This window comes from Diospyros lotus, chromosome 9 (assembly GCF_014633365.1).
Source record: "Diospyros lotus cultivar Yz01 chromosome 9, ASM1463336v1, whole genome shotgun sequence".
NCBI classification, from domain to species: domain Eukaryota; kingdom Viridiplantae; phylum Streptophyta; class Magnoliopsida; order Ericales; family Ebenaceae; genus Diospyros; species Diospyros lotus.
Window position 1 is genome coordinate 10471329 of NC_068346.1, and position 138581 is coordinate 10609909.

Consider the following 138581-nt stretch of genomic DNA (forward strand, 5'->3'; position numbering starts at 1 on the left):
TGGATGAGAACGGTTACCCCATTAACTTTTGACTTTAACAAGCTAGAGGTGATGGTGGAAATGGAAGGAAAGAAGCTGACACTGGTGGGTAGTTTGGAATAGGGAGAGTGTAAAATGATTAAGGGGAATAAGTTATAGAAGCTATTATAGAAGAAAGGGGGACAAATCTCACAGCTTTACTTTATCAATGTGGTAGAAAGTGATGAATCAGAAAAGGAAACATGGGCTCAATCAGAGGAGAAGGAGGAATCCCACTCAGCCTATTCTCAAGTAACTACTTTAGATAGCTTGCATGTACTTTTGGAAGAATTAAAGACCTGATCAATAAGCCAAATTCCCTACCTCTCTAAAGGCTATTGGATCATGCCATACCTCTTAAACCCCACACCACCCCAGTAAACATTAGAGCCTATCCCTATTCACCTACACGAAAGGTAGAGATTGAAAAACAAATCTCTAACATGTTAGGTACTTCATTCATACAACCTAGCCAAAGTTCGTTCGCATCCCCTATTTTTTTGGTGAAGAAAAAATATGGTTCTTGGAGATTTTGTGTTGATTATCGTCAACTTAACTCTCACACCATCAAGAACAAATTTTCCATTCCCCATCGATGATTTGCTAGATGAGTTGGCAAGAGCCAGGGTTTTTTCCAAGCTAGATCTCAGGTCCGGATACCACCAAATTTGGATGAAACCTACAAATATCCCAAAAATAACCTTTTGCACCCACCAAGTCTTGTATGAATTTGTTGTCATGCCCTTTGGACTAACAAACGCTCCAGCCACTTTTCAAGAACTTATGAACCTTCGAAGGTTCATCCTAGTCTTCTTTGACGATATGCTCATTTACAACCCAAGCTTAGAACAACATCTAACCCGCCTTAAAACTTCATTTGAGGTCCTTAAAGCTAACCAATTGTATGCCAAGCTATTCAAATGTATTTTTTCCAAGAATGAGATTGGATATTTGGGGCACATTATTTTAGGAGAGGGAGTCAAAACTAATCCCAGCAAGGTCATATCAATGGTGGAATGGCCTAGACCCCCTATTGGTGTGAGAGCATAGAGGTTTTCTTGCATTGAATAGGCTATTATCGAAAGTTCATAAGGCACTATGGAATGATTAGTAGGCCTTTGATGGATCTTCTTAAGAAGGAGGGATTCCATTGGAACCCTCAAGAAGAGGCAACCTTCTTGGCACTATAGAAGGCTATGACATAAGCTCTTATACTAATCCTACCAAGCTTCGCCAAACAATTTGTACTAGAGATAGATGCTTGTGAGAAGGGAATTGGTGCAGTGTTAATGTAGAAGAGGAAACCTATAGCTTACATAAGCCAAGCCTTGGGTCCTAAGCACCTGGGATGGAGTGTGTATGATAAGGAATTACTAGTAGTGTTGAAGGCAGTGAACAAGTGGAGACATTATCTAGAGGGCAATCCATTTGTGATTAAGACAGATCATGAGAGCCTAAGGTTCTTATCCTAACAAAGGCTGCAGTCCCAACTATAAAAGAAAAGGGTATCCAAGCTGATGGGGGTGAGACTACACCATCCTCTATTGCAAGGGAAAGGAGAATGTAGTTGTGGATGCCTTATCAAGAAGGGATGATAGTGAAGATGAGGGGCCATTACCATGCCATTATTGTAGTAGTGCCAGAATGGGTGAAGGAAGTGGTGCATAGTTATGAACAGACAGAATGGGTGAAGGACCTTTTACCTAAATTGGCGATTCAAACAGTCGGAGTGCAAGGATACTCACTGTCTAATGGTCTCCTCTGGTTTCAAGGACGTTTGGTAGTAAGAGAAGACAAGGAGTTAAAAGAAAAGATCTTGAAGTCCCTGCATTGCTCACCCCTTGGGGGCTATTCAGGGATTAGGGCCACTTATCACAAGGTTAGACAACTATTTTTTTAGCTAAAGTAGAAGAAAGATGTGGTGGAACTTTTTCTTGCATGTGAGACGTGCCAGAGGTGTAAACATGAGCAGGTGCCATACCCTGGTTTGCTCAACCCCTGGAAGTTTCGGAGCAAGCATGGGAAAGGGTCCCAATGGACTTTTTGGAGGGCTTACCTAAATCTAAAGGTAAATATGTGATATTGGTGGTAGTGGATAGGTTGACAAAATTCAGACATTTCCTTAGCTTAATGCACCATTTCTCAACCTAAGAGATGGTCAAGGTGTTCCTGGATTCGGTGGCAAAGATGCACGGTGTTCCTAAATCAATTGTATTTGATAGAGATAAAATTTTCACTAGCAATTTTTTACAGGAGCTATTTAAGAAGCTAGGGGTGGGATTGCACATGTCAACTGCCTATCACCCTTAATCTGATGGCCAAACAAAGAGGTTCAATTAGTGCCTAGAGGCCTATCTGAGGTGCACGTGTTTTACCAAACCAATGAGTTGGAATAGGTGGATGCCACTGGCTCAATGGTGGATAACTCTTATTTCCATAGTGTTATCAAGAGGAGCCCATTTGAATGAGTGTTTGGGTACAAGCCTCCCCTCTCATCAGTTATAGCTAGTTGTCCTTCTGACCTAGCAGCTATAGAGCAATACTTACAGCAGAGAAGAGATATGCTCGCCATCCTTAAGAAGAAGCTAGCTAATGCTTAGAATAGAATGAAACATGCAGCAAATAGAAGGAGGAGTGACAGAGCTTTTGAAGTAAGAGACAAGATGTTTCTTAAGGTGAAAAGGTTCCTACAACAACCTTTCACATCCATACCAGTAACCAAGCTCAACACCAAGTATTTTGGGCCCTATCTCATCGAAGCTAAGGTGGCAAAGGTGGTTTATAAGCTAAGGTTGCCTATTGAGATAAATGTGCACCCAATGTCCCATGTTTCCTTACTCAAAAGATCTATTGAACTAGGTGCAGCCATAAGTCAACAATTGCCAATCATAGAAGATGAATTGGAGGAAACCTTGGAGTTGAGGGCCATCTTAAATAAGATAGTGGTTTACCAAGGATCAGTGCCCCTAATCTAAGTTTTGGTCTAATGGTCACAACTATAGCCTGACCATACCACTTGGGAATTCCTTCCTAAGCTGTTGAAGAAATTCCCACTAGCTACCAATCTACTTTGAAGAATTCTTGGGCACAAGAATGGTTTTTGAAGGTTAGGGGAGTGTTACGACCTAAGGGTCTAATTGTAATTTTTTTCAAAAATTTTAAAATGTATGGTGGTAGCCTAATTGAATCTGTTAGCTGTAGTTTCCCTTTCTACCCTCGATATGGCTGTAACGCAAGGGATAGCCTATATAAGGCTTAGACGTTCGAGGACGTGAATTCATGCATGACAATAACATTAAATTCTCCCTCCAAATTCTTTCTCACTTTCTTTCTATTTCTCTTTATCCCTCTTTATATTCTCTTATTTTTTTTGAAAATTCAAGTCTCGATCGAGAGGCTTGACAATTGTCTTTGGTCTTGCAAGATCCTCTACATCTTCACCCATACTACAATTGTTCCCGAAGACAACAAAACCTTTCCTAATTCTCTCATAGGGCATTATAGTCCCTATTATCCTCCAGCACCACAATAGATTGAGCTTTTTTTCCTGACTTCCATTTGCATTGGTACACTTGTAAGGCAAGTCTCATTGCTCGCGTGAGTTGTTCTAGATGCTTGCTGAGTTTCATCATAACAAACAAATTTAATTGTTATATTCCAACAACAACAATAAGGAAGCCTAGATCGCTAATGTGAGAAGTTAAAGGTAAATGCTAAGTTAGTTTTGGTCTAAGAAGGAATGCTTGAGGTGAACTAGACCATGCTAATTTGGGAAGAGACCTTGACAAACTTTAGGGTGAGTTTGACCTGTTAGTCTAAGAACCTAGAGCTTGAATTTACCAACCTATAGTACTCAATCCTTAGGAACTTAGTTTCACTTAGGAAATAGTCTAGACCAAAGGAGTACTTAGGGTACTAAGCTCAAATGTTAAGGAAGATTTAAATTTGACACTCTTTGTTAAGTAATCTATTAAGTTGTTAAAGTTTTGATTTGATGAAGGAATGAGAATTTTTTGTTAAGTGATAATGATCAAATGGTGCGTTAAACTTAATGAATGATTTGTAAAAATAATCGAGTAATATATAAAGATCAATTGAGTAAGTCAAGGTTCTTAATCAAGTATAAATTTGTGTTACTCAAGTAATAAAATAATATATCTTCTTAGGTCAAAATGTTGGTTCTCATAATTGAGTAAAAGACCTCATGTAATTGAATAATTCTATAATTAAATTCCTATATTCAAGTAAAAAATCTCTTATACTCTAGTAATATTCTTATTAGAAAAGCCTTAAGACAAATTCAAACTAGGTGTGTTATTTTAATCAAGTGTATCCTATTTGTAATCGAGTAAGCATAAGTTATGTAATAGATAATCGATTACAAATCTTAGTGTATTCTAGTAAATATCAAATGTACTTAACTAAATAGGCATTTGTATTCGAGCAAATAGTTCAAGTTTCTGGCAATGTAACTAGTAATGTAAAATTAATCGAGTATTTAGTCCATGTAACTGAGTAATGATTCATTTGTACTTGAGTATATATTTTTTTGTAATCGAGTATATATCCTCTAGAATTTTGTCAAGTCTCCGGATCATTTTTGTAATCAAGTATTTGACATGTTAATTGAGTAATGATTCATGTGTACTCGAGTGATTTATCTTTTTAATAGAGTAGATATTTGTCAGAAATATGCCAAATCTCTAGACTTTTATCTTAATCGAGTACTAAAAATATTAATCGAGTAAAGATTTTAGTATACTAGAGTAAATATAGTTTTCTAATGAAGTATGTATTGAATTTTTGTGTAAAAAATTTAAGGCCAAATAGACTAATATATCATGAACTTAAGATTAATTTTCAATCTTATCCAGTTTTAATCTTTACTTTAATTTGATAATCGAGCTTTCATTATTACTTCAAATTTATTCTTGATCCAGAAAACGTGTGTCCCAGTTTACGTGGCAATTGATGTGGTATACTAACATGTCCATTAGGGAAATATCTAGTTTGAATTTGAATGGGGATAGCTTTAAGATACATGAGAGTTGGATTAGGGTTCTCTTTTGGATCTAGATCTAGAGATTCTGGAGGTCATACCAGTGGACCTAACCATGCCTTATTTTCTCATAGGTGTAGTCCCAAAAGGAGTCAATCTTGAGGTAGAGATATCGAGGCAACAAGTGATGATTGATCTTACTTTCTATCATCAATTAGTCTACCATGTTTGCTATCATTTGCAATTATTTCTGATTTCATCCAACTAATGCAATGAAATTTTCATCCAACTAAGCATTTACAATGTCTCTACATTTGCTTAACAATACTTATTAAACCAAATCAGGGGCCATTAACTTGACCATTCTACTTCCCCAGGCAAAGGATCAATAATCAACTAGCTATTGTTGGACCACACAATTTGTGGACATAGTACCCAAGCAATTTTCCAGCATGGTGCCCTTTCTTCGGCAACCCATGTAGCCTTTTTTAGATGAAAAAGCTATCTAGTGAACCATTATAGAATCTAACGATGCTAATTGTCTTTGTTTGGTAAATCATCAAGAGGTTGATTAATGGGCTAATGCTTTTGGCTAGTCCAATGGAAAAATATCTATGTTTGAGACAATCTTCAGTCGGTTCATATGCTTGGAATCAATGTCTTGAGGTAAACTTCAAGTGCCTGATGGTGTTTGATATCTAAATTAATTTAAATTGTTGGTGGTCCCTCTTTAATGGACTTGTGTTGTAGTATCTTGCTCATTGAGGCAATCCTTTAGGTGAGTGATGTAATACTAGCTAAGGGCATATAGAATGCAAATTTCATTTGTTGGTACTTGAATACTCAATTGATGGCTCACATCACATGATTGCCTCAAGAGATTCTTTAGGCAACTAAAACAATACCATGATTGTTTGGCTCCTCCAAGATTCAATTTCAATTTACTCATGCAAACTATCACTTTTTTTTTTTTTTTAATTTACTCAATGCAAACCATCATTTTTTTAGATATATTTTTTTTAAATTTTACTTGAACTTAGATGAATTTATAACTTAAATGTTAGATAGTTTTCCCCTAAACATAACCTGGGGGTTATTTTTTTAATTATAGTTGTAGATAGTTTCACCATTACCTACACCGAATCAGAACACTGATTTTTTTATTTGTCAGTACATACATTCTTTAAATTTTAATAAAATTAAAAATTCTTAAAATTATTTAAATTTTTTAAAATAAAAGTAGTAACCATGTTACTTTCTATTACATTTAACAAACAAAAGCTCAAATTAAAAAGTAAACTCTAGTCAGACCATATGTCTAATTTTAAAAATTAAAATGTTATATAATAGATCTCAGATAATATAATTTTAGTTCCGGGTGACATAGTCCTACTTGGATGGCACGGATGGGTGTGACAGTGAGGCGATGGCTTGAGCTGGGAATAATTGTCAATGTAATTCTTTCGCTGTGGGTACGGCTGCATCGTGACTGATACTAGTTTGGGGACGACCAACTTTGGATTTGGTGGTTTTATTGAGGGGGAAAAGCTTTGGTTTCTTCTTCCTGATTAAACTACCGTTTTAAGGAAACATGGTTTACAAAGGCTACCATTTCAGTTTGCGTTACATTCAGGCATTATCTTCTTTAGAGTCAAATCTCCCAATTTTCTTTTCTTCTGTATTTATCTATGACTTTCACAACATACTACGGTACATTTCAAGCTACAGGGAGTTTCATAAACACACTCAAATAACAAAAATATCCTTCATTTAATTATAAAAATATTTTTCCCTCTAATTGCCTCCTCTCTCTTTCATTCTTATGGTTCTCTCCAACAATTGCTGTTTTTTTCTTGTGATTCGATTGTCGCTGTATTTTTCCTTTTTTTAGGTGGTCTGAGAGGAAGGGGGAAGTTGGTGACGGTGACCATTTTTTTTTTGAGGTGGTCTGAGAGGAAGGGGGCAGTTGCAGTTGTTGAAGGTGACTATGGAGAGAGAGAGAGAGAGAGAGAGAGAGAGAGAGAGAGAGGCGGTCAAAGAAAAAGAAAGGAATTTTATTATTGGATGAGGGATATTTTCGGCCATTTAAGCTATGTATGTGAAACTTCCCGGAAATGTACCTGCAGCGTTATTCTTGTGGCGTTATTCCTGTAGCGTTATTCTTGAATTTGAATTGAAGAAGAGGGCTTCTATATTCTATTTCTCCGTTCCAAGGTGCGGTGCTCACGCAAAGAGGGAACCCAAACCCAGCGCCTCAAACGGAGACGAAGGCTTCGTTGAACGACAAACCAGTCGACTTAACTCGCACTCGCACATCTCTCTCTCTCTCTCTCTCTCTCTCTCTCTCTATTGCTACCGTTTTCATTTTTTGGTAACGAAACACAACCGCCTTCGATTCAATCTCTTTCTCTGAAGAAGGAGAAGATGAGGAATTCGTTTCGGAAGCTGCGGAGCTTTGCGCTTCAGAGGCACGGAGACACCAAGGATCGAAAAGACCGTCGTTTCGGGCAATTGATGCCCCAAATGGACGAGCTCGCGCGTGCTTCCCAGGTATTTGATCTACATTCACAACTTTGTTTGGCCTGGAAAATGCAGGAACAAAAACGAAACTGAGATTTGTCTTCACCGTATATTTTCCCATTATTTAATCCGTTTGTCGAGTAAAAAGTATGCAGATTTCTGGTAGATTGCGAAATTATGATCTCTCCAGTTGATTGTCTGTCCTTTCTTCCTTCTTTTTACGCATTGAGGTGGGAATCAACGTGCCATTTGCATTTTGGAATGGTGTGTTTATAATGATCTCTTATAAACCGTTTGTTCTGTTGGTATATTTGCTTGAGTTCCTGTATTGAAAGTCAAAATTCAGAAGTATGGACCCTGCGGAAGAGCAACGTTGAGAGGGGACTCCCATGAGTCGATCAAACGTGGTGGCTGGACCCCAATATAAGAAAGGGCACATACGAGGACGTAACGAGAAGCTGGAAAATATCCATACCCGAGCTAACACGATAAGAGGGCTTATCATGGCCCAACAATAGATCCTTTGCTCGATTGAAGCCATGTTGGTAAATGAAGAGCTTAAACATTCACATTTCAAGTAGGAGTTTGGATAAACTAGCGGGAAACTTTATACTCTGAGCAATGAGTTAATATAGCATCAAGCTAATGGGGATGGGGCTAGTGACAGACTCTAGGCAATGGATTTGACTCTACCATAAATAGAGCAATCAAGGAGTGATTGCTTATCCTTGGGATTTTTAGTCCTGGACTTCAAGTGTTTGATTAGCATGTCTACACTACAGGATATCTTGTATTTAATCCTATCCTCTATTTGGTTAATGCAAGGATAGACATAGGATAATGCAAAAATGACCAAAATACCCCTGGTACAAAATTTTAAAATTTTCTTAAATTTTTAAATTCTTTTTGAAGGCAGCTTACAAAGTAATTCTGATAGCCAACAACTTGAATCTAAAGGTTGAGTTTAAATATGGAAAAATAAAACAATACAAGATTTGCATCTAAACAGAATGAAGCAATGTAATCATGATTTCACTTACATCATATGAAGCATCCATGATAATTGTTCAAAACCCATAATACATAGACGCTACTTGTCTGCCACAAAAGTTAACATCCATGCTAATTGTCCACAATACACTTGAAATTAGTCCAGAAAATAAGGAAATAAGCAAGAGCATTAAAGATCTTCTTGCAATAGCATCCTAACCATAGTTCCTCTATATTCAGTCAGAAGGTGGAAGAAAAGGTCCATGTTCATTGTATCGCTACAAAGAATCTTGGCAGCCCTTAACTTATCTTCAGTAGATACATCAACTATCTCACCAATTGCTGCGTACACCTCTTTCCTTGCCTTTGCCACATTAAAGTCATACCCAATCCTTCGTGTAAGCTCAGCCATCCTGCTCTCTGTTATATCTGTGAATAATTTCAGCGATTCGAACAATTGTCTTTGCTCCCTATTTCCTCTTGCCATCGGACAGATTTTGGCTAACTGTTGTCGACATTTCTACTTCATGTTGGGTCAAGAACATGCAGTTGAGGTCTGAATCCACCTCCTTCTGTTTCCCTTTGTCACCAGCAACAGGCATTTCCATCTGCTTCTCTATCAATTTTCAGGCACATCAGCTATGGCCTCAGCATTCTCTCCAGTTTCCCTATTCTTTCCAAATATCTCACACCAGTCATCATGGAATGGCCACTGTTTGAACCTCATTCCTTGGGTCCTAGGTTCAGTCTGTAAATAAAAACAAAGTATTTTGGCCACCAAACACAACTTATATCGTATCCTGGTACCAAGGGCAATATCGTCATGGGCCCCAAGAGCAATATCGTCACATGCATACATGCATCTTATAGAAGCTCGGGCTGGAGGAGATAATTCCAAAGAATGATTGTTATCTCCAACTTTGTATCTCTACTTGCTGTTATCCTCATTTTTTAGCCCTCAATCTTGCTCCATCGCCCCCCCCCCCCCCCCCCCCCCCTTCAATCTGTTTGAAGTTTTCATCCTTATACAAGACAACAACCTTCAACGAGGATTCCTGTGGTAGCATTGTGGTTTTATGATATGCCAAACATGTTTATGTTTATCTGTCAAGTGTAAAATCTGTTTCCAGAATGGTGTCCAGGGCCTGGTGGCAACTTAGCAATTACTATGGAGCAGGTGCTGGGGCCCAGACTTCATCACTTGCTTGGGAAAGAAAGTGTTTAGGTGCACAATTTTGACATTACATACAACATATAGAAAAGATAGTAAGTACTGCTCAGTTTCTGTGCCTGCAGCTCAGACATATCAGTAGTTGAACTGTGCTTTCAGAAGATCAAACTGCCGGTGTTCTTCCAGCTTGTATCATGAGAACTACATGTGGCATCTTTTTTTTTTCTTCTTTTCTATTTTCATGAAAGAATAGAAGAGAAAGAATGTGAGAGCCCCCAACCGGATATCCTGTTAGCATAGGAAACCGGAAGGAAGTCCCACGAGAGAATAATAGGAAAGCATAATGTCTACCATGCACATTCATGGGCCAACAACCTAGCACAATGAAAACATGATATATACATAGCCAAAGAGATGTGGAGGTGTCAACATCATAACGTAACCTTAAACATAACACAAAGACATATATAACCATAGTACTAAGGGGTAATAGACACCCTTCAAACGTGCAAAAGCTGCAAGACTACCCCAAGACTTGAGGGCTGGGACCGCCCTCTACACCCTACTACCTAAAAACTCAGATATTGCCACCCTCTCCCCCAATCTTAGTCTTCCCTTTATTTGAAATGATGTAAAGTAAGGGTGAGTCACAAGATTCAGTAAGCATAAAGAACAAAAGGGTAATAAAGCTAAGAGAATAACCCAAACCATCCGCACAACACATGCACATTCATATACACATCCATACCATGAACCTCAAACCATGCAATAACCGCATAAATAAACATGCACATAATGGTCCTTGGACAAGGCACACTGACACCCAAGCCCCTAAATCCAAACTTGCTTGCTGCCATGAACTGGCAAGCAAATTAACATGAGCTGCTGCTCCAAAATCCGCACCATGTGCTTAAGGTCCTCATACCAACATACTGAGCCAAAGCACCCACAACAATAAACCAAGTCAAAGCTCCCATACTAATATATCGAGTCGAAGCTCCCTCGGGACGATCCTCCCTTCACCCAAGCCTGTGGATGTACATCTCGCAGATAAATTCGCCGCTTGCTCTGGAACCATGAAATACAACATGTAAGAAATGCAATAATGTAGTAAGCATAAACGTGATACCATAGCCCCTATAAGCTGGGCATCAGGCCATACTTCGCCTACGTAGTAATACACACGCAATGCAATACTCGTGCACTGCCACACCCTAGTCATTCTAACATGCCCATGCCCAAGCATCCATAGCATGTGACCCCCTAATGATGCAAACCTGAGCCCCAACTTCACATCAACATAATTTAAGGCAGTAAAATCACAAGCAGGGCGGGGTCAATCAGTAGCTTCAGGACAATATTCAATAGTTTGTGTCTTTGGGGCAAAACGGTCGATAGCTTGCTTGAGCTGGTCGACAGTTTCAATGCAATTTGTCGACAACTTGCTCAATCGGTTGACAGTTTTGAGGCAATCTGTTGATAGCTGCTGCCTGCGACCACCTCCCCCTTTTACACCCTACAAACATACACCAAATATACTTAAATGCCACAAAATATTCGGACTCCGATATTGGGTTGTTACAAATTCTCCCCCCCTAAACTAATTTGGTCCTCCAAATTCATACCTGGCCACTCGAACAATTGAGAGTAGTTGCGCTTTAATCCCTCTTCCAGCTCCTATGTAGCCTCATCTGGTCCTTGGCGTTGCCATTGAACCTTCATGTAGGGAATAGATCGATTCTGAAGTACTTTCTCTGTTATACCTAGGGTCATTGGATTTGTTTTCTTGGACAGAAATTATGCCATACTCAATCGCACACACTCACGGACTTGAACTTAAGAACAGAAATAATGGTTTTAACAGAAGAAATCAATATAATAAAAAACAGAACATACTGAAAACAAACAAGAAACAAGAAACAAAATCACAAACCACAAACATCCACAAAAACACCGAGATTATCCTGGTTCAGATTGCCTTTTTGGACAACCCTACATCCAGTCTTGAACCTCCTCGAGCAGCCATCTTTATTCAAAAGAATGATCAGTTACACAGTTGAATTCTCTCCCTTCTATTCCCGAGTACATCAAGCCTTCGCTTCTTTGCCCCAAGATTACAAAGCTATCAAACTCTAGCCTTTCTTTCTAGCGATTAGTACTTTTACAAACAGAAAACTGAGAACACTACCTCACTCGCTACCTCTTGCCCTCTATTTATAATAGTGGGCGGATATCCCAATGAAGATTATTAAATATTTACAGTTTAACCCCCCTAACTATCACTAATTACAACATGGGATATAAGTTTCTATTTAATGCTTCATTGGCCTTCAAAAAAACACTGTTTTCACTGATATTCTTATCCTATACTCTAGACAACTTTTAACAATTCTCCACCATTGTTTTGAGTATACTTCAACCTTCATCCATTAAGGCCTTGACTGATGCTGCGTGTAGCGAGAGTGTGAAGAAAACACACCAAAATAAACCCTTGAAAGAACAAACTTCAATGGCCAAAGCTTGGCTTTCAAGAAGACGCAAAAACAAGACTGTTTTGCTAAGAAAACCCAAATAGGTTACTTAAATTTGTATTGAGAAAAACTTAATTACAACCCCTAACTTCTAGGTATATTTATAATGTTTGGCTAATCCAAATCCATATAATATTTGTAAATAAAATTCAACTAGAATCCTAATAAAAATAAATCCTAAGTAAAAGTCAACTAGAATCCTAATAGAAATAAATCCTAAATAAAATTCAACTAGAATCCTAATATAAATAAATCGTAATCAAACATGAAGTAGAATCCTAAAACATATGATATATTAAAATACTGTTTGCTACTGTTTTAGTGCTACTATTTCGACGCTACTGTTCCGCTTTGGTCGGGTTGGCCTTGGGCTGGGTCTTGATTGGTGATCGCATCATTCACCTCCACTTGAGAAAAAAATTCGACCTCGAATTTTGATCCGAGTAAGATAAACCCACATCCGACAAGTACAAAGAGAGATTAACCTCATTGAATGTTTGGAAATACTCATATGATTAGACAAATCCACAACATAAGGATTATTATTAATCTTCTTTGTAATCTTGTAAGGACCATACTTTTTTGGCTTGAGCTTGTTCTGTTGTCTTGCTAGAATCCGTTCCTTCTTCAAGAATATCATGACTTCATCTCCAACCTCAAATACCTTATACTTCCTATGCTTGTTAGTTGCTGCCTTATACTTCTTATTCGCTTCGTGCAACTTTTGCTTGACATCTTCCTGAATTGCTTGAACGTGCTCGGCTAAGTCACTAGCTACAACACTGAAACTTGATACCTTTGGCAATTTTACCAAATCCAATGCATGATTAGAAACTTTCATGTATATGATGGAAAATGGTGATCTTCCTGTTGAGTTATGCACAGCGTTGTTGTAGGCAAATTTCGCTTGAGCTATGACTAAGTCCCATTGTCTTGGCTTGTCTTTGCACATACTGCGAATCAGATTTTCCAAGGTACGATTCGTTACCTTTGTCTGTCCATCAGTTTAGGGATGCGCTGTGCTACTGAAATTCAAAGATGAATCGAACATCCTCCAAAGGTAATCCAGAAGTGACTCAAGAACCTTATATCATGATCCGAAGTAATAGTTTTAGGGACTCCATGTAGTCGAACAATCTCCTTGAAAAATAGTTTGGTTGTAGCTACTGCATCTGCCGTCTTCTTGCATGGAAGAAAGTACGCCATCTTAGAAAACCTGTCAACCACTACAAAAACAGAATCCATACCTCGTTGGGTTTGCGGTAGACTCAACGCGAAGTCCGTAGACAAATCTTCCCAAATAGACAATGGCATATAGAGACCAGCGCTAGAAGATTGCCCCTTAGCTATTTGACATACATAACACTTGGCCACAATAATAGAAACATCTCTCATTGCTCTTGGCCAATTATACCTTCCCATAATAGCTTCCAAATTCATCTAAAGATTTTTCTTGCCTGGAGAAGCATTCTTTTGCAACTGTTTCGAATAGAGGCTTATTCCATGACTACCAGCAGTCTTTCCATCACTTAGAATATTGATGCTTGAATCCTCCTTTAGTCCAAACGCTTGATCAGCTATGGTAGTAGCTATTATATCATTCTTAGTTTCGTAATCTAATTTAAGATTAGTACCGAAGGTAGTTGTACTACCCGAGTTAACTAACCAGGGAGATCCAACACCCCTATCCACAAAGAGACCCCTATGACCATCTTGCTTTTGTAATCACAAAGGTGAATATGTTCCTATTGCCTTTGATTCAATTATACCAGAGCCTGAATAAACTGTAGAAGGATCTTGTACTATGGCCTCCATCTCCTTTACAGTTGCAAGCCAATTAGAAGAAACACCACCATCCTTGGGTTGCGAAGCAATGCTTGAGCCATCAGGATCGGAAAATACCCTAGTATGAGTCAACAATCTTGGAGTTTCTGTCATGTTAGCAGCATAAACCAAACCTGAGTTGCAAACGTTGAGGTTGCTGGGACAACATAATGTTTATGATCAAGCTCCAAACTCACCGAAAAACCATTCTTTAGTTTATACTCATTGTTTCCTCGATGGTTGTGTTGCTGCACCTTCCTCCTAACCCCTCTACCACTAGGGTTGGCTATCATACAGCCAAAATCATCCTCATCGTCGCTATAATCAATCATTGGTCTTCTAGGATTAATGAGGATAGGATTAATGGTTGGTCTTCCCAGTTTAACGTAGCCGGCTTGATTCACGCCATTAGTCCGTTTTCGATTATCCTTAACTTGTTGTAAAATGCCCAATTGGTTACGGATTCGCTCCAATAGCTGTTGCATTGTACGAGTTATTTCCCTTTGTTCTTCGATTGTTCTCCAAACCACGGGCAGCCCTCGATCACCGTCACGAGACTGGTTGCTATCGTTACCTTCAAGATTGGCTATCTGATTGGTTGATGAACCGTTCTGATACCACCTGACGCAGCGTGTAGCGCGAGTGTGAAGAAAACACACCAAAATAAACCCTTGAAAGAACAAACTTCAATGGCCGAAGCTAGGCTTTTAAGAAGACGCAAAAACAAGATTGTTTTGCTAAGAAAACCCAAATAGGTTACTTAAATTTGTATTGAGAAAAACTTGATTACAACCTCTTACTTCTAGGTATATTTATAGTGTTTGACTAATCCAAATGCATCTAATTTTTGTAAATAAAATTCAACTAGTTCAAATCCATCTAATATTTGTAAATAAAGTCAACTAGAATCCTAATAAAAATAAATTCTAAGTAAAAGTCAACTAGAATCATAATATAAATAAATCCTAAATAAAATTCAACTAGAATCCTAATATAAATAAATCGTAATCAAACATGAAATAGAATCCTAAATCAAGTAAAAATAAGAAGTAGAATCCTAAATCAAGTAGAGTCCTAAAACGTATGATATATTAAAATACTGTTTGCTACTATTTCAGTGCTACTATTTCGACGCTACTGTTCCGGTTTAGCCGAGTCGGCCTTGGGCCAGGTCTTGATTGGTGACCGCATCATTGACCTTCCAATGGATGAACTTGACCTGCTCTCATAGGTTCTTCCTATTGCACCTGATCACTCAAACACAAAACAAACATTAATAATATCAAGTCAAAGCTATAGATTTCACAAATTGATCACCTTGGGACAATACTTCCAACTGCATATCCTACACATGCAACTCTAATTAGGATTTATCCTCCTTCTCAAGGGGCTTTCCTAATGAATATATTCCTAACATCAATATAATTGGTCTCTCCATGGGGGGACTGAATCTAAGCCAAGTGGATTGCCCATTGGCTATTTCAACTCCTCCTACCTAGACTTTTCTTTAGGGTTCTTGCTACATACAAAATGCAATATATATATATATACCCTAAATTCATAACTATTCTCTAGGCACACTCCACCATAAACCAAATCCATTCTCAATGTTATTCCTTAATCTCAAAGGTTCCATCCTTTTACACAGCATCACAACACAGTGAACCACACTCGGATTGGCCTTTCTACTGCTAGATTTTATTCCTAGCTCCCCAAAACCGGCCTACCACTGTTCTTCCTCTAATGTTTGTTTCAAACTTAAAGGCTGCTCAAATTTTCTTTTAACTACCTACCAGTCTTCCAAGATATGCTTAAGATTAGGGTAACCTAGGCTGCCTTAAGCTGTCCAAACCCTATTTCAATCTCTATGCCTTAGTATTTCCCAGCTTATCCTTCCTCCCACACTCTCAAACACTGATCTAAACACTCAACTACACCTTGAGAAGTTCTATTTGGAGAAAATACCGATGAAGCTGCCTCTCAATATACTAGGCATACCACTGGAATACTCACAGCCTCCTTATGCACTCAATTTTAACCCTTTTGGACTCTTCCAATCTTATATCTTACCTAAGGAATTACTACCATACCTAAAGAGGCCTTCTAAGCAATCAATCCTTGCTTACCTTTCCCTTTAGCCTCTTATCCCTTGGCTACATTATAAGATCACTTTTCCCTTAGTTTCCACATGGATAATTAGCTGTTCGTGATACCTATTTGATCTAAATTAAGCCTTCATGTGCTGTTTTAACCAATGGCCATTTTGTCTAGCCTTTTTCCTAGACTTTTCCCCATTTCCGGCACCTGTTCCTTAATTCTCAAATAGACACTTCACAGCACTCCACCCCTTTAACCAAAGGGATCTTCCACCTAAGTCCAAGATTCTCCCCAAATTTGCATGGCTCCATGCCATTCATTTGGACAAGAGTGCATCACCTCTTCTTATACAAGAGGTTCCATTTTCCAGCCTGTTCCTTAGCACCCAACACTCAAAACCAGTGCATAAGTATCTTAAACCCAACATTCCATATCTCACTGATACTTTCTTGTGGTTCTATCTATTCCTCACCTAGGCAACACTCTAAACCTTCTCTTGCTCATTATTAGCTTGATGATTCTATTTCCCTTTCCTTGCTTAGTCTGGACTTTGATCAACTATGGCTACACCATACAAGATAACACTTGCACACACCATTTCCCCTTATTGTTCACAAGGACCCTCACTGCAAGAGCCAAAGCTATCTTAAACACTAGCTTCCTCTTTCATGATCCTAGGGCTTAACCTAGGATCAGTTTGGGAATCGGAAGAATCCGATTCAGCTAAAGCCAAGAACATAAGGAAATTAAGTAGGAAATTGGAAGAATGAGGGAGAGATTAGAAGAAGTGTTAGGGGGATTAGAAGAATAGAAAAGAGGGAGATGAAGATCAAGAAAGGGGAGAGAATTTGGAAGAGGAGAAAAACAGATTTCAATTCATTAATTTCTCGGATAAGGAAACAAACCATTATAGCAACCTTTTATAGGCATATTTGCCTTCTAACAGCCTAGCACATGCTCTCATGTGCTTTTAACCACTTGCTAAAATATCCCTAACAAACTATTTTATCCTATTACAATAATACCCTTTTACTGCTCATAGGGTCATGACAATTCCCCCCTCCTTAAGAGAGTTCTTGTCCCCAAGAACTTGCCACGAGTAGCCGTTGCTCTTCATCCAATTCCAACCTTCTCTATGCGGATCATCCTCCTTTCTTTCTTTCTACTTCTAGGTCTCTTCTTCATTCTTCGGTTTTCAAGATTAATTCCAAGTATAAATTGGCCCAGAATTTCATTAGGGAAAACTTCCTTACTCTCCACTACAAGTGAGGAGAGCAGATCTACGACCATAGTTGCTGTTTTTGTACCCCCATTCAACCCACAGCCATGCTCTGCTGCAAAAATATCAACAATAGCCTCGAAATGCAGCAATGGGGACTTATAGACTTGCCTTGAATGCTCATACCAAGGCTGTTTGTGAGCATTAACATTAAGAGCTACTACAATCTCAATTCCAGCTAACGATTTCTCAATGATTGACACTTGGCCAAGTGTCTCAGCACTAGTAAGAGTGCTTGAGAGGTTGTCAATTGATTGAGTGCCTTCCTCCAATTCCTTTTCCTCACTTTTTTCTTCCTCCTCCCCTTCTTCCTCTTCCCCTTCTTCCTTAAAGTTGGACTGCTCTTGTTACAGAATCCTAGAAACATCACCATTGAAAACTTCTTTTCCCTTTTGTTGGCTGCAATTCCCCTCTATTTGGACTTCTTTTTTAGCAATATCAGATGATCTCTCTGCATTGGCTACCCTATCAATCTGTTCATTACAAGTTCCCTTTGAATGATGTAATCCATCACCAATATCCTCTCTGATGCTGCCAACATCCTTCTTGATATTGCTGCCTAATTCAAAATACCCAAGCACATACTCGGAAGTCAATGATGAATCAGTTTCCCATCTTCTTGTCTTCTCCTTCGGCTTCTCCATTTTAAGAAACTCCTCTTTGTTAAAACTTCCATGATAGTCATCAAAGTATTCGACAGGAAAACTGTAATGATACTCCTTAGATAGTATCATTGCAAACTCTTGCAACTTTTCACGTATCATTTGGCCAAATTCTTTGCTCTCTTTATGTATTACACTTTTTGTTTCCTTGTCAACTTAGCTGATCCCTTTTTCCTGTTCCTTGTTGCTGCCAACTGAAAATGCAGCCTTCTTTGGTTGCTATGGAGGCTCCATTCCAGCTGCAAGTGAAGCATTCTGCTTCATGTATGGTCTGCCTCCCCTAGCTTCACTAGTAGGATACCCCACTGAAAATGCAACACTGGTTCGCTGCAATTTTGGCTGCTCTCTTGCTTGAGAATTAGCCACTGAAAATGCAGCATCATTCGTCTGCAATTGAGACCACATCTCCTTTTGTTATCTGCTTCACAGCAAGCACCTAGGATAAATGATTGCCCCTCAACCCTTAACGGTCTTCAATTTCTCAGCAAGATGAGCCACCTGCCTTCCAATTCAATGCTTATGTCAGCATTCACCAAAGAAACTGCTGCAAACTCACCTATGTCGGCGTCAATTTAGCAAAATAATCAGACCCAGATCCTCTTCTTTCTCTCTAATTTTCCTTGTTTTATTCTTTGAATCTCATCAAGTTAAGGGAAACAACTTGCTTAGCAACTTGAATCTACCTTTGTCACCGTCATAAATCAGCTGGCGTGGCTTCAATGGATCTGCTTCAATTCACTCTTCTTGCCCAATCACCGATAGTCTTCACAATTTGCCAGGAATCGTCGGTGCCATTCCTTATCGCCTCAGTCACCTCAGCTTCAATAACTCACCGAATTTTTCTCGCCTGAAACACCGACAATCACCGGGCCCGTAGGAATTAGATGGGCTGAATTGCCTTGGCTTTAGTAGCTTCGATCAGAATTGTTGCTCGATCAATCGAAGCCCAATTCCTCCTTGCACTGGTTGCCACCCAATCACCGTCCAAAGGCTCCCAGTCCAATTGCGCTCGCCTCTAGTATTTTCGAAATCTGGTAGCAACTACAATGGGTTCAAGAAGTCGCCCAGATTTGCTTCTCACCGTCTGGGTTGGACTTGCAAGTTTCAATCAATTGGAATCAAATCCACAGCCAATGATTGACTGCTCTGATACCATTTGTCATGATCCTAGGGCTTAACCTAGGATTAGTTTGGGAATCGGAAGAATCCAATTCAGCTAAAGCCAAGAACAGAAGGAAATTAAGGAGGAAATTGGAAGAATGAGGGAGAGATTAGAAGAAGTGTTAGGGGGATTAGAAGAACAGAAAAGAGGGAGATGAAGATCAAGAAAGGGGAGAGAATTTTGAAGAAAAGAAAAACAGATTTTAATTCATTAATTTCTTGGATAAGGAAACAAAGCATTATAGCAACCTTTTATAGGCATATTTGCCTTCTAACAGCCTAGCACATGCTCCCATGTGCTTCTAATCACTTGCTAAAATATCCCTAACAAACTATTTTATCCTATTACAATAATACCCTTTTATTGCTCATAGGGTCATGACATCCTCCCTCTCATATTCCAGCCCAAGCTTACACAATGAATATGACCAAAAATTTTTTAGATTTCCCTATTGCTATACCCTAGTTCATAGGCTAGTTTTGGACATTCCCAAAGGATTCTCCTTGCTGTTTTTCTTTACACAGCATTCCTGATTCCATCCCTTTCCCTTAGCATAAGCTAATTTTATGTCCTATTGGTAAAGTTTTCACTACATAGGTAAGAACCCTAGCTTTAGAAGACCTAGGCATACCTATTCCACAATTCTACTCCACCTATCCTTTCATACCAGAAGCAATTTCCAGCAAGCTTATTTTTAATTCCAGCATGCTCATATACGCTTGGGAATTTCTTAGGGACACACCATCTCCACTAGGTTCATTTCACCTAGCTCCACCATGAGACAAGGCCTAGATAGGTTCCCCCTAGATCCTGGAAACTGATCTCTAATAGGCTTTTGACATAAACAAGGTCTGTTTTAGAGACTTTTACATTTGGAAACCTCACCAAACTACATGGTTCCTATTCCCTTATACCTGCAAAATTTTCCTCCCCCTTAATATCCCTAGCCTTGGATACCCTTCTTAGTCCTTTTCATAAGCTATCCTTTAGTGGCTGCAACTTATCCACATATAAATGCAAGCATGCACCACATAACCTCCATTCTTGAGGGTTGCTTCCATCTCTATAAGAGATCCTTGTGCAACTTCTTAGGATTCCAATTCTCTTCTATAGGAGAAATCCTTTACTATCTAATTCTTCCCAAGGACATTAGGCTTTCTTTTAAATCAGGGACATAATTTTATAGCTTATAATATTCTGGAACAGCTCCACCATGCATCCTATTATCATATCTCCAATTCCCTTGACCTTAATTCTTAAGAGTTGCCTAGTAATACCATTTTCTTATGAGGAGTACACCCTAAACCTAGAACCTATTCTTCTTTTCCAGCATTTCTAGAAATATTATAGGGCATTCGCACTTTCATAACCAGATCCACTCATGGTACTTAGAACATTCTGGTTTGGTTCTTTCTTGAGATTCTTTATTTCTATTTGGGCAATAAAAGTATTTTATTTTTATTTTAATGTGGCCCTCTTCATGACAATGAAACATTTTATTTTTCTCCTTCCATTCCTAGATTTTGATCTAAATCTTCCCTTTTGCTTAGGATAATTACTATCCGATCTAAATCCAACCGAGAATGCATCACTTACCGTGTTCTTGTCTTCTATCTTTAGCTGCAATTCCTTAGAATTTAAAGCCCCTACTACATTTCAAGATGTCAACAAAAGTCTCATATGATTTTGGCAATGAGTGCAATAAGACCAATGCCTTATCCTCATCATCATACTTAATGTCAATGTTCTCAAGATCTAAACACAGCTTATTGAAGCTGTCAATGTGATCTTGCAGCTTTTGACTCTCACCCATCTTGAAGGAAAATAACTTAGTCTTTAAGTATAACCTGGTAGAAAGAGTCTTGGTCATGTAAAAGGGTTTCTAGCTTATTCCAAAGGTCCTCCGCAGTTGTCATCTTTGACACCTCCCGTAAAACTGTCTCCTAGGCTTAGAATTAAGGTATTAAATGCTTTCTTGTTGATTTCTTTTCTCTGTTTAGACATTTCTCTTTTTTGTTCTTCTGTAAGAGATTCTGATGGTTTTTCCTCACTGTCTAAGGCCTCTTCCAGCCCTAAATTTCCTAGTAAAGCTCTCATCTTCATCTTCCAAAGGCTAAAATCATTCTAGCCATCAAACTTCTCTATGTCATGCCTAGTTGTAGACATTGTTTGACACTATTCTATGATCGAGAATCAAAACAGAAGAAATCTTGATGAATCTTGATACTAAGAACAAGCTCTGATACCAATTTGTTATACCTAGGGTCACTGGATTTGTTTTCTTGGACATAAATTATGCCACACTCAATCGCACACACTCACGGACTTGAACTTAAGAACAAAAATAATGGTTTCAACAAAAGAAATCAATATAATCAAACACAGAACATAATGAAAACAAACAAGAAACAAAAACAGAAACCACAAACATCCACAAGAACATTGAGATTATCCTAGTTTAGATTGCCTTTTTGGACAACCCTACATCCAGTCTTGAACCTCCTCGAGCAGCCTTCTTTATTCAAAAAAATGATCAGTTACACAAGTTACACAGTTGAATTCTCTCCCTTTTATTCCCAAGTACATCAAGCTTTTACCCCAAGATTACAAAGCTATCAAACTCTAGCCTTTCTCTCTAGCGATCAGTACTCTTATAAATAGAAAACTGAGAACTCTACCTCACTCGCTACCCCTTGCCCTCTATTTATAATAGTGGGCGGATATCCCAATGAAGATTATTAAATATTTATAGTTTAACCCCCCTAACTATCACTAATTATAACATGGGATATAAAGTTCTATTTAATGCTTCATTGGCCTTCAAAAAAATACTGCTTTCATTGATCTTCTTATCCTTTACTCTAGACAACTTTTAACATTCTCCTTGCAGTTCAAAATATAAACAGACATTTCATCGTAAGTCGCATCCTCTTTAATGTCCAAGAGTCGGTAGTCAATGATGTGCTGTGGGTCTAGCATATACTTCCGAAGCATAGAGACGTGAAAAATGTCATGCACACCAGCTAGCCAATTGATAAGCTAGCGATCCAACTTGCTTTAATATCTTGAACAGTCCCACATAATGAGGACTAAGCTTCCCTGTAGCTCTGAATCTCCGCACTCCATGAGAGGGCACCACTCTCAGAAAAACATGATCCCCAATAGCAAACTTCAAATCCCGTCGCCATTTGTCCGCATAGCTTTTTTGCCTGTCTTGAGCTGCTTTCATTCTGGCCTTGATTAGCCAAATATTTTTCGTCGTTTGCTCAATGATCTTCGATCCTAGCATTGCACTATCTCCTATTTCAGTCCAACAGATAGGAAATTTGCAGGGTTTGCCATACAATGCCTCGTACGGTGCCATCCCAATACTTGAATGGTAACTATTGTTGTATGCAAACTCCACTAAAGCCAAATGGTCTTCCCAGCTACCATTGAAATCCAAAACACATGCTCACAGCATATCCTCCAGGGTTTGTATGGTCCACTCCGATTGCCCATCTGTCTGCAGGTGAAATGCTGTACTGAATGTTAACCGAGTCCCAAGGCACTTTGCAACGCCTCCCAAAACTGGGAAGTAAATCTAGGATCACGATCAGATATTATATTGATGGGAACCCCATGGAGTCTCACGATCTCCCCAATATATAATTAAGCCAAACGATGCATAGGGAACATCTTCTTAATAGGTAGGAAATGTGCCGACTTAGTCAGTTTGTCGATAATCACCCATATAGCATCATGTCCTTTACTCAAACGTGGCAATCCTGAAACAAATCCATGACAATATTGTCCCATTTCCACTTTGGAATAAATAATGGTTGTAGTAATCCTGCGGGTATCTGGTGCTCAGCTTTCACCTGCTGGCACACTAGGCATCGTGATACAAACTCTGTCGCACTCCTTTTCATACCGTCCCACCAAAAGTGGCAACGTATGTTCTGATACATCTTCGTAGCTCCTAGGTGTTATGGTATAACGTGTCTAGTGGGCTTCTAATAGAATCTCTTGCCTCAGTGCCTCATCATCCGGCACGCAAGTTTGCCCACAATATAGCAACAAACTGTCATCTCTTTGGCTATAATCCATAGGACCGTATCTCACCATATTTGCTAAAATCTGCTCCAACCTCTCATCAATTTGTTATCTGTCAGCTCCCCGAAGCGGACAATGGTTTCCGATCAAACAGTAAATGAGGAAGCAGCAAGAATTGCACAGAAAGAAAGAGAGAGAGAGAGAGAGAGAGAGAGAGAGAGAGAGAGAGAATTGGAATCCAAGATTCTCTGATATTTTCGTACAGAACCGTAGGAAAGGATTCAGCCTATATATAGCTGGATACCTTATCCTTCAGTGGGCTGTAACCACCCACATGCATGAGAATGTACATTCTACTAATGCAGCAATTGATTTAGTACCACTCTCATAGCTAACTAATATCAAATGCTTCCTTTCTACCCCTAACTATAGATAATTGCACTGCTACCCCTTTACAACAGGTTTATTACATGACAATACCCCGATCATCAAAATTTTCTCGTCCTCAAGAAATACTAAGGAGGCTTGCAGCTCGGGGAAATTGATTAAGTAGATCTGGGAGGTGTTCCCAAGTATTGTTATCTATGTGTAGGCCCGACCAGTTGACCAATACTTGAGGAATGGGGGCTCCATGCTTGTAGATCACTCTTTTATCCAGAATTGCTCGAGGTTCTTTTGGCTACTCCACATTCGGTATAAAATTAGGCAGTGTAGGACTGACCTGTTGCTGGGCCATTGATTTCTTTAAGAGCGAAACATGAAATACCAGGTGGATGTTGGAATTTTCTGGAAGCTGTAGTTTGTAAGCCACACTGCCCACCCTAGCAATTATTAAGAATGGCCTATAGTACTTGGGTTGCAGCTTTGAGATAGGTCTTGAGGAGAGGGACTTCAGGTGTCTTGGGTGTAATTTCAAATAGACTCTTTCCCCTTCTTGGAACTGCCTGTCACTTCTCCTTCTATCCGCAAATTGTTTCATTTGGTTTCTTGAATTGGCCAGCTCGGTCTTAATCAGTTGTAGAGCTTGCTACCTTTGCTGGAGGTAGGTATCTAGGGCCGCCACTGAGGATGTCTCTACCACCCCCGGAAGTAGTGGTGGTTTGTAGCCGTAAAGTGCTTCAAAAGGGGACCTTTTGATGGCACTATGGTGGCATGAATTGTACCACCACTTAGCAGTGGCCAGCCACTTATGCCATGATTTTGGTTGCAAAAAACATAGACACCTCAAGTACATTTCTAGGCTTTGGTTTACTCTCTCTGTTTGCCCATTAGATTCTGGGTGATAGGCTGTTGACATGTTCAACTTGACTCTTAATAGGTGCATTAACTCCTTCCAAAACAGGCTAGTGAAGATCTTATCCCTATCTGATATTATGGCCTTAGGGACTCCATGCAATGCTACTATCTAATCTATGAAGATTTTAGCAATTTCCTTGGTAGTTTATGGATGAGACAGCCCTGCAGAGTGGCTATACTTGGTGAATCTGTCGACTATTACCATGATAGAGTCCTTACCTTCTGACCTTGGAAGTCCCTCAATGAAGTTCATGGAGATGCTCTCCCAAGGTCCCCCTGGAATATTCAATGGCTGTAATAGACTCGGGTAGGCCACATTCTCTGTTTTGCACCTCTTGCACATGTCACACCCCATTACAAATTCCATAATGTCCTTCTTTAATCCCGGCCACTGAAAGAGTTGCCTCATCTTGTGATAAGTGTTGACAATACCCGAATGTCCTCCCATGGGTGAATTATGTAGAGCTGCAATCACTTTGTTTTTGAGTCGCATGTCATTTCCCAAAACCATTCTTCCTTGATACCTGATGATACCGTTCACCAATGTATACCCTGTTCTAGCCATGGGGTTGATCACCAACTGCTGCAGCAGCTCTTTAGTTGTTTCATCTGCTTCATAACTTGCACTCACTTCTTAGCATTAATCTGGGATCACCACAGTTATAGCCGCCATTTGACCTTCTTCAAAACACCTCGACAAGGCATCAGCTGCCTTGTTTTCCTTCCCTTTTCTATATTGGATAGAATAGTCTAACCCCATTAGTTTCGTCATCCCTTTTTGCTGCAAATGAGTATTTAACCGTTGTTGCAATAAAAATTTCAAACTCTTATGGTCTGTCTTGATCACAAATGTGCCTCCTTCCAAATAGTGGCGCCATTTGTCTACTGCCATTAACACAGCCATCAATTCTTTTTCATACATACTTAATCCCAAGTGCTTAGGTGCCAACGCTTGGCTCAAGAAGGCTAGGGGTCTGCCCTCTTGAACCAATACAACTCCTATTCCACTAGCACACGCATCAATTTCCAGCATGAAGGGTTTGCTGAAATCTGGCAACTCCAACGTGGGAACCTTGCTGACAGCTTGCTTAAGATCAGCAAATGCTTTTTCTGCCTCTGAACTCCAATGAAACCCATCCTTCTTCAATAAATCTGTCAGGGGTCGACTGATGACCCCATAGTTTTTAACAAATCGGCGGTAGTAGCCCGTCAGCCCCAGAAATCCCCTCAGTCCTCTTATATTGGTGGGTCGCGGCCAGCCTATCATGGCTGCCACTTTATTGGGATCAGTGCTCACTCCAGTTTTAGATATGATGTGGCCCAAGTATTCCACTTGTTTTTGAGCAAAGGCACATTTTGACTCCTTAATATACAATTGATTGAACCTAAGGACCTTAAAGGTGGCTTTTAAGTGGTAGATATGCTGATCAAAGGAGGGGCTGTAGATTAGAATATCATTGAAGAACACCAAAATGAATTTGCGGAGGTAGGGTTCAAAGATTCGATTCATCAAGGATTGGAAAGTAGCCGGGGCGTTAGTCAAACCGAAAGGCATTGCAAGAAATTCATAATGCCCTTGGTGGGTTTTGAAGGCTATTTTGTGAATATCTTCGGGTTTCATCCGAATCTGATGATAACCCGAGCTAAGATCTAATTTGGTGAAAACAGTGGCATACTTAAGTTCATCAAGTAAATCTTCTACTATGGGTATGGGAAATTTGTCTTTGATGGTTATGGAATTTAGTTGTCGATAATCAACACAAAATCTCCATGTTCCATCATTCTTTTTGACCAGCAAAACATGTGAGGCGAAAGGACTGTTGCTGGGTTTGATGAGAGATTTACTTAACATATCCTTGATGAGTAGCTCAATTTCAGATTTATGTTTAGGGGAGTATCGGTAAGATCTGAGGTTCACAGGTTCGGCTTGATGTTTCAAGTTAATAGAATGATCAAAAACTCTTTTGGGTGGAAGGGAATGGGGTTCAGCAAAAAGGTCCTTATACTCAATCAAAAGTAGATTAAGGGAGTCCAGTTCTTGTACCTTTCGCTGGCTGGATGTCTTGCTGTTGACCACCACACATACCTCTCCTTCTTGATTAAGACCTTCCTCCGAAATTTCCACTGTATGGAGGGAGAAGAGTTGAGCCACCTTTGGAATTCTGCCCCTGAACATCCTTCTCAGCCGTTTACCTGAGATGATTTTACACACCCCCATTTCCACATTGCCCGTCAGGACCTTTTTGCTGCCATCCTTTTCGAAAGTCACCTCCATCTTATTGAAATCGAAGCTGATTGGGCTTATTCCCTTCATCTAATCCACCCCCAGCACTACATCACAACCTCCCAACTTGAGTAGCCTAAGATCTGTTGAAAATCTTTCTCCATTCATCTCCCAGCAGAAACCCTTACAAGACGATTGGCTCACCACCTTGTTGCCATTGGCAATCGTTACTGATAGGGGATTGGACAGGCTTACCTCACACCCCAGTCTTCTTGCCACAGCTTCATCCAAGAAGCTGTGGGTACTCCCACTATCTATGAGGACCATGATCGGTTGATTGTTCACTCTTCCTTCCACCTTGATAACCTTGCTATTGTTCACCCCCTTCAAAGCATGCAGAGAGATTTCCCCTTGGTCCTCTTTCTCATTTTCCGAAAGTTCTTCTCCTTCTTCAGTTTCCTCGTCTTCCCCTTCCAACAGCAACAACTGCCTCTTACACTTGTGTCCCACGAAATACCTATCCCCACATTTGTAGCATAAGCCCGCCACCCTCCTTTGTTCCATCAGTTTACCTCCCAGGGATTGTACTGGATTGGGGTTAGGTAGGGCCAGTACACCTCTACCGTTGGACTCCCCTTCTTTGGGTGTCAATCTATTCGCTTGCCATCCTCCTGTTATCACCCCTCTCATTTGATTCTTATGTTTTTTTATCATTGCTTCAACGATCATTTCTTGCAGCCTTGCACCTTCCACTGCTTGCTTCACCGTCTGGGGTTGTAACATCTTTACCATAGGCCACACCTCTTCCCCTAAACCGCAGATAAAACTTGAGACATAGTATTCCTCAGTTAACTGAGGGTTGTGCACCATCATCATCGATCTCAACTCCTCGAATTTCTGTTGATAGGCCTAGACCGTTCCTTCTTGCTTGAGCTTATTAAACTCTTCGATTACATCCCTCATGCTCTTATCTCCAAAACCTCACACATAGGTCCTCTACAAACACACTCCAAGGGCTTCCCTCCTTAACCGCGAGCCATGCTTGATACCAAGCATCTCCCATGTCATTCAAGTAAGCAGCAGCCAAGGTGATCTTCTGTTGTTCCGGAATTTGATATAGGGAGAAGACTCGTTCACACCTTCGTGTCCACCACCTCGGATTCTCCCCTTCGAACACTGGAATCTCGAGCTTCGGCATGGGGTAATTCGGGTTGTGCCGATTAACCGGTGCTCCCTGCCTCCTTTCTCTTACATTCTCCCCTACCGTGTTTGTCTCGAACTCAAAATCTGATGTTCCTATCGGTCGCGGTTCTACCCCCACTCCGGGAAAAATAGGCTCCATTCTTTCCCTCGGAGGAAACTCGGGTGAGAGCCTTATGGGTTGTTGATTGGTGAACATGCGCGCAATGAACTGTATTTGCTCCATCAACTGTTCCCGCAACACGTTGCTCTGCTCGCGACTTTCCACCCTCCAGCGTTCCATCGCTTGGTCGATTCGGGAATCCACTCTAACTCCAATAGAGGTTTCTAGCATTCCCATCCGATTTTGCATCTCTATTATGGTCGCCGTCATTTGCTAAAGCTGAGACTCCATTTGTTTCATCCTCGTTTCGTCGGCCATAATTAAAATTTCTTGTGAGTACCGTTGTCACCCAAGAGCTGCTTTGATACCAAGATTGTCAGCTCCCCGAAGCGGACAATGGTTTCCGATCAAATAGTAAATGAGGAAGCAACAAGAATTGCATAGAAAGAAAGAAAGAGAGAAAGGGAGAGAGCGAGAGAGAAAGAGAGAAAGAGAATTGGAATCCAAGATTCTCTGATATTTTCATACATAACTATAGGAAAGGATTCAGCCTATATATAGCTGGATACCTTATCCTTTAGTGGGCTGTAACTACCCACATGCATGAGAATGTACATGCTGCTAATGCAGCAACTGATTTAGTACCACTCTCATAGCTAGCTAATATCAAATGCTTCCTTTCTACCCTAACTATAGATAATTGCACTGCTACCCCCTTACAACAGGTTTATTACATGACATTATCATTCTCGTATCCAGTCTATTAGGTCTGATTGAACACTCATGCAAGCACAATGTAGCACAGGTCCTTCTGGTGTTGCTGAGATAGCTCACTCACTCATTTGCTCCAAGAGCAACTACTCCTGCACCATCCATCATCATCGCAACTGCTGCCCACGACAACTCAACGCATTGGCTACAATGTTAGCTTTTCTTGGATGGTATAAAATCTCACAATTGTAACTCCAGGTCATGGGTAGGGTAATTCTTCTCGTGCTTCTTCAACTGCCTAGATGTATAAGCACGTGCTCGTCTTATATTAGCACGCATCCCAATCTCGAATAAGAAGTGTCACTATAAATTGTGAACTGCTCACCACTCTTAGGTATGGCCAATATAGGAGTCATAGTCAACTATTGCTTCAACTCCTGGAAGCAACTCTCACAGGAATCATCCCAATCAAAACTCACTCATTTCCTTGTCAGCTTGGTCATAGGTGAGGCTAAATGAGCAAATCCCTCTATAAATCGTTGATAATAACTAGCAAGTAAATCAAGATATCATCGATAAAAACAATTACAAAGTGTTGGCGATGGCAGGTTCCTGAGAGTCCTATCAAAGGGAGGCTTTTATCTCTATCTTCTCTTAGTATTTATCTATATGTATTATCAGTTTCTTATTTTCTATTTTATTGTTTTTTTGTAATCTTATCTCTTCCTACAAATTAGAAGAGATATTAGGGATAATATTGAAGTAGAAGTCTTTAGGGTCCAAGAGTGTATGTCTATAAGAAAGCCCTTGTATCAGTTTTATAAATGAAGAATTAGATTGATTTCTTCTACATGGTATCAGAGCCTCGTTAATAGGCTGATACAGTAAACCCTAGTGCCTTCATTGCACAGTTTCGTTCTTCCAAAGTGCCTTCATTGCACTGTTCAAGTCGGAACCCCTCTGTTCGGCCATCATCTTGCAGCACCACCACCACCATTAAGTTTGCCATCTCCAGATTGGCCAACCCCAGAAAAATCACCGACAACCGGAACCCCACGCGCCGACTGATGCTCTGCCGTTCAAGCTCGCTCCGACCCCACGCACCAGCGCGTGAAGGCGCGTCCGTCGGTCGTTCGCTTCCAGCTCCTCCAAATTTATCCTCTGACATCTTTTAAGCCCATCCCTGGTGTCGAAATCCTTTTTGTTCGTGCCTTCTAGTCGTGTTCGTGTTCCTTCGTGTTCGTATCTTTGTGTTCAACTGTCTGTTTCCCTCGTCCATCATGTCAGACACTTTAACAACAAATCTAACTCCAACAGTCACCACCAGAGACATCCTTCCATTGGATCAGCCCCTTGTTGCTAGAGAGTTACCAGGCATTCATCCATCCTATCGGTTAGATGGTAGGAACTTCCTCCAATGGTCTCAGGTAGTCAAAACACTTCTTAAAGGGCGACGAAAAGGCAGCCACCTATCAGCAAACCCTCCAGCAGCTAACGATCCTAGCTTCAATACATGGGATGTAGAAGATTCCCGCATCATGTCCTAGTTGTGGAGTTCGATGCAGTCGGAGATCAGCAAGAACTTCATGTTCCTTAATACTGCCCGTGAAGTTTGGGAAACCGTCCAGCAAACCTTCTCCAAGGTTAGAGATGTATCAGTGATTTTTGAGGTAAAAACAAAGATCAACTCTCTAAACAAGGGCCGCTAACAGTGACCGAATACTACAACCAAATGAGGGGCTTATGGCTGGAACTCGATCAGTATCAAGCAATTCAAATGGTGTGCAAAACAGATGCTGCTGCCCTTCATCAGATTGTGGAGAGAGAACGAATTGTAAAGTTCCTAGTAGGCTTGAATCAAGAGTTTGATCAAGTTCGGGTACAAGTCCTAGGTAAGGACAAACTTCCTACCCTAAATGAGGTTTTTGCCATTGTTCGAAGTGAGGAGAATAGAAGAAGTGCAATGCTTACTGATTATAGTCCTGAAGGATCAGCCCTCTTTATCAAAAACAAAGAGGGAGATGGGATGAGGTTTGGGAGATCAGTCACCCAAACAAGGAATACAAGTTGAGAAGGACAATGGTGTACTCATTGCAAGAAGCCCCGGCATATTAGGGAAACTTGTATTAAATTACATGGAAAGGAGGCTATGTTGAAGAAGATTGGAGGATTCAAAATTATGAGATCTCAAAGTTATCTCTCAAGCAAGGATCCGGAAGAAAAGGGTGAAAAAGAAGAGCCAACAGAGGCTGATCTAAAGCTGTTAAATGCTGAAGAACTCAGCAAACTAAAAGCTTTCCTAAGAACCTTCCAAGATGGAGCTTCATGCTCCACTGATCAACAAGGTATATCTCTAACCAATTGTTCTTTTTCAGCTTCGAAAATTGATAGCGATAACATGTGGGTCCTTGATTCGGGAGCCACAGATCACATGGCACCTAATTCCAATTTTTTTGAGACCTATGAGCCCCTTGCCACTGCCAAACAAATCACCATTGCAAATGGTGTATCAGTCCCTATTACCAGAACAGGTACCATTCCCATCAGCCCTTCTTTAACCCTCAGTCATGCTCTCTATGTCCCAAATTTGACTACCAATTTGATTTCTATTCATCAATTAACCAAAGATCTAAACTGCTATGTTGTTTTTTCTTCTCATTTGTGCAAGTTTTAGGCCAAGGACACAGGGAAGATGATTGATGTGGCTAAAGAGTATAATGGGTTGTACATTTTGCAAGGGGAGAATCCTAACACAAAAAGAGGAAGGCTTGGGATGGCATATTCCACTGAAACCTCCACTGATTTCTCCTCAATTTGGCTCCACCATCTTAGATTAAGCCATCCTCCTTTCATTTTATTAAAGAACATGTTCCCTAGTTTGTTTAGAAACCTAGAGCCTAGTGATTTTCAATGTGATGTGTGTGTCATGGCAAAGCACCATCGAGTGACTTACCCTATTAGCAATAAATTATCTTCTAAACCATTCTTCTTAGTCCATTCGGATGTTTAGGGACCATCTAAAATTTCAAACTGTTCGGGAGCTAGGTGGTTCATTACCTTCATTAATGATTGCACTAGAATGTGTTGGGTGTACCTTTTAAAAGACAAATCTGCCATTGGGTCCACTTTACAACATTTTTGCAAAATGATTCTTACTCAATTTGGCACATCTATTCAACAATTCTGGACTGATAATGCAAAGGATTATTTTAACAATTTCTTGCATCTATTTTTCCAAAAAGAAGGCATTATTCATGAATCATTTTGTGTGGACACTCCCCAACAAAATGGAGTGGCCGAGAGAAGAATGAGACACCTTCTCAATGTCACCCGCACTCTTCTTCACCATCATGAAGTTCCAAAACAGTTTTGGGGGGAGGCTGTGCTAACAGCAACTTATGTGATAAATAGAGTGCCATCTAGGGTCCTAAACCATCAAAGTCCTCTCCAGAAATTAGCCTCCTCCTATCCTGATTTTTCTTTGCATTCTCAACTGCCACTTAAAGTCTTCGAGTGTGTGTGTTTTGTTCACATTTCTAAAAACCACCGGGACAAGTTTGGTCCAAGGGCTCATAGGTGTGTCTTCCTAGGCTGTTCTCCTACTCAAAAGGGCTACAAATGCTACTGTCCTACCCTAAGAAAGTTCTATGTGTCTAAGGATGTTACATTCCATGAAAATGAGTCATACTTTGCCCCTCTTCAAGCCAGCAGTCAGGGGGAGCCTAATTTCAGCAAAAATCCAGCCTCTGAAACTTCTGTTCTCTTGGAAGAAACCCGCCCTTTGGACCTTCACTGCCCTTCCATCATGAACCAGCCTCTATTCCCAATGTCTAGCAGTGCCCATCAACCAGCCCGTGTCATTTCCCAGCCATCTCCAATTCGGTACAAGGGTTCTCCATTTGTTTACAAAAGACGACAACACATCTCTACTCAGCAGCCTATCCAATCATCAGTCTCTTGTCCAACCCTGGAACCTACATCAGTGAAGATGATGCTCCAGCAAAGTGCAGTCCATGCCCCAAACCTACTGACCTTGATCTCCCTATTGCTCTCCGGAAGGGAATTAGATCCTGTACTCAACATCCCATGTCCAATTATTTATCCTATCATCGCCTATCATCTAGCCACCAAGGATTTCTCTCTTCATTGGATGCTATTGTTATCCCAACATCAGTAGAAGAAGCTCTAAAGAACCCTAAGTGGAAAGAAGCTATGCTAGAGGAGATGTGGGCACTTAACAAAAATCATACTTGGGATCTCGTGGCCAAACCCAAAGGTGTTAAGCTGGTTGGCTGCCGGTGGATATTTAATGTGAAATTCAAAGCTGATGGTACTCTTGATCGGTACAAGGCAAGGTTGGTTGCCAAGGGCTACACCCAATCCTATGGCATTGATTACCTTGAAACCTTTGCCCCGGTCGCAAAGATGACTTCTGTTCGGGTTCTTATTTCATTGGCAGCAATACATGGGTGGCAACTCCAGCAATTTGATGTGAAAAATGCATTCTTGCATGGGGATTTAGAGGAGGAGATATTTATGGAATTATCTCCTGGTTTTCCCCAGGAAGGGGGAGGAAGAGTATGTAGACTTAAAAAGGCTCTCTATGGGCTTAAGCAATCTCCACGTGCTTGGTTTGACCAGTTTTCTAAAGCTATGCTATCTATGGGATATCATCAAAACAGGGGGGATCATACTCTCTTTATCAAGCATCATGGTGATCTGATGACAGTTTTACTTGTATATGTGGATGATATTGTGGTTACTAGTAATGATACTGTTGAACAGGTAATCTTAAAACAGAACTTGGCTAAAGAATTTGAAATTAAAGAACTTGGGGTGTTGAAATATTTCTTGGGCATTGAGGTTGCATACTCAAAAGATGGCATATTCTTGTCACAAAGAAAGTATATTATGGACTTACTTATAGAAATAGGGCTTCTAGGAGGAAAAAGATCTAGCATACCAGTGGATCCAAACCTAAAGTTGCAAGCAAACACCAAAGATGAGGTGATAGATAAAGGGAGGTTTCAACGTCTGGTGGGTAGGCTGATTTATCTCTCACATACTAGACTTGATATAGCATTTGCAGTGAGCTTTGTAAGTCAATTTATGCATAATCCCTCATCGGAACATATGCAAGCAGTAAGGAGGATTTTGAATTATCTTAAAGCTACACCAAGTAAGGGAATCTTATTTACCCCGGGGGATGTTTTAAAGATTCAAGGATATGTGGATGCTGACTATGGGGGGTCTCTAGTTGATAGGAGATCCACAACTGGGTATTGTGTGTTCCTAGGGGGTAATCTGGTATTTTGGAGAAGCAAAAAGCAAGGAATTGTAGCAAGATCAAGTGCAGAAGCTGAGTTTCGAGCTATGGCTCTAGAGTATGTGAACTTCTATTATTGCAAATAGTACTAGAAGATCTAAAAATTCCAGTACAGAGACCCATTGAGTGGCTATGTGATAACCAGTCAGCGATCAGTATAGCTCATAATCCAGTCCAACATGACCGGACAAAACATATTGAGATTGATCGTCATTTCCTCAAAGAAAAGCTTGATTCAGGTCTCCTCAATATCTCATATGTGCCATCAAGGTGTCAAGTGGGTGATATTCTAACAAAAGGATTGCCTACCGCACAATTTGAAGACCTAGTATCCATGCTAGGGATGAGTGATATACATTCCCCAGCTTGAGGGGGTGTGTTGGCGATAGCAGGTTCCTGAGAGTCCTATCAAAGGGAGGCTTTTATCTGAATCTTCTCTTAGTATTTATCCATATGTATTATCAATTTCTTTTTTTCTATTTTATTGTTTTTTATAATCTGATCTCTTCCTACAAATTAGGAGAGATATTAGGGAGTTGTATTAAAGTAGAAGTCTTTAGGGTCCAAGCCCTTGTATCAGTTTTATAAATGAAGAATTAGATTGATTTCTTCTACACAAAGCAATCTAGATACTCCTTGAACACCTGGTTCATCAAATCCATAAATATTTCCGGTGCATTCGTCAGTCCGAATGGCATAACCCTAAATTCATAATGGCCATTACGCGTGTGGAATGTCGTCTTCTAGGTATCTTCATCTCTGACCTGCACCTGATGGTACTCTGACCTCAAATCAATCTTAGAGAAAACAAAGGCTCCTTGAAGCTGATCCAACAAATTGTCCACTCAAGGTAGTGGGTACTTATTCTTCACCTAACTTGATTCAGTCATTGGTAATCAATACATAGCCGCATAGATCCATCATTCTTCCGCACAAATAACATCGGTGCTCCTCAAGGCCACGTTCTAGGCCCAATGAAACCTTTATCCAATAAATCTTGCACCTGCACCTTCAACTCCTTTAATTCGATTACATCCATTCTATATAGAGTCACAAAAATCGATTGAGTACCTGGCAACAAATCAATCACAAAATCTATCTCTCTGTATGGTGGCAATCCTGGCAACTCGTCCGGAAATACATCAGGGATGTCCCGAACCATTGGAAGCTCAAATAACTCTTCCTTCACTCTTGCTGTGATGGTTACAAAGGCAAGATATGCCTCACACCCATGCCGTATCAACTTCTCCGCTTTCATCATTGAAATCATTAGGGTCGAAACCACTGGCTTAATACGTCGGCATAGAATAACTGGTTGTTGGTAAATTCAAAAAAGATTACCTTCCAATGACAATCAACCTTAGCATAATACCATGATAACCAGTCCATGCCCAAAATAAGGTCAAAATCCTTATTAGCAAGTATCACCAAGTCACTTGGTAATACCTTATCGTGCACCCTAATCTCTTAACCTCTGATCACCTCACTTCCTGGCAACACACCACCACTCGGCATGATAACTGATAGATAATATGGCAATGGACTCTGAGGAATAGGAACATAATGCACAACATGCGGTGCTATGAAAGAATGCGTGGATCTTGTACCAAAAAGTACACAGATATCATGATCATATAATGCAAGAATACCTTGCACGGTGTCATTCCCTCCTTTAGCCTCTGCCATTGTCAATGCAAACACTAGCCCCTGAACTTGTGGCCTATCAATAGCAGTGGGGCGCTGAGCAGCGGGTGGTGGTAATGGTGGTGCTGCTCCTTGCACCCTAGGCATCGCCGACAGCTGTGCCAATCTCTGCCCCGATCCTCTTGCTATCTTTCCCCCAAATTGTGATGACTGTGGGCACATGCTCACCCTGTGTCCCCTCTGGCCACATCGGAAGCAAATAATCTCCTGGCTGGGTGCTATACTTGAACCCCGTGGACAATCCCTCCGTACATGCCCTGGCTGCCCACACCGATAGCAAACTTCTCCTTGTCCCATGCGACACTATTTCCAATGTCACTTCCCACATAATTTACATACTGGAAGTCCCCCTATGTTTCTGTTGGGGCCTGCATCCCACCTTCTCTTCTTGCCATTATTTCTTGCTCCCCTAAATGTTGCCTACTCACTCCTTAATTCCGATCTCACTCTATCACATAGGCCCGTTGCACCACAGTAGGATAATCTATGATCTTGGCCCCTGCCAATGCATGTCAGATATCCAATCTCAAGCCTCTCTGGAACTTGTTGGCTTTCTTGTCCTCTAGCGTCACCAACTCGGGTGCGTATTGTGTTAAAGAGATAAACTCGGTCTCATACTAGGCAATTGTCTTACTCCCTTGGACCAGCTCAATAAATTCATGTCTTTTGCTCACGTACCCAGGCAGGAATATAGGTCTTATTAAATATTGTTTGAAACTTCGCCCATGACGGCTCCCTACCAGCATAGCGTTGTCTAATAGTCTCCCACTAATGCTCGGCATCACCTCGCAAAAGAAAAGTGCCAAGCTGCACCTTCTAAGTATCGGTGCAACCCATAGTCTGCAAATGCTTCTCCACTTATGTCAACTAGTTCTCTGCCTTGGAAACATCTGGTCCCCCTTGAAATTCAGGCGGCCGCAATGCTATAAAATTCATTAAGAGTGCACCTTCGGCGCCATCCGCTTGGCCATCACTATTATTATTGCAATCTTGCCCCAATTGATTGGCAGCCAACACGTTGACTGCTCACAAAATGCCCGCTAGTGTCCCCTGTTTTTCAGTGACCTCCTGTCGAGAATCCCCATTAGGGTCCCATGGCGTCTCTGGCATCAAGTAACCTGTCCACGGCCCTGGGTAGGTGGTCGTCCACGTCCTCGTTGAGTATTCATGTGCCCTGCACAATTAAAATACTCGGAACACAAATTCCTATTTATACTTAGATCCAATTCTAGGACACCCTAGCTCTACCCATCATCCTAGGTGTACAGGGGCCACTAATCCCAAACCGTACTCAATCGCTCTGATACCAAAAACTGTGAGAGCCCCCGATTGGATATCTCGTCAGCACAGAAAACCGGAAGGAAGTCCCACGAGAGAATAATAGGAAAGCATAATGTCTACCATGCACAGTCATGGGGTAACAACCTAGCATAACAGAAACATGATATATACATACCCAAAGAGATGTGGAGGTGTCAACATCATGACATAACCTTAAACATAACTGTTGAAGTTTTGTATGGAGAATATTCTAGAAGATCATAAAGAATTAGAAGAAACCAGATTGATAATATAACCGAAACAAGTTAGTTAGATAGGTTCTAATTAAGTCGGTTATAAAAGGGTAGAATAGATATTGTGTTGCTTTTAATTTAACCCTTGTAATTTCCGCCCAACCCTTTATAAATAAGATAGATAGGTAGACTAGAATGATCATTCTGATCATTTGATTTATACTCTTTATGAATACGAGAATTGTTGTGAGAGGAAGGACTTGAAATTAGGAAGTTCTTTGTAATCTCGGGTCGAAGGCAGTGTGCTTGTGTGATAGAAAGAGAGGAGAGGTTTCTGTGGGTTTCTTGTGTACTGATTCTGGACTGGAATTCTAGTGGATTGCTCTTGGATTACAGCTGGATGTAGAACTGATTTATATCAGCTCGAACTAGGATAAATCCTTGTCTCTTCTTGTGGTTTGGTCGTCTTTCTCCTTATTTTCTTACTGTTTTCAATCACAGTTTTATATTTCTGTTGTTGCTTGAATTTCGGGTGAGAAGTGTTGAGAGAATTGACAATTAAAAGTATTGATTGAGTTATCTAAAGAGATCCTAATCATAATAATAACACGAAGATATATATAACTATTGAAATATGATAATATCGATAATGCCTCCAATCATGATTAAGTTAAAGCAGCTCCAATCTCTCTAAAATCTAGGAGGAGATAAGATCTTATCTATCTTTAAAATTTAGGAGATTTGTTATTAGATATGTTGTTGTATTTATATTTTAAATAAGTTTGTTTGTATTTTAAATTTCCTAGATTATAGGAACTTTAGTCTATTTAAACACCTTATGGTATATTAAAGAATTAAGACGGAAGTTGTGTTTCTTCCGAGTTCTTCCAATCCAAGCCTTATTCTTATTGCTTGTTCTAGTTTTCAACATGGTATTAGAGCCTTCATTCTGCTCGTAGAACCTCATCGTGCCTTCATTGCACTCTTGTCTCTCGTTCTTTATTTCCTTCCCTAGGCCTTCATTTCCTTTTCTTGGTTTCCTCGGTACTAAGGATGTCAGGAATCTCGGAGATTAATCCTGGTCTAGCTACTGGTGAGTTAGAACCAGATCTGATTACTGGTACAAATGGAAGTGGAGGAACCTTCCTTGGGTCGGGCAGTGGAGAACTGCTGGGAATGCATGTATCCTATAGATTGGATGGTAAAAATTACCTCCAATGGGCGCAACTTGTTCGAACCTTCCTGAAAGGGCGAGGGAAGCTAGGACATCTCACTGCTTCGCCACCAAAGTCTACTGATCCAGCCTTTCCTACATGGGATATCGAGGACTCCCTTATCATGTCATGGCTATGGAATGCCATCCAACCTGAGGTTAGTAAAAACTATATGTTCTTAGATTCGGCCAAGGCTATTTGGGACACCATTAGACAGACTTATTCCAAGGTACAGGATGCTTCGGTTATATTTGATATCAAAACAAAGATTAATAGTACTAGACAAGCATCTCTAACTGTTACTGAGTACTTTAAAAAAATGAATGGGCTTTGGTTAGAGCTAGATCAATATCAAGAAATCAAGATGATATGCAGTGATGATACTGCCACTCTTAGCCGAATCATTGAAAGAGATAGGATTGTGGAATTCTTAGCTGGATTAAATGCTGAGTTTGATCAAGTTAGGATTCAGATCTTTGGAAGGGATAAGCTACCATCCTTGAATGAAGTCTTTGCTATGGTAAGGAGTGAAGAAAATCGAAGGGGAGTCATGTTGAATGATAGTGGAACAGAAGGATCAGCCATAGTTACAGCAAGAAAGGATGGGACACGGTTCAAAATGGGTAAAACAGAAGCAAAGAATCGTGAGGGACTGTGGTGTAGTTTCTGCAACAAGCCTAGGCATACCCGAGATCATTGCTTCAAACTTCATGGCAAGGAGGTTGTGTTAAAGAAGATGGGAGGTTTCAAAAATATGGTAGCACAAAAACGGGCTTACATATCTACCAAAGAGCAGCACGAGGAAGGAGAAACAACCAGTAAGACAGAATCAAATTCAAGTACTGATCTTGCACAACTTGATGGTGAGGAAATTAACAAACTTAAGGCTTTTCTCAAGACTATCAACAATGGAAATTGTGTTTTAGCCCAGCAAAGTAACTGTTTATATTCAGCCTCTCTTAATGCCTCTAAATCTGATAAGAATGACATTTGGATCCTAGATTTAGGAGCCACTGATCATATGACCCCTAATCCATTGGTTTTTGACACTTATGAGCCTATTGTAACCTCTAAACAGATTAACATTGCTAATGGGACTTCAGTGTCCATCAAAGGTCGAGGAACAGTCATCCTCAGTCCCAATATTACCCTTCAAAAGGTTCGACATGTGCCAAATCTATCCACCAATCTTGTGTCTATTCATAGGCTTACTAATGATCTAAATTGCCATGCTACTTTCTTTGCTAATGTGTGTGAATTTCAGGCCCTGAAGATCGGGATGATGATTGGTGCAACTAGGGAACAGCATGGGCTGTATTTTCTGGAAAGAAAAGGAGAGTACCCTTCGGCTGAAAATCAAGTTTTTGAGACTGCTACATTCTCTCAGTTTACATCTAACCACACTGCACATGTTTGGCCGCAACATTACAGACTTGGCCATCCCCTGTTCCCTCTTCTAAAAACAATGTTACCTTCTTTGTTTCAGTCCCTAGACCTTAGTGAACTTCACTGTGATGTGTGTGCTGTTTCTAAGCATCACCGAGTGTCCTATCCCTCTAGTAATAAGAGATCATCTACACCTTTCTCTTTGATTCATTCCGATCTTTGGGGACCCTCTAAAATACCAAATTGTTTGGGGGCTCGATGGTTTATTTCATTTATTGACGATTGTACTCGAATGACTTGGGTTTTCCTATTAAAAGAAAAGGCTGCTGTTAGCACCAATTTGCCATATTTCTGTAAGTTAATTTCCACTCAATTCAAGTGTTCAATCTAGAAATTCCGAACTGATAATGCAAAGGACTATGTTAACAATCATTTGCATCAATTATTTCAACAAGAAGGGATAGTTCATGAGTTTTCTTGCGTCCACACTCCACAACAAAATGGAGTGGCGGAACGGAAGATGAGACACCTGCTTAATGTTGCTCGAAGTCTCCTACATCATCATAATGTGCCTAAAAATTTCTGGGGAGAAGCCACTCTTACAACAGCCTACCTGATAAACCGTGTACCCTCAAAAACCTTAAACCATCAAACACCATTTCAGCTTCTATCTAATCATTATCCAGATCTAAATTAGCATTCTCCTCTTCCACTAAAGGTCTTTGGGTGTGTCTCTTTTGTCCATATTCCCAAGCAAAACAGAGACAAACTTGATCCAAGGGCCCTAAAGTGTGTTTTCCTAGGCTATTCACCTACCCAAAAAGAATACAAATGCTATCATCCAACGACAAAGAAATTTTATATCTCAAAGGATGTTACATTTGTTGAAACCCAACCCTTTTTCTCTTCTCATCAGACTGGTCATCAGGGGGAGCATTTGGATGGTGACCAGGCAGCGGTTGGGGATATTTTTCAACTACCTAACATTTCTCCATCTCAGCAGCTTCCTTCCTCTCAGTCCTCTTCCAGTCCTCCCTCACCTCAGATTGACCTTGAGATTCATAACCAGAAATCCAGCCAGCAGCTTCTAGGTCGATTTAAGGGATCTTCCTATGTTTTCAGAAGAAGACAGCCTATCCTGGAACCACAGCAAGTGCCACCATCTGATCCTAGTCAAGGTAAGGAATTTATTCAATCTTTTATCCCAGAAAAGAATCCTAGCTTCCTGTTTCAGACTCCCAGGTTCCTGTTTCAGACTGCTCTAATCTTTCTAACCCAAGCTTTGATAATTTAGATCTTCCTATTGCTGTTAGGAAGGGTGTCCGAAGCTGTACCAAACACCCTCTAACCAATTTTTTGTCCTACCACTGGCTATCTCAAAAGCACAAAGGGTTCCTAGCATCTTTGGATTCAATTGTCATTCCTAACTCAGTAGAAGAGGCCCTAAGAGATCAGAATTGGAAGCAAGCCATGATGGAAGAGATGAGAGCCTTAAATAAAAATCAGACTTGAGAAATTGTGTCACGACCAAGAGGGGTTTTGCCAGTAGGTTGCAAATGGGTTTTTAATGTAAAATACAAGGTTGATGGAACATTGGACAAATACAAGGCCAGGTTAGTAGCCAAAGGATACACTCAATCCTATGGCATAGACTATTTTGAAACATTCGCTCCAGTAGCTAAGATGGCAACAGTAAGAATTTTGATTTCTTTGGCAACATGTTTTGGATGGACATTACAACAATTTGATGTTAAGAACGTCTTTCTTCATGGAGACTTAAAAGAAGAAGTATACATGGAGTTGCCTCCAGGATTTCAAGAAAAAGAAAAGGGAAAAGTATGCAGGTTCAAGAAAGCTCTCTATGGGCTCAAACAATCTCCAAGGGCTTGGTTTGGGAGGTTTTCTAAAGCCATGAAAACTATGGGATACAGTCAATGCCGGGGTGACCATACACTCTTCATGAAGCACTCAAGAGAAGGAAAAATTACAGCCTTGCTAGTATATCTGGATGACATGATTGTGACAGGAGATAATGAGGAGGAACAAATACTACTAAAAAGGAATTTGGCTCAAGAATTTGAAATCAAGGAGCTTGGTATCCTCAAATATTTTTTGGGCATTGAAGTGGCCTACTCTAAAGATGGTATCTTCCTATCTCAACGTAAATATATTCTGGATCTACTTGCTGAAACAGGGCTTATTGGAGGTAAGGGTTCTAGTGTCCCAGCGGAACCTAATGGAAAACTATGGCAGAATCCTAAGAGTCAACTGATTGGCAAAGGTAGATATCAAAGGTTAGTGGGCAGATTAATACATCTTTCTCATACTAGACCAGATATTACCTTTGCTGTCAGTCTCGTGAGTTAATTTATGCATAACCCAACTGAGGAGCACATGCAAGCTGTAAGGAGGATACTTAGCTATCTCAAGACTAATCTAGGTAGAGTTCTATTGTTTAGAAGAGGAAGGGAAATTGATGTTAAAGGCTTTACTGATGCAGATTATGCTAGATCTATCACTGACAGAAGATCAACCACAGGATATTGTGTATTCCTAGGTGGGAATCTAGTGTCTTGGAGGAGTAAGAAACAGAGTGTCGTGGCTAGATCAAGTGCAGAATCAGAGTTTAGGGCTATGGCCCTTGGAATATGTGAATTGTTATAGCTCAAGATTATCCTAGACGATTTGAAGATAAAAACTAAGGGAGCAATTGAGTTATCTTGTGATAACAAATCCGCTATAAGCATTGCACACAATCCTGTTCAACATGACAGGACAAAATATATTGAGATAGACCGACATTTTATCAAAGAAAAATTGGATGCAGGACTAATCTATATCCCTCATGTGTTATCTGAGGAACAGGTAGCTAATGTATTCACAAAAGGCTTGGCAGCCAAGAGGTTTGAAGATCTAATATGCAAGCTTGAAATGATAGATATTCATTCCTTAGCTTGGGGGGGAGTGTTGAAATATGATAATATCGATAATGCCTCCAATCATGATTAAGTTAAAGCAGCTCTAATCTCTCTAAAATCTAGGAGGAGATAAGATCTTATCTATCTCTAAAATTTAAGAGATTTGTTATTAGATATGTTGTTGTATTTGTATTTTAAATAAGTTTGTTTGTATTTTAAATTTCCTAGATTATAGGAACTTTAGCCTATTTAAACACCTTATGGTATATTCAAGAATTAAGACGGAAGTTGTGTTTCTTCCGAGTTCTTCCAATCCAAGCCTTATTCTTATTGCTTGTTCCAGTTTTCAACAATAACCATAGCACTAAGGGGTAACAGACACCCTCCAAACACGCAAAAGCTGTAAGACTCCCCCAAGATTCGTTGGCTGGGATTGCCTTGTACACCCTGCTATCTGACAACTCAGATACTTCTACCTCGCCCCTAATCTAGTCTTTCCTTTACTTGGAATGATGTAAAGCACGGGTGAGTCACAGGACTCAGTAAGCATAAAGAACAAAAGGGTAATAGAGCAGAGAGAATAACCCAAACCACCCGCACAACACGTGCACATTCATATATATATCCATACCATGAACCTGAAACTATGCAATAACCGCATAAATAAACATGTACATAATGGTCCTTGGGGCCTACATAAGACACATTGGCACCCAAGTCCCTAAATCCAAACCTACCTGTTGCCATGAACTGGCAAGCAAATCAACATGCACTGTTGTTCCAAAATCCGCACCATGTGCTCAAATCCTCATACCAATATACCGAGCCAAAGCTCCCACAACAATAAACCAAGCCAAAACTCCCATACCAATATACCATGCCGAAGCTCCCTCAGGATGGTCCTCCCACCACCTGAGCCCGTGGATGTACATCCCACGAATAAATCCATAGCTCTGGAACCATGAAATGCAACATATAAGAAATGCAATGGCGTAGTAAGTATAAACATGATACCATATCCCCCATAAGCTAGGCATCAGGCCACGCTTCTCCCACGTAGTAATACACACGCAATGCAATACTTGTGCACAACAACACTTTAGTCATTTCTAACATGCCCGTGCCCAAGCATCCAAAGCATGTGACCGCCCAATGATGCAAACTCGAGCCCCAACTTCACATCAACCTAATTAAAGGCAACAAAATCACAAGCAGGGCAAGGTCAGTCGACAGCTTTAGGACAATAGTTGACAGTTTGTGTCTTTGGGCCAAAACGATTGACAGCTTGCTCGAGCCAGTTGACAATTTCAATGCAATTTGTTGACAACTTGCTCAATCGATCGACAGTTTTGAGGCAATCTATCAACAGCTTGCTACCTGCAACCACCTACCCCTCTTACACCCTACAAACATACACCAAATATACTTAAATGCCACCAAAAATCCAGACTACGGTAACGGGTCGTTACAAAGAGGCTGTCAAATCCTAAGGGATCTGGCAACTGGTCGACAATTGATCTCTTCCGGTAGGACAGAGATTAAGGAGTCGAGAGAATTTTACAGAGAAAAAGAGAGAATGAGAGAGAGAGAGAGAGTGAGTGTGGGAAGGAATTCAAAAGAATTTCATTAACTTTCCAAATGCCTCCATTAGTTGGATGAGAAACATTTTATACCATCCTCAATTACATGGACTTCTCACCTAAAAGCGTAACCGCCTATGTACCATACCTCATAGCTACCCCCCGATATAACCCCTCACAGGACTAACAAACTTCTGCTTTATTATTTTTTACTGCTTTAATCGGTAATTACATGACAAGCCAAAATAATAGACTCTAGAGTTGATGAAGCTGACAGTCAAGCAGTGTTAATAGCCACAATCTTCTCTTGCAACCTGAACTTGTGTAGTGTTATGGTGATGGATGAACATTTTACCTTTCTTTTAGTCTCTACTCTATTGCGAGGATTGTGCTTTAGTAAACTGATTCTTGAGAAAGCAAAGAAATAGTAAGTTACAATGGTTTATCCATATGTATTTTGTTATAAAATAACATTCTCCAAATTTCTCCCAGTTCTTAATCTTGTATAAGACATAGATAGGACTAGAAGGATAATACTGACATCAATGTGGCTGTAATTGAAACTGCATTACTTGTCTTTTTGTATAACCAAATGCCATTATTATGAAAGGAAACAGTTTCCATTTTTCTTTTCCTTTCTTTTTGTACAAATCAAACAAGGTTATTTTCTCCTATGAGTGAAATTAGGACTCCATTTCTTTATTAGAACAATGACACCGAGCCTTAATCCCACTAGGTGAAGTCCACCACATGGATTGTAGCTTGTCAATCACTTTTATCTATGTTTGTATCTTCTGTAAGACTATTAATACCATGTGAACCAACAAAACAGCAACATCGTCATCATAAGCCTTAATCCCACTAGATGGGGTTATATACATGAATTATACCTCTCCAATCAGCTTATTTTGTCTAGAATTCATTATGAATGATCCAAAGATTTTTATATTGGTTGTAGGTTATCTAATGCAACCCTCTTTTATCTAGGCTTTGGATTTGTTGTGAATGGGATGAATACCTTCAACATGAGAAGTGTTGAGAGGATTACTCAATCCATGGCAAGGTTCATCATATCCCATAGTGTCTTAAAATTCTATACTGACTTCTTTTTTGTCACAAACTTTTTTATTTCATTCACTTTTCTCATAGGTTCATCTATTGATCTTCTTCTTCTTATATGTCTAAATTATCTTATTTTCTATTGGCATTATTCTAACTTTATTATGAATAATTTTATTTTAATTCTATCCTTTTTCATGTGGCTGCACATACATCATAATAGTCTTGGTTGAGTTACTTTTCTCACACGTACCTTTATTGATCTTCTTTTTACATGTCTAAATAATTTTCTCTTTAACAAGAATTACTTCAATCTTATTATCAGTAATGTCATTTTTAATTCAATCTTTCTTGTCTGGTTGCACATATATTATGATATCCTCACTTCAGTTACACTTATATTTTGTAAATGGTGGTACTTAATTATCTAATATTCTGTGCATACATCAAAATTGTCTTGTAGTTGTCCAATCAAGTAAGGATCATGTTAAATAATTTTGCTAACCCCAAAATGCCTTATTCTCCCATGCATTTCCATGCTTTGAGTGAAATATTATTTGGTCCAATTGCTTTACCATTTTTCATCTTTGTATGGCTTAAATAGGGTGTCCCCAATGTTTGAGGCTCACTAATTTGTTAGGTTTAGGGGAGGATTGTTTTTGTAGGCAATCTTACCTTTTCTTTGCAAAGAGGTGGTTTTTACAATTTGAACCCATGACCTTCCTATCCCAGTGGAGAAACCTTACCATAGCTATGAGAACTCTCCCTCATCTTTTTTATGGCTTGCTTCTGAAAAATCCACATTTTGAATAAAGTTGCAAACTAGTTTTGCAGCCATACTTGTAATTGGATATTTTTGTGTACATTTAAATGAGGTCTGAGTACCTTGTAAATGCATATCTGCACTACATGGGCCAAGTGCGTCACTATTGAGACAAAGTTAACCAATTTGGTACTTATATTTATTGCAGGACATGCAAGATATGAAAGACTGCTATGATAGCTTGCTTTCTGCTGCTGCTGCAACAGCAAACAGTGCATATGGTATTTGACCGATGTAATTTTCTATTTTAATTCCTGATCTTTTCTCTGCATATTACCCCATCATATGGAAAAATCCATTAAGCCCCTGTAATTAGTTCATCTCAGGCAGTGAGCTCTCTATTTTTAACTTGAAAGTTTCCTTGTAAGTGGTGCTTTCTTAACTTATAAAAAGCAATAGAAATCTGTTTACAAAACTTATTCCTTTAAGAAAAAACTTGTCATTTGTATAAAACAGCACTACATATCATCTAATGAACATTTTTTATTCATTACTTTGTGGACTTAAATTCCCCTCCTTGGAGTGCATGTGTGATCTAGAAATAGTTAGCCAAACTTCTAAGTTAGTCTAGGTTTTGGCCACCCTGATCATGTACTAGGATTGCAGATTTCCTAATATGTATGTTGGATTAGTATTACTTAGCTGTGCACTAACTATGCCTTTCCTTTTATTAAGCTAATTTCCCTCCTAGAGGTTTATCCCACAAGGAAGCTCTGCATAACATCAACTAAGAAAATGTTAGTGCAGTTTTGAAAGGACATATCAAATTTTCTGTGCTTGAGATCAACATTATCAGGATAAGGCCTAGATACCTGTTCTAACACCGTCGGGCAACTTCAAAATCTGGAGAAGGAGAAGGAGGGGGTTTACCTCATCAATGAAAATAACAAGTTCCTACAAATTGGAACATAATGCAAAAGTTATCAAGGTTCAACTCCAAGATGGATTGCCCTTTAAACCTGTTGAAGAAGAGGTTTGTGTTATGTCATACCTTGTTAATAAAAAGTACAGCTTCCTTCAAATTGGAACTTGATGTAAAAGTTAAGGTTCAACTCCAAGATGGATGCCGTTTAAACTTTGTTGAGTTATGTTTTGATGATGAGATTTAAGCAAAACTTTAATAACTTTAATAATGAGCTGAAAATCGAGTAACACACTTCTTACTCAAGTAAAGCTCACTGTTAATCGAATATATATTTGTGGAAAAGTTAGTTTTAACCAACTTTCAAAACATTACTTGAATAACCAATATTGTTAATCGAATAAGACAAGTTATGGGCTTAAGATTAATCGAGTAAGGAAATGATTAGTTGAGTAACGAGTGATCATACTCAACAAACTCTCAAGTTTAATTGAATAAGACTTGAATAATCTAAGGATTAATCAATTATATGATTAATGTACTCGAATATCACACTGAAAAGCTTTAATTGAGTCATTCGAATGATAATCGACTAACAGTGATACTAGTCGAGTAATTATATTCATTAATCGAGTAAGAGATCTGGCTAAAATGACAAGTCTTTGTACTTGTATCATTAATCGAGTTAAAGAAAATGATAATCGAGCAACTCACCTTTTAGTTGAGTAATCAAACATCTCACTTGAATAATATCTCTAGTGGAAAATGTCAAGTCTCTATACTTGAACAAGTAATCGACTAAGAGGTTATGCTTAATCGAGTAACTCTTATCTTAGTTGAGTAACTTTGTGTCTTAGTTGAGTATAATCTACTCAACAGAGTATGAGTCTTTGTATCTAATTTATTAATCGAATAAGAGGTATTTCGTACTCAAGTAATGACATGTTTTAATCGAGTATCAAAAGTACTTAATTGAGTGATAGATCTGAGGTCAAAAAGTTAATCGATTATAATATATTCTGTACTCTGTAATTGAGTAACTAAATAACTTAGTCGAGTCAGAATTAATGGACAGAGTGTTGAGTAATTGATTGAACACTTTGCACACAATTCTCACACTCTCACGCGAAAACAGAAATGAAACAAGAGACAAAAGGGTTTATCCTAGTTTAGACTTTGAATGAATCAAAGTCCTACGTCCATGCTGAAGGGGAGACACCACAAAATCCACTATAGAACAGATAGGTACACACACAAAGCCTTCTCACACAGGCTTCCCTCACAAAGATTACAAAGTCTAAGACCTAGGCTTTTCTCTCCTCTCGTGTACATGAAAAACTAAAGAAAACGCATACCAGAATCATAGTCGACCCCTCTATTTATAGAGGATAGAGGAGGCGGCAATTACAAGACATAAAAGAAAACAAAAGTCGGTTTAACCCTTACATGGTTAGTTATCTTTACAATGGCCTTAAAAATAAAACATAACTTTTGATTTCTTTAATGCCTTTATTTTGACTTTAAGACTAAATTTGTGCAAACTTCAACACAGAGAGTGAGTCTATGTATTTGAATTGTTAATCGACTAAATAAAACATGTAGTCAAGTAATGCCTGAGCCTAATCGACTATCCTTTAATCTTACTCAAGTATCTGCTAACCTTACTCGAGTAATATCAATTTTCACTCGACTATTGTTTTGAAAAACTAGTTGTTATAGAGCATCAAATTAGGCTTCTAGAGTCATACCATCATTGTTCTAAAACATGATTCCTCTTCCTAGTGTTTCTTTCAAGTAGTGTAGGATTTGATTTACAGCTTGCGAATGTTCTTCCCTTAGGTCATGCATAAATTAACTGACTACTCCCACTGAGTAAGTAATATCGGGCCTGGTGTGGGACATATATACTCTTGTAAAGATATATTAATTTACCAAATAACCTTTGATAACTGCCTTTATTAACTACATTGCCTCCATCTCTTGCTCCTATTCTATGATTTGGGTCAATGGGAGAACATGTTGCTTTGCTATTAAGTTTCAACTTGCTGCTTTGTTATTAAGTTTCACTGTTTCCTTTAAAAGATCCAAAACATACTTCATTTGGGAAAAGAATATATTGTTCTTGGAGTAGGTTACTTCAATTCCTAAAAAAAACTTAGCCTCCCAAGATCTTTAATTTCAAATTCTTGTGACAGATGTTCCCTTTGAGCAATTCTTACAGTATCATCATTTCCTGTGTGATAATAATATCATCAACATAAACTAGTAAGGTTGTGATCTTACCTTCTCTATTATGTTTTATGGATAGTATGATCTCCCTAACTCTATTTGTATCTCATTTGTCTCATTGCCTTTGTAAATCTATCAAATCACGCCCTTGGAGACTGCTTTAGTCCATACAAGGCATTTTTCAAATGACATGCCTTATTACTTTCAAATAACTTTTTGAACCCAAGTGGAGACTCCATATAAACTTCCTCTTCTAAGTCACCATGGAAGAAGGCATTTTTAACATCAAATTGCAATAGTGGCTAATTAAAACAAGCAACAAGAGAAATAAGTATCATAACCTTATTCATCTTTGCTACAGAAGAGAATGTTTCTTGATAATCTATCCCATATGTTTGTGTGTATCCTTTAGCTACCAATCTTGCTTTGTATTTTTCAAGTGTCGTACTAGTATTTCACTGTAAACACCCATTTACATCTCACTAGTTTCCTGTACTTTGTTTGAGGTATAACCTCCCATGTTCTATTCTTTTCTAATGCTTTCATTTCTTCCCTCATAGCAAGGGTCCAATTCTTATCCTTTAATGCATCATGAATCGACTTTGGGATTTCTATAGTGTCCAATGAGGTAAGAAAGGCATAATATTAAGAGGATAGTCTATGGTTAGAAACAAATTGAGATGTAGGATGGATAGGATGTTTTGTGCATTCTACCTTTTCTTATGTAATGGAAAGATCAAGATCATGAGACTTGGGTTATTCTACCGAGACTAGAGAGGGGATAGTGGTATTACCTTTATTCAGACAGGAATCTTGAACTTGTGTTGGTTTAGAATCAACTTCCTTCCTTCTTTAGTAAACGAGAGTTTCTCTTGGACTCAAGGCTAGTTATTGCAATTTGGCTCTGTTTTCATCACAATCAGTATCTAACTAAATTGAGATGGAGGTAATGTAGAAGGTTGTGATGGAAGGGATTCTGGTGGTTGCAATGGAGAAGTCTAACTTGGTTGAGAGTGAAGGAGAAGAGAAAAGATTTAAATGGGTGTTTGAAGTGAGATCCTCATCTTTACAAGAGTGCTTCCCCAGAATGTCACATACATGGAAACAAAGAATTTGCGAGGTGATGGATGATGGCATTTATACCCTTTCTGAGATTTGGAATATGCAAGAAAGATACATTTGAGAGCTTGAGAATCGAGTTTATCATGGTTATGTGTCATGGTCCTAGAGTTTAGCCTAGGACTAGAATGGAAATCGGAAGGATCCGATACAGTTCAGGTCAAGAACAGAATGTATAAAGGGGAAATTGAAGAAGAATGGGGGGAGAAATTAGAGAGAATTGAGGGAGAATGGCAAAAGAATGAGAGAGAGAGAGAGAGAGAGAGATTGGAGAGAAATCTTGGGAGAGGATTGAGAATTCAATTAACAAAATCAGCAGAAGCATTCCTCTGTCTACAGTGGCCTTTTATAGGCATTATTAGCTTCTAGCTAATTGCATAATAGCACCCATGTGTTTCTAACCACTAACTAAAATATCTCCTAACAAACTAATATAAGTCTATTACAATATTACCCCCTTATTATTTCCCTATCACAATATTACCCTTCTAATCCTCCTAGGGACATGACATTATGTTGATGAATATGGAGATATGTTGCGCACTTGAAAACTTTACGGATAGAGTTGAGGAAATGGAGACTGACGGATAGTGTTTCATTAAGAGCCAAATAGGACTCTTGTTATTAAAGGGTCGAGAGGGTAGGTGATTAATGAAATGAGTCGTAGTTAGCACAACTTCTCCCTAGAAATGTTTATGTACGCAACACTAAAATAAAAGGGTTCGAGTGACATTTAAGAGATGCCAATTTTACCTTTCAGCCATATCCTTTTGTTGAGAGGTGTCTACATAAGAGGACTCGTTAATAATGCCTTCTTTTAAAAAGAAATGATTTAGCCATTGGTTGAAATTATTCTTGGCATTATCTGATCAAAACCTTTTGATAGACACTCCAAATTGGGTTTTGATCATTTGACCAAAATTGGAAATCGGATTTGTCTTTCATGAGGTAAACCCAAGTGACTCTAGTGCAATTATCAATGAAGGAAACAAATCATCTAGCCCTCGTGCAATTGCAAACCCTTGAAAGACCCCACATGTGAGACCCCCACTCAGATCCCCTAACCAAGTCGAAGAACCCTAACGGGTGGCCCCGAGGGAAAAAGGAAACCAAAGGGAAGTGACAGACCTACCATGCATGCACTCCTGGATTCACATATACCTGATAATTAATCTGACAACGAAAGCAAAAACCACAACCTATGCATGCATTTCAAAAAACAACTGGCCCACAAGCCTACAGGGTTTACATGTATACAAGTCAACCAAAAACTAAAAAGATACAACAACCCTGTCATACAACTCTACCCCATGGTAAGGTTAACATGGACTGCCCTGTACACCGTCTGCTCAGATAAGTTCGGCACTACTAGACTCACCCTCAACTTTGGTATTGCCCTTACCTGGAATGTAGATAAGTAAGAGTGAGTCACAAGACTCAGCAAACATATAAGAAGGAAAGGCTGACAAGAATAAAGAGCTAAAGAATAACCCGCACCTAAGTTCAAACCTCATGTAAAGCATGTCAACCAATCATATATGAAATAACAGGTACCAATTGCATAACAAAAATATGCACACATTGGATCTTGGGGTCCAAATAAAATGCACTAACACCCAAGTCCATAACACAAACCTGTTGCTGCCTTGAGGGCAACTGTACCTGTAACTCGAGCCAAAGCTCGCTCAGGTGGGAGGGACCAACACCCGTAACTTGAGCCGAAGCTCGCTCGACACGCTAGAACGTCCGTGAACATATACTCGGTTTGGATTACCTGACATCACACAGTTGTAATACTAGAACCGGCGCCAAGAACAATGCAAATGCACATATAGAATGTAGTGGTATAATGAGCATAAACGTGATACATCATAGTCCCCATCAACCATGCATCAAGCCACACTCGCTCACATATCGAATGAAATGCTCGTGTCCAGCAACATAAATACTCTAGTAACTATCATGCTTGTGACCAAACACACATTCACATGTAACCCCCAAATGCATAATCCCAAACCCTTGCATGCATTTGTAGTGACAAAATATGGAAAATTGCATAAAGTACATGCACTGCTCTCTCTCGACCACAATATCAACATCTCTGCAACATGTGAAATAACATGGCATGGGAAACTATAGAGACCAAATCCAACATCCACAACTGGAACCTACCCTCATGGTAACCTATCTTCATTCCACAAGAAATTGGAGAGGGAACTAACTCTCTGTGGCCACTAGAATAAGATCCAACCGAGATCCAACCAAAAATACCAACATGCAAAACACTCAAAACTCAAGTCCTTTTAAAAATAATTGAATTGACTAAGATTAATAAGAATAGAGGGAGCAAAAGCTCGCATACGGAAGGAGGAAGGGAAAAACTTGCACCAAAAGGAGAAAAGGAGAAAGAACTTGCAAGAACAAGAATAAAAGAAGAAAACTTGCCTGAAATGAGAATAAAATTAACTCCAAAAGTTAAGCTCAAGCTTTCCTTCTTCTTTCTCTTATTCTTCTTCCTCACTGCTCTCAGCCACTCTCTGTAATTAATTTTCCTCCCCCGACTCTACCTATTTATATATATATATAGATATATATGTGAAGTAAAGAGAGGTGCTGGAATATATGTGGCGAGATGGGAAGAAAATTCTCCAACATGCCTCCTAAAAAGCCGATCTAGATCGAGAAAATGTGCCTAGGAATCGTTGATAGTGGAGGTCATTCGAATGAGAGAGGACATCCGGATGTAATGGCTTGATGATTGTGAGAGCCATCCGGATATGGCAAAGGGTATCCGGATGCAAGACACAACATTTAAGCCAATTTGTGATAGTGGTATCCGAATGCTAAGCCCCTCATCTGAATATGAGAGGCATTAAATTAAAAACGGAGTTAATTAAGTGATTCTGGATAGTTTTGACGTGTTTTCGTATTTTGGGCATAACTCTCTCGTCCGAGCTCCGATTGAGGTGATTCAAGCTGCTATGGAACGACAAGAGAAAGATCTACAACTTTCATGTTTTGAGTTTTGAGAGATTCGAGCTGCATCAAGGTCGAAATCGGGTTGCAAAGGGATAACCGCACACAAGAAACATAGGGCATCCGAATGTCTTAGCTTCCATCCGAATGCCACTCACAAAAATTCAAAGAAGTCATCTGAATGAGCCACTGTAGCATCCAGATGACACTCACATACCCTTGGCTTAATTTCAATATTTGGTTCTTGCATCCGAATGCTAAGCACCCCATTCGAATGAGTGACCCAAAAAGCCATAAGGGTATTCGAATACCTCATATGCCATCCGAATAAGGCCCAAAACTCACACATCCGAATGCCTAGGCTCTCTTTCGAATATCCTGGCCTATATTCGGATATCTAAGCTATATTTTTCACATACATTCGGATACAACACCAAAAATCTAGCTTAATCACTTAGCTTACACACTTAACCCATATTCAACAGTTAGAAAATAATCACCAAAAACAACATATTAAACATCAAAGCTAACCAACTCTATACTTGAGGTATGACACAACATTGTAGAATTAAATTCGAGTCATTACAAATCCTCCCCCCTTAAAGAATTTGGTCCCCCAAATTCATATCTGATCACTCGAAAAGCTAGGGAAGAACTCACCTCATCTCTTTTTCTAATTCCCACGTACCTTCCTTTAGCCTGTGCCATTGCCACTGGATTTTAACATAAGGAATAAAACGATTCCGCAACATTTTCTCCTTCCCATCCACAATGCAGACAAGCAATTCGATATATGAGGCATCTTCTTTCACTTCAAGGGGAGAATAATCAATGACTTATCTTGGATCTGCTACACACTTACGGAGCATAGAGACATGGAAGACGTCTTGCACTTGAGCAAGCTGTGGAGACAATGCTAAACGATACACCAATGGTCTAATCTGTTCCAATACCTCAAATGGACCCACATAGCACGGACTAAGCTTACCTGTAACTCCAAAACGGCGTACACCTTTCATTGGCATAACCCGAAGGAACACATGATCTTCAACTACAAACTCCAAGTCCCGTTGCCTCCTATCTGCATAGCTCTTTTGGCAATCTTGAGCAGCCTTCATCCACGCTCTAATCAATTTAACCTTCTTTGTGGTCTGCTCAACAATATCTGGCTCCAACTCTGAACTCTCTCCAACCTCAGCCCAACATAGAGGCGATTTGTAGAGTTGTCTGTACAGTGCCTCAAATGGTGCTATTTTAATGGTAGACTGGTAGCTATTATTATAAGTAAACTCTACCTGTGACAGATGCTTGTCCCAACTGCCATGAAAATCCAACACGCATGCCTGGAGCATATCCTCCAAAATCTGAATAGTCTGCTCCGTCTTCCCATCAATCTAGGGATGGAACGCTGTGTTAAAAGTCAACCTCGTTCCCATGGCACTTTGTAATGCCTCCCAAAAATGAGAGGTAAACCGAGGGTCACAGTTCGGGACAATACTAGCTGGCACCCCGTGCAACCTCAACTTCATCAATGTACAACTTAGCCAAACGATGCATCGGATACGTCTTCCTGACAGGTAGAAAGTGAGCAGACTTCGTCAACCTGTCCACTACCACCCATATGGTGTCATGTTCGCGATTGGTGCGAGGCAATCTTGTGACAAAGTCCATAGCAATCCGGTCTCACTTCCACTCGGGAATAGACAAGGGATGAAGCAAACCTGCTGGCCTCTGGTGTTTAGCTTTAACTTGTTGACACACCAAGCAATGTGCCACATACTCAGCAATATATCTCTTCATGTCGGCCCACTGACGCTGCAAGTCCTGGTACATCTTTGTTGTCCCTAGGTGAATAGTGTAACAAGATCGATGAGCTTTCGGTAATATCTCTTGTCTAATCTCTTTATCACCTGGTACACAAATCCTACCGCGAAACAATAGTAAGCCATCATCCTTCAAACTATAACCCAAAGGTCCAAATCTGTCTATATCAGCCATAATTTGAGCCAACCTCTCAGCATGTCGCTGTCGGTCCCGTATTCGGTCCACCAAGTCGAAGTGAACACTCATATAAGCATAATAGATCCTTGGGATACTCCCTGATGCTGAGTAGATGAGCTCGCTCATCTGCTGTAGTAAAGACCACTCCTAAACTAGCATCGCCGTCAAAGCCGCTCCTCGACGACTCAAGGCATCAGCCACTATATTCGCCTTGCCCGGATGGTCCAAAATTTCAGCCATAGTCCTCCATCAGCTCTAACCAACGCTGTTGCCTCATATTCATCTCTTTCTGAGGGAATAAATACTTCAAACTCTTATGATCAGTATAAATCTGTACCTTCTCTCCATAAAGGTAGTGACGCCAATCTTTAAAGCAAACACAACTGTAGCGAGCTCCAAGGAATGTGTAGGATAATTCAGCTGATGCTTCCTCAGTTGCCTGGATGCATAAGCATTAAGTCGCCCACCTTGCATCAAAACACAACTCAGACCTGTATATGAGGCATCACTATAGACTGTAAACATCTCGCCGCTCCTGGGAATAGCTAACACAGGTGCCGAAGTCAACCGCCTCTTCAACTCCTAGAAACATCGCTCTCAGGCGTCGTCCCAAATAAAGCTAACCCCCTTGCGTGTCAATTTAGTCATAGGAGAAGCCAAACAAGCAAAACCCTCAATGAAACGCCGATAGTACCCTGCAAGACCCAGAAAACTCCATACTTTTGTCACAGTAGTAGGTCTCAGCCAATCTAACACAACTCTGACTTTCTTCGGATCCACCGATACCCCTTCACTCGAGACCACATGCCCTAAGAACACTACCTGAGTCTGCCAAAACTCACATTTAGAAAATTTAGCATATAACTGCTCCTCTCTGAGTCTTTGCAAAACCATCATCAGATGAGTCTCATGGTCAGACAGGCTAGGAGAGTAGATCAGGATGTCATCTATGAAAATAATGACGAAACTGTCCAAATAATCCCTGAATACCCAGTTCATCAAATCCATGAATATCACCGGAGCATTAGTCAGCCCAAATGGCATGACCACAAACTCATAATGAACTGGGTATCATGTGAAAAGCGGTCTTCGAGATGTCCTCATCCCTCACTCGCACCTGATGGTACCCCGAACGCAGGTCAATCTTGGAGAATACTAATGCTCCCCGTAACTGGTCAAGCAAATCATCTACACGGGGTAAAGGATACTTGTTCTTTATTGTTACTTGATTAAGCTGTTGATAATCAATACATAATCGCATGGAGCCATCCTTCTTCCGCACGAACAACATCGGCGCTCCCCACGGTGTAGTACTAAGCCGGATAAATCCCTTTTCTAGTAGAGCTTGTACTTGCACCTTCAACTCTTTCAACTCATTAGCAGCCATGCGATAGGGAGTCTTAGAGATGGGTTGCGTGCCCGACAACAACTCAATAGTGAAATCAATCTCCCTATGAGGTGGCAAACTTGGTAATTCGTCCGAAAACACATCTGGAAAATCCCGAATAATAGGAAGATCAACTAACTCCTTCCTCTCCCCAGGAGTAATTGTCACAAAAGCTAAGTATGCCTCACACCCTTGTCAAATCAGCTTCTCTGCTCGCATCACTAAGATCATCGGCGTTGCCACAATTGGCTTAACTCCCTTGTATACAATCTCTGACTGATCAGGAGGCTCAAAAGTGATCACCTTACGTCAATAATCAACCTTAGCACAGTGGTGAGACAGCCAGTCCATGCCCTACAGAAGATCAAAATCTTGTATAGCTAGCACCACAAGATCCCTTGGTAACACCCAATCATGAACCACAATCTTACAGTCTCTTACCACTGCATCCCTAGCAACATACTATCGCCCGATGTCGTGACAGACAAAACATATGGTAGAGAGCAACTAACAACAGGGACTAAATGCAAAACATATGGTGCTATGAAGGAGTGTGTAGAGCTTGTGTCAAACAAAACACGTACATCTGAACCATATAAGGAAAGTATACCTTGCACTGTCTCGTTGCCTCCCTCAACTTCCGCTGTTGTCAATGCAAACACCTTGCCCGCTACTTGAGGTCTGTCAATAGTGGCAGGTCGCTGAGCTGCTCCTTGGCCCCTGGTAGTGGCTGATCTCTGGGCTGGCCTTTTAACCTGATCCTCTAGTCTTCGTTCCATCCACTAATGCTGGCTGGGTGCATACATTAGCCTTGTGGCCTGGTTGGCCACAACGATAGCAAACAATCCCCTGGCTTGGCGCAGTTGTAGATCTACGTGGATAGTCCTTCCGCACATGACTTGGCTGCTCACAATGATAGCACACATTCCCCTGAACTACCCTACACTACCCCTGATGCCTTCTGCTGCAAGTCTTACACACTAGAGCACCCCTTGATCCCTTGTTGGAACTTGAATCCCAGTTCCTCTTCTTGCTTCCACTCCCAGATGTCTTCCCTGTAGTGGCCACCTGCTCTCTCTTGTCCTCTTGAATATTCTTCTCTATAGCATAGGTACGTCGCACAACTGTGGAGAAGTCTTCAACTTTAGACTCCAGCCATGGCATGACGTATTTCTGGATGTAGACCTCGCTCGAACTTGCTAATCTTATGGGACTAGAGTCACCAACTCTGGAGCATATCGTGCTAAGGCCACAAACTCAGTCTCATATTGCACCACTGTCATACTTCCCTGTTACAGTTCAATGATCTCGTAGACCCTTTGCTCACGAACCCACTCAGGAATGTAGGTCTCACGGAAGAGCGTCTCGAACTTAGCCCATGATGGCACTCGCCCTGCAAACTGCTGCCTGGTTGTCTCCCACCAGCGTCCTGCATCACCCTTCAGAAGGAAGGTTACCAACTACACCTTCTGACCCTCTATACAGTCCATAGGTTGCATATGCTTCTCTATTTCCAATAGCCAATTCTTTGCTTCTACTGCATCTGCACCTCCCCTGAACTCGGGTGGATGTAGGGCCATAAAGTTCTTGAGAAGTGTGCCCCCAGAGCTGCTCTCAGCATTAGATGCCTCTGAACAAGATGCTCGACCTGGATTATGGTGCTCCTGATCATATTGCACATACCTCAACTACATTACAGCTAATACATCTACTGCACGTAGAATGCCCGTCAGGGTCTCCTACATATCTGGAGTCCCCTGCTGCTGCTCTCCGCTAGCACCACTCGGCACCTCAGATAGAGGAGTATCCTGCCCACGGCTCACACGAGGTGGTTGCCCTCATCCTCGCCCACTACGAGTATTCATGCTTCCTACATAAAAACAATACTTAGAAACAAAATACAGCCTCAAAGATTAACTCAATACCAAAACACCCTAACTCTACCCAACAACCTAGGTGTACAGGGACAATTTAACCTAAATAACCCAAAATTGCTCTAATACCAACCAAATGTGAGACCCTCACCCGGATCCCCAGCCAAACTAAAGAACCCTAGCGGGTGGCCCTGAGGGAAAAAGGAAACCAAAGGGAAGTGATAAGACCTACCATGCATGCACACTTGGATTCACATATACCTGATAATTAATCTAGCAACGAAAGAAAAACCACAACCTAGGCATGCATTTGAAAGAACAATTGGCCCACAGGGCTACAGGGTTTACATATATACAAGCCAACCAAAAACTCAAAAGATACAGCAACCCTGTTATACAACTCTACCCTATAGTAAGGTCAACATGGACTGCCCAATACACTGTCTACTCAGGTAAGTCCGGCACCACTAGACTCACCTTCAACTTTGGCATTGTCCTTACCTGAAATGAAGAGAAGCAAGAGTGAGTCACAAGACTCAGTAAGCATATAAGAAGGAAAGGCTAACAAGAATAAAGAGCTAAAAAATAACCCACACCCAAGTTCAAATCTCATGCAAAGCATGCCAACCAATCATATATGAAATAACAGGTATCAACCGCATAACAAAAATATGCACATATCAGATCTTGGGGCCCAAATAAAATGCACTAGCACCTAGGTCCATAACACAAACCTGCTACTGCTCTGAGGGTAACTGTACCTATAACTCGAGCTGAAGCTCGCTTGGCATGCTAGAACGTTCGTGAACATATACTCGGTTTGGATTACCCGACACCGCACAACTATAATACTAGAACCGGCACCAAGAACCATACAAATGCACATATAGAATGCGGTGGCATAATGAGCATAAACATGATACATAGTCCCCATAAACCATGCATCAAGCCACGCTCGCCCACATAGGAACCCACATATCGAATGAAATGCTCGTGTCCAGCAACATAAATACTCTAGTAACTAACATGCTCGTGACCAAGCACACATTCACATGTAACCCCTAAATGCATAATCCCAAACCCTTGCATGCATTTGTAGTGACAAAATATGGAAATTGCATAAAGCACGTGCACTGCTCTCTCTCGGCCACAATATCAACATATCTGCAACATGCAAAATAACATGGCATGGGAAACTATAGAGACCAAATCCAACATCCACAATTGGAACCTACCCTCATGGTAACCTATCTTCATTCCACAAGAAATTGGAGAGGGAACTAACTCTCCGTGGCCACTAGAACAAGATCCAACCGAGATCCAACCAAAAATACCAACATGCAAAACGCTCAAAACTCAACTCCTCCTAAAAATGATTGAATTGACTAAGATTAATAAGAACAGAGGGAGCAAAAGCTCGCATATGGAAGGAGGAAGGGAAAAACTTGCACCAGAAGGAGGAGAGGAGAAAGAACTCGCAATAACAAGAATAAAAGAAGAAAACTTGCCTGAAATGAGAATAAAATTAACTCCAAAAGTTAAGCTCAAGCTTTCCTTCTTCTTTCTCTTCTTCTTCTTCCTCATTGCTCTTGGCCTACTCTCTGTAATTAATTTTCCTCCCCCGACTCTACTTATTTATATATATATATATATATGTGAAGCAAAGAGAGGTGGAGGAATATACGTGGTGAGATGGGAAGAAAATTCTCCGACATACCTCTTAAAAAGCCGATCTAGATCTAGATCGACATACGTGGTGGAGGAATATATGTGCCTGGGAATCGCTGATAGTGGAGGTCATTCGAATGAGAGAGGACATCCGGATGTAATGGCTTGATGATTGTGAGAGCCATCCGGATATGGCAAAGGGTATCTGGATGCAAGACACAACATTTAAGCCAATTTGTGATAGTGGTATCCGAATGCTAAGCCCCTCATCTGAATATGAGAGGCATTAAATTAAAAACGGAGTTAATTAAGTGATTCTGGATAGTTTTGACGTGTTTTCGTATTTTGGGCATAACTCTCTCGTTCGAGCTCTGATTGAGGTGATTCAAGATGCCATGGAACGAAAAAAGAAAGATCTACAACTTTTATGTTTTGAGTTTTGAGAGATTAGGGCTGCATCAAAGTCGAAATCAGGCTGCAAAGGGAAAACTGCACACAAGAAACATAGGGCATTCGAATGTTTTAGCTCCCATCCGAATGCCACTCACAAAAATTCAAAGAAGTCATCCGAATGAGCCACTGTAGCATCCAGATGACACTCACATACCCTTGGCTTAATTTCAATATTTGCTTCTTGCATTCGGATGCTGAGCACCCCATCCGAATGAGTGACCCAAAAAGCCATAAGGGTATTCAAATACCTCATATGCCATCCGAATAAGGCCCAAAACTCACACATCCAAATGCCTAGGCTCTCATTCGAATATCTTGGCCTATATTCGGACATCTAAGCTATAATTTTCACATACATTTGGATACAACACCAAAAATCTAGCTTAATCACTTAGCTTACACACTTAACCCTTATCCAACAGGTAGAAAATAATCACCAAAAACAACATATTAAACATCAAGGCTAACCAACTCAATGCTCAAGGCACGACACAACATTGAATAACTAAATTTGTGTCATTACACATCACCATAGATCAAGGAATAAGGTAAATCAAACCTTTTATTAACCAAGGGAAAAGAAGTTTTGTGATGTTTAGCTCGTTCATAGACTTCATAATAAAGAGTGTCAAGAGATGGATTATGGAATAAAGCTGGAAACATAGTTTGTAATAGTGTAAATGGAGGATGGCCAAACTAACAATGTTGTAGTAAGATCTTAGGCATGTTCTTGAAAGTAGCAGCATGAGAGGAGGTACGTTGTGATGAAAAGGTCAACTGCTGCCTTAGTCCATTGGAACTACTCGCTACCTCAAGATAATAGAGTCTGTCCTTAACCTTAGCGAGTCTAATCCTCCTCCCTAAAGTCTGGTCCTAGAAAACACAGTGTGTGTCAAAAAAAGTAATACTACGCAGTTTAAAGATTTAGTAATTTGGTCGATAGACAAAAGATTGATGGATAACTTTGGAACATGAAGAACATTATGTAAAGGATTGTTTGGGATGAGATTAATATTACCTTGACCTTCATTTGTAGTATGAGAGCCATTTGCAACATCAATTCCTTTATTTCTCGAAAGTGGTTTGTAGGTTTCAAACGATGTGGGACATGGTGTTATGTGATTGGTTGCTCTTAAGTCGAGATCCATGAAGTATGGTATGGACTTTTTCATTAGCATTTAAGGAACGAGAAAATAAACACTTACTAAAAGTAGCTAGAGAGCATGCAGAATTAAAGCTAGAGAGGGATTGGATAAAACATCGTAGCTTCTCAATTTCTTCCTTACTCAGCCCACCAAGTTCATCACTATTGGCGAAGTTATCTTGTGACTAATCTTCTGTTTTGGTAGTGTTAGTGGACTGTTGTGCCTATCCCTTGAATCCACCAATTTGACTAAGCACTTGGACTTTTCCATGAAGCTTGAGACAGTTTTCGTTCTTGTGGCATGGCTTCTTACAAAACGTGCACCAAATACCATCTTTTATTAGATGGTTTGATGTAATCGTTCTGTCGTCCTATAGTTTGCTTTCCTCCATTAGTTTTCCCTAATACCTTGGTAGATCCTTCGGTTTGCTGAGACTCCAACATGACTAAGCGCCTGCTCTCTTCAGCCCGAACAATTGAGAAGATTTTACTCAACGATGGTAGCTTTGCTTTCCCAATTATTTGAACTTGAACAGGGTCTAACTCTGAGTTTAATCCTACTAGAAACTCAAATACTTAATCTCTTTTGAAGAATTTGTTAGGCCCCCGATTTTGCATACTTACTATAGGCGTCACAAGCATCCGAAGGGAGTTGAGGGTACAGCTGGAGGAAGCACCAATCAGCAGGTGCGCTAAGGGGTAGGATAGATATTTGGCTGGTTTGTGTAACAAACCAGCAGACACGCCTGCATAACCAAATACGGTTATGCAGGAGAGAGAAGGGAATAACAGCTTATAAAAGGGGTAGGAAGAGAGTGAGAAAGGTGTGAAGAATTTGGAGTGATTGTAGGAGAGTTCTGGGCCTCTCGAACGCCCAGTTGCTGCTGTTCTTACTTTCATTTTCTTGTAATTCCAATTCTGAAATACAATTCAATCCATTTCATCCTTTGGAGATCCTTCCTATCGGTTGGATCACATCAGAATTCCTTCAAAACTTCAGCATCCTTGCTATCTTTCATTTTCATATTTTTATAGTGATCAAGTTCTAACCACAAGCCATTCATTGTATTGTAATACTTAGTCATAGAAAGACTTCCCTATTTTGTAGACGAGATTTTGGTTTTGATTTCAAACATCAAAGCCAAATCTTGCATTTTTGAGTATGTTTTCCGAACAGTTTCCCATACCTCCTCGACAGTTGATAGGAACATGTAGCTGCGGCTGATTTCAGGCTACATGGAATTCCATAGCCACGACATGATTGCCGAGTCCTCATCCCATGTTGCAAATCTGTGATCGTTTTGTTGCGGAGATGACTGAGTTTATCTTTTCCTTTCAAGAAGGTTCTTACCACTTGAGACCACTGCAGATAATTTCTTCCATCTAATCTGTAGGATGGATTCAGGTTTTGGAGGTCACTAGTTGTACTGCTATAAGTGGCTCCAAACAGCATACCAGCATTGGAGTTAGGCAAAGTTGGATTAAGGTTGCTAGTTGCTGAAACCAAAGACATGTCTTGTCGGTTGGGTCAAAGGATAAGAGAAGAACAGAGAGGTCTTTCAGCTATGAAGGCCGAGAAAGAACCAGGAAGATGAAAATAAAATGCCGGCAATGAAGGCTTGGCAGCGACACATAAAGAAGAGAAACTACACAGCAAAATCACAACAATGAAGGCTCTGATACCAGGTGGAAATTGTAATGATTTTCACCATTTACAGTAGGGTCAATCATCCTTTATATACAAGAGGAATTGCAAAATAGGAAAGAATACAATAGGAAACTATGAAAAAGGAAGCAAAACAACTGGAATCAAATATGTGCAAAAAGTCAAACCATAATTACAGGAATAATCCCACAATCATAGGAAACAAGATGGTTGATTGCGATTTCCAACATAAGGTTACTAAGTCGATGAAAGTAGAGGTTCCAACTTAGCCTTTAAAAAGTTGAGGTCCCAGCTAAATCTGTAAAAGCTGTGTGAAGGTTATAGCTTAACCTATAAAAGCTAAACAGATAGAGGACTGTTGAAAATCATTGATGAGGAGCTAAGATAGTGGATGTAGACAGTTTACCGAATCACTATAAATATTATGTGCACTGTTTGTTCTTTGCTTCTCTATACCTTGATTTTCATATGCTCTGCATCTTTAATTTATATTTCAAGCATTGTTTTTGAAATCACATGAGCATAAAGTATTTTCATTCAACATTTCCAGCACTGAAATCACAAATGTTAAACATTGTCAACCTTATTCACAGCAAATATTTTTCGAAGGCATGAAAGTATTCAAAAACAGTTTCTGTGCATAATCATCAAAGCAAATGAAAAGTTTTTCAAACACCCAATTCATCCCCTTCTTGGGTGCACACTCCTAAAGCTCTTTACAAACTTGTTGAAGGTTCTTATCTGTCATCGCATTTGACAAATGCCTGGCCTAATTCAGTCACGCTGCTTAGTTATCTGTCATTCATGGTGGTTGTCTCAGTGTTTTAATGTGTTCAAGATGATCAAGAATCATTCAAAACAGAAATCATGTCTGTTGATATTTATTGATTATCAATGTTCAAATCTGGGATTGGTTGGCATATTAAACTTATGGAAACAGCTCATAATCTGATTACCTAAGATTGGTTCACCACACAGTATTTTATTACTACTGATATTTCTTTCACATCATAGTTTCTGTTGAAATTTAACTGTATTCAAATGTGATGCTTCTTTCAGCAAGAGGTTTCATGAATTAATTTCACTTCTTTTCAGAATTCTCAGAATCATTAAGGGAAATGGGTACTTGTCTCCTTGAGAAGACTGGTTTAAATGATGATGAAGAAAGTGGTAAGTGAATTAATATCTATTATGTATTTATTTTAATTGGGATTGTCTATAGGTGTCTTGGGTTATGTGTTTTGTTGTGGACCATGTTTGCCGTTCTTTTTTTTTTTTTTTTTGTCTTCTTAGATGCATCTATAGTTTCTCAGAAATCCAAGTTTCGTACTGCTATAATCATAGAAGTTAACATTGATCCTATATAGAATTTGCGGAGTGGTCATTGCAGATCGGATTGTAGGATTAGATTGAAAATTATAATATTCTAAGACAAGAGAAATATAAATAATTCTATTTTGTATATTGTGATTATAAACTAAGGGAGATGGAGAAAAATGATTTTCTCTATTTTTTGTATGTTAATAATACACTTGATTCCTCTTTGTTCTTATAGAGGAAGAATACAACATAATAGAAAAGTACAAAAAAGGAAAGAAGAATATACAAAATATTCCTAACATATACTCCACCATTCGAGGAGGTGATTTGGGGACACTCCCCCTCAAGCTGACTTAAAGATATCTTCTATAGCAAGGTTGCTCACTAATTTTTCAAATTAATTTTTGTGTAACCCCTTTGTAAAAATATCAGCGACTTGATCAATTGTTGGAATGTAGGGCATACAAATTATCCCATTATCAATTTTCTCCTTAATAAGTGTTTATCCACTTCTACATGCTTAATCCTATCATAGGGTCCTGAATTATGGGTAATGAAAATCGCAGCTTTATTATTGAATAGAAAAATAAACAATTGTATATTTGAGGAAGAATGAAATCAACCAAAACTCTGATGTTTGCATTGATTGAACGCCATATAAATATAGTTCATAACCTCCGACTTTTACTCCTAGAGATAAATAATACAATATCTAGCCAAGATAATAATTTACAGATAAATAGTATAAAATATCTTAAGCTGAACTCATCTTCTTATCTCCTATTTTTTAGCTTCTTGATAACCTAATAATTTAGCGAATTATCCTTCTATTTGAATGCTTCTTATCTCGGCTTCTTTTACTTAATCTCGATCTCCAACAATTATCACAATAAACCTTGGCTAATAAAGAAGTGGAGACCCTTAAAAGGGTGTTTGGCTTATCGATTTGACTGCTTATAAACTATTAAGCAAAAGTTGGTGAGGTGTTTGGGTGCACCTCACCAGCGTTTAAGTTAGGTAGCTTAAACGCTACTACCACAGCATTTTGCAAAAGATGGTGGGGGGGAGTTTTTACAAAACACTGCTAATTTATAAGCTATGTTGACTGATCATTTTACCATCATCATTTTTGCTAATTTTCAGCCATGCCCTTCTTCTTCAACCTTCTCGTCACCTGTCGCCCCAGCTCTTCTGGCTGTCGCCGTTGCCCCCACCGGATGCTTCCCGTTGGCCATCACTCCCATCGGCCGCCGTCGGCAACATTAGCCACTGCCCTTATTGTCTCTTCCATCGGCTATCACCCCCATCTGCTTCAACTTCTCCTCCGTCACCCCATTGGTTGTTGTCCATCGCCATCCCCACCCTCATCTCCTCCGTCTGTGGTTCTCCTCCCCACTACCATTGTCTGTGTGTATATATGTGTATACATATATAATACATAATAATATATATTGTTGTTATATATAACATATATAATACGTATAACAATATTGTATTAATATATTCTTAATAACTATGTATAATTTATCAACATGTAATGATAAAATTTACATAATTCAACATGTCTATTTTTGTCTTTTTATCAAGTTGTAATAGCTTATCAATTCTTTCAAACCAAATACATAACTATTAATTAATAATTTAAAAGCACATTATCCAAACATGTTATGAGCTTAAACGCTACCTAGCTTAAAAGCTCCAAAAATAAAAGCCTAGCCAAATAGGCCCTAAGTCTCCTAGTAACCTCTTTATCCACATAACCTCACAAATCTCATGGCAACTGAACGAAATTCAGCTTCAGCACTACTTCTGGCCACCACGTTTTGTTTCTTGCTTCTCTAAGTGACAAGATTAGCTCTCATAAAGGTGTAGTAGCCCCACGTAGACCTTCTATCAGAAATGTTGTCTGCCTAGTCTACGTCTGTATAACCCTCTATGTGAAGATGTCCTCGTTTTTTGAAGAGTAAACCTTTTCCAAGAGTTCCCTTTAGGTACCTTAGAATTCTATAGGTTTCTTTAAAATGTTGTGAACTTGGTGAGTGCATAAATTGGCTTACTACACTTACTGCAAATGCTATATTCGATCGAGTATGGGATAGATAGATGAGTCTATCCACAAGTCTTTAGTATTTCTTCCTTTCTACCACATCTTTGGCCTTAACATGTTGTAGCTTTAGGTTAGGTTCGATGAGAGTTTTAACTATCTTACACCTGAGCATTCCTGCTTCATTAAGTAAATCCAAGATATACTTATGTTGGTTAACAAAGATTCCCTCCTTAGATCTTGCAAATTCCATCCCAAGGAAGTACTTTAGGGGTCCCAAGTCCTTGATCTCAAATTCATGTGCTAGTTTCCTCTTAAGCTCTTCAATCCCTCCCCTATCATCACTAGTCATTATTATATCATCCACATAGCCAATTAAAATAGCCCTCTTACCGTCACCATAGTGCTTAAAGAACATTGTGTAGTCATTAATGCATGTTTAACAACATCATAATCATCAGGCAATGAATTTAATAGAATCATAGCTTCACTAGAGTCTCCTAATGCTTGATCAATACCTCTAAGTAATAATGCAAGCCTAGTAAATTCGTCTATGTTCTCATCCATTGTCTTTGATGCACTCATTTTAAAATTAAATAGCATGCCTTTCAGATATACTAAATTAGGTGCAGTAATGACAGAAAATAAAGCATCTAGTTTATTCCAGAGTTCTAAGGGAGTGGACATACCATCTACCTTGCGAATCACTCTATCACCTAGGTGGAGGAAGATCAGATTGAAGGCTTCTTCTCTGATTTCCTCAGTCCTCGCAAGCTGGTCTGCTGACCATTTGCGATCATCTGTCTCAAGTGCTATAAGCACTTTATGATGAGAGAGTAATACTCTCATCTTTTTCTTCCAGCTTCCATAATCTCCTTTTCCATCAAATATACCGATTTCAAATCGGGTAGAATTCATCTTCGCCTTGCACAAAGGTAACTTAGGTGGCTCTAGACTCAGAAAAGAATCAACACAGCACACACCCGTTGAAATAGACTCTCTCAGAGAAACCCTAGATCACCCGCAAGATGAGAAAACCCCAGAAATGAAATCCTAACAGATTGAAGTTGTAGAAACCCTAAGAGCCGAACTTAACAAAGCTCTGATACCACTGTTGAGAACTAACAACAAACCTTAGGGCTTTTACAGTATTTCAATCGCTGAAGATTGATGAACAAAAAATCTGGAAGCAGAAATAAAACATACACGAAACTGAAACAAAAACGAAAGCGAGACACAAGAGATTTTATCGTGGTTCACCTCAAAACCGAGGCTACATCCATGTTGAGCTCTGGTGAGGAGAGCTCACTGAACTATGAGAAAAACCAAAGATTACACCCACATATAAAGCCTCCCGATCACTCTGTACATACAATGGTTTGATGAAACAAAACTTGCCCTAAAATCACTTAATACAGATTAAAAGGCAACCTAATCGAACCATATAAACATGCTCTATACAAAGCATTTACAAAAGAAAAAGAAACAGAGAGCAAACCAGAAAACCCTAGCCTGAGGGCGAGAGCCAACCACCGAATACCCGACTGATCCTTCTCCTTCTTCTTCTCACATTTTTCTCAATCTTTCGTCCAGTCTGAACACATCCCGGGGCAAGATTAAAAGCAGCAAAGAATGGCTGGGATTGATCCTCATAAAGCACTGAGGGGCGGCTGAGATTCAATCTTGCAAGCACGATTGATTATTCCAACAGAAATAGCAGAGATTAGGATCAGGCAGGAGAGAGATCAAGCGGGCGCTAATTGAGGCTGCTGATGGTTGCCACGTGCCGCCATCCAGTAGCTGCCAATTGGCCAAATCGGCGATAATACCCCGTGAGTCCCAAGAAACCACGACGTTCTCGCTGCGAACGTGGGCTAGGTCAATCCATAACTGCCTGAATTTTTGAATTGTCCACAACAACCCCCTGTTGCGAAATAATGTGGCCTAAGTAGTCAATCTCCATCTGCCTGAACCTACATTTTTTTGCATTGGCAAACAACTTGTTTTCAGCTAATATTCCCAATACACAACGCAAATGATCCTGATGTTCCCGCATCGTTCTGCTGTACACCAAAATGTCATTAAAAAACACAAAAACAAACTGTCTCAATTGCTCCCTAAAAATCTCGTTCATCAAAAACTGAAATGTAGCGGGTGCGTTTGTTAATCCAAACGGCATCACCATAAACTCATAATGGCCCTCATGAGTCCGAAAAGCAGTATTCGAAATGTCCTTAGGTGCGATACGTATTTGATGGTAACCCGATTTTAAATCCAATTTAGAAAAAACTGCAGCTCCATTCAGCTCATCTAGGAGTTCTTCAATAACCGGAATTGGAAATTTATCAGGAATAGTTACCTTGTTTAGAGCTCGATAGTCCACGCAAAACCTCCACCCCCCGTCCTTCTTCTTAACCAGCAATACGGGACTAGAAAAAGGGCTAATGCTTGGCCAGATGATACCTGCAGCCATCATCTCTCTAACAAATTTTTCAATCTCAATCTTCAAGAGATGCGGGTATCGGTAAGGTCTCACACTGACTAGGGGTACCCCAGGTTGCAGCGTGATGGTATGATCCCGCCTTCGATGCGGGGGCAGCCCACGTGGCTCTTCAAAGACTGCCTCGAAGTCATACAGCACCTCCTGCAAGCTGTTAAGGATGTCAACTTCCACTACTTCAGCTGTTAAATAGCCCAACTCCAATAATACTCCTTCCCCACCCTTCCGGAATGCCTTCATCATGGACTTCATGGTCACTAGAGTTTTACTAAGGCTAGGATCCCCATGTAAGGTAATGGCCGTGTCTCCCACCTTGAACCTCATGATCAGGGAACCCCAATCCACTTGTGTCTCTCCCAATGTGGCCAACCACTTCATCCCAAGAATAACATCAGAGCTGCCCAACTCCAAAGGGAGGAAGTCTTCCACAATCTTCACATTCTGTAACAACAAGGGGACCCTCTTGCATACTCCCGCCCCCTGCACTGCCATTCCCGAGCCCATTATCACCCCATATCCTCGAGTAGGCATCCTTACGAGTCCTAATTTTTGCACCAAGTCAGCTGCTATAAAATTGTGGGAAGCCCCGCTATCAATCAGGACAATCACTTCTTGGCCTTCTATTGTTCCTTTAATCTTCATCGTTTGAGGAGGAGTTAGCCCCACCATGGAGTTTAGTGATAACTCCACCATCTCCCCTTCCTTGGCAGTGTCTTCCCACTCCCTGGAAGCCTCCACTGCCTCATCTGGTTTAGTCCCTTCTTCTTCTCCCCTCTCTTCCTCATAAATAACCATCACTTGCAGCTCCTTGTTCTTACACCTATGCCCAATTGAATACTTCTCGTCATAGCGAAAACATAATCCCTTCGCCCGCTTGGCTTGTAGCTCATTCTCAGTCAATCACTTAAATGGTGGTAAGGACAGCTTTCCGCTGACCAGCGATCTTGGAGAATTAGAAGAGCTAGCTGTGACTATCCTAGGAGGATTAGCGGCCTGGAATCCCAGATTTCGCTCTACCATAGGAGACGGAGCTGGGTGTGGGGTTACCTTACTTGGGCCGTAGCCAAAACGATTCCTTTGTAGCACTTGATTCCGGTCCTCAATCCGCTAAGCCATTTCCATTATATTCTGGAGGCCCAAGGGCCTCAACACCTTGATTTCCGCCCTAATCTTCGGTTTGAGCCCATTAACAAAGTGTCCCTCCAAAATCGCTTTGGGCATCTCTTCAATGGGTGATGCTAGAGTCTCAAAGTAAATTCTATAGTCTCGAACCGTTCCCCACTGTCAAAGGGCCATGAACCTCTCCTCCACGGTCCCTTCTTGGGTGGACCTAAATCGGTTCCTCAGCAACCCTTTAAGCTCCTCCCAATTTCTGACTCGCCGCCTCCTTTGCTCCCATTGAAACCAAGACAAAGCCCCTCCTTCAAAGCATAAGGCTGCCAACTCCAACTTCTCCACCTCGGTCAGCTGGTTTACTGTGAAATAGCGCTTAGCCCTGAAGACCCAGCCATCTGGATCATCTCCCTCGAAGATGGGCATCTCCAGGCGCCTCCCGCGGTACTCTTGCCTTCCGACTCCATCAACCCAGTTGCCCCCTCGCCACTTCTCCCTCCAACTGCTGGCGTCCCCTCCCTCGACAAGGACGATCCCGCAGGTTGGTCTTCCCCATCTCGCTTCCCCTTCCTCTCCCTCTCCTGCTCATCCCATCGCACCATTAATAGGTTGAATCGGTCCATCATCCCCGCCATGCTCTTTTCAATATTTTGCACCCTCATGACCTCTGCCTTCACCGATTCTACACTATCTTGTAAACCCGCCATACACCCCTCCAGCTCACCCACTCTTTCCGAGACAGTCATCCCCATGGATCGATTGCTCTGATACCAAAATGATAGAATTCCAACTCAATCTGCAGCTTCCCTCTCCAAATTAGTAGATAACCAACTGATTTACAGTGCTCAACTCTAGTAAACTAATCAAAGAGAAGAATAACAGAAAAAAATGAAGAACAAGGCCAATTCGAGAGGGCCTCCTCTTTCAGAATCTTCTTCAAAAATCCTTCACACCTTTCTCTTCTCTCCACTCTCTCTTATAGAGATTCCCCCCAACGGTTACAGCCACGTGAGGTTGTTATTCCTAACCGTCTATGACAATTTTACCCCTGTATCCTTTTCCTCAATTGCCCTCTTGCTTCCTTTCTTACCCCTACGCTAATATGTGTGATGTATTGGTGCTCTATCACTACTCTTTTCTGGAAGTTCCTGCTTGTGGCTGATTGATTGGAGTGGTTGTAGGAGAGGTGTCATCATGAATACTGAGAGCGATATCTTGAACTTGACCTTGCAATCCATATTTTGAGATCCAAGAGGCAGACTTAGCAAACATTTTTGAACTTAGAATCATCTCTGAGGCACGACTCACATATGGTGGGGAAGTCAGAATGTCCCCAGCCGTCGGCTTTGACATCTATTAACAACTTGTGCGCCATGGTTTGGCTCGTACAGAGTGAAGCCGCAAAGTTGCGAAAAGATGTTGCAGATTGGTACTGAAGGTAATGACGGAAAGGATGTAGAGGGCATCTGACGGCTCGTCGAGGCGGTGATAGGGCAGATCTGGGCATCAGAGGCGACTGCCAATGCTGGGTAGCAAGGCCTAAGGGCGAACAACGATCAGATCTGAGGAGACAGCATAGCGATGGGGCAAATTTGGGCGTTGGCTGTCGGAGAATGGAGGACGACGACAACCAAAGATAGATCTGGTCAATGATGACCTGCGGCCAAGGATGGATCTGGGCTTGCGGATTTGATGACAACGGCCTGATAAGAGAGGCGGCGGCTGGCTGGTGTTAGAACGGCGCTGCGGTGATAGCCTTAGGGCGAGGCAGCGATGGCGGCGCAGTTGGATTAGTGAGGCGGTGGTGGTGTGACAAGATTAGAGAGGCAATAGCCGGTGTTAGAGCAGAAGCGGCCTTAGGATGCAGCGGCGACGACAGTCGAGGTCAGATCTTGGTCGGCAGTGGCTGATTCTTGGGGTATGGCTGAGGGATGAAAGGTTGCCTAGGGTTTCACAATGAAAGGTTGTGATTGATGAGCTGGCTAGGGTTTTACAATGAACGACTGTGATTTAATCCCTAATTCTTACTCTCATACCATATAAACTAAGGGAGACAAAGAAAAATGATTTTCTTTATTTTCTGTATATTAATAATACACTGATTCCTCTTTGTTCTCATAGAGGAAGAATACAATATAATAGGAAAGTACAAAAAAGGAAAGAAGAATATACAGAATATTCTTAACATATACTCTATCAATCAAGGAGGTGATTTGGGGAATAAATTAGAGATAATTCCACAGTGATATATATTTCAAAATGTTTAAAGAGTAAGCCTAAATTATAAGCAACAACAACACACCGAACTTTACTTCCACTTGGTGGGGCTGGCTACTTAGATTTCAGCTTGCCAATCATCTCTATTTATCAGTATATCTTCCACAAAATCATTACATCTCATGTCATGACTAAGAGTCTTTCACTTAGTTTTCTTTGGTCTTCCCTAATTCTTTTACTGCAAACTTGTTTCATTCCATTTACTCTTCTCACAAGTTTCTTCTTATGTGTCCAAACTATCTTAAATGAGTTTCTCGCATTATGAAAAAGAAAAGGCATAACATTAACAAAAATAATGCATCAAAAAGTAGATAATATTTAAATTTTTTGTCCATGAGAAAAAAGGCAGAAAACAGAAAAAAGAAAACATGAATAATAATAATGCACAAAAAAAGCATAACACCCCCAACATGCAGAAGTCACAACCAACAAAGAAGAAACAGAAGATCCTTTCTAAAGAAATCCCCAAGATTTGCAACATTTTTCTTACACCCCATTTGGAATGAATGAATTCCACAAAATTTTGTAGAATTCATTTCCAATTACAAATTTTTGTGTATGGAATTAAAAAGGTTGTGAAATTGAATTCTTGGAATTGATCAAAGCCAAAGCAAATTCCACCAAATTTGGTAGAATTTGCAAATGAATTCTATCACTTAAAACCCAACTTCATATTTCTAATCATGTTACACCATCTTAGAACACCAAACTAGGGTATTCCTACTTTGGTGCAACAACCTAGTTTGAAAGAGCTGCTCCCATCTGCAGTGCTGCAGCAACCTCCATTGTAGCACAACATCAAGAATCTCAAAGGGTATTCCTATACAATGTGATATGGGTTTTTAGCAATAGTTTGGTGGAATGAATTCTTCACAAATAGCATATATAGAAACACACGCACGCACATTAGAAGATGAGTTTTTGTATTGGGTAATGACCCAAGCAAGTTGGCAATCATAATCTTGATTGTGAAATATCTAATTTGTTCTTATATTGATTTTAATAATTGTGATTGTTAAAATTAATATAAGAGCATATTAGATATTTCACTGTGTAAGCCCACCAATTTTGATGTTAAATAATTCTGGATATTTGACTATGTTTATGTTTTATTTTTTTTACCTTTAACAAAGTTATTGTACCAAGGGTATTTTAGGCAATAAGAGCAAATGAAACTTAAATTCTTGATCATTCCAAACATATATTTATCGAATTCAATTGAATTTCATATTTTAAATTGTATAATTCCAAACATAAGAATTTATTTATAAATGAATTCCAAATCTTAAGTTCATTCATTCCAAACAGACTGCTAGTTTCAGCATTGGCTTCTTGTGGTTGCAAACTTACTTGATCCTACAGTTTAGCATCCTACTAAGTTCCAATCTGCGACCTGAATTGCTTCCTTGAAAATGGTGTTGAGATTTGTGATATTTTTCTTTAATTAAAGTTGGTTTAATTTTTTGTTTTTCATTTATGTCTCCACCGTTATATTCTTCATTTGTAACCGAAGTTTGGCATGCAAAACATCCCGCATTTAAAGTTTTATTTATAGCTTTTCAGTTTTTATTTGATGGATGTTATGTATTTAAGTCCTGTATAAATAAGACTTTATTTCTATCTTTTGTAGAAGTGTGAGATTTAACGTGAGCTTTCAACTCAATAAGAAGAAGTTATCTTTCTTCAAGTTCTGGTTTTCTTCTTGAAATTTTTTTTTTTTTTTTATTTCTGTCTCTTTGTTTAACATAACATTGAGGCTTTACTATTACTTTCGCAATACCTTCCTTTATTATTTTTTCAACAAATGGATCATACGATTATATGAAATGCAACCTTCTTGCTGGAGCTGAATTAAGATACTTTGGAAATTTAAACCATGTCTGGTGTTTTTTGCCCTCTCTGTGTTAAGGGGGAAACTATAGTTGAAAAATCTACAACTCGCTTACATGGATCAGTTTCGATTTTCAGGTGGTAATGTTGAAGATTGTGGGTTTATTCCTAAATATGTCTTGTTACTAAATATGTTTCTTTTCCTATTATTGGAGATTTCTTGCTTTATCTTTCTTTCCTCCTTGTATATTTCCTAAGATATTGGGATATAATCTCCCTCTAGTATATATTGTAAAGGACATAATCTCTGCTACACTCGTCTTTTGCTCATGCTGGTATTCAGCTCAATAGAAGAGAAGAATTATTTCTTTCTTCAGAAAATGATGGCTATTAAGTTAGAATTATCTAACATTATCTGATTTGTTTAGCTGGTCATCTAATTCCTTTTAAACAATGATAATAAAATCACAAACGCAAAATTAGCAGTGAGAGAAGGCAAGTTCCACCATCCGCTACTTGAAAGGTGGTATCAGAGTTTGAGGATGGTACTAAAATAACTGAGACCTATCTTAAATTGTTCATTAATTTTTCTTGGTATAGAGGAAGAAGAAGTATATCTAATGTTTGCACTATTCTGTCATTTAGTAAAATGTGAATACAAAATTGAAAATTTTAGATTTTATATCAATGTTCTCTCAAAGAGCCTTAGTTTGAATTTCATTCAGGTCAACTTGTGAAAATTTGTATTGGTTTTGAGATGTCATATAATTGTTTCTGCAGGTTGTTTTGATCTGTTCTGTTTCTGTCCTTTTGCAGGTAAAGTTTTGCTTATGTTGGCAAAGTTGCAGTTTGAACTTCAGAGACTTGTTGACAATTATGTGGGTCCTTAATCATAATATAGACCATTCATATTTCTTTCCTTGTTTATGCCTTGGTATTGATTCTGAGTTATTGATTTTCTATTCAGCGGTCTCATATTTCACAGACAATCACAAGCCCATCAGAGTCTCTTCTGAATGAACTTCGAATAGTTGAGGTTTGTTTCTAGGAGATTTGATTTATTCAATATTTCCAAGTTTTTTATGTGTGTTATTGCATGCATAGATTCCCATATTCACTTTCTGAGTTTATTATCCTATGTTATATGTTTTTCCTCCCTTTATTCAAATTTTTATTCATCCATTTGTAATCTACCAAAGAATAACCTGCTACTCAAACAAGAAGGAAAACAACCAGAAAGCATATTCTCAGTAGGTGGTGTCAACTGCATGGATTCTAGCTTGCCAGTCAATTTTGTCTAAAATTAAATCTTTTTTAAGCCTGTTATAAACCAAGTCATGCCTAAGAGTTTTCCACCAATTTTTTCTTTTTATTTTTTAGTCCTCCTCTACCTCTTTTGTTTTACCCACTTCTTCTATTCCACCCACTTCATCACAAAAACATCTATTGGTCTTTTCCTCACATACAAACGATCTTAATCACATATTATACATCTTATTTTCCATAGGAGCCAATCTGACTTTATTATGTAACATTTATTGGTCTTTTCCTCATATAATCAAACTATCTTAATCGCGTCTTACGTCTTATCTTCCATAGGAGCCAATCTAACCTTATTATTTATATTCTCATTTTTAATTTTGTCTTTCTTATATGGTTGCACATCCACCATAACATTATCATATTAATCAGGCTCATATTTTGCATATGCTGGTGCTGCTATATCACAGAGTTGGTCTTATACTAGTAAGATAATAAAACTTCCTTTTTAGCTTTAAAAGGATTTTACAATCACATACATAAACATGCTGACAAAACTTCTCCATTTAATCATCTTGCCTTAATTCTTTAGGTAGCATTCTCATTCCCAATAATCTCTTCATCTCTTAGGATAATTAATTCAAGATATATGATTTGATCTTTTATTGGAATGAATTGATTTTCAAGTATCACTATAGCATCATTCCACATTTCTATTTTTACTAAATTAACATTCCATATATTCCACTTTAGATCTTACTAGACTTGAATCCTTTGTATTTCAAGGCATTCCTCTATATCTCGAGCTCAGTATTCATGCCTTCTTTTATTTCCTCCACCAATTCAATATCTTCTACAAATAACATACACAAAGGCACCTATTTTTGAATGTGCTTGGAGATCTATCACTAGAGAAAAGAGATAAGATCTCAGTACAGATCCTTGATGCAGTTTAATTGTAATTGTCAAAGTCTCAACATCTTTCTACATGTCCTGATACATGTTCCTATGCTATAATACATATCTTGAGTGACTTGTATATAAACAACTTGGACTTCCTTCTTATCCAAAACTCTCCATGAGACTTTTCTAAGACTTTCTCATTTTATTTTTTAATCTGTAAGGACTATATATTGTAGAAAAAGGAGGAAGGGAAGCGATATTCCCGTATATTTTATTGATACGAATGAAAAATATTTATACAAGAGTTTCCTAAGAATTCTCCAAAGAATTCTCCTAGATTTTAAAGATTACATTCCTATTTTATAGGACTGGATTACAATAAAGAAAAATACAAATAAACCTAATCAAGAAAGAAATAAGATAAAAATAAAGTACAAGATAAATAAAATACAAAATAAATAAGGAGAATAGAGAATATATTTTATCACTCCCCCTCAAGCTGGGGAATGGATATCAACCATCCCTAGCTTTCACACCAAGTCTTCAAACCGTTTAGGGGGCTGCCCTTTGGTCAAACAATCAGCCAGTTGTTCTTCCGAAGACACATACGGAATGCAAATTAATCCGGCTTCCAATTTTTCCTTAATAAAATGTTTATCTATCTCCACATGTTTGGTGCGATCATGCTGCACAGGATCATGTGCTATACTTATAGCTAACATATTATAACAACACAATTTGATTGGCCCATGGCTGAAAATCCTCAAATCTTCCAAAATAATTTGCAACCATAGCAACTCACATAGGCCCATTGCTAGTGCCCAAAATTCGGCTTCCGCACTTGATCGCGCTACTACCCCTTGCTTTTTACTCCTCCAAGAAACCAAATTTCCACCTAAGAAGACACAATAACCTGTGGTAGAACGTCTATCAACCAAAGACCCTCCATAGTCGGCATCAGTGTATCCTGTGATATCCAAATCTATCCCAACTTTAAATAAGATTCCTTTACCTGGAGTTGTCTTTAAATAACACAGAACTCGTCATACAGCTTGCATATGATCTTCTGTAGGACAATGCATGAACTGACTAACCAAACTTACTGCGAAGGCAATATTTGGTCTGGTGTGAGATAAGTAGATTAGTCTGCCGACCAATTGTTGATACCTCCCTTTATCCACCGGTTAACCTTGATCACATAGTTTAACATTAAATTCCACCAGAGTACTTGCACCTTTGCCACCTAGCAAACCTGTCTCATGCAATAGATCAAGAATATATTTTCTTTGGGATAAGAAGATACCTGCTTTAGAATAAGCTACCTCTATACCAAAAAAATACTTCAAAATGCCAAGATGTTTAATTTCAAAAGTCTTGGACAGATTATCCTTAAGTTGTACCTGCTCCTCACAGTCATTTCCAGTAACAATAATATCATCCACATAAACCAAAAGAGTTGTTACCCTTCCCTCACAAGAATGCTTAAAGAAAAGAGTATGATCACCCCTACTTTGAGAATAACCCATATGCCTCATGGCTTTAGAAAAACGATCAAACTAGGCCCGAGAAGATTGTTTAAGGCCATAAAGAGCTTTTTTTAATTTACATACTTGTTCGGTCAACCCTTTATCAAAGCTGGGAGGAGGTTCCATGAACACCTCTTCCTCTAAATCTCCATGCAAAAAGGCATTCTTTACATCAAATTGGTGCAACTTCCAGCCATAGTGCGCTACCAGGGCTAATAGGATACGCATAGTTGACATTTTGGTTACCGGAGCAAAAGTTTCTAGGTAATCAATACCATAAGTTTGTGTGTATTCCTTAGCAACTAGCCTTGCCTTATACCTTTCTAGGGACCCATCTGCATTATATTTGAGGTTAAAAACCCATCGACAGCCTACGGGCTTGACTCCCTTTGGCTTAGGGACAATGTCCCATGTCTGATTTTTTTCTAAGGCCCTCATCTCCTCCTGCATTGCTTGAACCCAATTCTGATCTTGGAAAGCCTCATTAACTGTCTTAGGAATAGGAATTGTGTCTAAGGAAGTCAGAAAAGCCTTATGATTTGGAGATAAGCGGTGATAGGACATAATACATATAATTGGCCAAAGGGTGTTGGGTGCAACTTCTGCTCCCTTTGCGAAGGGCAATTGGTAAATCAAGGTCATTAGAAATTGATGCAAGTAGTGAATTAGATGTGGCAGAATTGGGCTGAGAATTAGAGGGACAACAACGTGAGGTTTCATTACCTAGATCAGGAGAGGAAACTGGTGCTGGAAGAGGTTCTGGAATGGGCTGTTGTTGTGTTCTCTTAAATACATAGGGAGATCCTTTGAATCGAATTGGAGTGGATGGCAGTTGTTCTTCTGGAGGTTCTAGTTGGTTTTGTTCATCTAAGGAAGAGTTAGATGGAGCATGAATCTGCAAATCATGAGAGGTTTCCAAAATGGGGAGATCATTATTTATATTAGCCCAAGATATATGTGTATCTTGAATATTAGCACTAGGAGGACCAAAGAATGATTGATTTTCAACAAATGTAACATCTTTGGTCACATAAAATTTTCTAGTAGCAGGGTGATAACACTTATACCCTTTTTGAGTGGGCGAATAACCAAGAAACACACATTTGAGGGCTCGAGGGTCCAGTTTATCCCTATGATGTTTGGATACATGAACAAAAGCAACACAACCAAAGACTCTCAAAGGAAGAGGAGTATGAGAAAACACTGTTGGAAAATAGGTGGACAAGCATTGAATTGGGCTTTGGTGTTTTAGAAGAGTAGAAGGAACTCGGTTAATTAGATAGGCAGCAGTCAAAACTGCCTCCCCCCAGAAAAACTTAGAGACAGAATGATGTAGTAAGAGAGCTCTAGTAACATTGAGCAAATGTCTCATTTTTCTTTCTGCTACACCATTCTGTTGAGTATCAACACATGAAGACTCGTGAATTATACCTTCTTGCTGGAAGAAGTTATGCAAGTGATGATTGAAGTAGTCTCTTGCATTATCAGTTTGAAATTTTTTAATTTGAGACCCAAATCGAGTAGATATCATCTTATAGAAAATAGGCTAGATAGAACTAATAGTAGCCTTATTCTTTAAGAGATAAACCCAAGTTGTTCTTGTACAATCATCAATAAAGGTAATAAACCATCTAGCCCCAGACTGCATAGTACTAATGGCAGGGTGCCCTAAACGACAATGTTGAAGCCAAAAATCATGAATTGAAAACAGTTGGTTGAATAGGAATCAAAGAAGCTGAAGCTGGCTGAGAAGAGTAAGCTGAAGGTATCTCTCCCTTAAGATTAGCACTGCATGTCTTCAGAAAATACAACCCATTCCATTCCTCACCAACTCCAATCCTCTTCCCTGTGTCTAGAGCCTGAAATTCACATTTGTTTGGGAAAAAGACAACGCAACAATTTAGATCCTTGGTTAGCTTATGAATAGAAATCAAGTTGCTAGAAAGATTTGGGACATGAAGAACATGTTGCATAGGCAATGAGAAATTAAGATTTACATTACCATGTCCGGCTATAGGAATTGTATTACCATTGGCCACCGTTATCTTTTTGGAGCTACTTAGTGGGGTATAGGAATCGAAGACATTTATATCAAAGGCCATATGATCAGTAGCCCCCAAATCCAGAATCCATAGATTATTCCTAATAGTATGTGAGGTAATACTAGATTCAGAATTCAAGCAAATACCTGTTTGGGCCATGGAACAAGAACCACCTTGAATAGTCTTTAGGAAGCTTTTAAGCTTGCTTATTTCTTCAGCATTAAGCTGTTCAGTCATGATAGATGAATCAGTTATAACTGAGTCTGTTTTCTCCAATGCAGTCTCTTCCTCTTTGGCAGCTTGATAGGCTTGAACTTGCTGTCGAGGTTAAAAATTCTGAAGATTCTTCATTCCTCCTACCTTATTCAGTACTGCTTCTTTCCCATGGAGTCTAAAATAGGTCTCCCTGGTATGCCTGGGTTTCTTACAAAAAAAAACACCATAAACCATCTTTATTTTGAGCTTTAGGATTAAAAACATTCCCACCTTGTTGTGACCTAAACCGAGAAGCATCTTTCTTGTTAGTTGCCATTGCAGATCCCTCAAGCGAAGTCTCATTTAACATAGCAATTCTCCTATACTCCTCATTACGAACAATAGCAAAGACTTCATTTAAAGAAGGAATTTTGTCTTTTCCTAGGACCTACACCCTTACTTGATCAAAATCAGCATTAAGGCCTGCTAAAAATTCAACTACCCTATCTCTTTCAAATATTGCAGTTGTGGTGGCTGCATCTTCACTACATTTCATCTTGATATCTTGATAATGATCCAACTCAAGCCAATATCCATTCATTTTATTATAGTAATTGGTGATAGTTAGAGAACCCTGTTTAGTACCACTTATTTTCATCTTGATATCAAAAATAACCGAGGCATCTTGCACTTTAGAATAAGTACGCTTTGCAGTATCCCAAATCTCCTTAGCCGTAGACAAGAACATGTAATTTTTACTTACCTCAGGGTGCATTAAGCCCCACAGCCAAGACATTATCAAGGAATCCTCTACTTCCCATGCAGCAAAATTAGGGTCTTTAGCATCTGGACTAGGCTCGGTCAAATGGGCCATCTTTCCTCTTCCTTTCAAGAAAGTCCGCACAAGCTGCGCCCATTGTAAGTAATTCCTTCCATCAAGCCTATAAGATTGATGTAACCCTGGAAGGTCACTGTTAGACAAACTCCCCATTGGCATGTCAAATGAAGCACCGTTCTTTGTCTCAGAAGTGTCTGCCATGGTGAAGACTCAGCAACAGTATCAGTAGAAAGAAAAAATAAGACAGCAACAGGCAGTTTGACACTAGCAACGGAAGAAGCAAACTGACAGCAACGGAAGCACTCAGCAACGGAAGATTTTGACACCAGGGATGGGCAAGAAAGATGCTGGCGAGCAAATCTAGAGTAGCCGGAGGCGAAAGGGTTGCAGACGCTCCTTCACGCGCTGGCGCGTGAAGTCAGAAGCGAACTAACAGCGGCGCGTGGGGGCGCGTGTGGACTCCGATGGTGGTGGTTCTCCAGTGATCAGCCGATCTGATGACGGCGAACCCAATAGTAGTGGCGGTGCTAGAAGGAGGTGGCCGGACAAAGGCGTTTTGTCATGAACAGTGACGGTGATGTGAATAGTGACTGTGCAATGAAGGCACTTGAAGCTGTGCAATGAAAGCACTAGGGTTTATTGTATCAGCCTATTAACATGGCTCTGATACCATGTAGAAAAAGGATGAAGGGAAGCGGGTATTCTCGTATATTTTATTGATACGAATGAAAAATATTTATACAAGAGTTTCCTAAGAATTCTCCAAAGAATTCTCCTAGATTTTAGAGATTACATTCCTATTTTATAGGACAAGATTACAATAAAAAAAAATACAAATAAACCTAATCAAGAATGAAATAAGATAAAAATGAAGTACAAGATAGATAAGGAGAATAGAGAATATATTTTATCATATATAAATCTTTTTGCTTATTATGGGTGTCTCAATCAAGCATCTCAACAATTATATAGCTTCTAGTGTTCACCTACCAAGCACGAAACCAAATTGATTTTCGGGCACCTTGGTTTCTATGAATAGCAGACCCCGCATAGTGGGATTACTTGATATATTTTTCTCACTGTTTTACATGTTACCATTATATGTGACTCATATTTATATGGTAATCCAAGCATTTTATAACAGTAACAGTCAAAAGTGGTTCTTCCTTCTCTGTTGGTGCAGGAGATGAAGAGACAGCGTGATGAGAAAAGGTCCAATTTTCACTTGTGTATTTATTTACTTTACATCTTAAAATCAATGTGTTCTCATCTTGAAACGTCCTTACCAGAAGTGCATATGAGTACATGATAACAAGATATAGAGAAAAGGGGAGGATGAGAAGCAATAAAGGAGAAAGTTTTTCTTCTCAGCAAGTGCAAGCAGCTTACGATGAGTATGATGAAGAGGCAACCTTATTCATGTTCCGTTTGAAATCTCTGAAGCAAGGACAGTTAAGGAGTCTTCTTACACAGGCAACTCGGCACCATGCTGCTCAGGTTGTCTTTTCTTAGTAGTTTGTGTTGGACATCATTACTTGTTGATCATTCTATGCCATACTTTCTTACACACTTGAAAACAGATCTGCTTCTTTAGAAAGGGCCTCAAATCTCTAGAGAAAGTTGAGCCATATGTCAAATTGGTTGCCAAACAGCAACACATTGATTACCAGTTCCCTGGACTTGAAGATGATGATGGTGAAAATGATGATAGTGACAACAATGACAATGATGATGAAGATGGAAGCTATAGTGTGCATGATTATTTTGGGTTGAGCTTTGACCATGGACGAAATGAGCAGGGGCAAAAAGTTCCTACATCAAGAGACTCAATGGAGGTGAGAACAATTGTTGTTACATTGAGAAAGAATATTATGTTAGGATTGTAGAGGAGTGAAAAGCGAGAATTATAAAATCCCAAACCATTTTGGTTAGGGAAGCCAAATAGTGAAGGAATTGGAATTAAAAACATGAGCAATGTACTTGAGTACAATTTATGGTTTCTATATCATGCCATTATATCCTCATTATATTCTTCTATTCAACATGTGTTCCTTCTGTTATTAAATTATTCAATTGATTACCCATTTTATGTAAAGCTTAGAACTTCATAAGATCGGTGAACAGAACCCCAATTTGTTTAAAGAAAAAATATATATATTGTCAACCTTCAAATTTACCTGAGCTGGGAGTTTTAAATTTGGCATTGTGTGTTTATGACTTGACAAATTACTGCCAAAAACATGATAAAAGTCTTAGGAGAATTTTCAGTATGCCGCTTTAGTGGCTGTAATTCCGTACATGTCATGAAAGATGTGCTTGATGGCATAGTAGTGCTGGTATCCCTATGCTTTAAAATATTTTTATGACAATTTGACTATGTGCTAGGTGCTTGTGTAAAGTTTGTAATTGAAGGATGATGTTGATTACACGAAGATAGAAGCATATAAAAGACACCATTATTTGCCAATGCACAATAACACTTTGGACTGCAAACAAACTAAAAGATTCCCAAATTACATGAGGCACTTTTGTATCAGGTGTATCATCTAATCTACTTGATTTAGCTTCAACTACTGAAAGTGTTACATTCTAGCGCAATTCTGTTCAATATTATGTCTTATTAATATATAACCGCAGTCTGTACAATCTGCAGTTTGATTATCTGACTTTACATTTCCACGAGTTGATACAGTTAATGCATCAATGGATAAACATTAACATATAAAAGAACCTGAAATCTTATTTGGTTTTCTATGAATAAGGTGTCCTTTTTGTGTGTATGGACATTCAGATATTTATGAATTGTTTTGGGATGTAGTAAGGGTGTTGATTAACCACCAGGCTAGGAGAGCTGAGCTCTCAGGAACCTAGCCTTCTGAAGTGGAAATTTCTTCCTTCTGGGCCACCAGCTTATGCCTTCAGGAATGGAGATGATTTCTGATGCATGTTGGTGGTTTCCTGGGATGGCTCTTCTAGCCTCATCTCAATACATATGAAAATGAGGAGATGCAATACCTTGTTCTGTTCAGTATGTGTGTCTAATACATAATATGATCTACATTGAAATAATGTCCACCTTTTACCCATTAATATGTGGCTTTATTGAATTCATGCCTTTTCAAATTCCTCCTCCAATTTCTAATTTCTGAATCTCTGTCCAGTTATGGATAAAGTTTTCTCCTTGTACTTTTGATATTTCATTATAACTTTTCAGCTTTATCTTTTTAAATAAATTTATCTGCTGTTCTATTGCCAGACTGCTGAATACCTCTGTCTCCCTTTGCATATTTGCAGGAAAGTTTAGATAGAAATCCTGGTCGGAATTCCTTTGCCAACGGCAGAGATCAAAAGACAAGCAGCCAATCAGAGCCACTTCCTGCTGAGAAGGAATTTGATCCTGCTGAAAGATTCAGACAAATAAGGCCATTAGCATCACGGAAATCTCATTCTTACGTACTCCCTACACCAGTTGAACGGAAGAGTCCAGTTTCTATGGTGCCAAATACTCAAGTTTCTCAAGCAAGAAGGGCAAGTTCTGTTGATGCAGTTGGTTTCTATCATTCATCTCCCTTGGAACGGGAAAAGAATACAAATGCTTTGGGCAATGAGAATTTTTCTGGTCCTAACATCCATAGTCCACCAACTGTACTCAGAGAGAGCGACAGTTTTACTCCATTGACCTCCTTAACCCCGCCTTTGGTTGAGGATCTCTCATCTCAGCGGGTGGATTTAAGTACTGTATTTGATGCTAAAAAAATCAGAAGACAAGCTTTTTCTGGTCCATTGACAAGTAAGGCATCACTTAATAAGCCAGGTGTATCTGCCTCTACCCCTCTCATCTCAAGAGGACCATCTAATCTGTTGTCTGGACCTCGAATGCCTCAGCCTTTGACGTCTCCAAAATTATCCCCAAGTGCTTCTCCTACTTTTGTGGCATCCCCTAAAATAAGTGAGCTTCATCAGCTTCCAAGACCCCCAACCAATTCGGCATCCTACATGGCTGGAAGAGCTTCAAACAAAGTTGGTCATTCAGGGCCCTTGGTGTCCATAGGTCATGAAGTACCTGCTGCAAATAAGTTGGCACCCAATGTGGTGACTTTGCTGCCAACACCTCCATTGACAATCTCTCGTAGTTTCTCTACACCCTCCAGAGGAACAAAAGGAACTACTTCACTTGTGTCCTTGCCATTAGGAGCATCCCTTGCTCCAAAGAGATCTGAAGATATTGCTTCACCTCCTCTGACACCAATTTCCTTTCCAAGCACCCACCCTGGACCGACTGCTTAATAGAACTTAAAGGTAACTAAATATTTGTTTTAGGTGCTGTAGGCTTAGGCTGTTTTAGTGTTTTTAAACTAGTATGTAGAATCTGTTAACAACCCATAGACACGTCGATGCAAAAAACCAGATAAGATCCCCTCCCTGTTTTTGTAGCCTAGGGTTCTTTTCTGATAGCACGTTCCACTACAGCAGTGTTGACTCTTTTCATGCACAGGTGAGGACTGAAATTTTGTAGGATACTCAGAATTTAGTTATCTTTTTCACTTGTCACCTATTTACTGGCAAAATAGATTGCTACATGAGAACTCTGCCTATTTGTAGCTATTACTTTTCATGTTATCTTCTTGATGTCATTTCTTGCTTTTGTTATATCAAAATGGAAAACATGCCAATCTCATTTGCTAATATGAGCATTTTTACAGGAGAAGAAAATTTTGCCTTTTCCGTATCCAAGTTTTAGGATTTGCATGTTTGACGTCTTGTTTTTTTTAGTAAATAAGATTTTGTTTTCTATTGCAGCAAATCAAAGGTAGTTAGAAGAGCTTTTAGTTAAATGCTTACTACAAGCTTATTACAAATTGTTAAAAACTTTAGAAGGGAATTAACTCTTGGATTTTCTGTAATGATTTATATCCTGCAGAAAATCTTGGAGTGAAGGGAGGACCTAACGACTTACATCCAGGAGTTAAAAATCGCTTCTAAATTTGTTCACAATTCTTAACAAAGTTTAAATAATAAATGGTAAGGTTGCCCGACTGGAAAATCGTGGATTTGAATTGTGAGACAGCCTCTTTTCAAAGTAAAAGTAAGCTTGAGTACAAAAAGGTCCCTCCCCCCACCCTAATAAAGTGAGAAGTCTCATGCATTGGGCATGTTTTATTTCTGTTTCCCCAACTTTATTTTAGTTGGTCATTCTTTAATTACTTCTTACTGATCCTCTGTTCTAATAGACAGCAATATTAATTTGCTTTAATCAAAATTTCTGGAGATTATGCTGTTATTCCACTTTAAATTGTTACGTGTTTATTTCAGCAGACTAATGAATATTCCATCTATTGTGTTATTCAATATGTAACCTCTAAAATCTGACAAAAACATATTTTTTTCTGAAATGGTGGCAGGCGCAGGTTGATCTTTCAGTAAATATTTTTAGTTTCTCCAACTCATTTGGTGGCAGTCAAAGATGAGGCGCTCATTATTACCTACAGATGCAGGTATGTAAATATAACATCAATTTTGTTCGACTGTGGCTACCTTTGCAGGTTGAGCTTTTTATCCCAATGAGAGCAAAGTTTGAAGCATTCGAATACTGCCATGTCTTCCATGAGATGATGGATTTTATACAAATTTTGTGCCTTTTTTTTCACCTTCTGGTTTACTGTAATATCTTGAAGAAATTGCTGCATGTGGAATAGTAGATTCTCAAGAGCACCTTCCAGTTTTGCCCACTCTTTTATGCTAGTATTATAACCTTCTTGTATTAGATATAATGCAACTTTTGCACCTCCATTAGTGGCAAAATATGTGTACATCTGTGCATTACTACATTCAAAAACCTTGGGTGGAATTGGGGTCTTCCACACTTGGTCATCACATGAGAAACTCTAAAAAAAAAAAAAAAAAAAGAGCACTGCCAGCAAGCTTCCTTTGCCAAACCTCATTTGCAGCCTCCGACATCGTACCTCACAAATCCCATAAGCTCTGGTCCTTCTAATTTGGGGTTGTTCTTGAAACTGCATCCAAACATAAAAATAAAAAATAAAAAAAAAAACTGAATCTTGAAACAAACCAGTAGAAGAGACGATGTGAAACTGTTTTGAAACAGAAGTCCAAATGATAAGAGTCACCTTTCTTCAGTGAATTTGGAGAAGGAGCCTGAGGTTGGAATTGTACCACACAAATCATTGTTTGACACATCACTGGGAAGAAACAAATGCTATATAAATTTGAAGTTGACGAAGAAATCTTAGGCATACAAAAGAGACAGTGTGTAACAGTTACAAGATCTTGAGGCTGCCAAGCTTCGTCAGTTCTCTGGGTATTCTTCCTGTAAGCCTGTTCCCGTTCAAACGCCTGCATTTCACAATTCCTTGTACGTTTGATATTTGATGACAAAAAATAAAAAAAAGAAAGGAAGAAAGAAACAATTCATCATTTTATCTCTTGAATTTCAGTTATTAAATATATCTAATTTCCATGATTTTGTATAATTTCATAAGAGCATAATTTCTCTGTACTTTTAATTTGAAACAAATTATGAACAAATTTATTAGATTCAGTGAAGTTCTTCAAACAATAATTTGACACAAAGATCATGTGTTAACTTTGTGTTTATATGTATATACATACACAAACTGGTTAAGAGAACATTTACAAAAGGCCCAGTTTTAATAGCCAGGGTAAAACTGTGCTTTTGTAATTGGTATCAACAGAATTGAGGCTTGTTTGTGGAAGTAGTGTTTTTGTTTTTTGGTTAGGTAAATGGGAACTTCCCAACTTTCGCAAAGCAAGGAGCCTCGAAGGTGCTCATTTTAGTTTAAAGAAAACCATTGTTGTATGATGCAATATTCTTGGCCATTAGAGGATAATTGTGTGTGAAGTTCTGTGCTATAGATGGAGTTTGTGCAAACTATGTGAGATATTATATAGTTTCTGCCAAGTAACATGCACACTACTGATGAGTTATGAGAGTGAAACTAAGTGTGTGTGTGTGTGTGTGTGTGATGAAGAAGCTGAAGAAGAGAACGAATGAACAGAGAAGGTAGAAGAAAAGAGGTGAATTGCTTACAGAAATCTGAGGTTAGAGAGGGTGGAAAGCGATGGAGGAATTGTGCCAGTGAGGTTGTTGTGGTAAAGATCCAAGCTCACAAGGCTATTCAGTGCTCCCAGCTCTTCTGGGATTGGCCCCTCCAAGTTGTTCATGTACAGTTCCCTGTTACCAATTCATCAACAAATATATTTTCAATTCCACTGCAGCGAAGGATTCAATGATTTTTACAGTAGCGGTTAGGTTACCTTAAAGCAATTTTCATCTTTTATTCGAGCTTGATATATAGGAGAAATTTCTTGTAACACTAGAAAGATTTAAGGGGATAACTAAAAATCGGGACCTATGTATTTATTGATGATAAGGATAATGGACCAACTGCCCCATTAATGGGGTTGTTGGGGTTTGTCACAATTCATAAATGTTTGATCAATTCAGGACTACTTGTGTGTTTAATGCTGCTACCTGCAGTAACTAATTAAGATGGTTGATGGAAATAAGTGGCTGAATGCCCTTGATTAGGACTCAGATAAAGTTTGTAGCTTTTTAGACCAAGCTACTTGTATATCAAGAGGTATATCTTAGATTACACTTGCACACAAATGATTAAAATACTGTTTGAGTAAGAGATATTTTAATCATGTGTCTTACCGTTTTGTCTTAATGCCTTGTTAAGAAATATTTTTATCATTTTAACTATATTATATAATTGAAGACCTACAAATAGCATTTTCCTTTTTCTAAGTACTCACAGATACTGAAGCCGGTGAAGCTTCCCCAACTCAGGCACAAGTCTCCCTGATAGCTTAGCATTTCCAAGGTCACTGCATGCATACATGTCACACTCCATTCATTCATCACCACTTTATAAATTCGCACCGTTAATGGCCAACGGCGAGAGACAGAAACACTTACAGGCGGGTGACCCGGCCGTCGCCGTCGCAGGTAACGTGGAACCAAGTGCAGGGATCCACCAAAGTGGGGTCCCAGCTCTGGAGGACGTTGTCTGGATCCTTCACTGCTCTTCTTACCGCGTAGAGAGCATCTCCTGCGCAACCATTGCCGGCGTAAAAAGGGGCGGAGAAGAAGAAGATGATAATGATGGTGATGAAGAAGAAATAGATGACGATGATAACATACATATATGTATACACACACTGAAGCAGTTACGAGCAAAGAAAAGGGATAGTGTGATTACCTTCTAGATTTGCTGTTGCCAATGGCGATGATAGGAGAAGAAGACAAAGATGAAACATAGTGTTCCAGATCGACATTTTGAGACCCTTGAAAGTTGCAGTTGGAACTCTTAAAACCTAGGCCACTGAAGAGTTTTAAGATTTGCAGTCACAGAGAGAGAGAGAGAGAGAGAGAGAGAGAGAGAGAGAGAGAGAGAGAAGGGACTGTTTCTTTAATGGAAGAAGGGGCAGGGAATCCAAAAGCTTTGTTGGGGAATTTATAGAGCCCACAAAAAGGACTCCTCATCAATACAAGTTAAAGTTAGAGATCTCTGCCTTAATTTTTTTAAAAGAAAAATAAGGCTATAATACTATTCCCTTACTCGAAGCCACCTTTTAAGGAGATGAGAAAACAAAAAGACAAGAAGAAAACAAAAACAACGAGGGAATATAATAATGTCTTAACACTTATGATAACCGGCTAAGTTTAAATTAAGAAAATTAAATATTATATGTTATTAAAAATAAGTCCATGAAGTACACAATTAGGGACTCTCATAGTTATGGATTTTTTTTCTTTTAGTTTGTACTTAATGTTATTTATTTAGACTCAAAAATCAAATGTGCATGTTTATAAACAGCATCAGCATTACTCATTTAATTTACAAATTATGTATCATCCTAATATATATGTTACAAATTAATTTGTCTGCTTACGTTAAAAATAAAATATAAAATTTGAAACAATGTTTCATGTTGATGGTTAGAGTTTTAGTTATTTGTTGAAATAATATTAGGTATTATTATGGTGATTGAAATAATATTAATTGTTAATTATTGAGTGTTAACATCTAAAACAAATATATATGCACCTCTTATACATACACGTACCGGACTCGCACTCCGCCTAAGCCCCAAGCCCCCTTTGTTGCACCTTTTAAGAATTATGATTGAGAGAGAGCTGTATATCAGGTCACCATATATAATGTTTTGTGGCCGTCAATGTTCTACATTTGACAGATTGAAGCATTTTTGTTTGTTTATGTTGGAGTGATTTGAGCCGGTGACAATGGCCAACGCTTTTAAAAAAAAAGTGAATCTCAAAAACCCAAATCTTATGAGCACAAGCAGATGGAGATTGCCGCTCTAAGAAATCAATCAATATATATGATCAAAGTGGAAGGATAATGATAATGATAATAATAATAATAATATTGCAGCCAGCAGTAGATCTGTTGCCATGTGATCAGACTCGTCTTTTAAGGTTCATGCAATTGTGGCCATCTGTCCATTGACTCCCTTCCCTCCCCCCCCTCTCTCTCTCTCTCATATTAATGAATATATGTGTGTATAAATATATATATATATATAAAGGAAGATGGTGGCCGGTGGGACATGGAAACAGCTTTAATTAGATGGAGATCGATCCGTGGAGGTGCAGGTGGAGGTGGAGGTGGAGGGGATGGAATGGGATGGCACTGCGCCTTAAAAGAAGTGAGTAATTGAATTCTTCTTCTTCGTTCTCCTTCTTCTTCTACACTTTTACAAGCATAAGAGAGGAAAGATGGTGAAAAAGTAGTGTGTCAAAACAATCACGATCCATGCTCTTCTTCAACCACAAAAGTCTTCCTACAATATGGACCATTAAATAATGGGTGTATAATTATCCAAATTGAATTTCTTTCTTTCTTTCTTAAAGACACAAAGCATTATTATTCAATGCTTGTGCATGTTTGACCATTGACCTTGTTAAAGAGAGTTGTGCCTTCCAACTCCCCAAACAGTACTGGAGATAATATATATATTCCTCCATTATCAATTAAACTCATTTACTGTCTATTATCTATTATTATTATTATTATTATGCTAGTTTGGTTCAATCTCAGCACAGATTCTCAATTCTTTAAATTTAACATTTTCTAAGTAAATAGAAGAAAAATTATTATAAAACTATTGTAATCTTATACTTATTCATTCTGTCTCCATCTTTTGGGAATATATATATATGGAGTTTGCATTATATGTTAAATCAGTAAGATGAACTTTTTGTTACCAAATGATGATGCTGTCGCAAAAGTGTTATTGATCAAATTGGAAAGGGATTTGGATTGGGAGAGGGATGAGGAGGAGCATGATAGTTGTGGGGGTGGGTCAAAAAGGGTCTCTTCTTTTTGGTTCAAATCAAATGAAATAATTCATTCAGTCTGATGGATCCATAATGTTCACAGCAAACAAAGCGACCAACTTCTGGCCCCTCTCCCCCCCTTTCTTACTCCCTCCCCCGCCAAATTTGAATTCAATCTTGTATTTGGACGACTGTCAAATCTGTCATCAAAAGCAACGTCCGACGTCCCTTCCATCGTGGGTTACTTCTTCTTTGCACCTTCGTTATTTCTCAGTCAACTCCATGCATGCATGGCGACAGCTTGTCATGCATAATCTTTGTGAAAATTTCATATAAAAAGCTTTATTTGCATAGATACAGTGATGGAAAATAATGATATGAAAATTAGATTAATTCTAAGATACTAAAGGGGTATCAGTACCTGCTTCCTCAGGTTTTTTCTTTCTTTTTTTCTTACCGAAACTCTGTTTGAATTGCATCACCCCTCCTTAGAGGACCGGCTCAAGGCCCTAACCATCACTAATTTAGGGGCCCAACCCTTTAATGAAAAATGAAAAATTTATTAATTTTATTTTGGCAATAAAATTAAAATAAATATTTATTAAGTTGAAGGGGCTGGGACTAGGCAATTGTCTCACCAACCTATCCCTTCAGCCGACCTGTTTCTTAGCATTGTACATACCCATGGCCCGTCCTAGTTACACTATACCCCTAAGATACAACTAGGAACTATCCTTGGAAGCCCACCAAAATTGATGTTCTTATAAAAATTTACTGCATAAAATACTATCACAAATGATATGTTTCCTTTGAAAATAGAATTGGAATTTAGAAAGAAAACTAACAAGAATGTGGGAGAATAGACAGAACAATAGGGAGAACAGATATAAATAAGGGAGGAAATATGGCATAAAGTAGGGAAAATCTTAGAGAAATGAGAAAAAAATAGGCAAAATTGAGGGAAAATAAAGAGATTTCAATAATTTTTCTGATAATTCATATATTATGCCTCGGTAGTATCGATTTATCTTTATATATATTAGATATTTACAAATTTTACGTGGCAATTATCATTCTTTCATTATGAATAACTGCTCCTAAATCACTCCCACTACCTCTCCATTTCATATATGTTATTTAACTATTCTAAATCATAACTGTAAATAATAACTAAATAAAGATATAACAATTGAAATAAAAAATAATTTCCTGATTCTAGAGGTTGTGACATTCCCTTTGCCATAAAAGATTTCTTGTCTCCAAGAAATCATAATAACTCTTGCCACTATTTCTTCATTCAATCCTACAGTTACTATCTGACTTTTACTTTGTCTTTTCTTATTTCTTTCTCTTTTCTTTTGTCTTTTTTTTTTTTTTCTCCTTCTTAAGTTTATCTTATGAATGAAAGAGGAAACATCATCTCTTTGTTTAGTAGGTATTTGAGGCTTTCTTAAAGTACCTACTTTACTTTCCTTTGCTAAAACCAACACCATAAACTAGTCTACAACATTCGGAATGACAACAAAACTGTCATATTGTTCAAGATTAAAAACATTCAAAATAGTAGCCAAATATTCTCCTGTTAGAATTATCTTAATCTCCTTGATATTTTTGAGATGGTCATCTTAATCAATATCTTCTTTAGAAATTTCTCTTTTTAAGGAATCAGATTATTCCTCTAAATCTACTTTCTAAACATCCTTGACCTTATTGTTTGTATTTGGAAAATGAATTTCACTGTCAATATCATCATTGTTATTGCTGACATCATTCATTTTAGTAGTTTTTGAATCAAAATCCTCTTTTTTCTCAAAATCAGAAGTAATTAAAGAGTCATTTCTCAGCCCAAAGAATAATTCCGTTAGAAGACTAATCTGATACCTTTTGACCATCATGGTCATGAGTTCATCCAACTTTTTATTAGATTCTTTCTTGAATACTTTCTCCAACGACTAAATTCTCTCAAAAGTATTTTCGGCCATATGCAGAGTTCAAATTCTTCGAAATTCACTTTGGATCACACTACTATAATAACCATCTTGTTATGATCGAAATCAATTGCTATGAACCCTAAATCATAGTCAAAAAACCTCTACTCTAATACCAAATTTCATGACCTTAACCCTAACTTATTCTTTAAAGATAGAATTGGAATTGAGGGAAAAAATTGACAAAAATGTGAGAGAACAGACAAAAATAAGGGGGGTAAATCCTATAAAAAGTAGGGAAAATCGAGAAAAATAGGAGAAAAAATAAACAAAATTGATGAGAATAGAGAGATTTTAATAATCTTTTTGATAATTCATACATAATACCTCGAGAGTGTCGATTTAGCTTTATATATAAGCTATCTACAAATTTTATAAGCCAGTTATCACTCTTTCATTACCAATAACTATTCACAAATCACTTCCACTACCTCCCCACTATTCCATACCTCTTACTTAACTTTCTTAGAACATAACTATAAATAAAAATATAACTACTAAAATAAAAAATAACTTCCTAATTTGAGGGATTATGACGTGCTAAGACCTGCAAGGATTCAGTGCACTGATCGACAATCCTACAGGCCCAATGGGCCCAATACGGCCCAACTGTTAGCATGGCCAACATTGACAACACTAAAGTCCAATAATGAATTTTTTATGAAATTTTTCTATATTTCTTCATAAACCCGGGACATTTATATTATTCAAGTGTACTTTTAACGAGGGCTGAGCCGTAATGGGACTGAGAAGTCAAAAATTTGAATTACAAAAGTAGTATTTTAACAAAAGGAAATAATTAAGACTGGTATACAAAAACAAACCCTTTTCCATCCCTGCAAATCAGGGAATCCCGCCATACAGCCGGAAGTTTCACTTTCTATAGAAGAAAAAAATGATAAAAGAGGAAAAAACTGCAAGGTTGATGAAGTTATAAAATTAAAAAAGAAAAAAGAAAAGCACAAGCTACTGCACTGCTAAAAGATGAAGTGATATCTCTCTTAGCTTGTTTAGTACCTTAACATTGTGAAGTATCCAGTAGCGGACTCATCATATCACCTTCTCTTATTATTGTCACCATTGACAAGTTTTCTCCTCTCCAATTTCATGGATCTCATCATCTTTCCTCTCCAAGAGCAGTAGCTATGCACCGGGACGGGAATGGCCTCCAGACCCATCAGCTTGGCCACCACCCCTGGTTTGCACCAGACCACGTTTTCTCCTGCAAATATTGGTAGAAAACCAGCCTCATCCTCGACCCCAATGCTGCTGCAGCAAATTGAGCTTCTTCCACCGGTGCTGATGCGCGGGAGATCTCTGAATGACCGGTACATGGCATCCTTCCCGTCCGCAGAGAACCTCGGCGGGTACTGATTCAACGCGCTTCTCGCAGACCGTAGAATGTCAGAAGTGCTCAGGCATGACATCCGGCGAGGCGCTTCATCCACCCAATCTAGCTTCGCTTTCCCGGCCATCTTCTCGAACTCCAGCTCCAATAGCATCTCCTCTATCTCCAGAGGTGCCGGCGTTTCACCTGAGGTTGCATTATGATCGGAGTCGACACCTTCTCCATTGTCAGCGCTGTGTTGTTCGAGAGTAGAGGCGGCATGGCCGGCCCCGGGGCTGGAGCTTCTAAACCATTTCCTCATCTTGGCTCCCAAAGAGTTTTTGAGGAGAAGCAAGGATAAGGTCTTCATGGCTGAACACTACCCAGAGGAATAGGGGGTGGTTGATGGCTTAAGGGAAAAGAAAACGAGAGTTCATTCATCAATGCAGCAGAAGAGAGGGTGGCACAGGAGACATTATGGAAATTAAGTGGGGTGGATGGGAGCTCTAAAACTTCTTGCTGGATTGGATGGCTTAATAACACTCTCTCGTCCTTCTAAGTTCTCCAATCCTGCACGCATTCTGATTTCTGATTCAGGCAGAGAGCACTTTTAGAACAAATTCCTTGGCAACGATTGAATCTTTCTATATTTGAATTGCTATAAGATTGACACAGATTAGTACCAAAAGCATGCATCAAGTTTTAACTCTAGTCAAAGCAGCTGCAAGCTTCAAAATAACAAACAACAAATTAGAGCATACGTACTCATGAACTATAAGATTGACAACACAACTAGCTAGCATATGATTTCTAATTATGCCAGCAAGCTGGTGGATAGGTTCCTCATCAACTGCATTGGTTAATAGTTAGTTATATCAATCGATCAGACTCATGTTTACATTTAATCACACAACACCCACCCATTCATTGAGGCGAGACAGTTCATTGATGCCTGGCCAGCAGCCACCAACAATTTCCAAAGTCAATAAAACTGAAGGAACAGCACCAATCAAACATGAATGCCTACGCCACCGAAAGGAGTCTTGTCAGATGGTCCGCGTTGCCCTTATAACTAGTTCTTTGTCAACTTCCCGGCTGGAGTAAGAATGTACTCACCAATTATCACTCTTAAGTAGTTTATATCATTTTTAAATTCCTTTCCTCTACTAAGGGCACAAAGGTTAGGTCAACCAATATGCTAATAGATACGCAAATCCACTGCATCAAAGTACTTACTTCCATTAGTTGTGGATATTTTCAGTTTTACATGCAACATGGTAGATGCATTCAATCACATGTCAATGTAAGAGCTCCCACAACATTAGATCTGCTACGTCTCTACCATTCAAAACACCGGGGGGGAGGAAGGTCAGGGTGGGCGCCCGGGGGGGGAGACTAAAATTACTTGAACCTACCTTCGCCATGAATATATGATAAGTCAAATTACCCAAGAGTCAAAACATATTCTAAAATGATAGCCGATTCCAAACTGATAATTTCGCCTGTTTGTGTCTGCAGAGGAGTTGCTGGAGCCTGCAGCTCATCTCCTGTCATTTACTACGTTTCATGTTAACTAAATGGGAATATAAAATGCCATGTTGCGGAGAGAAGGTATACCATTGAAGTTATTGCTAATCACTACAAACAGAAGGCTATTCAATTTTACATTTTAGGTGAGAGAAGATAGGAATATATACAGGAAGATAGGTAAGGAGGAACAAATTTCCTAATTGAAAAAGTCATTTATAAGGCATTTATGAGGGATTCAACTATCTGGAGCTTCAGTAGCCTTCACAAATCGACCCTTTACTCGCTTCCTGGTGTCTGCTCTTGCTTTCCTTGACTCATATCGAATGTGCTTATCATATCTAATTACCAAATAATAGAAAGGAGTTAAAACATTGTGATTTTTGCACTGGTTTACTTCAACATAAACAAGTCAAAATGGAATCGTGGGACTATGTACCTCCGGGTCTTCTTCTTTTCTTTGTAGCGCATCATGGCATTACCTCTGTTTCTTGCAAGCACCTCCGTATCAGCCTTCGCTACTGAGGCTGTTCTTCTGGTCTCACCTCCCACCAGAACAGTGTGTTGTGTAAATTCGATATCTTGCGACACACTATAGCATTTTGATCTATCAAAAGCTGAACCTGATGATGGTCTTGCTATAGGTAGATTGTTGCTCTCTGATGTTGCAGGGCCCTGACTTGCTGTGGCATTATTTGGGTTATTCTGCATTGTTGAAAACATGAATACTTTCTGGCCAGTAAAATGAGATGGAAAAGAGCTTGCAAAATGCACACACAAATCAAATCAGACGAACATCTAGGAACTCCTATTGATCAAACCAGTTAATGGTGTTGGGTCTGGGAAACAAATGCTTCATGTTACCATTTGGGCACAAAATAATTTAATCTTATTAACAGTTACTTAATATTATATTATAATAATCAAGTATAGATATCTCCAGAATGGCAACTGTTCAGGAATAACATGACAAAAAATTGATCAATTGCTCTTTGCATCTTATCAGTTGCCTAATACCATGTGATAGTAATCAAGTAAGGGTATCTCTACTTGTAGTACAGTAGTCCTGTATTGATGTCTCCGGATATTCAAAATGGCAATGGTTCAGGCACAATGTGACCAAAAATTGTTCAATTACTCTTTGGACCTTTCACTAAGGTTGCCAATAATAATTGACCATTTATATATGCTTCTAAGAGGACAGTGTTCCACAATTGTAGTCAATATACCTCTCTAGTCCAAATTTATGCAGTATAAACTAAACAGTTGCTGTCATTTTGGATTGCTGACTCCTTAAAAAATGATATGGGAAAAGAAGGGGAAGAGGGAAGAGGTACTCCGGGCAACTAAAGGATTCACACTGGAAGAAAAAAATATGTTGTAACAAATCCCAGGAGCAAAAACAATAGACTGTTAAACAAACTCTTGAAATATCAGATAATAGCAGTTAAAAAAAGCCTTACATTGAATGCTGCAGCATCCTCACGAGTCATAGAGAAATTCACCCCATAGATTTCTCCCAAACCCTTAACAGTTTCCAAGGATGCTTCTTTCTGTAGTTCACCATAACTTTTCATCATAAATCCTCCTAAATCATTTGCAGCATAATCCACTTCCAATAGATTGGAATCTTCAAGACGCTTCAACTGCCCTAAGTTGAAATCCCAAATCTGTAGAGGTAATCATCAATGAGAATTATTAGAGTGCATTCATCAGAGCTATATATTTCACAACGTGAGAAGTAAAAATAAAATCAGAAAAGAGAAAGCAGGGTGGAGATGAAAGAAACTTTGGCCATAACCTTCATTACTAATGCGTCAAAGCTTATACTAGACTTGCAATTAACAAGGTGCAATGATTTTGAAATCTTGCCCTTTATAGCATTCAAAATCCATTCAGAAGTTAGCCCTTCAGAAGCTAAACTATTTCATTGACATTTGAATGGTGGTTTCCATGCCACAAAACCTGAAAACCTGTAATTACAAGCCACGATCCTTTTAATTCATGTTCCGTGCTTCAAAAACCAAATGGACCTAGAAGTGAGCAATATGATTCTAAGTAACTGCAGTTGATCAGAAGTTGTTTGGACCTCCATCAACCAGAGTATGAAGCGTTCATATGAAGAAAAAGTTTCTTCCATTATGGAGAACCCATTTAACATCATCCAAATTAAGTCACATCTGGAAATGAACAACTAGAAGAGTCCCACTAGCATCACAAAACTGGCTTGTCCAATTAAAAGCCCTTTGAAAGGTCATTAATTCACATGTACAACGAAAATTCTCTCACGATTATAGAAGCAGTACTGTTTAAACAAGAGTTTCTCAACAAAACAAAAAAATGTTAGCTTTTGTCTCCAGAGAACTGGAGAAGTTCATTGATGCACTAAATTTAGTAGTAAACCATCTTAACTGCTCCAAGAATCACAATCCGTTTCGTTCCTTCATCCACAAGAACCACAAAGTCACGCTTCAGGTCTAGTGGTAATGGTGGGATTCCAATCCATCTCATGGATATACATACTCACTCAGATCAGGCAACGGTATGTCACAAGGAAGGCCATTTAAATCTACCCAGAAAGGATTCTTAGCACTCTAGGATGCCTCTACAATTTGCAGTCATTCAAATTCAAGACATTCCTGTATAGCTGTGTAATCTTCTTCCGACCTATGAACTGTCGCCGGGGAATGCAGCCAACCACAAAGCAAAATTTATTTCTCCATGAAAGAACACTTTGGTGCCATTGCCAACTACCACCTGCAGGTGACGAGGCATTATGCAGTGCTAAGAATAGTTTCTGGGTCGATTTGAATGGCCTTCCTTCTGACATACCGTTTCCGGATCCGAATATGTATATATTGATGAGATAGATTGGAATCCCACCATTGATCCCGAGGCACTACTAGACCTGAAACGTGACATTAAGTTCCTGTGGAGGAAGAAAAAAGGGAATGGGTTGTGACTCTTGGTGAACTTCGTCTTTTGTAACATGGTATCGGAACCATGGTTCTTCTAATATAATTTAAGGCCCACGAATATACAGCACACCAGTTGAATAAACAATGAAATAGCTATTGAAACTCCAATATGAGGAAAACGGTTAGTAAATCAAAACCTGAGCGCCCTGGCGGTTGGAATCAATACCCCAAAAACTGTTCCTTTCGGTAATTCGATGGTTATCCTTCAGATCAGAATTTGGCTGCATCATAAGCAGAGAAGTGAAAGGAGCTTCTTCTTGCTGTTCTTCTTGTTGTTGCTGCTGCTGCTGTAATTGTTGCAATAATTGATTCACAGCATCCGAAACCCCATCACACCTCGCCGGTTCCACATTTCCCTGCCAAGCACTCTGAATCGGCGTACTCGGAACCAAATTCTCTTCGCCATTTCCGTCCACGCCGATTGACTCCTTCCTGAACAGCTCCATCAGCTGCTTGAATATCACTTGCTTTTGCTTCCCATAGCTCGGAGTCTGTCTCTTCGCAACCTCGGCGTTCTGACTAGGCACCGTAAAATCCATCCACAAATCGAAAGGAAAGTTCGCGTTCGCGTTCGCGTTCGCGTCCTGGAAGCTCAAAGTCGGGATGGATTGAAGAGGTAACTGAATCTGAGGCTTGGTATTATCACGGAGTTTCAAATCGAAGCCCCAAGCGGCGGCGAGATTGTGCGGGGAGGGGCAACCGGAGAAGGCGTCGAGAGGGAGGCGGTGGTGGGAGGCCGAGACGGAGGAGGCAGCGTGAGCGTCGGCGTCGCAGCGGTGGCAGAGGAGGAGGTTGTCGGTGTCGCAGCGGACGGACACCGGCTCGGAGGCGCAGTTGTGGCAGATCTGGGAGCGGAGGTGCTTACGGGAGAGAGCGTTGGCGGAGTGGACATCGCGGTCGCAGAGCAGGCAGAGCCTGGCCGAGTCCGCTCGGCAATACAGAACCGCGATCCGCTCGTCGCAGGAATCGCAAGTCACCATTCTCTCTCTCTCTCTCTCCAACTCCAATTTGATTTCAAAATCCAGAACCACAACTCTTCTCAGAGTTCTCGATTCAAACAACAACAAAAGCCGATTATATTCTCTCTCTCTTTCTCTCTCTCTCTCTCTCTCTTGAGAGGTCGATAGTGCTCAGCTGACTCACCCCTAGTTATAGTGAAGAAGAAGAGACGGAAGTGTGCGGAGAATTAAATTAAAGTGGTTTAATTTTGGGAAAATGGCAGCGCCAGAGAGAGAGAGAGAGAGAGAGAGAGAGGCATATGTTGCTGTTAGGTGTTGGCCTTGCAAATGCCAAACACATCCCATCCCACCTGCTGTTTGAGTCAAGTTTAATACAGCAAACCCCAGAGACGAGAAAGCCGAGACAGCTGAGCCAACGACCCAAACCCCCAACCCGACCCGACCCGACCTGATATTTATAATATTTTTAGAAAATTACTGATATGATATGACGGCTCTGTCCCCACTCTTCCCAAAATATCTTTGACTCCTTTTGCCTGACCTGGACACCCCCCCCCCCCCACCCCCCAATCTATTCTTCCTTTTTTTTTTTTTGAAGTCGGCGGCACTTGAGAAGCTATCAATCTTTGGAATCTATCCCCCACTTGATTATATACTCCATGATATATCAATGACATATTTTATAAAGCATTTGTTGCCGTTGTTATTATATTAATAATTAATATATTAAGAAGAATAGTAATAAATGGTGTTTTGAGTGTTGGGTTGGAAAATAGAAAGCAAAGAGCCAGAGAAAGAAGCGGTCAAAGATGGTGGTGCAGCGGAAATGGAAGAAGAATATGGAAGCACGTGCTTTGCGAACTAATAATTAGCGGTCAGTGGGAACACATCATCAGAGGGGGTGTTTGCATCCCATCCCCCGCCAACATCAACAAATAAATTGTTTATTAAGACAGACAGCGTTCAGCGTCTAAAATAAAATTAATATATTTTTTAAATTAATATATAAAATAATCAAGATAAAATTAAAAATTATTTTAATATTTTTATCAAATTATTTATTAATTTTTTTTATTTATAAAAATTAAGATAAATTTATTTTTTTTTAAAAAAATGTAGATAAAATTTACGTGATTTTTTTTTAATAAATATAATAATAAAATATTTTTATTTATAATGATTGTTTGTTGACGCCCAAATTAGAAATATCTACACCTTTTGGCTCAACCTAGATATGGATAAGATACGTGCATGCCTCTTTTTTTTAAGTCTCGGTTCCTAAAACAGAAACCATTTTGGGCACGAGTTTTTAGATCCAAACTTTTGACCCATCTCACAGTTTCTGATCATTTTAATTATCATTTTTTGTTAATAAATAATTCTCACTTTATCACCTTTTTAATTTTTTTAATCTAAATATCACCTCAATATTTTAGGCCTTTAAATAGGCATTGTTATTGTTATTGTTTTTGTTTTTGTTTTTGTTTTTATTTTTATTTTTATTTTTTTTAATTAAATGGCCACGGGTGATATTTTTGATATTTCAGTCACTAGTTGGATGCAACGAATGCATCCCACGTCGGTTGCCCAAAGAATAACCACTAAGGGGCTCATAAGTGCGGTAAAGCTCTAGCCGTTGAAGAGCAAAAGCTAAAGAGTTGATCCGTAGCGGTGGGTCCCATGACGATGACACGATATATGTAATATTTCAAGAATTTAGAGAATGATAGTATATATCAAGAATAAGTAAGAAAAAAAACAATACCAGTTAGATATTTTTTGAGTTGAATGTAGACAAAGAATTTAAGGATTAAGCATGATTGACTTAGAAAAACCCGATGATGGGTGACCCTTAAAAGTTCGCATAGACTCATCAAGGTAAGTTATTTCAAATCTTTCTATCGCTCAATGTGGAGTATTACAAAAATATGTATTAACACTGACCAAAATCAAAGCTTAGGAAATAGGATAAAGTGAGAATTTTTTTTTTAAATGATAAAATATCAAAAAAAATCAGCATTTGGTCTTTTCAACTCTGCCTCCTATTTAATTGTTCTATATTCTCGTCACCTAGTTACCTATTTTATTAAGGCTTTTGTTCGAATATTAAATATATTTATTTTATTTTATATTTAGGTCGAAATATTTCTTTATTGTTATAAAATCATTTGTTTTAAGTACACCAACTAATCAAAAATATGTAAACGTAAGAAATATAATATAATAAATAACATTATTTATAAAAATAAGTGTATTAATTGCTTCGTACCATTTGACTTTTTCCTCGTTGAATTTTGATATGGTGCATTTAATGCACTTGTTGAATTTAGGATCTTAATATTTTTATCAATTAATAAAAATATTTAAATATTAAAAACTAAATATATTAAATGTACTTTAATGAATGACTTAGTAAAACTTTTTTTTTTTTTTTATGTACAAAATTATCACAAAGATAAACTTTTAAATTCTCAAAATATTCTTAAAAACTCCTAAAAAAATGGATGAATAATCCCGTCGTATCTAAAGAAAATGATCACGTAAGAGAAGAAAAGATGTTGAAGCTTCGAAAGTAGTACTTCACTTCCACATCTAGATTTAGGAAATTGGAAGTACATTTATCTCATTAAATATGGACTCGAGTCCCCTCGAGACTAACAATCAAATACAAATGAATGACATCAGGTGGAATGACAGACCCATCATACATTGTACTTTACAACTAAAGACACAAAAAAAAAGAGAAAAAGAGTTCATCTGCTAGACTCCAAATTGACGAGGAAGTCAAGGAATCTTATGTGCAAAAGACCAATGAACATCGACTTCAAGTCTTAACCTTAGACATATCGTACTTCCTCAAGATAAATTAGTTGTAGAGATGATCCAATTTCTGGACTTTGGCTTTTAACAATGATATTTAATTGAGTATCGAGTTGAGTCCCTATTATGATGAAAAAAAAAACTTATAGTATAAAGAAGCCCCTATGATTGCTCATCGAAATTTCGAGTCTGGTCTTAGGAGACAAAAACACTTTAAACATTTATCGTAAAATTAATTTTATTGCTACACCCACAATCATCTTAGTTTAAACTTTGCATAAAAAATAAAAAAATAAATATAAAAGGTCAAATATATGTTTAAGCCACACCCATATATATATATATGTATGTGAATAATAGAATTAAGGGTATAAATAAATATACAAGGATCATATACAAATAGCGTCAGCGTTATGGCGAAGGCGTATGGTCTTTCAGATTGATGACATTATTGTTTGTTGAATGGGTGAAACTGAAGAGTGCATTTGTCAATTAAATACGCGCAGGCCAAGAGAAAGAAGGAAAGTGACGGCCGCGGAGTCAACTCTGCAATGGGTCAGAGCCGTTTGTGCCAACCCTTTAATTTCGACAAATTAATTATATATATTAGGTTGTATTTGAATAAAGGGATTTTAATTTTTATTGTTTAAAATATGTGTATTTTTTATATTATTTTTATTTTTATTCTCAATATGTATACATTTGCCTTCTATATGGATGCATTACAGTTTTTTTTTTTTTTTAATAAAATTGAACATCAATAAAAACTGTACACTGCACCAACACTTTAAAGTATATATTTATTTAGGGGGTCCTAAAAGTAAAAAAGCTTTGTTGAAGTACATAAAGTCATTAATGCATGGAAAGGGTTTTTATATTTGATGTGTACACGGATCAAGATCTACGTAAATTAGTTTAATGGGAGACCTAAAAAGGAATCTCGAGAAAAACTCAACAAAAAAAAAATTAAAGTGTATTTGATTGTAAGCATGAAATTTATATAAAAAAATAAGTTAAATTATCTAGAAATAATTTGTATAGAAATTATCAATTAAGAGTGTTGGATTGGCTTAATTTTTTTACCTAAAAATTATTATATTTTTTTAATTTTTTGTGTTTAATTGTCATTATTTTTTATGAAAATAATCTGCCACGTATGAAACCACCCCCCTCCAAACCTACCTCTTCTCCCTACCTCCCCCATCTTTCTTTCTCTATCTCTCCCAAATTTCCTAAAGCTTCGCAGCTGCCACTCTTCTCCTCAAGCTTCATCGCCAACCGTCCTCATCCTCCTCGCAATCAAAGGCAACCCTTCTTCGCCTTACAATTGACAACCGTGAGGACTTGTTGCTCATTTTCACTCTTTGGTTTTTGGAGACGTGAGTTGTTTTCAAATTCCATAGAAAAATTGATCTATCCCTCCTTGAGAAAACTTTTTTCCAGCAAAAGTAAGAAAATGGCATCACGTGACTAAAAAATTTAGTCAATCAAACACCTCAAAAGTTGAAATTTGAGTGAAAAATGCAGCCAATCAAACACACCATATAAAAAAATTCATCCAATGAAAACGCATTGACCTAATCATAAACCCTACAAAAATTAAGCCCAAAAACTAAATAAAAGGAATAAGGGTCATAACAGAAAAGAGAGTCATTAAGGTCTCAAGAGACCCTCCTGAAAAGAAGGTCTATGAGAGACCCTCTTGATAGACTCCCAACGAAATGAAGATTTGGGAGACTTGGAAGTCTACCAAAGGCCCCTTTCGTGGGGTATTCCTACAACAAACATGTAAACTTACCACTCCTTTCGCGAATCATGCAATGGATAAAACTCATTTATAATCGTTCAAATTCTAATCAATCTCAAAATATTAGGAATATTTATCACAAATCCCGCAACTCAACCATAAATAAGTGAGCCCTTATTCCTCAAGAATAAGTCAGTTCTTCTTAAAAAAGAGATACTTGGCATCGGAAGCAAAAACACACACAAGAACAACCTAGAGTTCAATGGGAAGAATAAAAGATGGATGGACAAACCTAGAATCAAAAACACAAAAGTGTGAGAATGGATTAAAAAACCAAAACATGAAAGCATGATAATGATCTAGGATCCATCATCCAACCAAAACCTAGCGCTAGAAGTGAAAAAGCTTGAGAATGGACTAAAAATCAAAACGCGAAAGTGTGAATATGATCAAGGGTCCATCATCCAACCAAAAACCTAATATCAGAATGCACAAAGCATGGGTACAAACTAAAAACCAAAACACAAAAGACTTGAGAATGATCTAAGGTCTATCATCCATCAAAGACCTAGACTCAGAAGCTCAAAATGCATGAGTTAGGCATAAAATAAAAAACACAAAAGCTTGAGAATGATCTAGGATGTCGAAGACCTATTAAGACATTTAAGGTGTCAATTCTATTAACAAACCAAGGACTCACCCAAAATGCATGCAAATGAACTTGAACATCCATTAAAACGTCTAGGGGTCACTTCCATTGACAAACCAATGACTCGCCTTAGACACACACAGATGAAAATGAAGACCTATTAAGAAGTCTAGCTTTGACAAACCAATGACTCAACTTAGACACATGTAGATGAAAATGAAGACCTATTAAGAAGTCTAGCTTGCATTGATGAACTAAAGACTCCTCCTGGCCTCACGCAAATGAACACGAAGACATGTTAAGAAATCTAGGGGTCACTTATGTTGACAAACCAATAACTCACCCTAGCCGCACACAGACAAACACAAATACTCGTTAAGACGCCTAGGACGTCTAAGGGTCACTTGCATTAACAAACCAATGACTCCCCCAAGATGCACGCGAATGATCACGAAAATCTATTAAGCCACCCAAGGGTCACTTTATGGACTCACCTTGAATGCATGTAGAAATCTAATAAACAAACGACACAAAAATCCTTTGACAAAATAAGTTGTCTCAAAGGATTGGAGAGAAACCATTCTCCATAGAAGAAGTGAAATGTAAGTGTCGAGGCAAGTAAACCATAAACATTGTTTGAAAAATTTGTGATTCAATGCTAACATGTGTGAAATTTTATATGTTATATGTGTTACTAACACGTTATGTAAAAAAACAAACACAAAATCTAGAATTAAAAGAGCAAAAAGTGTGAGAACAATATAGAAAATCGAAACTCAAAAATATATGGATGATCTAGGACAAGCTTAGCATTGAAAGTGGAAAAAAAAATGCACAAAAACAATCATAATCCAAAATACTACAAATACAAATAGGGGTCATGACAACATGAATTTCTATTAAACCAACGGGTTATAGAAAACAAAGCTCTACTAAAAGTAAACGATACAAGAATTCTTCAATGTCAAGAGTAAAGTCTTCCCAAAAGATTAGAGAGCAAACCCTAACTCAAGAAGGGAAACACAAAAGAAACAATGACATCAAGAAGAAAATCACAGTATTGCATTCCAAACAAACAATACTTGGATACAATAAAGAAAAGAAAAAAATACATAAGATAAAAGCAAATAGCCCTAAAGTCCACTCAGTTAGGTTGGAGGAATCTCCACATATGGAAGATTGGGTAAGAGCTCCAAATCGAGACTCTCACATTAGCATTGTGGCTTTACACCTCGAAAGGTAAATGAAATTAAGTTCTCAACAATTGACCTAGATCCTCAACATCCAAATCCTCAATGATGTCAATCAAGTTAAGGTTACTTCATCGTGAAAGGACCAATGAGGTTTCCCAAGTCATCAACTAAGCTAGAACCATGATAAGTGTCCAAACTCCCAAAACTCTTAATCATCACGATGCTAACTTTGAACACTAAAGTATGTGACTTCAAGTTAGGATGAATGGATCTCGTAAAAATGGCACGACTTAAATGGGGTCAATTTCTTAATATTTAGGTATGAAAGAGACTTGGTGCTCAGTATAATAACACTTGATCCAACTGTTTGTGAGAAAAAGGTTTCAACCTTCACTTGTCAAAAACAAGCCATGAGATAGGATAGACACCCAACAAAAGAAAGAAAGTACAGTGATATTTTATTACCACCACATATGTACTCAACCTCGAAATCTTCAACCCCACAAAGTTACTAACTCTTAGCAAGTACCTAACCTAAGGTTGGCTGTCGAAAAAGATTCAACCACGTAAGAACTCTTTATTCATAATTCTTAGGGAAAGAATACAACATGCGAGCCCTTGTAAGTCTCTCTCAAGAAGCGAGACCTATTACCAAAAATCAATTACATTTCTTAAGGGGTGATAATCATTCGAGTTTGTTTCACTCTTACCATCCTACTAAAAAAAAAAAACAAAGTAACTCCACTAAAAAGGTCTGTAGAAGACTAAAACTATGAGATGTTTCGCGGCAAAGAGAGACTGAACTAGGAAAGTCTCAAGAAAGCCAAATAAGCCTCTAGGAGATCGCCAAGAGAATAAGAGAGTCTAGGAAGAAAAGCTAAGATAAATTACAATCATCAAATGGATGAGAGATAAAGATTTGGTATAGTAAAGTCTATTGGACAAAAAATATTAACATAACAACAATTGAAAAAGATCACTCCATGAAAGTCTCCATGGGAGGGAAAGTCAATAGCAAAAGTTACTCTTCCCTCCAAGAAACCCAAAGGAAAAAATGGGGAGCAATCGATATTCACATGGACCAAAGTCTAGTTAAATAAGTCGAATGGGAGATCTAGAAGGCAATGTTGAGGGAAACACAAAAAGAAACCTAAAGGAGAAAGGACTTCCAAGCAAATGGATCTACCCAATAAATATGCATTGTCCCAATCACTGCCTTTTAGATCTCATAAGATAAGGGTCTTTGGGATATTCTCTTAGCAAACTCTTAATGAAACGAAGGTATAGGAGACTTGGAAGTCTACCGGAGATCCCTCTCATAGGGTATTCCCACAAGAAACGTGCAAACTTAAAGCATCTTCAATGGGGAGTGGCATCTGGGGTGCCATTTTCATAACCGCCAAAATGGCACCCCGAATTAAAAATCAACCACTCCAATGGGGGTGGAATATGAGATTGTAAAATGGCAACAACCCTCTTGAGGTGCCATTTTTGCAACCTCTGAAAAGAGAAAAATGAAGAGATGCAAACTCCAACCTCCATTTCTAATTGGTCTATTTCAATTTTTATTATAAAATATTGATTATTTGAATTTAAAATTTAATAAAAAAAATATTAAATGATACCTCTATTTTGGCACTTGCCATTGGAGCAGATTTATTTTTTAGAAGTGCTATAACACTATTCAAAGTTGTAAATAGATAATTTAGTACTCCAAAATGGAACTCTCCTTTGGAGATGCTCTTACTACTCTAAAAATCCCTTTATAAATCACGTAAATGATAAGGTTTATCTACAACAATTCAAATACTAATCAATCTCAAAATATTACAGATACTTATTACAAATCTCTTGGGTCAACTATAAATAGGTGAGCCCTCATTCCTTGGGTAAGTCACTTCTATTCAAAAATGAACTTTGCTAATTTTTCTGATTATAGGGATCTGACTTAAATATCGAAGAGTTCGCGAAGAGAATACTCTGTGCTCTCTAATTGTCCCTTTTTTTCTTTTTTTTGTAACACTTTCATGACTTGAAGACCATTTTTTGACATTTAAATTTTATTGTTGTATTCAAATAATAACAATATTAATTCACTTAAAAAGTATTGTTAATGCATTAAAGTTGATTAAAGAGACATAGGTACCCTCAAAAAATTATTCATGACACTTTTTTTGGTTAATACATAGGACCACCTATAAAAAGTTAAAAATTTTTTCCACCGCACTTGGTGGTCGACCAATATAAATTTTAGCAACGAAATAACCTTTATACCAACAGTTTTTAACTGTCGATAAAGCATTTCTCATATATTTTAAATTAATTGTTAGGTTAAGTATTAAATAAATTATTATCTTTTAATTTTGAAGTTAATTTGTGGATTCCACTTTTAGCTACTTTTGAAAAAGTCATTATATTTTTAAATTTAATACTATAAAAATGTTAATCTTTTTTAATGACCTAGGTTTCAAATTTTGCCCGACTAATTTTGGGAACATGTGATTTTCTCTTAGTTCGTCTATCAAATAAATTCAAATGCGATTATAACTTATACATACATAAAGCATGACATTTAATTTATATTTTCATATAAAATAAATATTACCACAAGAATTTAAATTTTAATATTTTTTATAAAACTTCGCATACTTTATCATTGTTATGATTGTGAAAGTATATTAATTTTATTTTTAATTAACGAGAATATGAACTGAGTAAGAATACTTTTAATACAATAATTAATATATAAAAAAATAATGAAATGACAAATAAGGACTCATGGCTGACCAGCCATAAGCGTCAAAGAATGAATCTAATCATTAGATTGCAGTCCAAAACAAAATAAATCAAATCAAATCAAACCCAACGAAACCATCCTTTTCTCTTTCGTACCATCAATAATTTTTGGATAAGAATAGCATTTGCCTATAAAAGATAAAGCCTAGTCTAGCGCACAGCCATTCAAGCAGAGAGGGAGCTCGTGGTCGTCAGCGATGACGTTTTCCACCGACTTCTGGGGGTGGCCTTTGCGGCGTGTTTCTTCTGTTCACCGTCGTGGGGTCTGCCAGTTCATTTTGGTTGTCGGCATCGGCAGAGACTCTGCGCCACCGCCAGAGGAGGCGGCGGCCTCCAGAGTGGCCTTTTTCCCGAGGGAATCGTCACGTGTCGACGTGAATTACCATAACGGCAACGACACTTTGGGCCGAAATGGACAGAGTCCCCGCCCAGTGAAATTATTATTTTATTTTTGTGGTGAAATGACACTCTCTTTGCTCTTCTTTTTTTCCGAGAGAAATGACACTAAATAATCTAGTGTCATTTTCCTTGAAACAATATATCCATCATGCCCAAAAATGTGCTAGTGTTATTCAAAAATAAAAATAAAAACATTGGTAAGTTTTAATTATCTTGTGACATTTTTTTTTTATTTCGATTGATGCTAAAAGTTTAGAGACGTGGCATTTTCAAGAAACTAACATTCATTAAAGCTGCTGTACCTGCCATATATATGTGGGTGCATGCATGCACGCAAATCCCGAGGACAAAAATTCCATGTTGAGAACCTTCATTGGCTTGATCATCTGATATTGAATTTTTTTTCTTTTTTTTTTAAATTTTTCTAGAATTTCTTTTTTCAATTCCCGAGGTGAGATAAGAGATCTATAATGGATGAGGATAACCTGTCAGTTATCTGTAATATCCATATATATATATATATATAAACATGTTACAGGTCAAAAAGTTGACTGCTCCTTGTTTATATGTATCCATATATAAATATGGCTATCCACTGACACGTGGAAGAAAAAGAATGGGCATGGATACATATAGATCAAATTAAAGAAGATATCCCATACGAGCGGGCGTGCGGGCGTGCATGGATACACACATATAGAAGATTAAAACCCTTTTCAAAACTCCCTTATTTACAAGTTACAATCTACTCTACTCTACTCGGACCAATGATAGATTTCTCCCTAACATTAGCCCTTCTTAACAGACAACTATACAACCATGCCCCACTTTAAGCAGATTGCAGAGAATGTCTCGGCCCAGACAATGCATCAGCGCATATATAAACAGAAAGAAAAAAGAAAGAAAAAGATATTGCTCGATGGCATGGGAATCAAGGAGGTTAGAGGCCGAACATCAGGATAGAAGAGTCTGTTTAATTAGCAGCCATGGATACCATGCTTGTTATCGGGTTCCTGTGTCTGGCAAATGGAATCATTCCTAACTTTGGTAATAATAATAATAATAATAGGGTTACTCTTTTATTGTCAAGTTATGAATTTAAATTATGAAATATTTTTTATAAATAAAAGCAAACTGTGAAAAAACTTGACCCTCCTTTGATGTTTATATAAACCAAGGGTCAGTTAATTATGATTTGAGGGAGACCCAAGAGACGTCCCTCTCATGAGTTATTCTCAAAACAAACGTACAAGTAGTTACCTTTAAAATTCTCTCAAAAAATTGTGTAATGAATGAGAATTATTTAAAACAATCTTAATTGTAATATTCTAATATTTTGATAATAATAATAATTATTTTTTTATATTTAAAATATTTTTTGACATCCATTAAAAATTATAATTAAGAAAACTAATGTGTTTAGAGTTAGTGGGCTAAGTTGAAAAATGAAAAACTAAGTAAATGGACTTAGAATTAGTAGGCTAAGTTGAAAAAAATAAAAGACTAAATAAATGAGCTTAGAATTAGTAGGCTACGAAAGTGGGCTTAAAATTAATGAACTAAATGAAAAAATAATCTATTCAAAAGAATATTTAGTGAAAAATAATTAAGATGATAAAATAATTAAAGATAGTAGGTAAAATAATTGAGAAATTTGGGAGACAAAATAAGGTGTGGACAAATAATTAAAGATTATAGGTAAGATTTAGTGAAAAATAATTAAAGATAATGAGTGAAATAAATGAAAAATGTAGGAGACAAAGTAGGGTGTGAACAAATAATCAAAGATAATAGGTGAATTAATTGAGAAATGTGAGATACAAAGTAGGGTGTAGATAAATAATTAAAGATTATAGGAGAGATTTTGTGAAAAATAATTAAGAAATGTGACAAAATAATTAAATATAAGAGTTGAAATAATTGAGAAATGTGGGAGACAAAGTAGGGTGTGAAAAAATAATTAAAAATAATAGGTGAAATAATAGAGAAATTTGAGAGACAAACTAGGGTGTTGACAAATAATTAAAGATTATAGAAGAAATTTAGTAAAAATAATTAAGAAATGTGACAAAATAATTAAAAATAGTATATCACTACAATTATGCTAACCTTAATTCAACCTTCTATAAATAGAGAAAACTTGAAAGGTCTGAGAACTTAAATTAGAAAGAGAAAGGTTGTAAGAAAAAAGATTTGAAAATGTCAGAGATATTTGAAAAAGAAAAAGAAAGAAATAGAAAAATATATATAGAGAGAGAAAAATATCAAAAATTTATAAAAAAAAATCTTATAGGTTGGGTTTAGTAGTTCGTGTGAAAATTTGTGGTAGAAGACGTTATTAGATACGTAAATCAAGATTTTGTCGCAATATAAAAGAATATCGAATCGCTCTGCAAGAAGGTGAGTTATTTTTAAAAATTTCTTCAAAAATTTCAAAAATATGAGAATGATATTTTAGAATTGTTAATGATGAAATTGGAAAAGAAATGAATTATTGGTATTTATTATGAATTTTTGAGACAATATATGTTTAAAAATTAAAGAGAAAATGATAAATAAATAGAATATGAATTTTGAAAATTATGAGAAAATTTATGGGATTTAGAAATATTGTTTTAAGAATTATTATGAAGAGAAATTGAGAAAATTTATGAGAAAGTATTTATTTCATAATCTTGAGGAAATAATAAGAAGAAATGGGAGAAATTAAAAAATTTAGAAAAAATTAGAAATATGATTTTCTTAAGTAATTGTGATGCTTAGGGTACGTCAAGGTTAATAATTGAATACGATTGGAAGTCCGACGTGAATTTTGAGACAAAATTATGCTATGAACAAAATTATCTTTTTACAAGGTAAGTGGTATTTCTTAACTGAATTTAGTTTTATGAAAATGTTTGGTTTGTAAGTGGTTCGACTCAAAATTCGATTTTATATAAATGATTTTATCATGCTGTCATGTTTTTATGTAAATAATTGCATTTACATATTTTGATTTATAAAATATGCATATGAGCATGATGAGATTCACGATCATACATTGCATAGATTTGGGATTAGGTGTTGGCGTTGTTGCTTTGCCAAGGATATACCCATACACTTCGATCTGATAGGGAGACTGTAAAAATGACAAGTACTCTTAAGCATGCCCTTACACAAATATTTGGATCCCAACAAGTAGAGTATGTGCTGGCAAAGATCCGCGAGGAAATTTGAGGGGAACATCTAGGATTAGAGTGTTCGTTGCCAAAGTGCTTCAAGGTTTTTTCTTGCCAACACTAAAAAACGATGCTTTAGAAAAAGTTTGATAATTTAATAAATTCCAGAGTCATGCTCCAATCCACTCTGTGCCCATATCCACAATACAGAACATTTTTCAACTAACCCTGTTCGCATTGTGGGGATTGGATATTACTTTCCATAAGCGACAAGCCAACAAAAATTCCTTCTTATCACCATCGATTTCTCACAAAAATGGGTGGAAGCAAAAGCCCTAGCCACCATTGTTGAGAAGAAAATGGAATCAATGGTGTGAAAAGATGTTATATGCACAATTAGTCTCCCCAAAATCAATAGCACAGGTCATGAAAAGCAATTGGATTGTGAAACCTTTAAAACATTATGTGAAAACTTGGGAATATAACTAAGACTAACTTTAGTAGCATACCCTCAGGCTAATAGACAAGTAGAAGTCAATAATAGGACTATTTTGCAAGGGTTAAAACTCACTTGGAAAAGGCCAAATGAGCTTGGGCGGACAAGCTACCCTTCATACTATGGGCATATCAAACAACCAGCAAAGTTTCTATTAGTGAAACACCGTTCAATCTCGTTTATGTTTTTAGAGGCACTCATTCCTGTCAAGATTGGTGTTAGATGCCCTCAGTTGAGAGAATTAAATGAGAAAGTAAACTCTAAAGCCCTTTAGGAAAACCTAGACCTCATAAAAGAACAAAGGGATCAAGTGTGTATCCGACTAATTGTTTATCACAAGAAAGTAGCAAACTACTATAATTAAAGGATAAGAAGTCAACCATTTAAAGATGGAAGCTACGTGCCAATTGGAGAAGCCCTTATAGAATTTAAAAGATTATTAGGCCCAACACTTGTATACTACAAATGCTCTAGGGAATTAAAATAGGCAAGACTTGGAATATAAATCATTTGAAATTGTATTTACCTTTTGATATATGATTGTCCAAACAAAAAACTTTCACCCTGTTACACTCTTTTTTGTGTATTTTGTTTTTTTAGGACAATAAATGCGTAAAAAAGACTAAATGTTTGGCGAACATGCAAACCTAGCATCGTAAGCCAAAAAAGCACAAGAATGATCTAGGGTTCACCAAGAAAAATAAAGAATAAATGGACAGACAAACCTAACATTAGAAGCCAAGAATGTGCAAGACTGATCTAAGGTTTATCATCCCAGAAAATGAAGGCTGCTAAGACATACAATGAGCTATGTAAACCAACGCTTTCAAGGGAAAGTTTGGGGCTCATTGTGGGTGCACGTAGTAACAAAAATTGGAGGATCGAGTATAAAAAAACTTTGAAGTTAGTGCTTAAACCTTGATTAAGCTTAACACGACTTAGGATCATCTAGGTCTTAATTAGAAGACAAGAAGAGCAAAGAGCTTTATTGATGTAGACGTCCTTGATGACCTTCTTATGCTCTTTGTTCGCCCTTTTCATGTCCTGGACCTAAAACTTGAGTGCCTTGATCCTTGTAGAATAGTCATTGCTAGCATAGCATCCACCAATTGTTCCCCAACTCCTTGTGGTACCTTTCCAAACTTTAATAGAGGGATTGTTTCCTTTAGGCCCCTTGGTCCCACTACCCTCTCTCTCTTCCATCTCCCAATCTCCTCTTGAGTGCAGTGGTAGAAATCCCGACCTTGGGCATTAGGGGCAACCATTCTCTACACACTTTTAAGTAACGCCCAAATACCAAAAGTCAAGAAAAAGAGAATACCCACCATAGATGACGATAAAAACAGAAAGACAAAAATCATTACCTTAATAAGATCCCACTCAGGCTCATCCAACACATTAGGGAAGTTACTGAAAACTCTCTGCTCATCCCAGGGAAGGATGGTTGAATAGATCATGCAAGCACCAATACCCTGGTCTTCAACAGAGTCTATGTCAATCACCCCAGGATAGACTTGGAAATGATCTCTACTCTATCTTCAACGCCCATAGTGAGTTAAATTGAGCAGGAGCTAGGAGGATTAACCCTCTACCAAGGCCCTCTAGTCCTTGTAGTAAGGAGAACGAGAATGATTGCAGTCCACCTGACCCATATAGTGGTGCTCGTCCAAAGTAGCCTGGTCAATGGCAGGAACAAAAGACGTAGCCCATTTACCCCTATCCCAGCTACGATAGCATGGAAGAGAAGGGACCCTACCAACCTAGCAAAAATCCAAATAACCACTTGAGAAAGGGAAGTATAGACCACTAGAAAATAAGACGGGGGAGTATGGATCATTAAAAGCTGAGAAAAAGGAAGAGGTGAATTAGAAGGAGTTCCATCCAGAGAAAGACGAGGCTGCTTGGTCGCCGCTGGAGCTTGGTCCCCTTTACGCTTTCTCGCCATATTGGCTTCCATTCTTTTGTGTGTAGCATCCCCAGAACAACCCATCTCTACAAATAAAGAAAGACGACAATAAACCAAATTATAATAGAAAATGAAGAAAATTGGAAAAAGAAAAGGAAAATATGCTAAGGAGAAGCATGCTCCCATGGAAGCGTGGTGGTGTGCGAGAAAACCTTCTCCCTTCTCTTGCCCATCCTCTCCTTCCACACTCATCATCAAAAGAAGAGGCATTAACTGGAGGACCCGAAAAGAACGTTAATTACCCCCCCAAAAAAACCTTAATGAAATCCAAAAGCGAATTGCCTCCCTCAACCAGAGAGTTGACCAATGAACCTTCTTCCACAACCCAAGATGCTGGAAAAAATAATGAGAACTTTAGCATCTGCTATAGGCATACCCCATCCAGTCGCAACTATGTTCCCACAAATTAACACCTTGTGAAGAGTAAGAAGGTTTTGTGGGAAAAGCAGCTCAATGGCCCTATGACAATGTGCGTAAACATCCTTGAGAAGAGGTAAGCGAGCTACATAAAGCTCTACCTCTTCATCCCAACAGCACTGAAGAAGGGCATTCTAGCTTGCTAGGCATCTCACCATAAACCACCCAGCCTCAGAGTCATCAACCTTGTTGGGGAGGTTAGCAAAAAGCTTGCTAACTCTTGACAACGCTAAAGGGTAAAGAAACCCATGCATTAATCGATCCTCTGCACCTAATAAAAATAACTAAAAAGTTCCAGGGTGGCGACCACTCCCCTTTAGTGGCATAAAATCAAGAAGGCCACAACCTGGGCCCATCCGTTAAGATGAAGTTGGGCTAGAACTAGGTAGTTTTTCCTCAAAAAGGTCATCCCAAATTCTAGAAAGGGAAACTAAAGACCAACTACCAACAAAGCCTCATGGACCCCTATCTAGCCCTCATCGCCAAAGGCGGTGCAGGTATTCATCCCCTCAGGAAATCTTATCCCATAATCCTCAGGGAAGGAATATAGCACATAGACCCTTGCGAGATTCGTTACTAAAAAACGATACCTATTACCTAGAATCAACTATGCCTCCTGAGAGGTGGCAAGCCTTCGAGAAAACTTCATTCTCACCATCGCTAAAATAAAAGATCCTGCCCAAAAGAATTTTAAATAAAAAGACATCGCGGAAGACCTAGAGAGTCTGCGGGAGACTTGTGAGAAAGCAAGGAAGATTTTTGAAAGACTAGGAAAGTCTACGAGAAGTTGCAAGTAAGCAAAGAAGATTTCCAGAGAATCTAGAAGAAACTTGAAAGATTCACTTTAGTAAAAAGTGAAAAAAAAAAATGATTAAGGGCTCCTTTTATAGGGAGACCTTAGAAGACGAAACGACGGATGGAGTGATGATCCAGATCACCTGATGAAAAACCACTGAAGGATGACAATCGTTGGATCAACTGAGGGTAAAGATTCGATAACGTAAAGTTTACCCTTAGACAAAAAAATTACTGTTGTCTAAAAAGGGTAAAAAACTTCTCTCCGCCAGAGGATAGATTCGGTAAAATAATACTCTTCCCCCTAGGCAACCTTGAGGAAATAGTGGGGAGCAATTAATGTGCATAAGGGTCTAGGCCCATTTACAAAGCCCACAAATCTCAAGCCTAGAAGCTAAAAACAAAGCGTAAAGGCCAAAGAAAGGAGAAAGTTGCAGAAAAAAGGCTCAGGAGACCCTCTTAGATAAAGAGTCCCTAGGAAACCTTCAGTAAACTCCATGAAGGAGGACCAAGAAGCTCCAAAAGAGTCTACAAGGTCTCCCGAAAAGCTTATCGTGGAGTATTCCCATGATACAAACATGCAAACATGCCTCCAAGATCTTCTCCAAAAATCATGTAATGGATAGAGATAAAAGAAATTCATGCCAATTCCAAAAGGTTAAGAATCGATATCACTTCTCACCTACTTTAACTATAAGTAAAAGAAAACTTGTTCTCTTAAGGAAGACGCTTCTATCTTGTAAAATAGTACTATAACTTTTTCTAAAAATATAACTTAATTATTGGAGTGTTTGCACAGGAAATGCCATATGCTCTCTTATCATTTTTCTCTTAAAGCTTAAAGATGAATCTTTGGTTATAAATTATATTGTTATACTTAGGCAACAATAATATTAAATTATTAAAAAAATTTAAATGATGGCTAAGAAAATCTAGACGTTAAAAAACTTAGGTTGCGTTCTCTTTACTGTTTTCAAGTCATTTTTAATTTTTAATTTTCTAAAATAATGAAAACGCATTCTCTTTACTGTTTTTAAAAATGCATTTTTGAAAATAAAAAAAAATTTGCAAAAAAAACTCAAAATAACAAAAAGTTATTTTGAGTGTTTTCATTCAAAACAAACTCAAAACTCAAAACATATTTATTTATTTATTCATATTTTATTATTATAATGAAAAAAATATTACAAAATTCATTAACTTTAAAATGTAGATATTTTTTAATAGTTTATAAACATTAAATATTTTAAATTTACTGAATAATCAAATTTATTGAATAAAATATTATTAAAAAATTATTTTCAAAATTTTAAAGAGAACGCATTTTCTAATTTTTTGTTTTGAAAAAAAAATTAAAATGATAAAGAAAACACGTTTTTAATTTTCTAAAAACAGACAATCAAAACAGAAAACTAAAAATGAATTCAAAATTTAAAATTAAAAATTGAAAAGCAAAGAGAACGCAACCTTAGTTTCACGTCCATTCAATTTTTGTGGAAAATGATATATCCGATTTGGTAACGACTTTGCACTCTAGTCGCTCAATTAGACCAACTTACTTAAGAGTCAAATTCAAGAAATTGAAACTTAATAAAATCAAATGATCTTTGGGTATGTTGTAGCTTATCAAGTTATCTTTCCAACAACATATGGCTCTCATGAAAAGTGTAAATTTGGTCAGTCAAATATCTGAAATACAAAAGTGTGTCATAGTTAGAATAAAACTGTGAACAACCAATTTTATGTAATTTTTCAAACGATCAAATGACATTATTTGAAATTGATATTTTTTACATAGGTCATCTTATGAATGTTATAGTTGTTATGAAATTTTTAAGAATTTTGATGATGATTTTTGTATTTTAAATATTTGACTTCGATGTAATGTTGAGTAGCAACCATATAGAAGAAAATTTCTAAAGAGTCCCTTAAGCCTAAGAGTGGGCTAAAGATAAATTTAAAAAAATATAAAATAGTAATATTATTGAAGTTTGATTTAAACACATTTAAATGCATTGAAGATTATCACTCTTAGTCATGATTTTAAAATAAATTAGTACGTTTTCAAATAAATTAAGGGTGAGATTCTCTAGTGATCAATGGCATAAGCTTGCTTAACTAAATAAAAATAGGTTAAGGGATTCAAATGAACTAATGGAAAGAAAATTTATTTAATAATGGAAGTTAGATTAATTATTAAGTATTTTTTTTAATTCTCCAATTTTTGTTGAATAACTGCTCGAAAAAATGAGGTGTTACAATTTGTCTGTCACAAGACTGGAACAAACATCCCTATTTGTACATGGGTGGGGTGGCTTACAATCTAGAAATTTCCATACCAATTCAGACTTCAGTACATGGTATAGCAAAAACTACCCAGAACTGATCTTGGCATTAACTAATTATGCGACCAGTACCTGCTTCATTCTCTGAAATCCTAGTTTGCTTCCAGTTCTGATGCGCACACAGGCTCACAAATGGGAAGGATTAGAGCTCAGTAAAATTTCATTGCACACATCAGATGCTTTACTGGGAAAGCGACTAACACACCAGTTCTCCTCCTTTGGCAATGGCGAGGCAGTAAACTTCTTCCCATCCTCTACTCTGAGGGGACACTAGGAAAGATCCCTTAGCCATTACCCAGAAACAGGTACTTCACTCTCAGTAACTCCATTCGTTGCAAACTTTTACAGTACCCAACAATGCTTTGAAGCAACGAAAGTGCATAAACCATTTCTATTTGCATTTCTTTGTATAGCAATCCAAAATAGTAGGGAATCTTGCAAACCATTTAATGCAGTATCCGTTCTTCTCTGTGGAAATATTACTGTGTACTGTGTATTTTATATTTTAGTTGTTTGCCATTTTGTTTGTCATATTTGTTACTGTAAGTTATAACAAACAGTAGGTGGTTAGCGTTAGTATAAATCCTTGTAAACAGTTATATGAGATAATAAACATTTTCTTCCTTTCTTTTCGTCCTTGCTCTGTCTTTCCTTCAAAGTTGCTCTCCAGATTTACATTCTCCTTCACAACTATTACTTCTCTTCTTGTCCGAGCTGTCAACATTTCTGGGAAAATCTCACTTTGTTCTCTCTCCTCAAGCGTCCACAGTGCTTAAATATGAGGATCCTTCTCCTTTACTATTTTTTATTTCATCTTTAATATTTCTATCTTCTTTAAAATTATTTTTGGGCCAAATTCGTATCCATTTTAAAATTTCATTCAAATAGAGAGAAAATTAAAGCCTGAGGTGATTAATGGTTAATAATCAATATTTCCTACCATCCACACCATACAAATAGAAAGTTTACATGAGGAAACAACCTTGCGTGATTCATTTTCTAGTTCCAAAGAGCCAAGCAAGCTACATGATATATAAACTCTTCTTAAGTGTTTTGCATGCAATTTATGGGCCCATACAGCTTCTCATAAGGATAAAACACATTTCACTAGGTTATAACACAGAAAAAAGAAACATATACAAATGAACAAAAACGACGTACATGTAATGCTGATGCATATTAAGCACTTATCGCGCTATGCAGGCAATGCAAAGCTTGGTTGTGTCCAGTGTGGCACATCCACTACTGCGCAAGGATCAGATTTCTCAAAATCAGCAACCTACATCAAAGCCAGGAAATAGGAGAGAAAACTGTCAAAAATTATATGCCTCATGCAAGAAAAAAGAAAGTAAATAGAAGTTGACTGTATGTGCTTTGCACCTTCTCATTGCAGCTTGGGCAATAGTGATATTTATGCCAGAGACAGTCCATAGAAGGACAAAGAAAGCAAAACCCAAGCATCAATGGCATCATACAACCAACAGCAGCAGCTAGGCTTGGTTTTGATCTGCATTTTCATATTGAAAGGAAGAGAATGGGAGGGTGGGGGGTGGAGTTGAACAAATTTAATTAGTGCCAACACAACTAAACTGCACATATATATGGGTAAAAATCACAAGGTTAGTTTATTTTATATATATATATCAATTATTTAACCACAGTTAACTCGCCAAAATTCTATGTTCTTCTACACGAAACAGTCTTAGATGGTTGGATTTGACGATTCTGTTCATTTTATAACAGTTCCTGCTGATTTACCTTGACTTTATTTTGGGACTTTATTTTGGGGGTTCCTAAGTCCAAAAGTTTTCAATGTTCTCAAAACACAAAAACCTAATGCCTGTCCCGCTAGCAGATCGTCCAGAAAGATTACTAAAACATTGGATGGAAACTGCATTGTGTTTACAATGCTATGAACCATTATGGTCATTTTGATGTATCCCTTTGCATGTAGCAATTTGATTTCTTCTTCTTGCAATTTTGGTGCTCACTCAAGCTCGTCATAAGTTAACATGACCAAGTTAAACGCTAAATCAAGGCAGTTGTTTGAGCGCAGCACCAAGCATATCTACAAGAGCACGATTAACAAATTGAAGCTATGCCACCGTGAATTAAAAACTTCATCCTGTTTTTGAACCAGGATTTTTGCATAAAATTGCTAATTTGTATCCAAAAGTGCATATCTATAACTTCCCTCTGATTTCACCTTTCTTTATAAAAATCCTAGTCACAAACACAGCCCTATTTAACAGAAGAACCTTGTAAAATTCGTCAAACAAAATTCCTAAATCCTAAAAATTCCTATCTCATGGTTCCTCTATCCTAAGTTATCCGATTTCACTAATTTCCACAAAACAAAAACATTCAACAAAGAGACATATACAGTTCAAGCCAGAGAGCCAACACGAAACCACTCACAACACTTTCTTCTCAAAAACGCGTCATAGCAATAAGCGTGACGAGCGGAAATTGCGATTTACCTGATCGTGGTGAGGCCGGAGTTGCCGCACAGGGTGCAGTTGAAAGGAGCCGGAGTGTCTCTGTAAATCGTCTGCTGAATCGGAATCCCCTTGGGATCGCCGACGATGGCGTTGGGAGGAATCGCTCCGGCTTGGTAGGGGTTCGGTCCGATGTAGTAGAAATGTTGCTGACGATCAAATTGCTGGGGCATCGGAGCCTGGTAGGGGATTCCTAAAACCGGCTCGTCGGTCTTTGCCATTTCTAGGAGCTTCGTCAACAATGTACTGAAGCTTTGGCTTTTCTCTGCAACTCCGCTGTGCTGATCGATTCATCGGGCGATGGTGCACCATTTATAGGGGTCCATGGAAAACGTGTCATGTATGGATTCGCCGGATGGTCACGCTTGGGCCCACCAATCGTACCCTATAAGCAAAACTGGGGAATTGTTTGGGTGCGTCCATAAAAAATCATTTAATATTATACTTCAAATTAAAGCCATTTGCAAAATAGGCTGTGCCCGATGATCTTTTATCTGGCTGGTGGCTGCTCATCATAAATTTCATATTTTGTTAATCATAGTAATGCAAATTGTTGTAGATAACTTCTTATGCATAGTAACATTATTATTAATTATATTATTTATTTTTAATCATAGCAGGTTGTCACGCAAATTCTATGTTAAACAAAACACAATACTTGAACTCAAAATTTGTAATTTTTTTCCTTAAGATGCTCGTATCAGTTTGCTTAATGGTAGGAGAATATATATAATTAGTTAAATTAAATTGATTAGGTTGAAAATTATAATGAACCCAATGGATTTACAAGTACTTAAAAAGAATTAAAAGATAGAAATTGTTGACTTATGAATAAACTCAATTAATAAAGAGGAAAGGTTCAAAGTCAATTGGTCATAGGAATAGGATTGATTTATCCAAAGTTATGAAACACCCGACACGCAACGTTTGAAAATTGGAATTGGAGGAGCTTCTAGATCTCATCTACCCAATGTAATTAATTATAAGTGATTAAATAATATTTTATTATAATCTATTAAATGGAGCTCCTGATCTTTTCCTTGTTGGCTAAACTCCATTAATTGCCGTCCATATCATCGCAACTGAGATCGACCCATCGGCAAGAAAGAGAGGTGAAGGTGAAGAGAAAGGAGAGGGAGACAATCGAAAGTCGCCCACGACTGTTCATTATTTATTAAGAATAAAGAAAATTTGTACCATTGATTAATGTCCGTCCATTTTATACAAAAATATTATTAGCGTGACACCACATCCATCTCATGTTAAATGTGTTTATGATCTTAATTAATTGCACAAACCCTATTCAATCGATCAAACCAACTATAAATAAGCACAGTAAAATAGAAACATAATAACACAAACCAAGTGTTCGGATTCAAAAGAATTCTACTCACGATAGAGGTTCTGCCTCTAGTCAATCTACTATGAATGATTTCGATTACAAAAGATTACATCGGGTTACAATAAAGAAATCAAGATCAATATACAACTACAACGGTATTGAATACAAACTAAAAACAAATACATTTTCAAGAACAAGAGAGAATCTGTTCAACCTAATCTCGCGATTAAGATAAGTATCTACGTTCTTATCAGTTTCAATTCTTCATGCCTCAAGCGATTTCCAACATAGATTAAACAATACCAACACTTACCAATAGATCAATCTTACCAACAAGCCGATCAATCGAACAATGGATTCACTAGAGAAGTGTCTCCTTTCAAAGAGACGCCGATTAGGATTTTAGATGTGCGAAATGAAGAGAATGCAATCTAATGACATTAGGGCAACACAAGCCCTTATATAGTAACAAGCAAAATCGGGCCAACAAGAGGTAAATGCATGAGCCAAGAGACATGGGCTTTCAGCCCACATCAAGAAACACACGGCCCAAACAAAAATGAAACATGTGGCCCACATAATAATTCAGCCCACTTAACAACAATTTTAGAACATATTATATACACATTTAAATGTCACATAGATAAAATAAAGCAACCCATTTGAGACACATAAACCTAACATTAATATATAATAGTTAGTAAAAAATTAAAATCCAAAATACAGTATAATTAATATATATGTCTTCACTAACTACCATATTAATTAAAATCATAGACACAGGCATGATTTCGTGTTAGTAATTTGTAATTGCACTTCAAGACAATAGCGTGGTCAGGAGTTGTGATAACAAGGGATGATGACAAAAGACAAGTAATGAGGTGATCATATGGACAGGCAGGGAGGGAGGGAGGGTGGGTACATGTTCAGGCCACCAGCAGTATGATCAGAGGGGAGGAGGAGAAGCAACACGCTGGACCCCTCTTCCACATCTCTCAATTCTTCCTTGTATCTTAATTCTCACACCCAATTAATTACCCCTTTCATCGAGCTCTCTCTCTCTCTCTCTCTCTCTCTCTCTGTGCCTGATTTCCCTCCCTAATTTTGGGCTTGGTTCGTTTTTCTGTTTCGCATATTCTTCGTTTGGTGTTTCAGTTGGCGCTCTGCCATGAAAGCTCCGGACATGGAGGCCATCACAGGTTCCTTGGAGAGGTCTCTCCGAAACTTTTCGCTGAACCAAAGCAGCGGCAGCCCCGCCGGAGAAGACGCCGGGATTGTCATCTCAGCCTCCAGTGATGATTCGCCGGAAAACCACTACTCCTCGCTCGGCGACGCCACCTTGGAGCTTAATTCCCACATCTCCCTCCCTTATCACTGGGAGCAATGCCTCGATCTAAAGGTTAAAATTTGCTTCTTCTTCATGTCTATATGAAAGCATTAAATGGAAGACTGCGATAGATCTCTTAATTTCTCACTCGTCTTTAATCTGTCGCTTTCTCTTAATTTTCTTCAATGATTCATATCCTTTTGTTGACTTCACAACCAAACCCTATAGAGAAAACACACACGTGCTTGTTTACTTTTCTTTCAGAAAAAGAGAGAGAAAAAAATCAACTTCCCGGAGTTGAACAATATGCTTACCTCTTTACTTCTCTCTGATGCGTACATCTAATAGAAGTTTTGAGGATCATATGTAGGTTTACTGATCAATATAAATTAACAATATATCCCTAGCTAGCTAGGACATAGTACGAAAGATTACAAATTTCTTCTTGAAAGTATCGGTATATTCATGTATCAAAAATTAAGAAAAGAATATGTTGATGGTTCAAATTTATGTTGATGTGTTCGTTGTGGTTGCAGACTGGCGAGATATATTACATAAACTGGAGAAGTGGTATGAGTGCGAAAGAGCGTCCGCCGGCCATGGCGGAGTTGTACTTATCGGAAGACGATAGCTCGTATGACAGCGAGGGATCTTCGTCGGTGCCGGCGCCGGAATCCGAATCGAAGTCTGGAAACCAACAGCATAATGAACAGCAAGAGCGACAAGTACTGGTTGTGGCTGGGTGCAAGAGGTGTCTAATGTACTTGATGGTTCCCAAGCAGCTTGGAGATTGCCCCAAATGCTGCGGCCGACTCCTCCGCTTTGATCCATCTCAAGATGTCTCTCCCTCTCCATGATAAGTTTCAATCTTTGAGTTATGCGCGTCGTCTCTCTCTCTCTCTCTCTCTCTCTCTCTCCTCCTCCTTCTGATCCATGTGTTCATCTCAGAGAGATTTTCAGGATCTGGATTGATGAAATGAATCAAATGACCAATTTTGGCGTCCTATGCATCTTCGTTTCTGGGTATTAATCTGATCGTTAAATAGAACTCATAGTACAGTGGCTTCTTTCTCATTTATGAATTCCATTTTATTCTTCTGTCAGTGTCTGACAAGTAAGGCAGAGTTTTATTGCTTTATTGAATAATATTGTTCGTTTTTTTTAGATACATCTGTATTGCATGCATGTATAAATCAAAATAATTAGGCTTGTAATTAGTTCCCAAATTGATTCATTCATTCACTTTTATATATAGTTGGTGTGGTCTTCTTTGGCTCTCGCACCATCACCATGGATGGAAATTAACACTATACCTAACATTTTCCTACCACATTGGAATTTTCCTGGGAATACCAAAGTGGCAGGTTTTTAGTTGTTGATAGAAAATGAAAGAATGGAACCCTTCCACCAAAGCTTCTCTGATCAGGGTTGAAGCACGTCTCTGTCAGCTGCTGCTCATTGGCTAATCAATACATATTAATATATATATATATACACAGACACACAGAGGGGTTGGGGAGTGGGGTCTGCAGTGTTTTCTTGAGGTGGGAATCTAATCAGAGAGCTTTTCAGGCTCCTCTGACAAATAAGATGGCGTCTCTTCTTCTTCTTCTTCTTCTTCTTCTTCTTCTTCTTCTTCTTCATTTCAGATTTCTGTATTCCACTTCCCTACATCCATATTATAATTCCTTTCTTTTAGTCTCTCCTCCTGTACCTTCTTCTCAGTCTAACTGCGTACTTGCTATCCTTCCTTTGGTTAGATAAACTTTTTCGACTGAGCACAATACAAAGTTTTTTCAAAATTTAAGAGTTTTCTTCAGTTATAGAGAATATTTTTAAATTTTTTTATTTTAATTCTACACTAAATAAACTTTAACATTTTATGTTTTAAAAATTAATAAAATTTTATGAAATATTTTTTATATATTTTTATTTTATAAATTTAAAAAAAATAAATTTCCTATTTTCTAATTAAACATGCACTAAATAAAATCCTCTATAAAAATATTAAGATAAGTTACTATCAACCTCTTGTCTCTGGATTTACTAAAAATGTATTCAATAATACCCATATATTATCAGAATTAACAAGGACTTCAAAGGATCAAATTAATTAAACTAAAGGTATGAAAAGGTGATGCCTGGTACCTTGGGATATATGTACTTCTATACTTGATGAAATATGATTATAGGAGATGTCTATATATACTTTAAAGACTCTTCTTGGGAAAGATATCTCTTTCTTAGGCATGATAGATGTCATCCCTTATTATCTTACTTAGAAGTGATATCACCTTTGATAACCACACAAATGGAGCTCGAGCATGGGATCCCTGTATGTCCATGTCACCTAGGATAGCCAGAGGTTAACATATATGTTCTAATTGCTAGAATATATATAGTAGGATGCACATATACATACATAAGGGTGAGTATTACTTGATTCAAATCTACTTTTCAGACTATATATATATATATATATATCGACTCATTTTGGTTAAGTTAATTTGATCTTTTTAATAAATTCAATATAATTGATTATATTAGGGAGCCTTTGATACAAGAAAAAATTTAAAATTCTTATGAATGTTAAATTGGGAATTTATATTCACATGTTTGGTACAATTTTTTTATAAAAAGAATTCTGATGAGAAATAAGATTCTTGAGAATGATTTTTAAGCAACTCTCCCATAAAAAGATTTTTATAGAGAGGGGATTGGGAATCCAAGTTTTCTATCGAGTTTGGAATGTTTTTAATAAAGAAAAAGAATAAAACACCCATTATCCTTTAATAACCTCATACAAATATATTATATATATGTATATATATTTATATTATTTATTATAAAATATTATATATATATATATATTAAAGTAGATATTCATACAAACATATATATATATTATATATACACACATTATATATACATAATATATAAAAAATGATATTTTTTTTACTTTTTAAAGATGTTGTGGGTCTTAATATTTTATATAATAGAAAGAATTTATCATTTTTAAATAAAAAATTAAATAAGGATAATTTTGAAAAAAGAACATGAGTTTTCAAGAATACTGCATATAAATTAAACATAGAAATGTAAGATTTTTAGAAAAAAATACTCAACATTCATGAGAAAGTTTAAATCTAACTAAATATAGAATTACATAAATTCTAGAAATCAAAGATTTTTAAAAATATTTTCAAAAATTATAAATCTAAAAAATTTAAAAATTTCTCCCACGCAGTATAAAAGATCAAATTTAAATAACCATGCTACTTGGTAGACAGATGCTATTGCTAATCATCTATAACATCCACGTTAAAAAAGCATCTAAGAAAGCACCATCAACCGTGGGGTTAAGGGTCATCCAGACAATAGCGTTTAGACGTTTGGGAGAGATGCGATGCAGCATGCTGCGGACCCAGATATTCCCTTCTCTCAGTCTCTCACGTCATTAATTCGTCCTAAAAGATTCGATTTTTCCTGTGTCTTTGTTCCTTGTGTCGTCTCTCTCTTCCTCTGTAGTGTTATGCATCATCGTCGGCCAGCAGTACTTTGTTTGTGCTGGCTTTCCATTTCCTTTTTTATTATTATTATTATTAATATTATTATCATATAGTTTGGTACTGAGGTTCTGCCTCTGCGCTGCGGATGCTCTCCTTTTCTTGTCCTCTCTTCAATCTCCCTCCACACCCATCCGCTTGTTCCTTTCTGCTCTCTCGCATCTCTTTCTAATTCTTTTTTTTTTTTTAATTACACTCTCGTCCGCGCCATCCTTCAATTTTTAATTTACCACATCGTACGTCTCCTTCGGTTCTCAGATGTTGTTACTGTTAGTTTGTCTGCTTCGGCTGCTTCCTTGCCAACCAACGGCTCACGAATTTCAAATTCACATTTGAAAGTAAGCCCCCATTTTAGCTATCATCAACCACCAATTCATTCATATTGTGTATATATATATATATATATGTACGTGATTATTATTTTTATTTACTGTCATTGCCTCTATGAAATGCATCCAAGCTGTTCGACAAAATGCAGACTTGGAACCATTTCAGAACATTTTTTTGTCACTGGGCTGCTCTTTGTTTATGTCTTCAACTATTTGAGTGATCCCATTCCACTGTTCTACAGAGTGCATTAATTGATGATAACTTTTAGATTCATACCAATAAGTGATAGAATAATACTCTTATTACATCTTTACGTACATTTTAGGTTACACAAAGATGTACCAATGACAAAAATGTCCCTCATGAGGTATATGGAGACGAGAAATATTTTAGTCATAATACTCTTTTATGTAGTCCAAGATGTATAAAAATAATGTCCATCTAGCAAGGGATATACTCAAGGTTTTTTTTTTGAATAATTAATATACTCAAAATTTGTCGAATTAACATATCTACACACTTCACACTCTGCACTTTTAAAATAGTTTGGGCCTATAGGCCCAAAAGCTCTTCCAAAGCATTTCGGATCTACACTGATTCAACAGGCCCATGTAAGCCCAATGTACAACTGGCAATACTCCTGATCTGGTCGGGCCATGTAGGCCCAAGCCTTCTCCCGAACTCCCTAAACCCATATCATTCACGGCTTAGCCACCCAAAGCAAAACAAACCTTGACGTTTCAAATTCGTATAAAATTTACCAACTTTACACAAACCAGACTTGAAATAATACTATACAACAGTACTCCAATACCATGTCTCTCATTTCACAACAGTGTTGAGCGTTTATGGCTGACTAGCTGCCGCTCTTGCTGCATCCCCTGCTGCTTTGAAATCCGACAAGGTATCCAAGAGGTGATGCGATGCTTTCTCGAAATTCACAAATCCCATGAACCAAAAGCCATCCCCGTCGACCGTGACAATTTGTATGTACTTCTCCGGCGGATTCTCCTTCAGATTCACCGGGTTGACCGTCGCAATGTTCGCCAACGGTATCACAACCTGCTCAATTTCAACACTTGCATCAGCAATGATTCAATTACCTTACCTAAATGGCTGAAAACAATTTGATCATTGTGCAGTTTCCCTAATTGCCTTGTAGTAACTCCAAGCCTGCTGGCCGGAAGGAGCGGAAAAAGACAGGGGGCGGTCGCTGCAGAAAGCCACCCGGCCGGTGGACAGATAGAGGGTTCCGGCGACCGGGCCAGTTGTCGTGGAGAGGTAACAGGCGAACGTCTTCTTCAGCTTCTCGTTCGGCTCAGTCGCGAAGGTCTGCTTGAAGAGAGACTCGAACCCGCCCTCTGTTATGGCTCTCGCCGTCAGGTTCACCTTTCCCAATGCCACTTCCGACACAGAAGACCCCATTTTCACTGCAATCACAAGATCAGAAGAATTTATTACTGATCACATGAATTTACTGGAAAAATCAAGAGGAATCAAAGATGGAGTTACAATTGTGCCAAATGTTCTGGGCCATGGTCTCTGCTTTCCGGCTCCAGGAATTGAACATGTCGACGACAGGTTCAAGAGGGCCGCGGCTGGGCTTATCGACGGGGGAGTATTGGAGGTAAGGGTAGTGGCGGTGGAAGTACTCCTGGTGGTCGGCGGCGGTCCAAGTGGCGGCCATTTGGTTGTCGGGGTGGACAGTTGGGACTGCGGGCGGGCCCATGATGTGGGTGCCCCATTTCTTGGCATCGCCGTCTGAGATCGGCGAAGAAGAGGCTTCCGGCGGTCGTGGGTCAGGCGTGGTTGCCATGGTTTTGCAGGAAGGAAGGGAGATCGAGGTCGAACGAGACAGAGAGGAAACGAAGCTTGCTGCAATTATGGAATGGGATTAGGTATAAATAGAATAGTGATAAGTGATGAGAAAGGCGGCTAGGTCCGAGTCCGAGTCCGAGATTCTTCGCGAGGAAGAAAGAACAGAAATGAAACTACTAGGGCTTTGCCGCAGAAGGATTGGTTGAGGATGATGACATTGACGACGATCGGTTCGAAGGCCCAATCTTCACGCGCAAGTGACGTGATACATCCAATCCTCCAGTCCAGATAAACCAAATGCTTTCGGCTTCAGATGACATGGGTTACATTTATTTTTTAATTTAAAATACTAAAAAAATGCCCCTTGAATATATCTGTAACTGTAACCACCATGGCCACAAGCCACAAAACTCTGATGCCCCAAACTCACCGTTAGATGAGTATAAGATTTATTTTCTTAGTTGGGATGATTTTAATTATAGGGTAGCTCCTCCTACACACCTCTCAAAAAGTATAAAATTTTAAATATGTTAAATTTGATTTTAAAAATATTTTGATAATAATAGAACATAGGCTTTAATAAGATTAATCTAAAGAATAAAGGCATACCCAACTCCCTTACCTTTCATCATTTAATCATTTTGCGCATTTAACTTAAACAAGGACCTATTAACTCCCTCAACTTCCAATTTTGAATCTTACACACACTCGGGTCAACGCGTGTATTACACACACGATTGAAGCTCGTGCAACACATCACCTCATTCTTTCTTGTTGTCTCCGGCGACTTCCTCCCGCTCGCTGCCTCTCTCTTCCCGCCCGCTGTCGCTCGCTGTCTTTCTCCCGCACTCACTCTCTCTGTCGGTGGTCGCCAGCAGTGTCCGAGGCGTTGACCGAGGTTGGGGGGTCGTCGATAGCAGCGGCCAGGCGTGGGCGGGTAGAGGGCAATGGCGTCAATTGGGGTCAGGGGGCGACGTGGGAGATGGGTCGCAGGCAGATTTGGGCGTTGGGCGTCGATTGGGGTCGGGGGGTGGCGATGGCGTCTTCCTCTTCCGCGGTCGTCTTCTTCCTCTCTCTGCCTCTCTCTCGCTTTCGCTCTTTCTCTCTGTCGATCTCTCTCACTCTCGCATCTCTCGCTCTCGCTCTCGCTATCTCTCTGTCCGTAACTCTCTCTCTCTCTCTCTCTCTGTATCTCTCACTCTCGCTCTCTCCTTTTGTCTGTATCTCTCGCTCTAGCTCTCTGTATCCCTCGCTCTCTCTGTATCTGTCGCTCTGTATCCCTCGCTCTCGCTCTCTGTATCTCTCGATCTCCCTATCTCTCTGTCGTTTTAGGTGGCCGCCGGCCTTCTTCCTCTCTTGCAGATCGAGACAAGTGGCACACTTTCATTGGCTTTATCAATGTGGGCCCCACATTAGATGGCATGTGCAACTCACGCAACAATGCTTGCTGCACTAAGGCATGTAACTATTACAAAATTAGTAGTTAAGGTACATAATAGGTTTAAAATTGGATGTTGATGGGGCTAATAGGTCCTTGTCTAAGTTAAGGGGCAAAATGGTTAAATGGTGAAAGGTGAGGGGGCTGGATATGCCTTTAGCCTAATCTAAATGTTCGTAGCATACAAATAAAAGTAAATGAGATGTGGCATTTAAAGTACACCTGAACACGTTTAAATGACTTAAAATAATATTCCAACTGTTCAAATATGTATGGATTCAGTAACATATAGAATAAGATTAAGTTAAAATATTACTTGATTATAAAAATATCATTACTCGAGTAATCATCTTAAAATTTAAGATTTAAAGAAATGCATTTAGAAGTGTTAAAAAATGTGTTTCAAATATATTTGAATGTTGAAATTGAATATGGTGTTTAAGAGATAAACATCAAGTGATTGAGTTATCAATTTTGATACCTGCAAATGCCATACAACACATGAACTAGGCAGGCTTCGTGGGTTGATGAAAACTAGAGGCAAGACTTGATCAAATATGTTTAGATTATTTGTAGTGGGTTAGTTGAATAAGTTTAATGTTTGCTGCATTTTAGGAATACTGGTAGATAGTGGTAGTTGTTTTCCTATTTTTATGCTTTGTTGATTATCTTTTAGTGGCACTAAGTCTATAAATATGAACTCATTTTAATGAATAAAGTACCAAGAATTAATACAAAGTATCCAACTTATCTCTTTCTAAATTTTGCAGATCTTCCACTGCTCCTCTTTTCTTTCATTCTATAATTCAACAGTTTATCCCTATCGTTTAGTATCAGAGTGCGGTTCTGATCATAGACACTCCCGACAAAACTAATGCTAAATTTGTAATAAAATTTATGAAATATTGGACCGACGCGAGTCAAGCATCAACCAGATTTACATTACATTATAAACGATGTTAACTCAACTACAAGCTTTTTGACGCTTAGCAAACCTATTTTTACTATACAATCTCGAACAGTGGGATAAGTTTGATGATAACGGTACTTACAATGGTCTTCCAATCTTTGACAAGAAACCTGTTGTCACAATCCACAAGCCAATTAAAAATCAATTAGATAGAATTGTTGTCTACAAGCCAATTTGGTGTAGCAACATTTCATCAATTTCCCTTTGTTGGAAAGAATCCATTTTTGAAGATGGTGTGGGTTCCAAAGTGGACGTACCAAATTTCCATGGTAATCTCTTGGTTAAACAAATTCAAAAATGAATTGATACTACGGCGAAATTATGGAAGACAATTATTGTATTATCAAGCTATCAAAACTACTTTGAGCATGATAAAATGATCTTTGTAGATAAAGATCCTTAAGGGGGGAGGAATGATACGTGCAAATACCATGCAACACGTGAACTAAAGCAAGCTTCGTGAGTTGATGAAAACCAGCAACAAAATTTGGTCAAATATGTTTAGATTATTTGTAATGGGTTAGTATAAAATATATGTAAAGGTTTGGTTGAATGAACATGTTAAAGAAATGTGTTTCAAAATAACATTGCAGGAATAATTATCTTAAAACTTAAGGTTTAAAGAAAATACATTCAAAAGTATTAAAGAAATGTGTTTTAAATATATGTGAACATTCAAATTGAATACTTTATGTTTAAGAGATAAACATGTGATTGAGTTCTCAATCTTGATACATTCATTCAAAAAGAATGTATAAGTGAAAATTATACATTCTGTCAAATGTTTTGAAAATTTGATGGATTAACACTTAAGGTTTTAAAAAAATATTTGAATACTTTGAATATTTGAGTAAAAATGTTTTTGATATAAAGTTATTTAAAAATGAATGAATATAAGGGTAAAAATTCATTTAAGGTTTTGAAGTAAAAAATCAAGTGAAGATAAATTTGATCATTGAGTTTGGGAAAATCATTTGAAAGTTTTAAGGAGTTTAAATTGACTATTTGATATTTAGAAAGAAAAACATCAAAATATATAAACTTCTTAACATTTTAATAAACTCATTCAAATGTTTTGAAATTTAATGATGTTGGAAAAACACTTGAAGGACTTAAAGCTTAAGTATTTGTTGCTTGATGAGCAAATTATTCAAGTGCTTGAAGGATTTAAAACATGATATCCGAGTATTGAATAATTAATACTCGAGTATTTAATATTAAAAAATCGAGTTTTGAAATTGTAGTGCCATGAAAAAAGAAAACCAAAAAAGAAAAATTAAAGAAAAGCTGGCAGCAATTGTTGCCGCCAGCTGGCAGCCAGCAACCTCACGGCAGCGCACCGCAAGGCACAGTAGCCTCGCGGCTATCTGCCGCGAGGAGAACAGCTGCCTTGCGGTAGTGTTGGCAGCAAGGCGCACTGCCACGAGGCCCAACTGCCCTGCGACCGCATCGTAGCAGCCTCCCCTACCTTTTTGGATTGGTTCTGACCCATTCAGCGACCGCCACATGTCGACACCAGACACCCTTGAGAATCGTGCCCTATAAATACCCAGCTACAGGACATTAATGAGGACCTCCAACTTCGGTAAATCTTATCATTTTGAATACACTTTGACTATTTTTTTATGAATATTCATCGGGATTCGGGACTGACTTTGGCATCGAGGGCCTTTGCGAGGAAGATTCTCGCTAGCCTTCTAACCTATTTTCTCAGCATTAACAGGGCCAGATCCTTGCGGCGAACCTAACGGCGAGGAAAAAGTCTTGCGGCGAACCTAGTGGCAAGAGCTAGCGGCGAAGCTTGTGGCGAACCTAGTGGCGAAGCTTGTGGCAAAACCTAATGGCAAAGCTAGTGGCAAGAGCTAATAGCGAGAGCTAGCGGCGAAGCTTGTGACGAAACTTGTGGCGAACCTAGCAGCGAAGCTTGTGGCGAAACCTAGTGACAAAGCTAGTGGCAAGACCTTGTGGCAAATCTTGTGGCGAACCTAGCGGCAAGAGCTAATGGCGAGAGCTAGCGACGAAACTTGTGGCGAACCTTGTGGCGAAGCCTTGTGGCAAGACTTTGTGGTGAAACTTGTGGCGAAGCCTAGTGACAAAGCTAGTGGCAAGACCTTGTGGCGAAGCTTGTGGCGAAGCTTGTGGCGAAGCCAGTGACGAGAGCTAGTGGCGAGAACTAGCGGCAAATCCTTGCGGCGAGCATCCTAATGGCAATCTCGCTTGAAGCAACATCTCTTACGGCAATCTAACTTCACCCGACACCAAGCTCGAGTGGACCCCACATTACAAAATTTTAATTGTTGTATTTTGGCAACAACAAGAATTTAATAGTTGAATAATTAGGATTACTAAATATCAAGGAAAAGTTAGTCAAGTAATGCTGATATTACTCAAGTAGCTTGTAAAATTATAGAAAATTTTTAAACATTACTTGAGTAACACTCAAAATTATTCAAATAACAAGAACAAAATAGTTGATTAAACCATACTATTGTGAATTCAGGGTTCAAAGTCTAAGCTAAAACATAAATCAACTAATCATCCAAATTAGTCGAGTAAATCAAACTATTAATCAAGTATCATATCAAAATATTTGAGTAAGAATATTGCTTGACTTAGACAATGAATATTATCAAAAACTTAATCAATTACAAGTCTATTTTAAATCAATAAATATATGTATTAGTCAAGTAATTCAATTAGTCGAGTAACGAATGTTAAGACAAAAGTATAATCAACTAAGTATATTAAGTGAATCAAGTAAAGTCTTAAGGGTTTATGTTCCTCAAAGATTAATCAACTATTTGCTAAAATTAGTCGAGTAATGATATATGTCTCAAAAAGACTTAATCGAATAGACAAATTCCATTACAAGAAAATAGCAAATTAAAGACGAATTTTTTCCGTTTCAAATTTAAGACAGATTTTGAAATAAAAAATTTATTCGTCTCAAATTTAAGAGAAATTTTGAGATGAAAACATATCCATCTAAAATTTGATATGGATTTTGAGACATAAATATATCCATCTAAATTTTGATACAAATTTTGAAACGAAAAATTTGTTGTCTAAAATTTTAGAACGATTTTGCGACAAATATTAAATGTCTCAAATTTGAGACAAATTTTTAAATAAAAAACTATTTGTCTCAAATTTAAGACGGACTTTAAGACATAAATTGAGACGAAAATTTTTCATCTCAAATTTATTTTCAAACAAAATTCTGTTTTAAATTATAGACAAAAAAATTCATACTAATATCAGTCTCAAAATTTAGTTTAAAATTATAAACAAAAAAATCTGTCTCAAAATTCGTATAAAAAAATTATCTCAAAATCTGTTTGAATATTCGTCTCAAATTAGAGACGAAAAAAATCCGTCTCAAAATTATAGAGAGAAAATATGTCTAAAAAAAATTGTCTTTAAATCCGTCTCAAATTAGAGACGAAAAAAATCCATCTCAAATTATAGAGAAAAAAATTCGTCTCAAAATTTGTCTAAAAATTTTATCTTAAAATCCGTCTGAATTTCTATCTCAAATTAGAGATGAAAAAAATTCATCTTAATTCTCTCAAATTTTGCGACGAGCACCCAAAATCCATCTCGAATCAAAAATTCATCTCAAATCAATTGTTTTCTTGTAGTGAATTCATTAGTCAAGTAATTAGGTTTTTAATTAACTAAAAATTTGTATTAATTGAGTAATTAGATTTTTAATCAATTAAAAATTTGTATTAATCAAATAAGCTAAGAGTATTAGATTTTTAATCAACTAAAAATTTGTATTACTCGACTAAACGGAGAGCATCAGATTTTTTAATCAACTAACATACAATGTTGCTTGACTAACATACAATATTACTCAACTAAACATCTATTTGTTACACTAATAAAATATAGCAGTTAGAATTGAAATTAATGCTATTAACTATTTTTAATGCTCTTGAATGTATGATTGATTTAATTGAGATTACAGATAAGATAATAACTATATATATATATTGTGCAAAAAGAATGTTCTTCATATATATATATAAATATATACAAAAAGCTAATTTGACCATATAGTTTTTTTCTAAAGAACTATTGAAGGTTGTAAGTGTCTTCAAATTCAAAAACCCATAAATACCCAAATGATGCACGAAATAGAAGGATGGCTTGTCTGATTGGAAAAACCTTCTTGAGAATGATGAAAAACAAAATAAAGAAAAATAAAAAGTTGAGCAAAAAGCCTTAATCTAGAGAACAATTCTACACTGCTCGAATTTATTGTACCGAGAGTTTATCGAAGTAAATTTTCGTGATATTTTGATTGACTGATTTTATCAAAAGAAGAGCCAAGGTGAGCGCCCTTTTTCGAGCAAAGCATAGCAAGCCCCATCCTTCTCTAGCTTTCTTCGCACAGCCTCTAGCCTCCTTCGCATAGCCTCAAGCACAGTCTTGTTCATCTTTCCTTTTCGTCGACAGTCTTCTTTTTCCTCCTTCCTCCTCGCCGACAACCTCTCGCACCACCGGTCTGAAATTTCCACCAGCCTACAGTCGGACCGCCTTCTTGCGAAGAACGCGGTGGAAAATCTGAGACGACTAATGAATGTTCTTACTCAATAAATCCAAGAATTATTAATATTAGAAAAACACTTATGCGTTCTATGTTTTCAGTCACTTCCTCTATTGTTACAATAGAATGGTTATAAAGTAATTAAATGGCTTGAGTTGCATACTCTTGCTGTTAAAGTTAACTATTATAAAATACTTGCATTGTACCAGTGGCGGATCCAGGGAGGGGAGCCCCAGTCAAAACATGATATATATATATATAAGTAATTAAATGGCTGAGTTGCATCTTCTTGCTGTTAAAGTTAACTATTATAGAATACTTATACTATACCAGTGGCGGATCTAGGGAGGGGAGCTCTAACCAAAACATAATATATATATATACACACACACAACCTCTCAAATTGAAACTCTAGCCCTCCTATTGGATTCGCCCTTGCACTGTACAATATCATATCAGACTGGTCATATGAATGCAGAGAAAAGAATAGCCGTTGCTGTCGAGGAGCGTCGACGGCATGAAGAGACGCATGCCAGAAGTGGAAAGGATGCACGTCGCAGAAAGAAAGAGAGAGAGAGGAGATAGACGATGGATAGAGGGAGAAAGAAGAAGAGCCTGCAACACAGTCAATGACAAATTTGTAATATTGTTGAGGGGTGAGGGGTAATTTTGTCAGAGAAATTTTACTTTGATAACTTCTCGATATGAGAAGTTCGGGCAATGTAGAATTGCTCTAATCTAGGTACCTAGAGAGAGCGAGGAGTTTGTATTGTTTATCATTCATACTTTCTATTTGTATTCTTAAATCTCTCTTGATCTCTTTCATATTTTTTTGAATGCTATTCGTTCTATAAAATTTTTGGTCCATACTCTTTTCTCAAAATGTTGTAAAGACTAACGTCTAATCCTATTAAAAGGCTTGAAAAAGAGTTATTGTTAAACTAATTTAAAACGCAAATAAGTTAGTGCTTTATTCTTGTAAAAAGTTTGAAAAAGTTATAACTGAGCCTTGCAAAAACTACTTAGTGCTTGACTCTTTAAATAAGCACTAATTAGTACATTTTAAAAAATTATTAATAAGTAGTCAAGATAGTGGAATACATTGAGTTGAGTTGAGTCACTATAAATTTTACGTGCTTGTATTTTTTATTTTCATATTTTGAGCGCTTTCAATTTATGTTTAAACATTGATTTCAAAGTTATAAAAAGGCTCAAAATAATTTTTGTTTAAATGTTTATCAAATTGAAAAAATTTT

General features: G+C 38.2%; 7 protein-coding genes across 12 annotated transcripts; 2 read left to right on the forward strand and 5 right to left on the reverse strand.

Annotated features, from left to right (window-relative positions):
• Positions 1 to 6853: 6853 nt before the first annotated feature.
• On the forward strand, positions 6854 to 87280 carry LOC127809119 (uncharacterized protein At2g33490-like). 4 transcript variants are annotated; one of them, XR_008025076.1, is made up of 11 exons: positions 6858 to 7567; positions 46495 to 46567; positions 64821 to 64895; positions 75626 to 75687; positions 75777 to 75845; positions 82757 to 82785; positions 82863 to 83070; positions 83154 to 83408; positions 84868 to 85872; positions 86495 to 86595; positions 86976 to 87280. XR_008025076.1 is itself a non-coding variant. In XM_052347812.1 (10 exons), exons 1-9 carry the CDS (start codon positions 7442 to 7444, stop codon positions 85858 to 85860), a joined length of 1818 nt encoding a protein of 605 aa, XP_052203772.1. In that variant the 5' UTR covers positions 6854 to 7441; the 3' UTR covers positions 85861 to 85872; positions 86976 to 87280. The 4 variants fall into 4 exon arrangements, 3 of the variants coding, with proteins under 3 accessions (XP_052203772.1, XP_052203771.1, XP_052203774.1); XM_052347812.1 differs by lacking the exon at positions 86495 to 86595 and having other exon boundaries at positions 6854 to 7567; positions 83226 to 83408; XM_052347811.1 differs by lacking the exon at positions 86495 to 86595 and having other exon boundaries at positions 6860 to 7567.
• A 35-nt stretch (positions 87281 to 87315) lies between these two features.
• LOC127809120 (leucine-rich repeat protein 1-like) lies at positions 87316 to 90110 on the reverse strand. Of its 3 annotated transcripts, XM_052347816.1 has the most exons (8): positions 90000 to 90110; positions 89820 to 89969; positions 89537 to 89669; positions 89374 to 89445; positions 88643 to 88786; positions 87856 to 87927; positions 87702 to 87773; positions 87317 to 87587 (listed from the first exon to the last, which is right to left on the reverse strand). In XM_052347816.1, exons 2-8 carry the CDS (start codon positions 89893 to 89895, stop codon positions 87512 to 87514), a joined length of 645 nt encoding a protein of 214 aa, XP_052203776.1. In that variant the 5' UTR covers positions 89896 to 89969; positions 90000 to 90110; the 3' UTR covers positions 87317 to 87511. The 3 variants fall into 3 exon arrangements, with proteins under 3 accessions (XP_052203777.1, XP_052203776.1, XP_052203775.1); XM_052347815.1 differs by lacking the exon at positions 90000 to 90110 and having other exon boundaries at positions 89820 to 89991; XM_052347817.1 differs by lacking the exons at positions 88643 to 88786; positions 90000 to 90110 and having other exon boundaries at positions 87316 to 87587; positions 89820 to 89991.
• A 4610-nt stretch (positions 90111 to 94720) lies between these two features.
• On the reverse strand, positions 94721 to 96685 carry LOC127809122 (uncharacterized). The gene has a single exon (XM_052347820.1). It carries the CDS (start codon positions 95604 to 95606, stop codon positions 94965 to 94967), a length of 642 nt encoding a protein of 213 aa, XP_052203780.1. The 5' UTR covers positions 95607 to 96685; the 3' UTR covers positions 94721 to 94964.
• A 149-nt stretch (positions 96686 to 96834) lies between these two features.
• On the reverse strand, positions 96835 to 100999 carry LOC127809121 (zinc finger protein CONSTANS-LIKE 14-like). The gene is made up of 4 exons (XM_052347819.1): positions 99879 to 100999; positions 98227 to 98433; positions 97203 to 97468; positions 96835 to 97104 (listed from the first exon to the last, which is right to left on the reverse strand). The coding sequence occupies exons 1-4, from the start codon at positions 100719 to 100721 to the stop codon at positions 97002 to 97004; spliced, it is 1419 nt and encodes a 472-aa protein (XP_052203779.1). The 5' UTR covers positions 100722 to 100999; the 3' UTR covers positions 96835 to 97001.
• Positions 101000 to 120451: 19452 nt separating this feature from the next.
• LOC127810650 (GSH-induced LITAF domain protein) lies at positions 120452 to 122270 on the reverse strand. The gene is made up of 3 exons (XM_052350227.1): positions 121962 to 122270; positions 120862 to 120988; positions 120452 to 120760 (listed from the first exon to the last, which is right to left on the reverse strand). Exons 1-3 carry the CDS (start codon positions 122198 to 122200, stop codon positions 120677 to 120679), a joined length of 450 nt encoding a protein of 149 aa, XP_052206187.1. The 5' UTR covers positions 122201 to 122270; the 3' UTR covers positions 120452 to 120676.
• Positions 122271 to 124152: 1882 nt separating this feature from the next.
• Positions 124153 to 125812, forward strand: LOC127809471 (protein CURLY FLAG LEAF 1-like). Its single transcript, XM_052348284.1, has 2 exons — positions 124153 to 124720; positions 125185 to 125812. The coding sequence occupies exons 1-2, from the start codon at positions 124490 to 124492 to the stop codon at positions 125503 to 125505; spliced, it is 552 nt and encodes a 183-aa protein (XP_052204244.1). The 5' UTR covers positions 124153 to 124489; the 3' UTR covers positions 125506 to 125812.
• A 3274-nt stretch (positions 125813 to 129086) lies between these two features.
• On the reverse strand, positions 129087 to 130660 carry LOC127809422 (GEM-like protein 5). Its single transcript, XM_052348184.1, has 3 exons — positions 130057 to 130660; positions 129700 to 129974; positions 129087 to 129606 (listed from the first exon to the last, which is right to left on the reverse strand). The coding sequence occupies exons 1-3, from the start codon at positions 130358 to 130360 to the stop codon at positions 129391 to 129393; spliced, it is 795 nt and encodes a 264-aa protein (XP_052204144.1). The 5' UTR covers positions 130361 to 130660; the 3' UTR covers positions 129087 to 129390.
• Positions 130661 to 138581: the final 7921 nt, after the last annotated feature.

What these genes read in the sequence shown, in the direction of transcription:
- LOC127809121 (XM_052347819.1), bottom strand. Translation starts at nt 100,721, where the DNA reads ATGGTGACTTGCGATTCCTGCGACGAGCGGATCGCGGTTCTGTATTGC. An exon ending in AGGATGCTGCAGCATTCAAT is followed by an intron (nt 97,469 to 98,226) that starts GTAAGGCTTTTT and finishes TCAACAATGCAG; the next exon opens with AATAACCCAAATAATGCCAC. An exon ending in GAAAAGAAGAAGACCCGGAG is followed by an intron (nt 97,105 to 97,202) that starts GTACATAGTCCC and finishes TTTGGTAATTAG; the next exon opens with ATATGATAAGCACATTCGAT.
- LOC127810650 (XM_052350227.1), bottom strand. Translation starts at nt 122,200, where the DNA reads ATGGCAAAGACCGACGAGCCGGTTTTAGGAATCCCCTACCAGGCTCCG. An exon ending in TCCGGCCTCACCACGATCAG is followed by an intron (nt 120,989 to 121,961) that starts GTAAATCGCAAT and finishes ATGAAAATGCAG; the next exon opens with ATCAAAACCAAGCCTAGCTG. An exon ending in GCCCAAGCTGCAATGAGAAG is followed by an intron (nt 120,761 to 120,861) that starts GTGCAAAGCACA and finishes GCTTTGATGTAG; the next exon opens with GTTGCTGATTTTGAGAAATC.
- LOC127809122 (XM_052347820.1), bottom strand. Translation starts at nt 95,606, where the DNA reads ATGAAGACCTTATCCTTGCTTCTCCTCAAAAACTCTTTGGGAGCCAAG.
- LOC127809422 (XM_052348184.1), bottom strand. Translation starts at nt 130,360, where the DNA reads ATGGCAACCACGCCTGACCCACGACCGCCGGAAGCCTCTTCTTCGCCG. An exon ending in CCAGAACATTTGGCACAATT is followed by an intron (nt 129,975 to 130,056) that starts GTAACTCCATCT and finishes TTGTGATTGCAG; the next exon opens with TGAAAATGGGGTCTTCTGTG. An exon ending in AGGCTTGGAGTTACTACAAG is followed by an intron (nt 129,607 to 129,699) that starts GCAATTAGGGAA and finishes GAAATTGAGCAG; the next exon opens with GTTGTGATACCGTTGGCGAA.
- LOC127809120 (XM_052347816.1), bottom strand. Translation starts at nt 89,895, where the DNA reads ATGTCGATCTGGAACACTATGTTTCATCTTTGTCTTCTTCTCCTATCA. An exon ending in GGCAACAGCAAATCTAGAAG is followed by an intron (nt 89,670 to 89,819) that starts GTAATCACACTA and finishes ATGGTTGCGCAG; the next exon opens with GAGATGCTCTCTACGCGGTA. An exon ending in CTTGGCAGCCTCAAGATCTT is followed by an intron (nt 87,774 to 87,855) that starts GTAACTGTTACA and finishes GTTTCTTCCCAG; the next exon opens with TGATGTGTCAAACAATGATT.
- LOC127809471 (XM_052348284.1), top strand. Translation starts at nt 124,490, where the DNA reads ATGAAAGCTCCGGACATGGAGGCCATCACAGGTTCCTTGGAGAGGTCT. An exon ending in AGCAATGCCTCGATCTAAAG is followed by an intron (nt 124,721 to 125,184) that starts GTTAAAATTTGC and finishes TTGTGGTTGCAG; the next exon opens with ACTGGCGAGATATATTACAT.
- LOC127809119 (XM_052347811.1), top strand. Translation starts at nt 7,442, where the DNA reads ATGAGGAATTCGTTTCGGAAGCTGCGGAGCTTTGCGCTTCAGAGGCAC. An exon ending in AACAGCAAACAGTGCATATG is followed by an intron (nt 46,568 to 64,820) that starts GTATTTGACCGA and finishes ACTTCTTTTCAG; the next exon opens with AATTCTCAGAATCATTAAGG. An exon ending in CTCGGCACCATGCTGCTCAG is followed by an intron (nt 83,071 to 83,153) that starts GTTGTCTTTTCT and finishes ACTTGAAAACAG; the next exon opens with ATCTGCTTCTTTAGAAAGGG.